Below are 144,179 nucleotides of genomic sequence, written 5' to 3' on the forward strand. Positions count from 1 at the left end.
GAACTCCACTTCTTCTTTTTATTTTCATTTCCTCATCTTTCTGTGGAGACAGATGTCTCACTATTATTCGTAAACGCACACACCGTTAATCCACAAATATGCAACAATTCACAAACATAATGTCAAAATGTGTGACTTATAAATTGGTATTTGCACAAAGGTTTAAGGATTTATTCAAATGGTTGGAAACCTGCAAATAAAATGATGCCAATTTGTAAAACTACACTGTAAAAAAATCTGTAATTTAACAGAATTTTCACTGTTTATTTGACAGATTTTTCCTATATTTTTAAGATACATGAAAATATCAATGAAATGACAGAAACAGACTGTGATTTTACATGTCAAATGAAAAATAACATGAAAAAACTGTAACTGAATAACTATAAAATTTTAATTTTTTAAAAGAATTTTTTTCTTTTTTCACAGAAAAATACAGTTAAAATACATTTACAAATGTATCATAATTTCACAAATATTTCTTTTCCATTTATGAGATTAACAGATGAAATTTTGTCCAGAAGATGAAGAAGATCAAGTTGAAGAATAAACGAGTGGAAGAACAATAGGTGCTCGAGTCGATGCCTGAGCCCCTAATAATGAAAAAAAAAAAAAGATAACTAACTGAAACTGTATTGTGTGTTTACAAAACTAACTAAAACGTATAAAAATTATGGATAAAATTCCCTTCATTTTTGTCTTTGTCAATGTCGGATTGATATGAAAGTGATTTATTTCGCTCTAACTATTTTAGCTAGCAGCACCATCCGACACTTTTTGGTCGGTCACTTGTGGTTTCCAGTCGTCTTCTGGTCCCCACTCTACCTGGAAACATGGAGACTAAAGTTGGGAGAAAGCAGCAGAGTCCTGTCTGGGATTTATTTGAATATGACGACAGAGAAGAAGAGAAAAGAGACCACTAAACTAAAATTAATACTAAAACTACACTTTTTAAAAAAAATTAAAACTAATAAAAACTATCAAACCTGCTCTAAAAACAAATTAAAATGAAATGAATTAGAGAAAAAAAGTCAAAACTAAATAAAACTAAACTAGAATGAAAAATCCCAAACTCTTAGAACCTTGGTTAGGACACAGGTGTTAAACTCCGGTCCTCCAGGGCTGGTATCCTACATGTTGTAGGCGTTTCCCTCTTCCATCAGACCTGGAAGCCTTTGCATCATTATCAGGCTTCTGCAGAGCAGCAGGATGATGAGCTGATCACAGACTGAACCAGGTCTGATGGAAGAGGGAAACATCTAAAACATGTAGGATACCGGCCCTGGAGGACCGGAGTTGGACACCTGTGGGTTAGAACATGTATGAGGTGGAACTAATGTTTGAGCGCTGGAGCACCCTGGACTCATTTTATGAACATCCAAAAAAAACAATCCGTTACCATGGTGATCTGACACTACACCAGACAGAGTTTAGGTTTGGACAATGGACAAGGACTGGACTGGAAAAGACACATGGACACACAGGTTTGTGTTTTGGACCAGTCTGGACTTTAATGTTCTGGGATGTCCAATGGAAACGGGCTCATGGACCCACTGATACTGGTCACATGTTCACCTGTGGAACCAACATGTGTTTGCTGTTAAATTAAAAACAGTAACTTTATTGTCATAGTTGTAGATCAGGGCTGTCCAACTCCTGTTAGTTCAGTTCCACTTTCAGCCCAGTTTGATCTGAAATGGGCCGGACCAGTAAAATAATACCAGTGAAAAAAGGAAAATTCTATTCTGATCAGGTTTACATCTGCAGAGTTTCCTTAAAAATCTGAATAACATGAACAACTTGAATTGTCTTAAGAAAAACAAGTGCAATTTGAACAATATTCTGCCTCAGTTTATCATTTACACGTGTGTTACAATCACACAAAACATTTAGTAACAGGCAGAATATTGGTCAAATTGCATTTTCTGTTCTTAACACATTTCTGTTTGTTCATATTTGTTTGGGTTATTCACATTTTTTGTAAAAGTATAGTTTGGTAATGTAAACATTTTCATGTAATTTAACTTTTTTACACCAAAAAAACAAAGACAAAATTTGGGGTTGTCATAATTTATAGGTTATTCTGATCATATTTTACTGGTTCTGACCCAGTTGAAATCTAATTGGACTGTATGTGTGTGTATGTGGAACCTGAATTAAAATGATTTCAACACCATTGATCGTTAATATCTTCAGTGTAATTTTTGCATTTCACAAATTCATCCCATGGGCCAGATTGGACCCTTTGGCGGGCCGGATTTGGCCCCCGGACCACATGTTTGACACCTGTGTTGTAGATAGTTGCACATTTCCTATTTTTAGTTGGAAAACTACTGTCTCAGGGAGCGGTCTGGGGGAGTTTATTTATATTAGTCAAGCAAAAATCGAAGTTATTTTTAATTTGAACAACAAATTATTTAAGGAAAAGCAAAAAGTATTGATGCAATATTGATGTTTCTTTGGTTAAAAGTTCTACCTACACCACTGTTACGGCTCTGTTGGGGTTGAGGGGGGCCAAAGGGGGGCCAACAGAAAAAGTCTGAGAACCACTGGTCTAAAGGAAAGTGTCCAATCTGCATCTGGAAGGACGTTATTTGAGCTAAAACCTCAACAATGACTGTCTTCACTCTTGACCCAACAGCTCAGTCTGACAAGACCCGTATCAGGTCCCAAATGGACCTGGGTTCAACTCATGCTTCTGCAAATGCTTTAACTCCCTCCACCCAAACCAGTGACTCCAAAGCTTCAGAATACTGTCCTCACTGGTTCAGTCTGGTAGAACACTGGACCGGTCCTGTATGGACCTGGGTTCAACTTCTTTATTATCTATAACTGCAGGGGGTCAAACTCATTTTCTTTCAGGGGCCACATTCAACCGAAATTGATTTCCAGTGGGCCGGACCAGTAAAACAGTAGCAGAATAACCTGTAAATAATGACAACTCCAAATGTTTCCTCTTTGTTTTAGTGCAATCAAAATTAATTTATAACAATATGTACATTTCCAAACTAAAAATGATATGAATAACCTGAAAAAAACTGAAATTTCTTAAGACAAATAAGTGGAATTTTAACAATATTACGCCTCAGCTTACCATTTATACATGCATGTTACAGATTAGATCCACAAAGGCACAAAATATTCAATAACAGGAAGAAAAATGTTAAAATTTCACTTTCAAAACTTCAGGTTTTTCACATTTTATTGTTAAAGGCTAGTTTGTTAATATTTTCATCATTTACTGTGAGTTTTTAGACTAAAACAAGGAGAAAAATTTGGAGTTGTCATTACTTATTTATAGATGTAATGTAATATTATGTTTTCCACATTAAACCAAGAACGTTTGGAGTCATTATTTTCTATTATTATTCTAGTTGAGCTCACATTGGTCTGCACGTGGAACCTGAACTATAACGACTTCGACATCCTTGACTGTTCAGATCTTCAGTGTAATTTTTGCGCTTTGTAAATTCATCCCATGGGCCGGACTGGACCCTTTGGTGGGCCGGACTGGACCCTTTGGCGGGCCGGACTGGACCCTTTGGCGGGCCGGACTGGACCCTTTGGCGGGCCGGACTGGACCCTTTGGCGGGCCGGGCCTCATGTTTGACACCTGTGCATCACTGTTTTGAAGTCCACCACCCAAAGTAGAGAGTGAAATCCATAAGAATGAACTTTCCTTTACAGATATCACAACAGCTCAGTCTGGTGTGGTGCTTATCAGGTACTGACTGGACCTGGGTTCAAATCTGTTCATTCTCTCAGTATTTTAAAGCCCTCCACACAAATCAATGACTTAAAACCTCCAGAATAATCCCAACCTTCCACCTTCCTCAGTGGCTCAGTTTAGTAGAATGCTCCTGTGGTACAATATGGACCTGGGTTCAAGTCTCATGTTATAGATGACTGTTTTGAAGACCACCACCCAAAGCACACACTAAAGCTCTAAAAATGAGTCAGCTTTTGCAGCTGTTACTGAAGCTCAGTCTGGTGAGATGCTTAGAATGTTCAAAACAGACCTGCGTTCAAGACTTATGTTTTTGAAGAACACCACCCAAAGAGTAGATTTAAAAGCTTATGATCAGCTGGGCTCATCACCATCTGCACTGGCTCAGTTTGATAAGATGTTAGTACAGAGCCAAATGGACCTGGGTTCACAGCTCATGGTCCTCTGAGTATTTTAAAGTGCACCACCCAAACAGTAGAGTTAAAACCTTTAAGATAACAGAAGTACCCACCTGACTCATTGGCTCAGTCTGGTGGGAACTCACGCTTTGAACACAGAGAAGGACAGTTCAATACTCTGACACAGCTGCTGTACTTTTCTGTGTTTTCAAGTTAAAAAAAAAAAAACACAATAAATACAAGTTCCCAAATAAAATCCTTATCTCACAGATAGCTCAGTGGTTTAACTCTGTGTCAGTGAGTCTAACCTGTGACTGCAGGTTCACAGCCACATTTAGTTTTTACCCCCCCCCCCCCCCCCCCCCAAGCAAAAAAAAATGAATAAAAAAATGAATAAAAAAAACATAGGGAGAGAAATCTGTTAATATCATCTAATAAAAGCTCAACGGTCTAAAAGTGACAAAAACAGACAGCACAAATATGTGCAGCGCTGTGAACATCAGTCTACATGGATACAACAGTCTAAGACCAGACTAAGAACCCAAATCTAATCCAGTTTCATTTATCTAGTGCCAAATCCAAACTACAGTCATGTCAGGACACCTTCTGTTCAGAGCTGGTGTGGACCAGACTCTGTCACATGTCAGCTGAGGCTGGTGGAGTGGTGAGCTCTGTGCAGAAGACCCTTCACATCACTGTGGGTCTGGTTCAGTTCCCCTTCCTCAGATCTGAGAACCAAAGGCCTACACCCTGGTTGGAGATGGAGCAGAGTCTGTACTCAGGGTTCAAATTTACAGGTCTTATACCCCTAAAAAATGTCTCATATCAACAAATCAGCTGTAGCACAGTGGTTAAGGAATGGGACACATGTCACTTACCCATACTATTTTTGAGAGCGTGAGTTCAAATCCCACAGCGGGACAGATTTTTTCAAAATTTCATTCCTTTCTTGCTTTTCCAGGTTTCAGGTTTATACATTTCTTGTACTGGTCAAATTCCCTCTGTAATCTCCACCTGAGCTTTAGCTCAGTGGTCTAAGCAAAGGGCAAAAGGCCCATCCTCACTACAGAATCCAAGGTCGTGAGTTCAAATCCCACTGAAGTCTGCATTTTCCACCCAAAAAAATACAAGAGTGGAAAGAAAGAATAAATACAACTTCCAACACAGTAACATCAGCTGACAGATAGCTCAGTGGTTAAACTAGTGCCAGACTCAATATCTGAACCCACAGGTTGATGGTTCAAGACCTAGACAGGATGTGTAAACTTTTCTGTGTTTTCAGGTCCAAAAAAACACAATAAATACAAGTTCCAGCACATCACTGGTAGCTCACAGATAGCTCAGTGGGAAGGTCGGTGGTGCCAAGAGAAATGACTACTGTGAGGCTGGCCGCTGGTTCAAGTCCAGTGCTTTGTGACTAATGTTGGAAGGAAACCAGGGTGTTATACTAATTTTTTTCATTTGAAAAAACAAGGTTAAAAAAAAATGCTGCTGCACCCCCACTTCCAGACCCAAGAAATGTTATTTCTTACCCCCAGGGGCAACAAATAACATAACTTGGGTCAAAGGCCAGCTGCCATCCAAACCTGGAACAAACACAAGACAAAAAGTTCAACAAGAGGTCCAATAAAAATACAAACATAAGCAAATTCTGTAAAATAGAAAACTACAAAACAGCAGTAAAAGAAGCAAAGCAACTGAGACAAACAGCAACAGCTGATGTTCAAAGGACGAGCAATAATGTCACAAAAAACAACATAATTACACCATACCTCAGAAATACAACTTGGGGGGTGGGGGGGGGGGCTCACCAAGGACAAAATAAAATCTGTAAAAGTAAAACATTCCAACTGTGAGAACCTACAAGTGGGACAAAGAAACTGCAGACATTAATAACCGACAGAAAACCTGTGTAACGATAAAGACGATCTATTTAATGCAACAATGTCACATACAAACAACACATTATAATGCCAACAAAACTCTTATGTACAAAAAAGGCAGCTGGGGGGGGGGGGGCTAAGTATAAACACAACAAAGTACCTGACTCCAACAGTACACCAAAAGACACTATGTCTAAATTCAAAACTAATGACAGTTGTAAAAGTTGCCTCTTTATAAATCTGGGAATAACAAACATTTCACAAACTACTCACATGTACTACTTAAATTCTCACAAATTCTACAAAAACTGCCTTCACTGGCATTAACAGACTCAATCAGGGCTGTCAAACTCATTTTAGTTCAGTTCCATATTCAGGTAAATTTGATCTGCAGTGGGCCGGACCAGAAAAATAAGAACACAATAACCTATAAATAATGACAACTCCAAATTTTTGTCTTTGTTTTAGTGTAAAAAAAACAACAACATTAAATTATGAATATACTTACTTGTATAAACTATCAAAAAACAAACAAAAAACAAACTGAAATTTAAATTAAAAAAACGTAAGAAAAATTAGTGCAATTTTAACAATATTCAACTTCTCATTAGTCCATGTGCATTCTGGATCAGATCTACAAAGACACTGAACACTGAGGAACAGGAAGAAAAGAGTTCAAACTGGACTGAAATTTCTTTAGACATTTCAGGTTGTTCATATTTGTTCAGGTTATTCACATTTTAGTGTTACAGGATAGTTTGTAAATGTAAATATTTTCATAATTTAATGTTATTTTTTGCACTAAAACAAAGAAAAAAAATTAAGTTGTTAATTCTAGATTTTTTTTACTTAATTGAATTTTTTTTTTGTTGTTGCCTTAATTCAAGATTTTTTGCTAAATTTGAGATTTTTTTGTGGCTTAATTGAAGATTTTTTTTTTACTTAATTGAAGATTTTTTTTTTACTTAATTGAAGATATTTTTTTTTTTGCCTTAGTTCAAGATTTTTTCCTTAATTCAAGCTAAATTTTTTTTTTTTGCTTAATTCAGTTCAAGACTGTGGAATTTTTGCACTTGGCAAAAACATCCCAGGGGCCGAACTGGACCCTTTTGTGGGCCGCATGTTTGACACCCCTGGACTAAATAGAGGAAATCACCAGTTCAGTAGATCCAAAACATCCTATAGTTGGAGTATTCACTGACCTCTAAAACGCTGTTCAGTCAAAATGATCAAATATGTCCCCCAGCAGCTCCAGAAGGTCTGTATGATGGTTCTGCTTTTCCAGGACTTCATCCACCGAGGCAGGAAATCTACAAGTGGAACAAAGACAGGACTGACATGACTGTAACGATGACCATGAAGACCATTTATTTATTACCTCCACCAAGGAGGTTATGTTTTTGCCAGGGTTTGTTTGTCTGTCTGTCTGTCTGTCCGTTAGTGTGCAACATAACTCAAAAAGTTATGGACAGATTTGGATGAAATTTTCAGGGTTTGTTGGAAATGGGATAAGGAAGAAATGATTAAATTTTGGTGGTGATCGGGGGGGGGGGGGGGGGGGGGGGGCACTGATCAGCCTTGGCGGAGGTCTGCGCTCTCCGAGTGCTTCTAGTTGCAATATTCTTTTGTCTAGTTGATAAAAAAAAGAAACTATTTGAGTCAAGAACAAACTAATGAACAACAAACTCAAATAAAATCAAACTTAATAAACACTGACCTAAACTCTTTGTGAACTTCTCTTTAAAGCTCTGCCGTATGATGTGGCATTTTTACACTTTTCTTTTGTCATCTTAAAAGGCTCCTAATAAGCATGTGTCAAACTAAATTGTAAAAAAAATCCACCAGGTTTTGAAACTCAAAAATGTTTCATTCTCATATATTTCTGATAAAAGTTTGACCAATTATTTTATTTTGATCCGAATAAAATAACTGACCGAGCCGGGCTGAGCCTTCTGTCAATCATCTGTTACCGGCGTAAAATACTACTTATTTCGGGGCAGTAATATGTCTGTAAAACTTATAGTATTGGACAGACCCCCCCCCAGTATGATTAGTTGAATCCTTTCCTATAGTAGACCAGTCTAATGTGACCCAGCAGACCCAGTACACACAACAGCTAAAATTTCCTTAGGGGGTCAAATAAGTGGACATTTTTGTCAAAAAAAAAAAGTTGTCATAAATGCATAGAAGTGTGTGTAAATAATACTAATCCATTTGTGCACAGACTACTGATATTCTCTGACAGTGGAAGCTCTATTTTCAGAAATATTGGATTTGGAATAGCACGTGTATGTGAAAACTTTTGCTGGTGGACGGACATGACATTACCCATGATGCTCTGGTCAGTCCCAGTATTTTATTAGGAATAAACTTCTAGACTTCCTATTGCTAATTGTGCTCTTCTTCATAAATGTTGGTATTGTGGATCTAAAACAATCCCAGCTGACACAAAAACACTAAATGTGTCAGTGGACGGATGTGACATGGTTGTTGTGGATCCCATCATACTGATGCTCTGCAGCCATGTCAGCGTTTACACTAATGATCCCTGTGCAAAAACTAGGAGCACTATTATTTATTGGATAGTTTAGCATCAGACTAAAGAGTTAGGGATGTAACGATTACCGGTATAACGATAAACCGCGGTAAAATTGCCAACAGTTAGTATTAGCGTTTAAATTCTAATTATCATGATAACCGTGTTTGATTACCGCACTTTTAGGGGAAAAACACCAATGTAAAGATCTGTTTTATGTCAAATATTGGAGTATAGTTTTAATTTATTACAATTTTAATTTTCTATAACTAATATTTGGAACCAATATTCACTTTTAAAGTCTTTGAAAAGGTTCGTTAAGCATCTGTGTGTTATTTATGCAATAAATTATGCACATTTTTCAAATCGGATTTTATATTTTTGTGTGTTTTTTGTCCTTTTATGTTTTTATAGTAGGTTAAAGTGAAAAAATAATAGACAGATGATATAGATGAAGTTGTGCTGAAAAAACAGATCCCAAACATGGGTATAGGAAACATTTGTTTCTATAGTATATAAAGGCAAAACCAAAAGGACTGAAAAACAGACAAAAGAGACTCAGACCACTAAGGGTTAATATTGGAATGTTTCTGACACAGAAGGGACATTGTGCCAATCATTTTATTTGGGGTTTTTTTTTTTTGTTGTTTTTCTCAAAATACAACTTGGTTAAATTATTTCAGTGTGTGTATTAGTACTTTTTGAACATTTTGAGCACAATTTCAACAATACTGTGATAATAATGATAACCGTCATAATTTTGGTCACAATAACCGTGACATTAAATTTTCAGATCGTTACATCCCTATACAGAGTACAATATAGAACTGTTCTTTCTGTATAAAAATGCTTCTTATTGTAAAAGTGTTGATGTAAACAGTGCTGTGTGCCATTCTTCATGTATGTATTGGTGGAACAGAAGCAGGATGGATCAGCACCATACTCCAGATTGAACCTGTACAAATAAAACATGTGATATGGAGGAGAGAATCTGGGAAGAAAAACTGGGGAATCCAAAAGAAGAGAAGATTTGTTTTTCAGGTAAATTCAGTTCAAATAGAACTTGTCCATTTGTGACATGAAAATATAGCATTAATTGTGCTGAAATGGTTCATTTTGGAGCTGAAAACATAGTTCATATGAGCATCAACATGTTGAACAGAACTGAAATCCTGTCCATTTGAACAACTGTCATTTACCAACACAGAGTTCCTCTGGGGATTCACTGAGACTGATTTTTTATGCACAAAGACACAAATAAAACCTCTAAGCACATTTGAGCTGATATATGGATTCATCTACAGCTCTTAGCTTTAGCCACATTAGCTTCTCTACAGACGGTGAGCTGCTCCTGAACACAGGTGTAAACTGTTTGGAGAACATGGGACAAACTGTGTCTGTTCTGTTTTAACTCTCATTATTCCCATAAAACAGGTTCAAACATGGACTACCTCTGGTTTGAAAATGCTCTTTCAAACTTTCCGCGGTTAGCTTTAGCTTCACTCCAGTTGGCTACTGCTGCTGCTGCTGCTGCTGCTGGCGAGTTATTGCGCCTGCGCACTGTGCGCTGAGTGAAGTCTTCCTCTCGCGTTAGTTTGACGAGACTTTCCGCTGGCTGGCGCAGTGCTGCCACCTACAGGCTGGTACTGGAAATGTCAAATGAACAGACAAACAAGCAGCTTTATTTTCTGATAACTGACGAACTGAAATCTAAATTAAAAAACGGAAGAAAATTTAGTGTAATTTGAACAATATTATTCCTCCACTTCTCATTAGTCCATGTGCATTCTGGATCAGATCTGCACAGACTCTAAACACTGAGGAACAGGAAGAAAAGAGTTCAAACTGGACTGAATTTAATACAGACATTTCAGGTTGTTCATATTTGTTCAGGTTATTCACATTTTAGTGTTTCAGGATAGTTTGTAAATGTAAATATTTTTTTATTTTTTATTTTATTTTTAAAATTAAAAAAAATGTTTTTTTTTTTCTATTTTATTCTTTTACTTATCCATGCTGCTATACCGATGAATGGTGGAACACTGAGCACTTTTTGTCCTGTCTGTAAGCGTGATCAAGTGCCTGTCTTGCATGTTTAATGTATGTGTTGTTGTAATGCCAAGGCCTAGACTGCAAAACAAATCTACCTACAGGTACAAATAAAGTAACCTTGAGTTGTTGATTCTAGATTTTTTTTGGCTTAATTGAAGATTTTTTTTTACTTAAGTGAACATTTTTTTTTTTTTTTGGCTTATTTCAAGATTTTTTTTAACTTACATTTTAACTTACGTACATATTTGTTTACTTGATGATTATTGAATGTTTGCTGATGAAATGCACAACCATGAACGAAAAAAATGAAATAAATTAAAAAATGTGAATCAGAAAAGTTAGATCGAAGCAGACTGTGTTTTAAAGGTGGAAAGGTTTCACAGTGAACTGTAAAAGACTTCTGCTCATAAACCTGGTCCCTCTGTTCACCTGAATAAGCTTTTACCACATATGAAGATAAATGTACTTCCTCCATTTGAACCACAGATGGCGCCATTTGACCATTTAGTCACTTCTGTTTCAGACCCACTGTCCCTTCAACTCACCTGAGTTTTTCCACTGAAGCTCCATTTCACGTACTTAAAAAAAAAAAAAAAAAAAAAACAGGACCAAAATTACTTTTTTTTTATTCAAATTTTTTATTCAGAACAGTCTCATAAGATATAATACAAGACATCAATGATACAAAGTACATTGTTCTCTGTCTTTTTTTTTTAAGAAGAAAAAAGGGTATTGATAATGTTCACTGAAAGGAAGAAAAAGAAAGAAAGGTAATATAAGTAAATTAAATAAGTATGTAAAAAAAAATGGATAACAATGATATGAACAAGTTTGTATTCATAGTCAACCACCCTTCTAGGAAATAAGACGAAGAAAATGATGCATAAATACATATAAATGTATACAGATAAAGTATTATTTATAATCATAATACAAAGAAAGAAGGAAAGAAAGAGAGAAAGAAAAAGAAGAGTCTAACAGTGCACATGTACGTTTAGAATTTGGATATTCAAGTATAAAAGGAAACTAATACGAGTAGCACAGAAAAACAAAAACAAAAAGTGAGTGAACAGAGTTCGTACTGTCTTCTATGTTCAGTCAAATTCAGATTTGCTGAAGTTATAAATGTAATCCAAGGCGCCTAACAATTTTTATTTCTCTTTTTCAAGTCACAAAGAAAATGTGAGTTTCTCCATCACAAAAATCTCATGGATCACATCTGTCCAGTTTTCCAGTGTCGGAGCTTCAGCAGACATCCACCTGCTGGTGAGTGCAGTGCATTTTTATGAAGTATAGGATAGTGTTACTGTGGAGCAGCGGGGGGAGCCAAAGACCACCTGGGAAATGCTGAAAACAACCTTAAATTCCTCACACATCAGTAATTAATGCCTTTGGGATTATTTAGAACTGATTTTAAGGAAATTAAACAATTTTGAACAAAATTAAATTGTTCAGAATACATAGACTTTTTGTCTTCTCTTCTTTTTTGAATGCAGTTTCTTCTTCTTCTTCTAATAGTACAGTCTTTTGTTGGATCACCAGGGGGCGCTGACGAACCCCTGATAAAAGGTTTGAAACACCCTTAACTTTAATTTACCTCAAACCTGTTCTAAATGATCCTAAAGGCTTCATTAAATGATGTTTGAGGTTTTTACAGTTTTAAAATGTTTTACAATTCGTCATTTCGTTAGTTTTCGTTAACAATAATAACCTTGGTACAGGGTACCAGAATCCAGGTCCATTTTCAGAATGGAAACACAAAAAGGCTGAGTCGAGTCGAGTCGAGTCGGTACCACGTAGTGGAAACGCAGCAGTAGAGTCCTCCTCCCAGTTCTGAGAGGAGGACACATGTCAACATTCAACTCAACCACATCTGAATCTGTTTACACACAACATTTCACACTCCTTCATCACCATAACCTGCTGGAAAACAGTCAAACACAAGAAACTGAACATAAGCAAGTCTATGTTTTCATCAGACTTCAGAAACACTCAGTGATGCACATGATAACACATCAAATGAAGACAAAGTCACATTTCACTGATAGAAACATGACAATAACAGAACCTGTACTGAAAACTGGAAAAAGTTACATTAAGAAGTAACTGAACAAATCATCTGTGAAAGGGTGATTATGGGAAATACTTTTGTCTGGTGTTTCAGCTTCACTTTAAAATTAGAATAAAACCTGATAAATATTATAGAACAGATCTGATCTCTAGTCCAAACTGTACTCTGTGTTCTAACTCTTCTGTGGGAACACTCCTTCATATGTTCTGGGAAGACTTTATGAACTCGTTTGCAATGTTATGAGTAAAATACTCCTGTTCACAATAATCCCAGACCCAGGTCTATGTCTTCTGAATGATGATACTACTCTGAATGTTAAACAAATTTCTCAGATAATTCTTTTTTTTGTGGATTTAGAGCTGTGAAAAAAAACAATCTTAGAGTTATGGTTTAATAAAGAGATTAACCCAATTAAACACTGGTTATTAAATGTACAACACATGGCTGATTTCGAGTACTCAACAGCCTGATGTAACTGAGCAAAGCTTCAAACTGTAGGTCACAGGTGTCAAACATGCGGCCCGGGGGCCAAATCTGGCCTGGGGGCCAAATCTGGCCCGCCAAAGACCAATGTGATCTATAGTAAAAAATAACAACACAATGACCCAGAAATAATGATGACAAATTTTCTTTGTGAAAAATTATGTAGAAAAAATTTAAGGGAAAAAAATAACATTACACTGAAAACATTAACATTTACAAAACTATTCTTTCACAATAAAATGCAAATAAATATATAAAAAAACAAAGATGAACCTGAAATGTGCAATTTGAACAATATTCTGCCTGTTCCTAAATGTTTGGTGCATTTACGGATCCATCCTCTCATCTGTCAAATGTGGTATGAGCCTTTTTGCCTTGGTTTTGACTTTAGTTCTTCATGAGATGACGGTCTGTGTTCTTTGTGTTTTTGTTGTTAGTGTTGTTAAAACTTTTCACTAAAAAGCAAATCACACACCAAAAAGAATTAGAATAAAACAAGGTGGTAAAGCAGAACATTGAACAACAGAACATGACTAAATGTTTGTTCCAGTTCCACTGATGTCCTGAACTTTCTGATCCATCCACTGGTTGTTCTTTCCCACAGTCATCAGCAGTTCAACACATTTTCAGTCAAATCAAACACATTCTGCAGGTCAGGGTTAGACCAGCGGAAAAATGTTGAAAAAAACAGTCTGATGTGAAGGTAAACACTGGAGTGGACCAGTACCAGATTGGACCACTAGAGGGAGCACTGACTCATTGTGAAATCATCTGACAGTCTGTCATGTCTCCTTTGGTGGTGGTGAACTTCCTCCTCGACTGGAATGTGATCTCCTTCATGTTGTCGGCCTCAGTTTGGGACTAAAGCGCTACCAGCTCATCAGTCATTCTGTTTCATCCATAGTATGTTCATGTTGTTTCTAACTGTTCCAAAACCAACTGAATTCAGGACTCTGACAGCTTCAACCAATGGTGTTCTTCAGGTTGTGCAACAGTTAACTCACACATGCAGAGTTGGTGTTAAAAAAACAACAACAAAAAAACAGAGCAGAACAGTTTGGGGGATGAACTGAACTCATTACAGAAGGAGCTGGTTTCATTTGTGAACACTGAACAGGTGTGAAGCCCAACCAGCAACAGAGTCACAACAAGTGACTGATGAAAGTCCACAGAGTCAACAGAAGTAGTATCGCCATGGAAACCAGGTCCTTGTTGATCTCCACTAGTTGAACTTTTCACCTGGTGGCAGGTTGAGCTTCAGTAACGTCACCGTTTTGTGAAGGTGGTGCATTAGAACACACTTCTGTACTCTGAGGACAAAACACAGCCTCAGTCTGAAGTTTGTCTTCACATCTGGATTCTGTGAAGTCTGATCTGGAGGTTTTTAACTCTGATGTTCTTGTCAGAAGAAGTCAGTGCTGCTGGTTCACACTGTGTTTCTTCTTGTCATCTGATACTGAGGTACTTTTTGGTCCAGACTAGGGCTGTACGATTAATAGTTTAAAAGATCGTAATCTCATTTCTAAACATGGACGATTCTTAAGCATTTTATTTCAGGGCTGCATTACAAACAAACGTCCACAAACACAGAACCGCCTCCTCCTCTTCCCTCAACCAATGGTAAAGCGTCTTTCCAACAGGTGACCCTGCTGCTGTCGGCTGTAGTTGAGTGAAGAAAGAGTGAATGACAGCGGACGAACGTCTGCGGTAAAGAGAGGGAAATGGATGAAAACCCCAGTGGGAGTGGGAGCGTCACCCACCTGAGCTTGTGCCCAATGAAGGTTCACATTCATCTGTGTTCATCTCATGTCTGTCCTCTTTTCTGTCGTCCAGATCCAAGTGTCTTTTCACTTTCACTTCTCTGACTTCTGCTGTTGTTCTTCTTTTCTTTTCTTTGATGGTGAGGACAACTGCCTTTAACCAAGAATCAAAAGTTTTGCCCTCTCCAAAAATTTCATATTAAAAATATTCCGTTGTGCTGCTGAGAAATTTCTTAACGCTGCAAACTTTCACAGATCAGCTGATATCGCTTAGCAACCAGGACCATAAGTGCAGCGTTTCTGCTGGTAAGGTGAATCCATGCCCCCACACCAAACATTTCATAGAAAACAAAAATCATCACCGTTGCCTTAGACTTATTATACACATGCATCATATGTAATATGTCAGGACAAATGTCCCGCCCCCTCAAAAGAAAGTTTGTGAAGCTTCAGGAGGTGGGGAAAAGATAAATGAGCATAAAGTTTCAGTTTCAGCTCTGAGCACAGACTGCACCACCCCGTACCCCCACAGTATTATCAGGAGGACTGAAACCGACACATGCAAGGTTAATGACCGAAACGCATGTGCGTGCCCCCCCCCCCAGCCAAACCATGCGCATGCACCCCACGCCACCCCAGATTACACACTGCTACTCCAACAGATCAAGTCCACAGGAAACACTGCATTAGTGACTGGACTACTTGCACACTGATATGAAAGATGCAAATCTGAGGTAAAAGAACCCATTTTCCTTGACACCGGTGCAATAAACATTTCAGGAACAAAATCATGCCAGAGAATCGTGATCTCAATTGTAAGAAAAGAAATCGTGATTCACGTTTTTGCCAGAATCGTGCAGCCCTAGTCCAGACGTTGATGATTCACATCTGTGCTGACGATAGGAGAAAGCAGAGTATGAAGGGAATCTTCTTTCACATTGGTAACACTCAAACTGTTTTGATGTGTTTCTCCTCTGTGGGTGCATAGATGTGTCATCAGCCCACTCATTTGGGTGAAAGTCTTCCCACACTGGTCACAGTCACATGATCTGCCTCCAGAGTGGATGTGGAGGTGTTTCCTAAGACTATCCATTCTGGTAAAAGTCTTCCCACACTGGTCACAGTAATATGGTTTATGTCCTCTGTGGATGCGTAGGTGGGTCTTGAGGGCAGACAATTGGGTGAAAGGTTTCCCACACTGGTCACACTCATATGGTCTCTCGCCACTGTGGACGCGTAGGTGTGTTTTAAGGTGATTCATTGTGGTGAAAGTCTTCCCACAATGGTCACAATAATATGGTTTTTCTCCTCTGTGGATGCGTAGGTGTGTCTTGAGGGCAGACAGCTGGGTGAAAGTCTTCCCACACTGGTCACACTCATATGGTCTTTCTCCGCTGTGGATACGTTGGTGCGTCTTAAGATTATTCATGAGGGTGAAACTCTTCCCACACTGGTGACAGCCGTATGGTCTTTCTCCGCTGTGGATGCGTAGGTGTGTCTTAAGATTATTCATGAGGGTGAAAGTCTTCCCACACTGGATACACTCAAATGGTTTTTCTCCGCTGTGGATGCGTAGGTGTGTCTTAAGGTTACCCATGAGGGTGAAAGTCTTCCCACACTGGACACACTCGTATGGTCTTTCTCCTCTGTGGATGCGTAGGTGTCTCTTAAGGTCATTCATGCGGGTGAAAGTCTTCCCACACTGGTCACAGGTGGGTCTTACATCCATCTTTGCTGGGATCAGGTGATCTTTGCCAGATACAACTTTTCGGTTTCTCTTCAAATCCAACTTTGTCTTCTCTCTACATTAAAACAAGGAAAAAGAAGAGGTGGTCACTGAAATGGAACAGAACAAACACACCTCATCGACCGGACATTTTCAAGACAACCAATACTGGATGGTTTCTCCGTAACAGATGTGTTTCCTGTATGAGACCAGAACAGAACAGATAACAGAGATACTGAAAGATGTTGAAAAATGTCAGGTTCTCTCCAGTGTGGGCAGATTCTTTACATACTTACAGAATCCCAAAACACTGCAAAAACTTATTTAGTTAGGTCATCGAAAGTAAAGTAAAACCAATTCAGTGTATTATTATTATTGTTATGGTCCAAACACTGAGAAGTGGCTGCCAAGGCCCCATTATATAAGAAGGATGCAACGGTACAGGTTATGCATGGTTCTGTACGCATTGCGATTCTTGAGTCACGGTTCACGGTATGGTTTGGACGCAGCGGCCGGATGGAGCCCAGCTGTGTGCCCAAATGTAACTGGGAGCTGATGGAAAGCCTTAAGGCTCATTTATGTTCACTTTATGTTCATAAATCGGCTAAAATTTCCTTAGGGGTCAAATGAGTGGCCATTTTTGTCAAAAAAAAAAAAAAAAGTTGTGAGAAATACATAGAAGTGTGTGTAAATAATGCTAATTCATTTGTGCACAGACTACTGATATTCTCTGACAGTGGAAGCTCTATTTTCATAAATATTGGATTTGGAATAGCACGTGGATGTGAAAACTTTTGCTGGTGGACGGACGTGACATTACCCATGATGCTCTGGTCAGTCCCAGTACTTTATTAGGAATAAACTTCTAGACTTCCTATTGCTAATTGTGCTCTTCTTCATAAATGTTGGTATTGTGGATCTAAAACAATCCCAGCTGACACAAAAACACTAAATGTGTCAGTGGACGGATGTGACATGGTTGTTGTGGATCCCATCATACTGATGCTCTGCAGCCATGTCAGCGTTTACACTAATGATCCCTGTGCAAAAACTAGGAGCACTATTATTTATTGGATAGTTTAGCATCAGACTAAAGAGGAAATAACAATCTAGAATTGTTCTTTCTGTATAAAAATGCTTCTTATTGTAAAAGTGTTGATGTAAACAGTGCTGTGTGCCATTCTTCATGTATGTATTGGTGGAACAGAAGCAGGATGGATCAGCACCATACTCCAGATTGAACCTGTACAAATAAAACATGTGATATGGAGGAGAGAATCTGGGAAGAAAAACTGGGGAATCCAAAAGAAGAGAAGATTTGTTTTTCAGAGAAATTCAGTTCAAATAGAACTTGGTCATTTGTGACATGAAAATATAGCATTAATTGTGCTGAAATTGGACATTTTTGAGCTGAAAACATAGTTCATATGAGCATCAACATGTTACTTCAACATGTACTTTATCCAACATAGATACTACCGCTGTGGACCAGCAGGGCACCACTGGATTCTGGGAAATTAGGAGACATAGACAACCTGTTTTTAAATTATGACATTATTCTTGTAATATTATGGCTTTATTGTTGGAATATGACAACTTTAATCTCATAAGCAAATGACATTCTTGTTAAATTTTGAGGGTTTTTTTTATAACTACGACTTTATTCTCATAACATTGTGATTCTTTTTGTATTCAACTTTATTCTCATAAAATTACAGGTATTATATCGATATTTTCGGACTTTATTCTGGTAGTGCCCAGTGTTTTTCTTTTCTTCTGTGGTCCTAATACTCCGTCGTAGCTTTATTCTCCAGTTCCCCGTATTTGTAAAACTAGGTTGGCCTCAGTTTCAGTTAGTTTACTAATCATGTAGGAGCACAAGGTTCACAATCACACAATGAAGACAAAAACCAGGAAAGATCTGATCATGAAACCAAGAGCTGCACTAAGAAGGACCGTTAGCCAAAACAATAGGTCATTTCGGGTCTGACTGGACCCAAAAATACAGCATCAGTGAATGTTAGCTGACACCAAACAGGATCCACAGATCTAGGTTTGGTTTCCTGGATTTGTGGATCCATCTCCTTCTCTTTTCTTTGTCTTTGGGTGTCTGTAAAACGATAGCTCCCACTGCTTTAAGAACCTGTTCATACAATCAATCTCACAACAGCTCTGCCCCATTTTTTATTAAATATTGTTCTTCAGTTCAGACAGGATTGAAGCCAACGCTGTCACTCATCTGCCTCTTTCTGACACTCAGTGGGTGGAACCGCAGTGACTTCTGCTAGCGGTGACGTCACATGCACACCCTCTATTCAGGTTTGATCCAATTTTTTTTTCCTCTAACCAATTATTAGGTTGTAAAATAGAAGGTTTTTTTATTTAAGAATATTTGAAACTAAATGTTACCCTTTGAATCTGTTTACGATGGCATTTAGACCTTTACAATTATGTGGAATATTTATCTTAAACTTGGTTCAAAAGTTATGAATCAAACAGTAGTGGGCTGTCCATCTGTGATGCCCTTTAGCTGTGACTCAAAACCCAAATGAAATGTGTGCCTTCAGTAAAAAAAAAAAAAAAAAAAAAATCAGACAAAGCGCATATTCAATCCAGTGAAGATCTATACGATTAAATATAAAAAAAAATATTGCTACTCTTTGTTCTTTTTGCAGCAACACAGAGGAAACAATATGTCATTTATTTTGGCATTGCACCTACACACACATATTTTGGATTGATTTAAATAATTTTATAAACACAAAAATTGACTCCTCATGCAAATTGAAATTTCAACACATTTTATTTGGCCTATCACACATTGATAAAATAACTCCAGAAAAAAGATATATTATCAACCTTTTGATTACCTTTGCCAAATTTCACATTCATTGCTCCAAATTTGCACATCAACGTCCAAACCTTACTGTTTTCAAAGCCCTTTTTCCAATTATGTGGACAACTTGAGAAACAGCATAAATTCTAAAGCAAATAAAACAAAACAAAAAAAAAAGTCAAGTGTATAATCTTATTGAATTTATATAATTTCTATTTATACCTCAAGCAATTTTTTATTTTAATTATATGTTTTTTATTTATTATTATTGTTTTTTCTTTCCTAATGTCTTTACTTAAATAAATTTATATTAGGGATGTAGCGATATGAAAATTTCATATCACGGTTATTGTGACCAAAATTATCACAGTTATCATTATTATCGCGGTATTGTTGAAATTGTGCTCAAAATGTTAAAAAGTACTGATACACACTGAAAGAATTTAACCAAGTTATATATAACTAGAAGCACTTGGAGAGCGCAGACCTCCGCCAGCGCTGATCAGTGGCCCCCCCTGTGGGCCCCCCCCACGCCAAGGAGGTTATGTTTTTGCCAGGGTTTGTTTGTTTGTCTGTCTGTCTGTTTGTCTGTCCGTTAGTGTGCAACATAACTCAAAAAGTTATGGACAGATTTTGATGAAATTTTCAGGGTTTGTTGGAAATGGGCCCCCCCGTGGGCCCCCCCACCCCCGATCACCACCAAAATTTAATCATTTCTTCCTTATCCCATTTCCAACAAACCCTGAAAATTTCATCCAAATCTGTCCATAACTTTTTGAGTTATGTTCCACACTAACGGACAGACAAACAAACAAACAAACCCTGGCAAAAACAGAACCTCCTTGGCGGAGGTAAAAAAATAAAATAAAATAATAGGCACAGTGTCCCTTCTGTGTCAGAAACATTCCAATATTAACCCTTAGTGGTCTGAGTCTATTTTGTCCATTTTCAATCCTTTTGGTTTTGCCTTTATATACTATAGAAACAAATGTTTCCTATACCTATGTTTGGGATCTGTTTTTTCAGCACAACTTCATCTATATCATCTGTCTATTATTTTTTTCACTTTAACCTACTATAAAAACATAAAAGGACAAAAAAGACACAAAACTATATAAAATCCGATTTGAAAAATGTGCATAATTTATTGCATAAATAACACACAGATGCTTAACGAACCTTTTCAAAGACTTTAAAAGTGAATATTGGTTCCAAATATTAGGTATAGAAAATTTAAATTGTAATAAATTAAAACTATACTCCAATATTTGACATAAAAGCAGATCTTTCCATAGGGTTTTTTCCCCTAAAAGTGCGATAATCAAACACGGTTATCATGAGAATTAGAATTTAAACGGTAATACTAACTGTTGGCAATTTCACTGCGGTTTATTGTTACACTAGTCATCGTTACATCCCTAATTTCTATATATTTGTAATGTCAAATGTTCTGTGAACTAACTTTCTACCCTTGTCTGTTGTATACTATCATGTATATATACTGTTCAGTGTTCATTGTTTAAAAAAAAACAAAAACGCATACTCAGCTCAACTTAATACAAACTACAAAACCGAAATGCATTCTGGGTACAGGAGCCCTTCGACACCACCCTAGAGGCACAAAATGGCGGCCACCTCGCGGTAGTTTCCCTACACTTTGACTCCAAACATTCGCATAAACTGGTCCAAATCCAACACGAAACTGAACAGAAAACAACACTTTGTTAAATCCCGTTTTTAGGACGTGGATTATTCCAACTGTTCACACTTTTACTGACCTGAATACAACTGCAGACACGGAGCAACGGGGACAACTGACTTGAATGCTCTTCTTCCCAGAATGCATCTGAGGACGGGGCGGTGCGTCGCTATAGTACCCCTGAGGAAACTGGACTAGAAGAAAAGTTCCTACGTCAATGTTCCTACTGTTGATATTCTAAGTAAATCTTCAGAACATAGAGTTATTAAGTGTCTTTTTGAGTATTTAAAAGCACCTAAGATTAGTAACAAAATATATGGCTTTTTTTTTTTTTTATCTTACAGTACAGTGTCATATATAGTGTTTTTTCTCCCCCAACATATTTATTTCTTTAGTGTTACACAAAGTACAATAAGGACATGACAAGTACAATGCAATATAAATACACTAACATGACATGAACAGAACAGAACAGAACAGGACAGAGCCAGGGGACAAAACATTCAAACAAAAACAACGTATCAAATGACACAAAGTTCAGAACCTTTACTTAAATCAGTGGTTTCAATAGCTTTTCTATTTTTAGAGTACTGAATATTTGAAACATACTGGGTAAGCGCAATTTTAAAAATTAAAAAAGAAGGTTTGAGATTTGAGAAATTGGATTTGTGAATGTGGTATTTTGCCAAAAATATAATTAACCCTTTCATGCACGAATTATGAGAACCTTAGTCAAGATTTTTTTCTTCAGTGTTTAGCCATGAAAAAAAAACAGTCCGATCAAGTTTTTTTTTTTTATGGAGTTACAAAAATATCCATGCATTTAATTTTTGAAGTAAAGAAACATGTGTTTAAAACTCAATATCAGAAAGTGATATGAAAATAATGAAATAAAAACATTTTTAATGCTGCTAATCTGATGTCTTCTCACATTTTAACATATTCTAATGCTAGTAATTACTCACTTCATGGAGATAACATGCAAAAAAAAACCTTCTTGTCTAACAAATAACAATTGATTTCCACTCAAACCTGTCAGTGCAGATCAGGTTTATCAAGAACAGCACAGTTCCAGTAATGGTCTGAATGTCAGTGTATGAGATGATGCATAAGCGTCCACAAAATCCATGAATATACAAGAGAACATCTTTGAAGAGCTGTCCACTTTAGTGACCACTATGCATGAAAGGGTTAAATCCATTCAACTGAAACTTTTTCATGCTTTCAACTATGTCTACAAATTAGTAGAATATACTTAACATTTTATAGTAATGTAATTAAAGTTCAATCATCAAAGTCCATTGTAATTAAAGTATTTTAGTGAATCCAAAGGCCAGGCTCACAGTGGACTGGTGTACTTGTTGCTTTCAGCTCAGATGACCCTGGTGTTGTTCCAGTCTTGGTGTGATTTTCTGTCTTGCAGTGGTCGGATGTGGCTGATTTGAGGGAAACTCCCTTAATGTGTTTGTTCTTTTGCTGCTCTTGTTTGTCTGTCTGCTGTTCTTTTTGTCAGATTCCAGATGGTCTCCCTGTTTCTCCCACATAGGTTTTATTACATAATAAACATTAAATTTCATATATGGCGTCACATTTCTGTTGTTGGTGTGTTTTATCTTTAGGTTTGACCGGTAGTTGTTGGAGTTTGGTTTGTGGTTTGGTTTCAGTGATTATAGTGGATGGTTCTGTAATTATTTCTGTCAGATGTCCACTCATCCACTGTGTGAACTGCTGACTCATTGTGAGGAGCTGCTCCTGGTTATCAGTGGTCAAAGGTGGACACAGCCTGGACTGTCACCACAGCTGACCAACACAAACGACCATTCATACCTCTGTCTGATTCACACACACTCATGAACCTTACGGTGTGTGTGTTTGGACGGTGGGCGGACCAGAGGACCTGCGCAGAACCACGTACTGATGCCACAAAGATTTAGTAACTTTTCAGAATACCCTAACAACAGATTCAGCTACTTTACAAACTTGTTTGGAAATGTTTAGCAACCAAAGTGCTACATAATTTTCATCTAATTACCATTTAAGAGCCTGGCTAATTATTCATAATTAAAAATATCAAATATATCATGAATATATAATAATTCTTTCTGCCGTTTTTATCTCAGTTTGGGATTAACCCATAAAGACCCCTTGATACTTTTGTGTCAGTTCCCAAATAGATTTTTCCTTATTTCTAACCTTTCTTAAGTGATTTATCACCATTTATTGTAATATTATCCTTCTTATTTGAAGTTTTTTCCCAGTGTAAATCATGTATTTTCCTATATTTAATTCACTGATCATGCAGATGTTCTTTAAAAGTCAGAGTAAATTCAAAGGTTATTCTATCAAATCAGAAAAAAAATTTGGGGAAAAGTTACATTTCCAGCAAAAATATCATTGATTAAACATAAACCCAGTGTGTTCATTCACTGTCATTGATTCAACACCATGGGTTTTACTGGTGAATCAATATTGTAGAAGATGGTGTTTCCATGGCAACTACGGAGCCTCTGAACGTCCAAATGGGTCATATCTGATGACCATGAAAAGATGAAGAACTGGATTTTACACCAATTATTGACATGGATTGATAGAATTAGTGGTCAATGGGGATTTAACATTTTAGATCAGTAGATGGTTTTGGTCGATGGTGTGTGTTTGGGTTTTTATGGGTTAATAAAGTATTTATTCAGTCTAATATAATGTCTAATTTGGATGATTTAAAATTTAATTAGGCCGATCATTCTGGTCTTATTCAGCGTAGATTATGGGGAGTCCTTTGAGGCCAGCACTTCCTAAACCACCTCCTCACCTGCACCTGAACTATCAGCAAAGGAAGGTCGTCCAGTTGTGGCTGATGATCCTGCACTGTGGCCAAACCTGACTGATGACAGCACCAGGCGTCCACTGGTAAAAGAAAAAAACAGACCGGTTCAAATCACACACTTTGATTTAATTCAAAATTCACAAATGCCCCCAAGGAGATTCACAGAAAACAAATACATGATGAGAACCATGAAAAATGGAGAAACAATCAGGAGGTCGTTCCTGAGTCTGTGCCTCCTGGAGAGCAGGAGTCTGATGAATTTAGCATGACTTAAATTTGAGCATGATCTGAATTTCTGCGTCTATGCTTTAATAAGACTTAAAGAACACTCAGTGATGCACATGATAACACATCAAATCAGGACAAAGTCATATTTCACTGATATAAACGTGACAATAACAGAACCTGTACTGAAAACAGACCTACTGATGATAGAAAGAGTTTATGAAGCTACATTTATAGGTGTCATCAGAGATAGTAAACTGTGTTGGAAACCTCATATTGAGTCTATTCAAAGTAAAGTGTCCAAATCTAGACATACTGTATAAAACAAGGGACTGACTGAACAAAAACAGCCTGTACATGATCTATTGTTCTGTGGTTCTGTTCTACTGAACATATTGTGCAGAAATATGGAGAAAAACTATTATAGATACATTAGTAACAGGACAAAACAGAACTATTAGAATAATTAATAAAGTAGGATATTTAGTAGCAACTAATAATTGATTGATTCAACTTAAAACCTTCAAATTGCAGGATATTGTATATATTTAAATACTGTATATGATTTATAAGGTAAAAAAAAAAATATATTGTTCCAAATAGCATTCAATATGTCTTTATAACTAAGATAGAGTAATTAGAATTGAAGAGGTTTTTATATTTGTGAATGGACTAAAGTGAGGACAAATGTGAAGTCTAGTTGGATTTGGGTTGTGGGTGTGAAATTATGGGATGGATTTGATGATGAATTGAAGCTGTTCCCTTCTCTGACAAAGTTTAAAAAATGCCGTAAGTATAAAATCCTTCAGGAATATGAAGTTGAGATGGTACATGTGTTTTTGTTGTTGGTGATTCTTTGGTCAAAATGAGAATGTTCGATGCTGAACACATTTAATTTAACGTCAGCAGTGGATCAGGGGAAAAGGAGAGGCACTAAAATAAGCTTTTGCTTCTAGCCCAGGGCTGTCCAACTCATTTTAGTTCAGCTCCATATTCAGCTAAATTTGATCTGCAGTGGGCCGGATCAGAAAAATAATAACATAAAAGTATAGAAATAATGCCAATTCCAAATTTTTGTCTTTGTTTTAGTGTAAAAAAAACCCCATTAAATTATGAAAACACTTTTATACACTATCCAAAAAAAAAAAAAAAAACAAACTGAAAAAAACGAAATTTAAATTAAAAAAGGTAAGAACATTCAGTGTAATTTGAACGATATTATTCCTAAACTTCTCATTAGTCCATGTGCATTCTGGATCAGATCTACAAAGACACTAAACACTGAGGAACAGGAAGAAAATAGTTCAAACTGTGCTGAATTTTCTTTAGACATTTCAGGTTGTTCATATTTGTTCAGGTTATTTACATTTTAGTGTTACAGGATAGTTTGGAAATGTAAATATTTTCATAATTTAGTGTTATTTTTTGCACTAAAACAAAGAAAAAAAATTAAGTTGTTAATTCTAGATTTTTTTTTTGGCTTAATTCAGGACTTTTTGCTGAATTTGAGATTTTTTTTTTGCTTAATTCAAGATTTTTTTTTTTTTGGCTTAATTCAAGATTTTTTCCTTAATTCAAGCTACTTTTTTTTTTTTTTTGCTTAATTCAATTCAAGACTGTGGAATTTTTTCACTTGGCAAATTCATCCCAGGGGCCAAACTGGACCCTTTGGCGGGCTGCATTTGGCCCCCGGGCCGCATGTTTGACACCCCTGTTCGAGACTATTCCTTTTTTGTTTTTAATGTTTATTATAATTATTGTACTATGTGCAATGATTAATGTACAAACCAAAATAAACAATTCATTCATTCAATTCAACAAGTGGAAAAAGTAAAACATTAAGAAGTAATTGAACAAATAATGAGTGGATGTCGTTAAAGGGTGATTATGGTAAATACTTTTGTCTCACGCTTCAGGTCCACTTCAGAATTAGAATAAAACAAGGTGATTAAGTAGAACACTGAACAGCAGAACATGACTAAATGTTTGTTCCAGTTCCGCTGATGTCCTGAACTTTCTGATTCATCCAGTGGTTCTTCTTCACCACAGTCATCAGCAGTTCAACACATTTTCAATCAAATCAAACACATCCTGCAGGTCAGGGTTAGACCAGCGGAAAAATGTTGAATCTAGTTTGACGTTAAGGTAAACAGTGGACCAGACCAGTACCAGACTGGACCACTAGATGGAGCGCTGACTGGTTGTGATGTCTCCTTTGGTGGTCGTGAACTTTCTGCTAAACAGACTTCCTCCTCCAATGGAATGTGATCTCCTTCATGTTGTCGGCCTCAGTTTGGGACTAAACCACTATCGGCTCATCAGTCATTCTGTCTCAATTATATTATCTTCATCATTAGGGCTGGGGAAAAACAAAAAAAAATAGATTTAATCAATTTTGGATCGATTCCTTTTTAATTCTGCGTAATCGATTAATGGTGGATGAGATCAATTTTTCAGAGCAGGACTGCGAGTAAATGACCCGGAAACCGCCAAGGCAGAAGCGCGGCCGGCTCCGTCTTGCGGCATCTTGGTCGTGCTCACGACGGTTCTGGAGTGGGAGGAACGCGGAGGAAGGGTGGGGAAAACCCCTCAGTGGGAGGTCCTCCAGGCCTCAAACTGGAACCCACAGTGTGGAGGAACTGGCCGGTGGAGGCGGGTCACGGAAGCCACTCGTTCTAGAAATATTAACTTGGATCACCTGTGGCTGAGGGCGGAGTTAGAGGAATAGTAATGGGGAAATCACGAAGCTCCGCCCACCTCCCCCTCCAGTGAGTTTCTCGTACCAAGGGCCCAACATGAGTCTGTTTCAGGGGGGGCAGACTGGTGTCAGTGCCCCAGGGTGACAGTAATGAGCCTTAAGGCTGGAAGCAGCAGGAATAAAACGGAATAAAGATGATGAAGTCTGATCTGATCCACTGGAGAAACATGGACATGTTTGTGTCTGTTCATTATTTCACAGCAGATTCATCTGTTTACTGATGAAATGTCAGATTTATTTCCTTTCTAAAATCAATATTGATTCTGTGTTGCATGGCTGCAGTAGTCAAATAATGAAATTACAACTCAAAATTGTACTTTGGTATCACTAAATTAATCTGAATCAATCAATTAATACTGAATCGAATCGAATCGCAATTAATCGATTCAGAACCTTAAGAATCAAAATCAAATCAATTAAGGAAATTGGCCCTGACACCCAGCCCTATTCATCATGTTGTTTCTAACTGATGTAAATTCAACTGTGTGAACCCCAACCAGCAACAGAATCACAACGATTTACTGATTAAAGTCCACAGAATCAATGAGAAGTAGTATCGCCATAGAAACCAGGTCCTTGTTGACCTCCACTAGTTGAACTTTTCACCTGGTGGCAGGATGAGCTTCAGTAACGACACTGTTTTGTGAAGGTGGTGCATTAGAACACACTTCTGTACTCTGAGGACAGAACACAGCCTCAGTCTGATGTTTGTCTTCACATCTGTAAGGGTTTTTCTTAACCAGGGAACAGGGGCACTGTGCCCTCATACTTTCGGCTAGCACCCCCTTACCGAAATTCCAATTTTTTTTTTTAACCCCAGAGCTCACAGTTATGTCATACACTTACAGTTACATGCAACACAGTACCTACACAACATGCAATCTTTCCAAAAACGATCTTTTCCCGCGAAACTACCACAGTAACAGCTCATGATAATGTGCCTGGTCATCAAAAACAATATAATTATTCCCAAACTATTGTAAACATAGTAGGTAGAAAGTCTGACGGTTCAAAATGACATGAATTGGCGTCTTTTCAGACCGCGGCGTCATCTTGTTTCCTTTCCTTTCTCGTGACGTAGCTTCCCTCGCAAGATTTGAAATTAGGCTGAATCTACATATGAGGTCAGCTGACAATATCCCTCTCAGATAGCCTCAGAATGTTCCATTTTTACCTCAATTTTTCAAAAGGGAAACTCCCCCCCCTTCCACACCATCCCCCCTGCTCGGTCGCTTTGCTCCCTCTTACTATTTTTTTCTAGAAAAGCCCCTGCATGTGGATTCTGTGAAGTCTGATCTGGAGGTTTTTAAGTCTGATGTTCTTGTCAGAAGTGGGTTCTGCTGGTTCACACACACTGTGTTTCTTCTTGTCATCTGATGCTGAGAGACATTTTGGTCCAGACGATGATTCACATCTGCGCTGATGATAGCAGAGGGCAGAGGATGACGAGAATCTTTCATCACACTGGAAACATTCAAACTGTTTAGGTGTGTTATGACACTGACTCTTTCCACTAGAGTCTAATGTCTTACTTTTCGTACGACTGTTCAGTTTTTGTCCTTTGTGGAAATGGTTGACACGTTCATGTTCAGTACATTTTGAACCTGTGGTAAAAGATCTGTCACAGAATCTGCACTGGTAGGGTCTCTCTCCAGTGTGGGTGCATTGGTGCCTTTTTAAGTGATCAGCTTTGGTGAAACACTTCCCACACTGATCACAGTTATATGGTCTTTCTCCAGTGTGGATGCGTTGGTGGATTGTTAGGTTACTTGCATTGGTGAAAGCATTTCCACACTGGTCACACTCATATGGTTTTTCTCCAGTGTGGGTCCGTTGGTGCATTTTTAGGTGATAAGCTTTGATGAAACACTTCCCACACTGATCACAGTTATATGGTCTTTCTCCAGTGTGACTGCGTTGGTGGATTTTTAGGTTACCTGCTCTGGCGAAAGCATTTCCACACTGGTCACACTCATATGGTTTTTCTCCAGTGTGGGTCCGTTGGTGCATTTTTAGGTGATAAGCTTTGGTGAAACACTTCCCACACTGGTCACAGTTATATGGTTTTTCTCCAGTGTGGATGCGTTGGTGGATTTTTCTTTCACTTGCTCTGGCAAAAACTTTTCCACACTGGTCACACTCATATGGTTTTTCTCCAGTGTGGACGTGTTGGTGGATTTTTAAGACTTTTGGTGAGATGAAACTCTTCGCACACTGATTACAGATATATGGTCTTTCTCCAGTGTGGATGCGTTGGTGAATTTTTAGGTAATTTGCTGTGGTGAAAGCATTTCCACACCGTTCACACTCATATGGTTTAACTCCAGTGTGGGTTATTTGGTGTTTTTTAAGTTTACTTGCTATCTTGAAAGTCTTCCCACACTGGTCACAGACATATGGTCTTTCTCCAGTGTGGATGCTTTGGTGGATTTTTAGGTAACTTGATGTGGTGAAAGCATTTCCACACTGGTCACACTTATATGGTTTTTCTCCAGTGTGGATGCGTTGGTGGACTTGTAGGTGACTTGATGTGGTGAAAGTATTGCCACACTTGTCACACTCATATGGTCTTTCTCCAGTATGGATGAGATGGTGCAATTTTAGGGCTTCTGCTCTGGAGAAAGCCTTTCCACACAGGTCACACTCATATGGTTTTTCTCTAGGGTGGATGCATTGGTGGCGTTTTAGGTTATATGCCCTGGTGAAAGTCTTTCCACACTGCTCACAGGTGGGTCTTCCATCCATGTTTGCTGGAATCAGGTGATCTTTGTCCAGATACAACTTTTAGGTTTCACTTAAATCCCCCTTTGGCTTCTCTCTACATCAAAACACAAAGAAACAGAGGAGGTGGTCACTGAAATGCAATGGAATGGAACACAACAAACACGTCCCTTTCAAAGCAGATTAAGCAGACAGACAAAATTAACTAGTTCGATAATTAATAGGACATTTTCAAACATTTAAAAACTCAATCCTCTTATTCTACATGTGAAAATTGGTGCAGATTCGACAAAACCTCAGAACTCGTTTCACCGCCATGATCATATGATGTCACGTAAGGTCACCAACTTGGCCATATTGAATCCAATTTGACCAAATTTGAGGTGGGTGTGTTGTTACAACTAGTTGGCGCTATGGGTCAGATTTACTATTGTTATGTCATTATATTCATGGTGTGACTCTTATCATACATGTGAACTTTGGCGCTGATTGGACAGTTTGGCTTTTCTTGGTGAGACATCAAAATTCTCCGCTGCGCCCTGAAAACATTAAGTTTCAACTGCTCACCATTACAATAACTTTTCATTTCCAACCTCTTAACACTCGACTGATTTTGACGCCAACATTTGTTGAAATGTGTCAAGAAAATGCCAAAAATTGAGGTAAAATTCTAAATTGCTGACTTCCCGTTCCTGTCGGTAATGGATGGAAGTGGGTCAGTGCTAATATCATATAATGGGCTTTTGTTATTTCCACAAACCTAATGAATGTTGAGCTGTCATATGATGTCGTTATTCAGACTCATTTACTCACATTAAAGACATTCGGTGTAAATACAACCGACAACATTTATGATCAAACCATGAGCATCTTCATCCCAGACTGTGAACATCTTCCATCCTATTATATGCCGCTTACTACAAGACACAGAGCATTGTGACTGGTCTGATATACACTACCGGCCAAAAGTTTTAGAACACCCCAATTTTTCCAGTTTTGTATTGAAATTCCAGCAGTTCCAGTCCAATGAACAGCTTGAAATGGTACAAAGGTAAGCGGTGAACTGCCAGAGGTAAAAAAAAAAAAAAAAAGGTAAGGTTAAACAAAACTGAAAAATAATGTACATTTCAGAATTCTACAAAAAGGCGAACAAGAGATGGGTTAACAGCTGAAAGCAGTTCTGCAGCAGTGGAGGTTGATCAAGCCTGGAAAGTTGGTGCTACCAGTTCCTCCAGGTGTCCCAACGTTTGTGAATTCCTTCCAACCCCCTGTGTCTGCAGAAAAGGAGTGCTGGAACTAGGGATGCTCTGATACCGATACCAGTATCGGGTATCGGCTCCGATACTCATTATGTGTACTCGTACTCATACTTGTAAAAATAATCCGATACAAATGCGCCGATACCACTTACGGCCGTGTGACATTCCCAGTTCAGTGCAGCAGGTACGAGGAGGAGGAATAATGTGTGTGAGTGTGAAGAGTGGAGATTTTTTGCAATAAGCAACGGTGACAAAAGTAACGCTGACTGACAGTAACGTTCCAGACACAGACAGATACAGACGCAGCCTTCTGTCCGTCCTCTGCGTACATTCCATCCATTTTCCAGGTGCTGGTGGAGACAGAGAATACCAGCGGGAGTACGGAGCGGTGCGGACCGCCGCCAGCGGAAGTGAAAACGAAACTTCTCACTCATTTGTCTTTTCTCTTCCTACTGAAGCTAAACTTTTAAACCTTACCAGTGAAAACGCTGCAACATTAGTATCACAGTAGTGTTAACTCTGTTGTCTCCATGTTTGTTATTACTGACTTTCTTCTTCTTCTTCTCATTAAACTTTCCTCTTCTTCGTGGTATTTGTCCAGTATGGTTAATTCAGAGTGGCGCCCCCTGGTGGATTAACTGACAAACGCTCATTCCAACACATTAAATGTCAGTAGCAGCACTTTGTTCCAGTCAGACTAATGACAACGACAATGAAGCACATTTACAAAAGGAACTAACAACTGGAATGGGATTATTAAGTACTTGTATTGGTACTCGGTATCGGCAAGTACTCAAATGTAAGTACTCGTACTCGGTCTGGAAAAAAGTGGTATCAGTGCATCCCTAGTTGGAACACACTTTGGTACCAACCATGCTCACAACGGTATGGAGGGACAAGCTCACCTGTGTGGCAGTGTTTCAGCCTAACTTCACCAACAACATCCACAGATGCTTGTAACATGTGCAAGGGCAACGTTCCCTGGGGTGGTGAGAAAGCCTGGAGTTATAATATGACAAACTTCATTGAACATCTCGAGCGATTTCATAGTAAAAGCATGCAGAGTTAATCACACTGAAAAAGCAAAAAAAGGAGACGGTACCAAACAGCTAAGTTTGGCAGAGACAAGAACACACAAGAACACAGAAGTTTCCACACAATAGCATGAAAACAACAGAAATCACTGGCTTTGATCGTCATGGATGGACAACCGCTGTGTTGTTGGGAACAAGGGCTTCAGGCTCCTAGTGAACCACCTGGAACCACCATACCACATGGTCAAACCCAAATATTTATCCGCTCTACCCGAACCATACCACCAAGTGTGCAAACACATTATAAATAGGGCTGGGTAAAAAAATCTATTTGATTGATCTTAGATCGATTTCATTTTAATTTTGCATAATCGATTAATAGTGGATGAGATCGATTTTTCAGAGCAAAACAGTATTCTGAAATGAGAAAGGTGACAATTCTACTTTCCCTGGAGTACACATGACCTTTTGACCTAAATCTGTTTATCAGCGATAATATCCCCATTTTGATAGGTGTTATTGTATAGAGTTGTTCAAGAGCTTTAAAATGACATATAACTAGTCTAGAGGTTCAGTATAGAAATGTATAACATAATCAATTTGATTTCCCCAACCCCTAGTTTACCAATCTATACTTAGGTGACATAACGATATTACAAAGGTCAAATACGGACAGTGTGAACCAGTTCATCTCATGTTAACATCATTTTTCTGATAGAGTAGGCCTATAGGTAGAATAATATACCAAAGAAGTCAAGCTGTGGGGGGGGGGGGGGGGGTGGGGTGTGCATGAGGACCCTTTCCAGCCCTTGGACTATAGGCTTTAAGATTAAATTCAATGATGAATAAAATGTATTTTTCTATTAAGTACATCATGAATCCTGTATATTTGGTAACAGTACTTCATACATTATAAACACAAACACTATAAACTACTTTGACTGGGTGTGACTCGTTTGGACGTTCAGACGCTCCGTAATGAACGTGGAAACACCGTCATCTTCTACAACATTGATTCACCAGTCAAACCCATGGAGTTGGATCAATGACAGTGGATGGATGGTTTTATGTTAAATTAATGAGATATTTTGTTGAGAAAGTAACTTTTTTCTTCAGTTTTCTCTGTTTCTGGTTTAATAAAACATAACTGTAATCTGAGCTGTTATGGACGTCTACACGATCAGGAAATTTAATCTAGGAAAATACATGATTTACACTGAAAAAACGCAATATACAGAGGATAATATTATAATAAATGGTGATAAATCAATTGCGAATGATTAAATACATAGAAAAATGTATTTGGGAACTGCCACAGAAGAAGCACTGGGTCTTTATGGGTTAACCAACACGGTAATGTAGTAGTAGTAATAATAATAATAATAATAATAATAATAATAATAATAATAATAATAATAATAATAATAATAATAATAATAATAACAATAATAATAACAATAATAATAATAATGATAATGTAAAGCTGAAGCGTCCCATATTCGGTCAATTGACCCAATGTTAAAATGAGAGCCTTTACATGGAACACTGCAGTTTCTTTGTCCGTTGCTAGACTGAACAAGTTCCACACATCCATTTTCGACATTATCCAGACGGTGGACGGTCAGGGCATCCAGCCTAACCAAAGACAGACATAAACACACTCTAATTCCATGAGATGAAGCCCAGTTTGTGAAGGGTTCTGTGATCCAGGTGAGGCAGAACCGTGCAGCTCTTCACTCTATTTGAACGGGAAATGCAGAAATTCCACAATTTTGAACTGAAAAATAATCCAAATCACTAAAATCGCACGGATAATGCGCCCCAGGCCAGTTTTTGAGCCCGTAAGTCATGAATTCAAACCACGACTCATGACTTTGTAATGTTCCAGGCATGTTCATTTACAATCATTTCTATCAGACATCAAGAAAATTCAAACTATGTACATCAAATATCCAGTTAGCCCAAAGGCAAAAGAAGTCCACTTCAACATTTTAAACAACATTTAACCATTTAATGAACTGCTGAGACTGAGCTTTGGCACTGATTACAACAACTGGAGTTTCTGTGAACAACATATTGAAGCTACCGCTCACCTTTTTTTTTTTTTTTGGAATGTATGTACACAACAGCTTTCTGGAAAGATTTTCAAGACTGGTTGTCAACCAAAAGTGTTCAGTCTGTTCCTCTTACCGAGGAAGTGTGATGGTTGGAAAACGACACAGACTTAGTGGGGAATGGATTTGCTTCAGGTGATCTGTTCATTTGTGCACAAACGAGAAAACTGACAGACGAAGCTTCGCCCTCTCTCAAGAGTCAGTTCTACCTCATACAGAAAATCAGTCTAACTTATAAAGGCCTGCACTGAGCTTATGTGGGATTGGTTAAAATAAAATATGACGTATGATGCTGTCTCTAAGCAGAAGAAAGAATCTCAGATGGACACTGGACAGAATGGAAGTCCTTGGACTCATTCTGGGAAGTTTGGGGAGTTAACTTAGTTGTTGAATTCCAGAACTGTGAGCTGATGCTCCGCTCTGGGCTAAAAGTTCAAACTGTACCTTGTGTGATCTGTAGAGATAAAGCAGCGCACCATATGCAGAGTCGAGAAGCTGACTGAGAGAAACATTCATGTTTTGAAGGACACAGGTGTCCTAGGTGAGATACACACAACTCCAAGAACAGAAGACTTCAGCGTTCAAATCAGCCTTAACAGAAGACATTATCTTTAGTCTCATTCTGAAGGACAACCTATGTGACCGGATTTTAAACAACCTATTACTGTTGGCTAAATATTTCATTCACAGCTCCAAATGGAGAAAGACAAAGCCCTTTTTTCTGTCTTCTAGAAGGACCTCACAGTCACCTCAGCTCTTAGAACGCATATATAACATGAACAGGAACCATGGGCCTAATCATTCTGTGTGCAACATATTTATTTAGTTTGCAAAGGCTGCAAAACACAAAATGCAGTTCTGAACCGTAACAGACTGGGCGACACGTTCACAGCTGATCACATACTGACTGAACTCACTCTGTATAACCATGCACTATCATCACAACCCACTATTAGTACTGACAAATACACAGAACTTATGAACAGACACTTATAAGAGGGGGAAGTACAGTTCCTACACAAAACAGAAATCAGTCTCAGTGAATCCAAAGGAACTTTGTGTTGGGAAATGACAGTTGTTCAAATGGACAGGATTTCAGTTCTGTTCAACATGTTGATGCTCATATGAACTATGTTTTCAGCTCCAAAATGTCCAGTTTCAGCACAGTTAATGTTATATTTTCATGTCACAAATGGACAAGTTCTATTTGAACTGAGCTGAGCTGCAGGGGTATAGGTGCTATGAACATTTATCACACTGAACTCTGAACATCCAAGACTGTTGGGCATGTTTTCTTCAGTCTCTGTCTCATATAACTCTTGTGCATTTGTGACACTTATTTTAGTCCGTTTTAGCTTCTATCTGACACACATAACATGCTAGTTTTCAGTATGTACCATTAACCTGCGTCTTCCACATTAGCTCACACACTAATAAAACTTTATTTTAGCATCCTCTAAAGGTACCTGATACTTCAGAGGAATGACTACTGTTATATGTGTGTTAAATTCAACCAGCTTACCTGCAAAACACAAACTGCAGTTGTTAACTGGAGCAGACTTGGTGACACTTTCACAGTTCATCATGTACTGACTGAACTCACACAGAAACATGTGCTGTCAGCAGGTACTGATGCACAAAGGCTCCAAGCGCCCTCTGCTGGAGACATTAAATACACCTTTAACAACACACGTCACACACTTACACACACACTTACACACACTTACATCTTAACAAATTAAACGGAGGCAACTATTTTAAAGCATGTTTTACTCACAAAGTGCCATACACAATGATCTTAATATCTTCAATGACCTTTAATCTTCTCTGTAATAATTACCTCTGAACTACCTCTACCCTTTGATATTCTCTGTGTTTTGTTGTATACCACATTCCATGCTCTGTTTAAATGGGCCACTTTTGTTCTGTACATTTCATGAATATATGTCGGCTAAAATTCACATAGGGGGGTCAGATGAGTGTCCATATTTGTCAAAAAAAACAGTTGTCCTAAAGTCATAGAAGTGTGTGTAAATAATGCTAATCCATTTGTGCACAGACTACTGATATTCTCTGACAGTGGAAGCTCTATTTTCAGAAATATTGGATTTGGAATAGCACGTGTATGGGAAAACTTTTGCTGGTGGACGGACATGACATTACCCATGATGCTCTGGTCAGTCCCAGTACTTTATTAGGAATAAACTTCTAGACTTCCTATTGCTAATTGTGCTCTTCTTCATAAATGTTGGTATTGTGGATCTAAAACAATCCCAGCTGACACAAAAACACTAAATGTGTCAGTGGACAGATTGAAGAGACCTTGGTGATAGGTCTATGCCTGGTACCCCGCCTAATGCTATACTGGCAGATTGTAACTAAAAGATGTTCCAGAAGAAACTTCTTCAGAGTCAAAGATGAGCTGAGTCGTTCAGTCTTCAGAGCCTTACATGTGTTTATTTGCAAATGCAGGTTAAAACACTCGGAGACACACCCAGGACATGGTCTGAAGAGCAGCTGAAAATTCCCCATCTTTTATACCTTGTTTTGGGCTCGGGGCGTGATTTCCCGTACACCCGGGCCCCTCCTTCCAAAATCCCCTTTCCCCAGCATCAGTTTCTATTAATTAATGATGTTCAGAAATAACCGTGACAGGTGTCTTTGATCTTTGTTTTTTATATATGTTGCTTAAGCCAGGCCCTCGTTACTACCCTGAGAACCTAACTCAGCCTCCGGTCTCAGCACCAACTGGCCTCCATCTGTTGCCTTTTAATGCATTTGGGATACTGGTTAGTGCCATCAACCTCCATTAAATGTCACATGGGACCTGAGATGTTGTTATTAAAACAGCATATGTGGCTCACCCTTGTGCTGGAAAGTACCTTCATTATCTCTCTATGTAACCCCTATGCTGGGAAAGTTATGCCTGCTTGTTTCTAAGACCCTTCTCTCAACTTGGCCCTGCTTGTGTCTGTTCTCATCAGGATGTGACATGGTTGTTGTGGATCCCATCATACTGATGCTCTGCAGCCATGTCAGCGTTTACACTAATGATCCCTGTGCAAAAACTAGGAGCACTATTATTTATTGGATAGTTTAGCATCAGACTAAAGAGGAAAGAACAATCTAGAACTGTTCTTTGTGTATAAAAATGCTTCTTATTGTAAAAGTGTTGATGTAAACAGTGCTGTGTGCCATTCTTCATGTATGTATTGGTGGAACAGAAGCAGGATGGATCAGCACCATACTCCAGATTGAACCTGTACAAATAAAACATGTGATATGGAGGAGAGAATCTGGGAAGAAAAACTGGGGAATCTAAAAGAACAGAAGATTTGTTTTTCAGGTAAATTCAGTTCAAATACAACTTGGAAATTTTGGAGCTGAAAACATAGTTCATATGAGCATCGACATGTTGAACAGAACTGAAATCCTGTCCATTTGCAGAACTGTCATTTACCAACACAAAGTTCCTTTGGATTCACTGAGATTGATTTCTTATGCACAAAGACAGAAACAAAACAATCATTTTAATCCCAGAGGTGTTTGCTCTTTGCTTATTTGAGGGAAACAGATGAGTAAAAACAGCGCAAAATGCCAGAGTTTTACCTTTTATGTTATTTGTATATTTGGATACGTATTTAGTATTAATTTATTCTTGCACACAATGGACTGAAAACAAGCTAACGCTAGAGCAGCTGCTGATTCTGCAGAACATTTGCAGATAAATAATGTCAGAGTAATACCTTGTTTTAATAAACAATTTGCATAAACACCTCATCCATGGGGGACTGCCACTGTGGTTTCACGGGCTACATGACATCAGAGCTCTGAACTGGGAGTGCATTGATCTAGTACAAGTTAAAAAAAAATAATAAAAAATCTAGTACGAGTTTATTGGAAATACATATGTATACAAAACATAGAGAAACTCTGAACAAACATCAAGATGTCAAAAAAAAAAAATTGTCCAAACAAATCAATTAACATAATGCAAAGGCTTACAGACAAAAGAAGACAAATAATAATAATAATAATAATAATAATAATAATAATAATAATAATAATAAACTTCAAATATAAAGATCCAAAGAAAAAATATTTACTTTTAAATATTTTTATTTATTTATTTATTTAGTTTTAATCCAGTTGAAAGAAAAAAAAAGATCCAGCAGGAGTTCACGGCTGGGTCACAGTTCTGCCAGTCCAGTGCATTTTCAAAGGCAGAAGTTGGAAAAACACGAGTTATGGTTTGTCTGGAAGGCAGCATAAGTTTATAGTACAGACCAGTACTACAAATAACATTTATTTTATTTCATCAGTATTTTTTTTCTTCCTTTTTATGATGCACCGTACGTCATTGTTCTACTACCCCCCCCCCCCCCCCCCCCCAAAAAAAAAAAAAACAAAAAAAAAAACAAAAAAACAAAAAAAAACAAAACAAAAGAACAAAAAAAACACCTGTAGTCACGAGTCAAATCCAACAAAGTCCTAAAAACCTTCTACTAACCTGGAAGACAAGGTTCAGGTCACAGGTTTTCCTTCTTCTGGGAAACATTCAGATGAGGTCGAGAAAGAGTGCGTTTGTATCCCAACACTTAGAGAAAAAAAACCAAAACCAGCCGAAGTCAGACTGGAAAACAGCCAAGTATATGAGACCTGGAAAGGAAACAGACCCTCTAAGGCGGCCCGGGTGGAACTGGTCCGGGTCCTGACGAACCTTGATTCCTGGTCACGTCCTTTTCCCTGTCTGACTTCCTGTTTTCTTTTCCCTGTCTGACTTCCTGTTTTCTTTTCCCTGTCTGACTTCCTGTTTTCTTTTCCCTGTCTGACTTCCTGTTTTCTTTTCTTCCTTTCACTCTACTTTAACCAGAACTCTATCTCAGTGATGATCAGGTTCAGACACTTCAGTCCTCACATGAGTTCAGCTGAAAGCACAGATGAACACCAGCAGACCCCCCAGTGGTCTGAAGGTCAGCTGCTTTCATCCAGCTCTCTGGAGCTCGGGGCGGGATTTCCCACAATCCTGAGCTCCTCCTATCTAATTATGACCGTGTCCGGTTCCCGGTCCATGCCTTATTTGTCTATGATCTCCCGGACCACAGGCCTAAACCTGCCCCCCAGCTTCCTAAACCATGACGTCATCTCACATTCTATCTCCTCTGGTTATTTCCACCTGTTCCAGATCCAGGTCATTGTTTGTCCCTAAGAGAGTCTCCTCCGACCACACACTCTTATCTCATTCCTCGGGGGGCGGGGGGGGCTAGGTTCATGTACCCACCATACTACTGCCTCCTCATCTCACTGTCAGATTTATTTCACTGTTTTTTCATCAGTCTGAAGGTTCCGCCTGAAGGACGAAGGGAAGGAGTCCTGCGCAGAAGCAGACCTAGTCCAGGAGGGTCCAGCTCATTTTAGTCCAGTTCCACATTCAGCCCAATTTGATCTCAAGTGGGCCAGACCAGTAAAATAATGACTTAATGACCTATAAATAATGACAAATCCAAGATTTTCTTTTTGTTTTAGTACAAAAAAGAAAAGAAAATATTTACATTTTGCAAAAGAGGTGTGAATAACCTGAAAAACCACAAATTTCCTTGGAAAAGGTAGTGTAGTTTGAACAATACAGGGTGGGGAAGCAAAATGTACAATATTTTGAGGCAGGGATTGAAAGACAGTGTATGACCAATTAGTTTATTGAAAGTCATGAGAATTTATTTGCCACAAGAAAATGTCCATAATAGAAAATGTTTTTATTCTATGTGTCCTCCTTCTTTCTCAATAACTGCCTTCACACGCTTCCTGAAACTTGCACAAGTGTTCCTCAAATATTGGGGTGACAACTTCTCCCATTCTTCTTTAATAGTATCTTCCAGACTTTCTGGTAATAGTTTTGCTCATAGTGACGAGACTTGGTTGTTGGTCTGCGCCTTTTTCCCGCCTAATCTGAACTGCAAAATTCTGTCTAAGTGATGATCAGGAAGAAACTTCTTCAGAAACAATGATGAGTCGAACCAGTCTGCCTTCACAGCTGTACATGTGTTTATTTGCAAAAGCAAGAGAAACACACGGACACACACACACCCGGGAATGGTCTGCAGGACAGCCGAAAACCCCCCATCATTTATACCTTGTTTCGGGGCTCGGGGCGTGATTTCCCGCAAACCCGGGCCCCTCCTTTCAAAATCCCCCTTTCCCAGCATTTGTTTCTATTAATTAGCAATATTTAAAAACCACCGTGTCTCGTGCCCTGAATCATGCTTTTTTATGTTTCCCAGGCCACGCCCCCACCAGCACCCTGGGAGTCTGACTCATCCTGTCCCAGTATCAGCTGACACTTTCCATCCATCACTTATCATCAGGACAGGTTTGGATCATTTGTCTCCCCTTACATCCAGTTAGGCCGCTATGCCTGACATAGGAATGCTTGTCTCATGTTCTTATCCAGACTTCATGGTGCATCGAACATCAGACTCTTATGCTGGGAAATAACTTCACATGTTTACTTCTCAGCTCTTCTCCCAGTTCAGCTTTATTTCTCATCATCTTTCATCAATAGTCATTCTCTTCTTTCCATTATAAACAGTCTTTATGGACACTCCAACTATTTCTGAAATCTCCTTTGGTGTGACGAGTGCATTCAGCAAATCACACACTCTTTGACGTTTGCTTTCCTGATTACTCATATGGGCAAAAGTTTGTGAAAAGGTATGGATAATAGTGTTAGGTATGATTATGACATCAGTATATGTTTGGTTTCAAAACAACTGACGTAGTGTCTGCTGAGAAAAAACAACTAAATGTTCAGTGTACATTTTGCTTCCTCACCCTGTATTATGCCTCAGCTTATTATTTCTACATGTACATTTACACACAATGTTCCATAAACATTTGGGAACAGGCAGGCCCAGACTGGCTAATCGGGAGGACCGGGAATATTCCCGGTGGGCCGGTATAATATTTAGGCCACGAGGGCTGGAGTTCACTTTAAATATGTATTTAATATTTTATTTATTTATTTTTTGGGGCCGGTGTTCAGTCATAGCACTGAGTTGACCACGTAATCTGCAGCTGCTGTTCCTGGGCCCCACCCCCTCTACTAGCAAACTGTGTGTTTTCTTCCTCTTTTTTTGCAGACAAACCGTGACCTGGCCTAACATGTCCTTCCATACGGTTAGTAGCTCTGTACTGTAGCTGTGGAGCATATATGATCTGTGCTCTGTAGGCTGTGGATGGTCAGCTGTGTTTGCTGTTTGAAACATGGAGAGTAGAAAGAGTGGCACAGAGAAGCAAGAATTAAAAAGAGGAAAGCTCTGGAAGCAAACGCAGCCAAATGTGCCAAAATCTGCAACTTTTTCACAAAAATGACCTCCCGGTTGGAAACAACTGATGAGGACGATGAACCGGGTAAACCACCTTTCAAGTTAGTTAATTATCGAGTCAATGAATCATGTGGCATTGTGGCGTGGAACATAACGTTATGTAATTTAAATAATAGTCTGATGCGACGCCACAGAACTGGGAAACTTTGTCTTGTAGCTCCTCAGAGTCAGAAAGAACATTCAGCAGCAGACAGCAGCCATGAGCCCACAAGTCCAGAGTGGGCAGGTAGGACTGCTCAGAGAGGGAAGAGGATTAGAAGAAATAGGCTACAATGAAGAGTATGGTGTAGGCCTGTTCAGTATGAAAGGTATCTGAGATGGTTCAGCACTACATGAATGAAACTGACACCAAGGCTTTGAAAATAGAAGATTTGTGCTGAGAATTCTGAGCATTTTTAAACTGTGCTTTAGTGTCAGAAGCAGAGCCAGGAACCAGTAGTGATGAGGGGATTGTTCCTGTCAGGATGGAAGGAAAAGGTGAGCTGTTGGAACAGACTGTGTGGACAAGCAGTAGTTCCACTAAAACCACTGTCTAGACCCAAACCATAGTCCTGACCTGTTTTATTTAATTTTTATTATTAAAAGTGAGACAGTAAATACACAAAGCCCACAACTGAAAGGCAATAGTATAAAGTCATATTAAATAAAGCTGCATATTTAGCCAATGTAAAGATCTGAATTGGTTCAGTAAGTCCAAATGTCTGTAGATATTATTTTTTATTGTGATCCAGGTGCAGGTGAGTCTAGAGAAACTGGAGGAAGAGTGAAAGGGAGAGCAGAGTCTACTGATGACAGAGGAGCAGCTCAGCAGCACAACCCTGAACCACTAGGCACAAATGACACAGATGAACAGGAGTCTGCTGTTAGCTTTGATTACTTTGGTCGCCCTCAGTCACAGGATATACAGACATTTTTTTCTTATCATCCTCATCAAACCCCTAATTTCACTATACCAAAAGTTTTCAATAGCAAAGATGGAACAAACTGCAAGTTGTGATGGAAATCTTTTGTTGCAGAGGATACAAAAATAAGTTATTAGAAAGTGCAGCAAGCTTTTTTTTTTTTTTAATTCAATATTTTTATGTATTCTTTCATTTCATTTCGAACATTTTAAAGGTTTGAAAAATGTTAACACTTATAAGAACAAAAATATAGATTCTGTTATTGTTGTGTTGTGAGGAATAGTAATGTTGGAGATGTCGATGTGCACTCACTGTTGAAATAAATCCACATTGTGAACAACCTTTACTTGCGCTGAATTGGAAATATTTTAGAAAATACACTGAATTAGAAGGCTTTGCAGAACAGTGTGTAGACCTAACATGTAAGGTTATAATTCCATGATTTTAATAATAATCGGTTGTGATCTAAAGTGGGCCGGTCTGAGGTATGAAACTCCAGGACTGAAAATGAGTCTCAGTCCGGCCCTGGTAACAGGCAGAATATTGTTAAATGTTGGAGTTTGGAACTAAAATTTGAACAGTTTCTCCAATATTCCATCTGTTATTATTATGAACACAACTCCAGATCCCAGTGGATCCATAAATGCACCAAACATTTAGGAACAGACAGAATATTGTTCAAATTGCACATTTCAGGTTGTTCATCTTTGTTTTTATTTGTGTATTTATTTGTGTTTTATTGTGAAAGAATAGTTTTGTACGTGTAAATATTTTCACAGTGTAATGTGATTTTTTTTCCCTTAAATTTTTCCTACATAATTTTTCACAAAGAAAATTTGTAGTTTTCATTATTTCTGGGTTAGTAGCTCTGACACTAATATTCCTTTGGAGTTCAACCCATTCTCTTGTTAATTCTGCACTTTTACATTTTGACCCGAGACTGTATCTTGGTAATTTGTCTTTATTAGTGTCTCAAATGAGGTAAAGTTGGGCTACTTTGATTCTAGAAGCATTTGACTTGTAGACCAGTGTAACCTGATGAATTCATTGTACCTGTAGTTCCTGCTCATGTCCAGTAGGTGGAGCAGAAGAATCAACAATGACCAGTCCCATGAACACTGTAAAAAGTGTTTGTTCAGCTCTAATGAGGTTTGAATTTGTCCTAAATGGGCAGTAGAATTTATCTGTGATGGAACAGAATTAGGGTCACTTTATGAAATTGCAGCTGTATGTGAAAAGTCACATTTTATTTTATTTGGACTGAAAATACTTCATATTTCACTGGTTATTTTAATGTTTTATTCAATTGTTTGTTGTCACTTGTGTCCAATAGACTAATTTCTGCCCAAACATACGAAAGATTTTACCTTCTGTATTAGAGCACGCCGTTGTTTGTTTAGAAGTGTAAAACATTTTCATTTAGTTCTCTAAATCAGGTAGAGTAAAATAACACAAAAAAATGACATGAAAATCAGAATAAAACAGAATAAAAAAAATACAAATAAAATAAAAACAAAATTTTAAAGACAAGAAAGAAATAAAACAACAAAAAATAAAAGTAAACTAAAAATTAAAAAAACTAAATACTAAAATAAAAATAGAATAAAACAGAAAAAACAAAATGAAAACTAAAAAAAACCTGAATAAAATATAACAAAATAAAAGAACACAAAAATAAAACATAATAAACTAAAACGAACTCTTCCTGTTGTTTCAGTGCATGTTCTGTCTCATATTTCCCACCTGAGAATCTTCGAACATCTACGTGTCGACATTGGGGGGATGTTTTCAGGACTTGAACGTCGCTGTCTGAGGTTAACCTCCTCTGGTTTCACTGAGGCACCGCCGGGCTTTGAGTTTTCAACAAAAGGAGGCAAACAGAGGGAAAAAAAGAGCAGTGAAGAAGTAAAAGGGTCAAGTTTCAGAGTTATTCAAGTCTGCAACGGCCCGTGCAAAGTTTAGGTTTTTATTGTGAAAAACTGTACAAGAACAAACATCAAAAAGACGGAGAAAGAGACTTGAAAGTTCTCATAAATACATGGAGGAAGAATATTTACAGATGTTGGAGAAATGAGTCAGACATTCAGAAGAAAATGAAGGACGGAGGCGCATGTGGTCCATGTTTTTCTCCAGTCCTCGGTCCTCGTGTCCTCAGAGGGTCCAGGTTTCATACGGTGGTCTCACCCTGGTTGTTGTTGCTCAGTCTTTGGTAGAACCGACGCCACGACTGCAGCGTCTTCCCCGACCAGATCCAGAACCCGGATGTGATTCCTACAATCATGGTCATGAGGTATTTGATCATGAAGACGGTGAAGTCCGGCGTCATCGGTGCAAAGTTTCCGGCAGGACACGGCACGGCGAAGCGCTTGCAGGTCTGCATGTGCCATGTGGTCTCCCAGCGGCGGCGGAAGGCCTGCTCGTAGAAGTAGCAGGCGATGACGATGGTGGCGGGCACCGTGTACAGGACGCTGAACACGCCGATCCGCACCATCAGCTTCTCCAGCTTCTCCGTCTTGGTGCCGTCGTGCTTCATGATGGTGCGGATGCGGAACAGCGACACGAATCCGGCCAGGAGGAAGGAGGTGCCGATGAAGAGGTAGACGAAGAGCGGCGCCAGCACGAAACCCCGCAGGGCGTCCACGCTGTAGACGCCGACGTAGCAGACGCCGGTGAGCAGGTCGCCGTCCACCTGACCCACGGCCAGGATGGTGATGGTCTTCACCGCCGGCACCGCCCACGCCGCCAGGTGGAAATACTGCGAGTTGGCCTCGATGGCCTCGTGACCCCATTTCATCCCCGCCGACAGGAACCAGGTGAGGGACAGGATGACCCACCAGATGGAGCTGGCCATGCCGAAGAAATACAGAATCATAAAGAGGATGGTGCAGCCTTCCTTCTTGGTGCCCTGGGCCACCAGCCTGTAGCCGTCCACCTTCAGATGGTCTACACACACCACTTTGTCCTCCAGCAGGAAGCCCACACTGTAGGCCACCGCCACCATGAAGTAGCAGCCGGACAGGAAGATGATGGGCCTCTCCGGGTAGCGGAAGCGCCTCATGTCCACCAGGTAGGTGAGCACGGTGAACAGGGTGCTCACACAGCACAGGATGGACCAGACGCCCACCCACAGACGGCCAAATTTCAACTCCTCCTCTCGAAAGTACATGAGTCCGTTGGGTTTGGAGGGCTCACAGGGGGCGCCGCAGTCCTTCACCCCAAGGAAGTGGTAGTTGAGGTAGGAGGGCACCTGGAGCTGCAGGGGGCAGGAGAAGGGCTGGTTGGGCCGGATGTAGGGGGGCAAGGTGACCAGTTCAGGGAGGTCGGGGGTCGGGTCGGATGTGGGTCTGTCTGTGTCTGACGTGTTCTGACCCACGCAGATCTCTCCAGCGCCGTGGACCGGAAAGTTCTCGCAGCGCAGCCTTTCGGGCCACTGGAAGCCGAACTTGTTCATGAGGGCTTCGCAGCCCTGACGGGCCCGGTCGCACAGGGACCTGCAGGGCGGGATGGCCTGCTCCAGCACCGTGCACACCGGAGCGTACATGGAGCACAGGAAGAACTTCAGGTCCGGGGAGCACTGGACTTTGACCAGCGGGTAGAACTGGTGGACCTCCAGCCCCGCGTCCTCCTGGTTGGTGTGGCCCAGCAGGTTGGGCATGATGGTCTGGTTGTAGGCGATGTCCGTGCACAGGGGGATGGAGATGGGCTGGCAGAAGCCGTGCTCCGGAATGGAGATCCCCTTCTCGTACTGAGCCCGGCCCGGCTGCAGGAGGAGCCCCAGGACCGGAGCCAGGAGCATCCACAGCCAGGGTCCCCCCACGGCCATGACGAGAACACAAGCCCACAGAGGGAGGGGGGGCAGGGGGGCGACAAACTACTGACACTGGAGGCTTCAGCCCAACAGCACTGAGCACGAGCACGGACGAACCCCGCTTTTATTCATCCTCCACTGAGTCTGCGCAGACACTTGGATCCACTTCAGCAACAGTTGGAAACTCCAAAGTCCTGCCTGCGCGCAAAGCATCCGAGCGCGCGCACCGTCCCTTACCGGAGCGCGTGGTCCACATTCACCAGTCTCGTCTCGTCCCGTCGGTCGTAAAAACCCACGCGCGAGGAGCGGCTCGCGGCTCCGTGGTCTCCGTGTCGTGGACCGACTGGACTCCGCACTCAGCCCCGGGACGGTTTCCAGGCCGCCCATCCTCCGGAGGGGGCGCCTGGAAACTCCGCTCTCCTCCAATCAGCGCGTTTGTTTTGTCACGTCTGGACGCCCATTGGGTGGAAGGGGAGGGGCCGGGGTGGGGTGGGGGTGGGGGTGGGGGATCTTCAGTATGACTGCAGGGACCGAGACGGGTTCATTCTGGACCGGAATCCTGCATCCAGACAGAACACCACCCAAAAAAATAAATAAAAAGAAAATACATGAAATATCCGAACCGGCCGTAAACGCATCAGTATCAACACAATGATGAAACACATTCTGCGGTTAAAAAGTTCCATTTCCTGCATTTCTACATGAAAATCCTACAAACCACTGGGTTTAGATGTTCCAACCATCTACTTAATAACAATAATCATGAGTATCATTTCATTTTCCTGGATTTAAATCCTTTGACACCAGTTGAACACATTTACAGTATTGGAATCGTAACATGTTCCTTCTTCTTGTGGTATTGACATCATTTTTGGCCTGGAACTTATTCCAGTCCATCCACATGTTTTAGAGACGTTTGTTTTTCATCTACGTTCAGAAGTCGAAATGAAGTGAAAATGTGTCGATGTACTAAGAAACCTCATGATGTAAGGTGATAATGATCTGCTTTTGTTTTTCATTCATCTAGAACAGGGGTGGCAAACATATGGTCCGGGGGCTAAAACCAGCCCGCCACAGGTTCCAATCCGGCCCATGGGATGAATTTGCAAAATGGAAAAATGACACTGAAAATATTAACAGTCAAGGGTGTTAGATTGCATTATGAAAATATTTACAGTCACAGACTATTCTCACAATAAAATGTGAATAACCTGAAATGTTTTAAGAAAAAAAAAAGTTCAATTTTAACAAAAAATCTATTCACTGCAATCTGTAAGTTTTGTTAATAATAAGATGAGACATTCTTGAGTTTGCATTTATTTTTCTTAACAAATGTCAGGTTGTACATGGTTGTTAAGGTTATTCATATTTTCATAATGCAATGTGACATTTTTCACACTAAAACAATGTGAAAAATTTGGATTATTAGGTATGTAAAATTTATTATGCCTGTTATTTTACTAATCCGGCCCATTAGTAAAGTGGATCTGACCAATAAATTAACATAATAACCTATAAATTATGACAAGTCCAATCCTTTCTAAGAGTGAAAAGATGAATTACATGATTAAAATTTTTACATCTACAAAATAGACTTTAAGTTTTTTTTTTTTAATAACCTCAACCATTAAAAACCTGAGATTTCTTATGAAAAATAAGAGCAATTTTAACTATATTCTACCTCAGTTTATAATTTACACAAGTACATTACATCTTACAGATCACAGTAGATCTACAAATTCATAAAACATTTAGTAACAGGAATAATATCGGTAAAATTATACTTATTTTAAGACATTTCAGGCAAGGTTATAATAGTTTTGGATGTATCATTATAGTTTATTTTATTTAGTTTTCACATTTTTTTCCCCTCTAATTCAGTTAGTTTTAATTCGTTTTTAGAGCAGGTTTACTCGGTTTTATTAGTTTTTGTTATTTTAAAATTGCTTAGTTTTAGTTTAGTTTTAATTTTGTCGTATTTTTTTCTCTTCTTCTCTGTCGTTGTATTCAAATAAATCCCAGACAGGACTCTGCTGCTTTCTCCCAACTTTAGTCTCCATGTTTCCAGGTAGAGTGGGGACCAGAAGACGACTGGAAACCACAAGTGAACACAAGTGATGGATCGTTAAATATCATATGGTGCTGCTAGCTAAAATTGCTTGAGGGAAATAAATCGATTTTATATCAATTCGACATTGACAAAGACGAAAACGAAGGAAATTTTATCCAGAATTTTTATACGTTTTAGTTAGTTTTGAGTCTTTGCCCAAGGGGAGGAGTTCAAGTATCTCGGGTCTTGTTCACAGTGAGGGAAGGATGGAGCGTGAGATTGACAGACGGATCGGTGCAGCGTCTGCAGTGATGCAGTCGTTGTATCGGTCGGTTGTGGTGAAGAAGGAGCTGAGCAGAGAGGCGAAGCTCACGATTTACCGGTCAATCTACATTCCTACCCTCACCTATGGTCATGAGCTTTGGGTCATGACCAAAAGGACAAGATCCCGGATACAAGCGGTCGAAATGAGTTTCCTCCGCAGGGTGGCTGGGCGCACCCTTAGGGATAGGGGGAGGAGCTCAGTCACCAGGAGGAGCTCGGAGTAGAGCCGCTGCTCCTCCGCGTCGAGAGGGGCCAGCTGAGGTGGCTCGGGCATCTGCTTCGGATGCCTCCTGGACGCCTCCCTGGGGAGGTGTTCCGGGCATGTCCCACCGGGAGGAGACCTCGGGGAAGACCCAGGACACGTTGGAGAGACTATGTCTCTCGGCTGGCCTGGGAACGCCTCGGGATCCCCCCGGAAGAGCTGGAGGAGGAGTCTGGGGAGAGGGAAGTCTGGGCATCCCTGCTTAGACTGTTACCCCCGCGACCCGGCCCCGGATAAGCGGTGGATAATGAATGAATGAATGAATGGTTAGTTTTGTAAACACGCAACACAGTTTCAGTTAGTTATCGTTTTTTTCTTTTAATTATGGTTTTTATTTATTTCAGTTAACGAAAATGTTTTTACAATTGTAGCATTCGTCATTTCGTTAATTTTCGTTACTGATAATAACCTTGATTTCAGGTTGCTCATACACTGAATAATTTCTTTTTCACACCCATTCCAGTTTTAAGTACAGGTATTTAATTGTACTCTTTACCAAAGATCAGACCCATTTCCTGCTGAAACACTTGATTCATTTATACTCATGACCCACAAAGTCACCATCGTCCCCGTGACCTTTGACCTGCGACTGTGTTTGCTCTATAATAAACCCCTTTTCCTCTGCAGGAAAAACCTCAGCGTGTTTCCTCTAAACCTGTAAAATAGTTTAGAATCTAGATATTACCCATCAGCCCCTACGTTTTACCAGTAATGAGTCAATAAAATATCACATCTGCACTAAACATGCAACAATAAATCAAATCATTGTCAACTACTGAATTAATCGTCTATTAGTTATTTATTTATCACAGAAAAAGTAAACGTCCTGATTCCATCCTTGTAAATGTGAATCCTTTCTGTTTCCTTTCCACCTCTGTGACAGTAAAGTAGATATTTCTGGGTCATTCTGAGGTTTGAGAAGAATTTCAACACCAGTTTCTGACATTTTTTAGACCAAACAATCAGTTAAAGTGGAATCGGTTAATGTAAAATAAGAAAAAAAAAAAAAAATCTACCCGAGACGTTTTGTGTAAGAGTTGAGGGAGACTCGCTCGGTCTGGTATTTATTTCCATCGTTCCTAAAAGCTGAGAGAAGAGACGGCAAGTGAACGCAACGTAAACAGAGCGCCAGCTAACCCAAACACGCTGCCGCCATCACCCCTTTTTAGGCCACGGCCTTTCAAAATAAAAGGCTGGGATGTCTGAAAGGCCCCATTTGTCTTCTTCAGCTGGTTTTGTTTAAGTGAAAGGCTTTTTTGTTCTGTAGGGGACGCTTATATGAATATAAACTGTACAGTGAGCGGGGGGGGGGGGTTACAGTATGTGAGGAAATGGAGGAGGAAGACGTAAAAGGCTCTTAATTTGTATCTGACATGTTTGATCAAATGGAATGACACCAATGACATTCGATAGCTGAGTCGCTTTTCGGACAAATTAGCTAAACAGCTCAAGTCCTGAAATATGAGCGACACGTTGGTTTGGGACTCTGATCTCATGAAACGGCGTTGGATGTCACACCAGTTCTTATGGTATTTGGTGTGCTATATGTATGCATTTTCCACCTTTCACGTGTTATTCAACGCCATTTGAACACGTGTCAATGTACGCCAAGATCTCCAGTTCACATAATCATTGTCATTTCATTGATATTTTCCTGTACCTAAAAATACAGGAAAAATCTGTAAAATGAACTGTGAAAATTCTGTTAAATTACAGATTTTTTTGTTTTGCAGCGTATGTGAGTCATGATATCACGTTGGGTTTGTGAACTGATGTTTTGAAGAATCCAGTCTGGTTTGGTATTTGTTTATTTATTTATTTTGGTTGTTTCAGAAGGGCTAATGCTAACAGCTAACACTGTCAAGTTAGTCTAATGTTTGATAGTTAACTACTTGGCGAAAATACGTTTAATTATTGTATAATGTTGGTTAAATAAAACTGGCAAACAGAGAGAAACTACAGCTGAAATACTTACAAAATAAACTATTATCTACTGTGATTTCTGCGTTGGTAAAATACTATCATCAGCTGTACAAATACAGTGTTTTGTTGAGTTGATAGTTGAAAATGGAGCTTTAGTTTTGTTCTGTATTTATTTACCAGTTGTATTACACTGTAAAAAATGTAATTTAACAGAATTTTCACTGTTTATTTGACAGATTTTTCCTGTATTTTTAAGATATAGGAAAATATCAATGAAATGACAAAAATAGACTGTGATTTTACATGTTAAATGTAAAATAACATGAAAAAACTGTAACTGTGAATAACCAAAAAATTTCAGTTTTTTAAAAGAATTTTTTTTTCTTTTTTCACAGAAAAATACAGTTAAAATACATTTGCAAATGTATCGTAATTTCACAAATATTTCTTTTCTGTTTATGAGATTAAACTGTTAATTTAAAGTTTAATACTGTAAAAAAAAAAAAAAGAATAAAACGATAAAATTACTGACAATTAACTGAAAAATAAGTATTTGTTCTGTCAGTTTAACCAGACTTGTTTGTTAATTGACAAATATCTTGTGTAATTACAGGAGGTTTCACAACAAAAATGTTGAATAAATGTATTTTTGTGAATGTATAACATGTATAAGTACTGATAAACTGTCCAAATACAGTTTTTATCAGTGGATTGGACAACTGAGTCTCATTGAAAATTATTTATGTATATATTTATTGGTAATTAGATTGTTTTAATACATGTAAATATTCTTTATTAAACATTAAAAAGTCAAAAAACTATGCCAAATCATATGTAAAGTTAGGGCAAAAAACTGTATTTTAATTATGGAAAACTACCGTATTTTTATGAGATGGTTATTTTCTGTTATTTAACAGTATTTTTTGGCACCCCCGCTGCCAGAATAATACTGTTTTTTTATGTTTGTTTGTTTTTTTTTTACAGTGTAACTTAACAATACAATATACACACAGACCATGTAATCCAAAACCAATTAATGCTAAGCATCGCCTGGGCTGTAAACATGGTTTTTGCTGTAGTGTTGGACATTTTAGCGTTTAACTTTACGGGAATTCATTCTCTTAAGGAGCCTCTAGTGGTCATTTTAGGAAGTGGAGGTTTTGATATCAGTATTGGTTTAATTTTTCAACCCAACCCCTGAAAAAATTACAGTAAAAGCTGCACTGGTTGACAGCTCCGACGGCCATTCCTGCTGTAATCATGTTCACGAACTACAACTCCCAGAATGCATATCACCAACGTACATCCAATCAGAGAGCCGCAAACTGCATTAGCTGCTCGACTAAAGACGACGATTAAACCGCGGTACAGTCAAATCAATGGGAGGATTTCAGTAACCATGGAAACGCCTACAAAGTTGCACTCTGATTGGCTCCCTCTGCACGGTAACAGCGTCTGATTGGTGAGAAATAAAGTGTGAATAAATCGAATCGGAGCGCAGAATTAAAATTTGAGGGTTGTGGGTTTGAGGCCCTGGAGGGTCTCCGAGGTTCTGGTCTGGAACCGGACCATGTTCCGGTGCTGTGGTGTCAGAGTTGGGGGGTTGGCAGACTTTTGGCGTTTCTCGCTTGGCCTCGTCTGCGGCGTTGGGATCTGACGCAACGGGCTGAAAGCTCGTCAACCTTCAGACACCGGTTGAGCTCCATCGCCACGGAGACGCCGCCGCTGACACCGCTCCCTGATTGGCCCGTGTCACCTCTTCTTCTTCTTGTGGCTTTTTTTCTCCATTCACAGTGGGAACAGGAGCCCCTCCAGCTACAAAACAACCCCCCACCACCCACCCACGCTCCGGACACCACCCCCTCCTCATGAAAAGCCACCATGTGAAGGGGGGCCGGTGGGGATTCCTGCACAGTGGAGGCTATGTTAAAGAGCAGATGATATTAACATCCTATTACCATCCCATTCATACACATTAACATGACAAGCTGCCTGAAGGGGGGCCCAGATGCACTCTGGGACAGCGTGGACAATGGTGCTCCGCCCACAGGTCAGAGCTGGATTGGACTAGGGGGGTGGGGTGGGGGGGCGTAAAAAAAAAGAAGAAGAAGAAGAAGTACTGAGGCTAAAAAGAGGACAAAGAGGGTCTGTGAGGGGGCGGGACCAGCTCGGCTCCGGTTGGGAAAAAGAAACCTGAGATGGTTTTCACAGACCAGGAGGTCAGGACCCCCCCCCCCCCCCCCCCCCCCCCCCCCCCCCAACATACACGGACAAAAAAAAGAAAAGATAAACATGAAGCTGAGAGACACACCTGGGAGTTCCTCTAGACAGAAAACTGTTCGATTCATTCGCATTTACAGGACCGATCTCTATGTTTTCATTATTATTATTATCAGCCTTAAATTCAAACAATGACAAAAAACTCATCTTGGAACTTTAAAATCAACCCAAAGGTTGCTTCCTCAAATATACCAGTGAACTGTTGTTGAATGTTTGTTTTACTTTTATTTTCATGAACTTGATTAAGTATTTTTGATGCTAAATGGACATTTCCCCTGATACATAATGACGAATTCCTGACTAAAAACAAAAACCCCACAAAGCATCAGCTTTCATGAGTCTGTCTTGAAAATTAGATGTATACTTCCTGAACAGGTCATTTCTGTCGTCTCTGTTTTTGAATTTCTACAACAACAATCCTAAAGATCAGTTTATCACTAGAACCTGAAAACAGAAACAGTAAAAGGAGCCAAATATTCTTAAATAAAACCAGGACTTTGCCGATTGTACAGATTTCTCTGGTGGGAAAATACTTTAGCACTTTACTAGTCAAACGTGGATGAATATGCGCTGGAATAACTGATGTTCTGCTCATTTTATTGACAAAATGAAAATAAAAGCACATCTTTCGGGTTCCTTGTCGACCAGTCTGTAGAGGTGATAAAATTTGGATTTTAAGGACATGCAATGCATTGAAAAAAAGCAGAGTTCCATCTATGACACATACCATATTTGACAGTAAAATCAAACTCCTAAAAGACACAATAATCCACATTGAGTTGTGATGTTTACGCCAGAATCACAACTCAATAATGCAGTGTAACCACTTTGTTTCACTGAATTCGAGTTAGCGCCATTTACATGTCGACGACAGAGGAAAATATTATGTTTTAGGAAAGTTTGCATCTTACGTCAGGTTTCCTATGACCTTTAACTCTACAGCTGCTGCTATGGTTTGGCTAATAGTGAAGATGACATTTTGGATTTTCCTGGAAAATTCCTGTGAAAAAGGAAGAGTTTTTGTTCATTTATGTTATGACTAAGCTTCAGAGTCTACGAAGTAATTAGATTCTAGATATTAGAATCATACGACCCAATATGTGTAGTGTATGATTATTAAAATTACATAGGCAAGTCAGTAAATATATAGAAATAATGTGATTGTATTAATACATTGCAATTCTTATAATAATATATAATTTACTGGTGGTGGTAGTATTAAGAATAATGTTATTATAGGTAAAATTGTACTTTAGAGTATAATATATATTGATGTCACACAAACATTTTGATATAACAGTATATTGGTGTATATTTGTATGTATGTGCATGTAGATCAGCATAACAGCATAATAACCTATAAATAAGAACTCCATATTTTTGTCTTTTTTAGTACAAAAAACTAAAAGTGCAATTTTAACAATATTCTGCCTCAGTTTATCATTTATACATGTGCATTACAATTTACAGCTCACAGTGGATCTACAAATACACAAAACATTTAAAAATATATTGTTAAAATTCCATTTATCTCAGGTATTTTCACATTTGTTCAGGGTTTTTTTTTTTTTTTTGGTTAAAGGATAGTTTCACCAAAAAAAAAACAAGTTTGACATCCTTGATTGTTAATATCTTCACTGTAAATTTTGCATTTCACAAATTCATCCCCTGGGTGGGATTGGACTCTGTGGCAGGCCAGTTTTGACACCCTGGTCTAAATTATGTTTGTCTTGTTTTTTTTTGTTGTTGCGCATCTGAAATAAACAGAAATGATAATGACAACTTTCATCTGGTTTAGGTTCATATCATGATCTTATTGTTATTCTTTTCCCTCCAAATTTGCCAAAACCAAACATCACAACTACACCCCCCCCCCCACCTCCACCTACACCCCGCCCCTCTGGTGACCTCTGCTGACCTCAGGAGGTCAGAGATCGTAGAGATCCAAAGTATGGAGAGTAGAAGTAGTGGAGATGAATGTGGTAACAATTTATTTATTTATTTTGTTTACTTTTTTTTTCAGTTTCAGCTTCAGTTTGTCATGTCTTTTTTTTTACTTTATTTTTATTGTTTATTTTATGTACATTACAAAACAAGACAAACATAGGGGACATATGGGATACATTGACTACAATAAACCTTGTGACTAACCATTGTTTTTAGAAGTGTAAAATGAAAACTGTCCATTTCTTCCATTTATCATGACTATGTTCTTCTTCAGTTTCAGTCTATGGGTCAGAATCTCCATCTCAAATATTCCAATCACACTTTGTATCCAGTTGTTAGTTGTAGGTGGTTCTAATCTGCACCATTTTTTGGTACTAGCCTTTTTTTACAGGCTGCTAATAGTATTTTAAACAAATATCTATTATTTTTTCTTACATTATTACCAATAATACACCCAAAATACATCATCAAACATGTTTTAGGAATTGCATAACCTAATATCTTAACAATTGTTGAATATATATTATCCCAGAATGATGCACGTTTAGGACAAAACCAAAAGACGTGCATGATTTACGTTGATATCTCCACATTCTCTCCAATAAGGTTGAACTCTGGACACATATTTAGCTGTAATTTTAGGAGTTATGAAAAATTTAATTATATTTTTCCAGCAATGTTCCCTCCATGTTCTTGAAGAAGTGGTTGACTGTTGAGTTCTCCACAAATTGATCCGTTCCTCCTCTGAGACACATATTCCTAGTTCTTTATCCCATTTCTGTTTCACATCCAAAGTATTCCAACCTCTCTTGCCATTAAATGTTTGTAAAGAGATTATATAATTTTGTATTTTTTAGAATGGTATATTTCAGTTATCATTTTTACCAGCTCATTGTTATTAGAATCAATATTATGCTTTATTTTTTTTGTTATAAAAGTCCCTTAATTGTAGGTACCGGAAGTGATCTTGATTTGTTAAGTCAAACTCCAGTTTTAATTCTTGAAAACTTTTAAAGCGGCTGTCGTTAATTAGTACACACCAAGTCGTTATACCTTTATTAACCCTTTCATGCATGAATTATGAGAACCTTAGTCAATATCTTTTTTTTTCTTGAGTGATTTTATTCCTCTTTAGGCATGAAAAAAACAACGCAATTAAAAAATTTCTATGAACCTATTTTTCATGGAGTTAAAAAATGTCCATCAAACACCATCATCTTCTACAACATCGATTCACCAGTCAAACCCATGGAGCTGGATCAGTGATAGTGGATGGAGATACTTGATTAATGATAAATTTGCTGAAAAAGTCACTTCTTTTCTCTTTTCACTGTTTCTGATTCAATAACCTTTGAATTTACTCTGAGTTTTAATAAACATCAACATGATCAACAGGTTAAATATAATAAAATACCTACTTTGCACTGAAAAAAACACTAAATACAGAGGATAATATAATAATAAATGGTGATAAATACTTAAGAAAGGTTAAATAGAGAGAAAAAATCATTTGGGAACTGCCATAAAAAAAAACGCTGGGTCTTTATGGGCTAAATATTAATAACATTTTATTTCCTAGCCTTTATATTCACTCATGCAGATATTATTCAGGTACTGTTACAGAAGTTCAGGTTAAATTACATTGTGGAATAGCTGTCCACTGTAGTGACTACTATGGATGAAAGGGTTAATCCATTGCCTATATCTCAGGTCCTGAGTACCTGGGGTAAAGTTTTTATTATAAGCAGGAATGTGGTAACAATTTAAAAGTAGAAAAAGAAGTGAAAGTGAAACTAAGTGTAATTGTAATTCTAAAGTTTAGGAATAAATGGACAGACAGACGGATGCACAGACAGACGGATGCTGCCTCTCCTCTGACAGTAAACAGCAGCTCCTCACATGTTCATCCTTCATCATGTGAATCTCATCACCCTCAACTCAATCAGTGTCAATCGAGTTTTGTCTCATTCACAACAACTACCAACGCCACCGCCGCAGCCGCCGGACACTGTGTCGTCATGGCGACGGGGCAGCCGAGGTGTTTGCGACAGAGCGGGTTAGTGTTCCTGGGAGTTTAAATGCAGATCACATGCTGCTTCACACAGCGGAAACAGGCTGCATTAAAACACTTTTACAGGCTGTTATGATTCTGTTCCTCATTGTACACACGTTTGTTTTGTCTTTAGGGTTGATTTTGTTCAGATTCTGCTCAAACACTGACAAACATCTCAGTGCTTTAACCCTTTCATGCATTGATCAAGATTTTTTTATTCCTCTTTAGGTATGAAAAAACACACTGCAATTGAATTTTTTTATGAACCTATTTTTCATGGAACTGCAAAAACATCCACTCAGCTGGACACCATATTTAATTTTAGAAGCAAATAAACATGCATTTACTGATATACTGTGTGAAAACTATGAATAAAATGCTTTTAGACGCTGCTAATCTGTTGTTTTGTCATATTTTAACATATTCCAATATAAGTTATTACTCACTTTATGGAGATAATATGTAAAAAAAAAACTTTTGTGGTAAAAAAAAAAAACCTTGTTAATTACAGTCTCATAACAATAACAAGGAATTGATTTACACTCAAACATGTTACTGCGGATCAAGTTTATCAAGAACAGCAAAGTTACAGCAATAATATAAATTGTAGTGTATGGGATGATGCATAAGCGTCCACTGTGTCGGCTGATATAGAACTAAAACAATAAAATCCATGAATATACAAGAGAACACATTTGAATAGGTGTCCACTGTAGTGACCAATATGCATGAAAGAGTTAAATCCAATCTAACATTGAATCCTTATGAAGAAAATTAGCCGTACGAGCAGTTTTTTTTGTCTTTTAATAATAATCTTTGGCTTCCACTCAAGACCAAACTTTCATGTTATTCTTTTAGTCATGACCATTACATAAAACAGTCATTTTCATTTGTCTGAGACACACAGAAAACAACTGACAATGTGTCGGGATGATGTTCTCTGTGGTCAAAGCGTGACTGTTTAACAAAACATTTTAACAATACAACTTCTTCTGAAGTTGAACTGATCGATAGTTACCATGTGAGATAATTTAGAATAAGTATAATTTTATAATAATGACAGAGGATGAAACAAATGTGAGCTTTGGGTGTAAAAGGATATTTCTAGCAACAAGAAAATAACTCTCTGGAGTTGACAGACACCCCAGAGTGTCATCATAATGGTTTTACTATACTTTCATTAATATCTCCCGCTGTAGAAAAGTGGTTCAAACACGTCAGTGAACGGAGAACTGAATTTTTCAAGAATGGTTGTTCTGCTCATACAATTCCAAACAATATAATCACTCTGGAATCACTAACACCTGCCCTGTACCAGTTTAATCTGGAGAGGTTTGGTGCAGCTGGAGGTGGACTGTCAGGTGAGCCAGATTTACCTGCTGGTCTCAGATCAGATGGTCAGCACTGCCCCCGCAGGCAGACGGCAGCTACTGCACTGACACTGCTACAGATCCTTCATTACCAGTCAAGGACGGCAGCGGCTGATTTCCACTGTAACAGTAACAGGCATGTTGTAATGACATCAGATCACATTATTTAGCATCTCTGTAAACGGTTAAAGAAAAAATCTGACTGGATAGAGGTGAAGAACTGTTACTGTTAACCGCATTAAACACTCGCTCAACATGAGACACTTATGATCTACTAAGCTAGTTACCATTAATGACAGCTATGTTAAGAATTCACTTCGATATTTGCACTAATGTCTATTTTATTAACCGTTTCATTTATTTATTTGTGAAATAACTGAATTAATGTAATGACAAATAAGGATGTGACTTTAGCTATGATAGCTAGCTTTAGCCATGTGTTTTTTTTTAGTTATTATTTGAGTGTTTTATGTTTTAAATTATTTTTCTTGGCCAGATTTGTTGAGTTTTCACTTTGCAGAGCAAACAGTCCAGTTCGCTGTTTATTCATGTCCCGTTAAGTGTTTTTTTGATTCATACAAGAGGAGCGAACAAAAACAACAACAGCTTTAGAATAAAATTAACGTCACAGACTCGTCAAACGTTTGTTCATCTGCAGAGGCCAACGATCAAAGCAGCTGCATTTTGATTTATTTATGATGTTCCTCTCATCAAACGGTCCATTATGCACAAACATCGTTCTCTTCGTCTTTTATGTCTCCGATCAATCAAACATCGCATTCGTTCATCTGCCAATCAAAAGTATCAGACTTTTTGATTTACAGTTGAAGGACAAACAGGACGCAAACAACAAACAAGGAAGAGACAGGAGTTCATGAGACTTGAGAGTTCGTCAAACGCTGAAAACAGAAAGTTTATCTCGAAGTTATAACTGTACTCTTCTGAAGGACGCTGAAATGTTAAAACCCCTGAAATTTCATCAAAAGAAGTTGCATTACAGAAGTTGGAAAAAAGATGAACAATACATTTTTCGGTGAAGAAATTGATTCAGTTTGTTTGTCTGCTCCAGTAGATGCTAACACTAGCATGTTGCTAACTAGCTAATACGCTTACTATACAGATCAACAAACCTTAATACTCGTCTGTTAAGGACAAAACTAATATTAATAAATTAATACAATGCAACAGTTTCAGTTTAGTTAGTTTTGGTGAATTTTTTAAAATAAATTAGAACAAACCTTTTTTTAAAAATGCAGAAGTGGTTTATTCAGTAAAATTTAAGGTTTGCTGTGATTCCATTCATATGGGGGAGTTGTTTTAGCCACTAAAGCATCATAGCCTGGGGCGTCTACAAGGGTCCATGGGGAGTTGACACGTTACAACAATTAATGTAAATTCATTCATCGTCTTCCACTAAACCATGGCTTGGACCCACAGAAGCAGGAGGAGACGATGGATGAATGATCGGATGGTTGCATTCCCATCCCATAGAAAAAAAATTCCTTATAAACTTCACCTGTTAAAAAAGCTAAATATGAATAAAGGGCCACATCTAGTTCTGCTGCTTGGGTTAGACTTTACAAGATTCATATATTCATAATCACATTAATTTTTTATGTGGAGCGTCTCTAAACTCTACAGACACTTCTGGGAATATGATTAGGAGACTGTAGTGTTCACTGAAACAATAAAAAGACACTAAATAAATAAATCTGCTTGAAACTATAGTAAAACAAAAATGATAAAAAACCGGTCAAAAGATAACAAAACCAAACTAAAAGAGGGCACTAAAGCAAAAAAAAAAAAAGAATCTAAAATATATATAGAGTAAAACAAAGTGAATGATTACAAATGAACACAATTGATTAAAATAACCAAGGAAATGAACAAAAATAACCATGAAATTATCAGAAATGAAATACCCCATAAATGACAAACACAATAACAGAAAATGAACAAAACAGCCAAGAATATGAATAAAAATGAGCAAAATAACCAAGTAAATGGCCAAACTGAACAAATGGGTGACCAAGTATGAACGATTCCTTGCTGTTTTGGACTTTTCTTAATTTGGGGAAAAAACATTTTAAGACAGTTGGAAATTGTCAAAAATAACCATACATCCCATTCTCTTCTGCTCAGTCCCTTGTTTCTTTGTAGAAACATCAGACGTTTAAACATTTTTACAGTTTCCATTTCCTCTGAGCTCCAGATCGTCACGTCTTCAATTTTTCTTTGCGTTTCTCGACTTGTTTATAGATGGAAAAGAATCAGATGAATTGAAGTTTTGTCTGATGAACATGGTTTTATTTTAGTGTCAGCCCACAGAGAAAAAACACTCATTTATTATGGATGAAGTTTAACAGTTTCAGGGGATTGAGTCCCGATCTGCTGCTGCTAACACATGCTAACTAATGCTAACTAATGCTAACAGGCTCCTGAAGGGACATTTCCATTTACATTCACTTCCCTACCGATTAAATACCATTATTCTAAAAAGTTCTATGCAGAAAAATTTAACTTTCAGAGAGAAATTCTGAAGGTTTCTTGTTACTGCACAAGCTAACTTTGTTAAATCACACCAACTTATACTGATTAGCCACAATGCTAATGCTAGTTAGCTGGATACAGTGAATGAGTCTGTGTCACAAACAGACTGAGCTAAAGTGAAGCTAATGTTAAACATTATCAAACAGACATAAAATCATAATTAGTACAATATATTTTTATCGCAAATTACTTTCACAAGATACATTCTTCATCTTTTATTTAATTCACATTTTCAGTTAAAACAATCTAAACTTACAGTTTATTCTGACGTTGAACAAACATTTAGTAGTTTGGATTGTTTTATTTCTGGGTTCATGAAAAGTTCCAACCAAAGCGAAGAGTTTTTATACAACAAACGTTCTTGTTACTTTGTTTTCTTCCATCTTTTACCTTGTTTTTGCCCTGTGTGTCTTCTTTGTCTTTTTTTTTTTTTTTACATCATTTTGTTTAGTTGCCATTTTTTTACACTATTTTCATCTTGTGTGTTTACCTTGTTATCCTCTTGTTGCATCTTTTGTGTTGTTTTTGTTGTTTTTTTTTTTTTTTTTACATCTTGTATTTTTATGTTGTTTAGTCTTGTTTGTCTTTTATATTCTTTTCATCTTGTTGCGTCTTTCGCACCATTTAGTCTTGTTGCATCTTTTCTGATGTTTTCATCTTGTTATGTCTTCTCTCTAAAATAGGAATTGTTAGCTCGTTAGCAGCTGACGTTTGAACTTTAACAGAAAACATATAAAACAATGCTTCTAATAATTCATGTTAGCTAGCTAGCTAAGCTGTTGTTTTCCCGTCACAATCCAGTTTACTTCGACTTCCTGTTTGAGTATTTAAGTCATTATCAACGTTCAGTCAATACGCTAGTTGTGAATTAGCATACACAGGCTAACTGTAGCTAAGAAAATACTGGATGAGCTAAACTGTACTCACAGGTTCAGAATTAGCCACAGTCAACAGGTTATCATTTTTCACCTTCAGGAAAGCTTTGCTGACAGTTTCCCCCTGTTTTCTTTCTTTGTGCTACGCTAAGTTGTGTTAAGCCCCTCCCAGTACCAATTCAACAACAGAAAATGGTTTTACTATCGACATTCTCTATAACTGAAGAGATCTGCTCTTTCTTGACCTGTGACCTTCACCCCCAATAGAAACCTTGACTCTGGCTGACGTGCCTCCTCAATTGGACGGTTCATTTCACCAGCATTTGGTGGCAGGACCGCAGATGGTCTGACCCTCCGACTGGGTAAAGATTGTCCCTGACCTCAGTCTCCAGGCGAACGCCGGGCACTTTGAAGATGGACACCGCTAAAAAAAAAAGAGAAAAAAAAAAAAGAAAAAGCATTTGGCCTCTTTCTGCAGTGAACCAAGACCAAAATAGGCCACAGTTACATAAAGCTGAGACTGTCCAGAACATTTTTGATATAAATCACTTGGGTTTTGTGTTATTTTAAGTACCTTAGTGTGTAAAAATTGAGAAAATACTTAAGACTCTAGAGAGTTAAACTTGTCAGATCTAGATCAACGGAGACAATTCCAAAAATAGGAGTAAAACTACATCAGAAGGTCAGATTTAATTTCTTCACGTCGCAGGATTTTTTTTTTTGTGATTTGACGCTTCTGCTGCTTTCACGTTGTTCAACCTTTTAGTTGATTTTAAGTAGGTTTTCCAAGCCAAACCATTTCTACAGTAAAAAACAGTTTTTACATCTACACGACCAATCTCAGAGTAAAACCCTGCAGAGATTAGACTTTATCTCCAGAAGTGAGTTAGCATTTTTACTTCTTTTTAAACTAATTCCAGCGATTACCATCATTCTGGTTCCATTAAAAAAAAAAAAAAAAAAAAAAAAAAAAAAAAAAAAGCCAGAGACTTTTTCAATGTTTCTATTGTTTCTAACTAACAATAGCTTCATTTCAGCCTTGTAACAAAAACGTTGTTAATAAATCCTGCTGATTTTGCAATCTCTTAGCTGCAGAAACTGACCTTTAGCTTTGTAACATAAAAAAACACAGACTTTTTCATTGTTTGTAGTGTTAACAACTGAACTTATATCAGTATTGAAACAAAAAACGGAAGTTTGAGACAAGGAAATCGGAAGCAATAAATGCTAACTAAAAGCTCATTTCAGTTTCACAGCATTTTACACTAAGATCTTGAAGTCAGTGGGATTTTTTTAACATAAAAAAACCCCAAAACACTGAACATATGTAAATGTACGTATATAGTATTATTTTTACTATCGATAAGACTCCAGAGAGTTAACTGAAATCATCTCGTCTAATTATCGACAGGTTTCTTTCAGTCTTTGTGCACTTTCATGCTGAATCACTGGCAACTTGAGCAGATGAAGTCAAGATCCTTGTAAATGAGGAGTTTTCTTACTGTCTCTCAGGTGCATGATGGGAGTAGGCAGTGTGCTGAAGTACAGGTGCTGAAGGGCATCCTGAGCCGAGATCCGGTCTCTGGGTTTCAGTTTCAGCATCTTCTGGACCAGGTCCTCGGTCTTATGGGGCAGCTGGGCCAATCTGGAGGACGGGAGGAGAACTGAGCCCAGAACCAGCTGAGGTCGGATCTGGTTCAAGTTTTCAAATATTTTACGATTATTCCACGGGTGTAGCACTAACGTATGACTCTGACACTCAGTTCTTTTAATGACACAACAAACTCGACTTGAGATAAAAATTTGACATAAAAAACGTCAGAAAAGATGCAACAAGACAAAAACATGGTGAATGAAATGAAAATGTAAAAGACACAAGATGAAACTCAACATGAAGGACAAAAAAGATTGTAAAAAGATGCAACATAAAACATCACTGAAGACACAAAAAATTAAATTTGACAGAAAAAGACGCAACAAGACAAAAAAATTTGTAAAAAGATTCAACAAGATACAAATGTTGTCAAAGACTCAACAAAATGAAATTTACAAAACAAGATCCAAACAAGACAAAAACTTTGTAAAGAGATGCAGTAAGATGAAATTTAACATAAGATGCATAAGATCGTAAAACATACAAGACAAAAATGTAAACGGTGTGATGTGATGAAAACATTACACAACTTTATTAACTTATTTTAGTTATTTATCCTATTTCTTTGCTCTATTTATTATTATTGTGACTTCAGTTTTTTAAATTTTATATTCTTATCCTGTTTTTTATCTGGGTTTATATTGTGTTTTATCGCATCTTGTTTTTATTTATTTGATCTTATTTATTTATTTAATTCTTTTACTTATCCATGCTGCTATACTGATGAATGGTGGAACACTGAGCACTTTTTGTCCTGTCTGGAACCTCGATCAAGTACCTGCCTAACAGGTTCAATGTATGTCTTGCTTTCATGCCAAAAGCAATTGCCTTGTCTGTAAAACAAATCTACCCACGGGTACAAATAATGTAACCTTGAACCTTGATCATTAAAAGACTCAACAAGACACAAACATTGCCAAATGACACAATGAGAGGAAAATGTGGTAAAATATAGGCTACGAGACAAAATTTATGTACAACAAACAAGGTGAAATTTAACAACAACAAAAAAAAAGACATAAGGCAAGTTTTACACAAATCACAGACAAAAATCATGTAAAAGACAGAAAGTTGAAAACAAAGGTAAAAATGATCTGAAGGAAACTGGATCCAAACCTAAAACAGACATGAAAAACAGAAAAAAGACAAACATTTATGTACGATGTCATTAAATACAGACTAATCTTAGATGGAGGAGGATGTGGATGACATTTTCTGATTCAACCCAAGTTGTTTCTGTGTTTAAAATTTAACATAAATACTGACTTTTTGTGGTATTTTGTGTCAAAATGTCATGCCTGTTCAGTTAATTGGTTAATTTTTTACAGTGTACGAGGGGGCTTCAAAAAGTTAGTGGGAAAAGGACAGGTGGAAAAAATGGTTTAAGTTATGATGTTAATTTTTCAACATATGCTCCATTGAGGTTAATACACTTCTGCAAGCATTGACACCAGCCTAAAAGTCCATCTCTGTAAATCTGAGGACCATGACATTTAAACCATATCAAAGCTATGTTCTTTTTCCACAAACTTTTTGAAGCCCTTTCGTATGTACGCTAATCTTTTGGGTTTTTTTTACCGTCGGACAGAATTCCTCAATGACGTTGTGATTTTCTGTCCACTTAGTGTCAGGACTCTTTGGTCTCAATGGGGGGTCTGTTTAATTAAAACTAAGACGACGATGAAGAGGAGGAGGAGGAGCCCTCCCTCATTCATTCATTGAATAGTCCATTAAAACTCAGATCTCACTCACTTCTCTCTTGTCGTTTGGAGGAAAAGGACTTTGACGCCTCCTGTTTGTTTCCTCTGGAATGTGATTCATTCACTTTAAATAATCACATACGACAAAATCTCAGGAACCGCTTCTTTTTTCTTCTTCTAAACTACATTTATCTGACGCTTTAAGAGTCTTTTAAGTAGCATTAACCATTTCGTGGATTCCTTTATGAGTACAAACATGCTGTGACTATAAAATGATGTTGGGCTTTTCTCAGCTCTGGCTAGTCATTTGTGATAATTTTTTAGATTTTTAATGGTTTTATCAGGCATACATGACTAAAACTTGAATATGTTTGGAAGGAACATGACGAAACATTGTAAAAAGATGCAAAAATGTGAAAGCATTGCAAAAAGACGCAATAATACACTAAACACTGTAAAAAGACGCAATACAAAAACACTGTAAAATAACACAATACAAAAATATCAGAAAAACATACACAACAAGATTGAAATGTAAGAGAAAATTAAATGAAAACATTATAAAAAGACAAAATAATACTAAAACACTGTAAAAAAAAGACACAATAATATGAAAGCATTGAAAAACAATTGAAAAACATTGTAAAAGGACAATAATGCAAAAACATCAGAAAAAATATGCAACAAGATAGAAATGGAAGAGAAAATAAAATGGAAACATCGTAAAAAGACGCAATAAGAAAAACATTGCAAAAGATGTAACAAGATGGAAACATTTAAAAAGACATAGTAAGACGAAAAAGTCGTAATACTCAAGACAAAAACATCATAAAAAGACGCAACAAAATGAAAATTTATTATCTTCATATTACATTGACTGAAAATGCAAAACTGATGGAAAATGAAAATAATTGTGTAATCTATACTTTTAACAGGAAACAAACTAAATGTGATGAACTGAGAATATGGAATAAATATATGAACCAAATGAGTCGTGTTTTGCTGATGATACTGTGTTTTACGTTGCATTACTATTAATGGTGGAAGTTTCTGTTACAGTTTTTTCACATTTAAAGTTCCTCAGATGTAAAAGTTGGCCAATTTCCCTTTTAATTTTTGCAATAATTTATTTTTGAATCTTGAGGTTTGGACAAAATAAATATGGGGAAGGGTAACTGTCCCAAAAAGTAAATGATCATGAGATTCATTCATAAAGAAACTCATCTGAGAGAGGCCAGTAGTTGGTAAAGTACAACACACGAATACAGAATGAATTTAATTTTCCAATAGTAAGATATTAAAAAAATGAGGGATCAACCAACATTAAATGTAACACAATAGTAAAACAGGAACCGTTTTATTGGACAATGACCCCATTTTACTAATAAATACTTACCCATTGGTACCAGTTTCTACTGTGAGATGAAGTAAATGTTCAAATGACTTCAACATGTTTCTTTTCTTACCTTTTCCAGACGTTTCGAAATGGCCTGGGTTCACGCCAAACGAACAACTCTGAGAAAACACAGAAAACAAACAGACGTCAGATCTGCAGCATCGGAACTGACTGTCATCCAGGTTTTGTTTTTTAGCAGGATTCTGGGAAACGCCACCCATATAAATAATTTTTTTTAGAGGACGAGGTTAAAACTAAATCTAATTGACAAGTCAACATCAGACACAGTTCATGTTAAATCTTTCAAACCTACAACCTTTCATAAGTGATTTATTCCCGTTTATTATAATATTATCCTCTACATTTTTCAGCGTAAATCATGTATTTTCCTATATTTCATTCACTTATATTTATTAAATGTCAAAGTAAATTCTAACATTACTACATCAAAACAGTGAAAACTGAAGAAAACTTTTTCAGCAAAATATATCATAGATAAAAATAAACATCTATATCCACATTTTGAATTTATTTGATTTGATTTTGTTTCTTTTGTTGCCCATTTTATTAATTGTTCTTATGTATTAATGTCACTTATTTATTTATTCTTCATGTTTATTTTATTGATCAATGTTTTGTTCATTTTGTTGTATTATTTCTTACTTCATTTAATTAACGCAATAATTTGTAAATTCATTTCACATTATCTATTATTTTGTAAATTCTATTCACTTTTTGCTCATTTTTCCTACATTTTGCTGCCTATATTATTAATCTTCAATTTTGTTCAGTTTGTGGCTTTTTGATTTATTACTCATTTTTTATTATATTATTGATTACTTGGACTATTTTTCATAATTTTGTTGTTTATTTTCCCCACTTTATTATTTCCAAATTTCCTAATTGATTTTTCTCATTTTTATTCATTTTATTTTTATTCATATTATTTATATATTCAGCTTAAACAAACTGTGAAATGAACAAATGCTGAAACGTCCGTTGAAAATCAGATGTATCACTGCAGCTTTAAAACAGTCTGGTTATTTGTAGAAATAACTGTTGGTCTAAGTTTTAATTCCTGTAAAGGGATGAAAGTGACGGTTCTGACAAACTTCCCGGAATAAATCTACCTCCCGGCGTTCCACAGGGCATCGTCTGTGAATCACGTGATCATTAGTCAGCATGGGTGGATGATCCACATCTGCCAGAACCTGGTTGAGTCATCATTTTGGGAGTTTAACCGGGATGATTAACTCCGCTGATTTCACTCTGTGGTCTGAAACCAATCCTGGTTTAATGAGAACCTCTGCTCTTCAGGTCCTCAGTTTCCAGGAAAGTGTGAATTCATGATAGTTATGAGTCATGACCACGAACAGAGGCTTGGACTTTATGGTCAGATGTTTCTGTTTCTGTGATAAAATGCCAGAAATGATCAAATAACACACTTAGGCTACGTTCAGGCTGCAGCCAAATGTGGCCCAAATCACATTTTTTTGCCCATGTGTGACCTGCAGTTTGAACAGCACAAATCTGATCTTTTCAAATCAAACCCAGGTCACTTTCATATGTGGTCCTAAATCTGATACATATCTAATATTTTGCAAAGTGACCTTAGTCTGAATGGCCAGGTCGTATTTATCCGACCTTTACGTCACTGAAATGCAACAAACATCCCAATTCTGTCTCCCAGGAGTGTTACTTCCATAAACACAGTGTGTACCTGTGTGGTCACGTTTTACGTCAGGACCTCTTTTGCGCATGTGGGTCACTTCAGGGTCGCATTCAGTTCATATTCAAAACTGATAGAAGTCGCATTTTATGTGTAACTAGCGGCATTGCACCCGTGGTGCCACTGTGTGTGAAAAGTGCCTATACATTATTGTAAATGCAGCCTTCACAATATAGCATTGTCTGCTAGCAGTAGAAATTTCATGAACGGCAGCATAACCACTTCTGAAAATGCAGTATGGTGGCAGGGATGAAGAATTCAAAGTAGGGAGATCTCACATTTGAATACGGACATAAAATTGTGCCTAGTAGATAGTCAGGTAATGTTTCTATTCATTTGGCAAGTATGGCAGCAATCGAGCCTGTGAAGGCTGAGGAAAATCTATACAAACGCTCTCCTGCGCTGCAACATCGATGGGACAGAGAACGTGTATTATATAGTAGGATATGAACGAGCACAAAAAAAAAAAAAAAGAAAATCGGATTTCAACAAAAATCAGAATTGTGCATTAAGACCTGTTGTCTGAACGTAACCTAAGATAAAGACAGACAATGTATTTATATAAAATATGAAAACCTTAGGCTCTGAAAAACTGGACAGAGATATGTTATAAACAAGCAAAATGTTGCATTTTATCTTAAATATAAAAACACAAATGTGTTTCATCTGAAATGTACAAACACATACATGTCACATTTTATCTTTAACATAAAAACATGCAAATCTATTGTATCATGAAGTTAAAACACAAATGTTGCATTTGGTCTTAAGATTGAAAAAAATGCAAACGCTTATTATTCTGCAAATGTACTTTGTCGTGAAGTTAAAAGAAAAAAAATTGTGTTATTTTATTTTAAATCTAAAAACATACAAACTTCGTATTTTATCTTAAAACTAAAAAAGCCAAATGTTTTGTTTGGCCTGAATGAAAAAAAAAAACATCCAAATATCTGTTTTTTAAAAGATAAAAACATATGAATGTCGCATCAGGTTCACGAAAACAACATAAAACAACCATGACGTCAGTGTTGGAAATGATCGGTGACTCATGTTGACCCATGATTCCAGATGAATGTGATAAAATAGAAAAACTGAACGAGAGGGAGCTTTGTGATTGGGTGTTTTTTGATGAGCTGCATTGTGGGAGTTGTAGTCTAACAGACAGTTTTAATCCTGTTTGTTGGTATTTTGTGTTGTTGTAAAGCTGCCTCTACTCATTTCTATCCATGTTTTCAGCAACAGGGGATCAGTGACACCCAGTAGGAAGACCAGGGTCTGGATCAGCACCACCCAGGAGGAAGACCAGGGTCTGGATCAGCACCACCCAGGAGGAAGACCAGGGTCCGGATCAGCACCACCCAGGAGGAAGACCAGGGTCCAGATCAGCACCACCCAGGAGGAGGACCAGAGTCCAGATCAGCGCCACCCAGAGGCAGAACAGGGTCTGGATCAGTGCCACCCAGGAGGAAGACCAGGGTCCGGATCAGTGCCACCCAGGAGGAAGACCAGGGTCCAGATCAGCGCCACCCAGGAGGAAGACCAGGGTCCAGATCAGCGCCACCCAGGAGGAAGACCAGGGTCTGGATCAGCCACAGTTAACTCTGTCTAATCCATGATCTCATGATGTTTTCTGCAGCTTCCAGGGGAATAATCTGCTTGTGTTTAGACATTCCTGCCTCACATTCCTCTGTTATCGGATCATCAGCGTGACGGGATGGAACGAAGCGGGAGGAGCTGCTGTCCTGGACCACATACCGAGAATCCAGACCCTGAACCTACACTCTCATCAAGTTCAGACCCTGAACCCAAACCCTCATCAAGTCCAGACTAGACCAAGGGTTAGAACAAGAAGAAGAAGAAGTCAAAAGTGACACTGCACATTTGAAAGAATTGAAATCAACACTCACCTGGTGTTTCTACGGGAACCACTACTGAGGTGTTAAAATCAACACTATGGTCGCTCATATTTAACCCTTTACTGCTCATCCTGATCAACAAGGGTTTTCTTTCCAAAATAACACTAAAAGGTGGAGCTGCTCATAGAGTGAATTTAACTCTTTATTGAGAGAGAGTTAAGTTTATGAACTTCTACATCATGTCTGTCAAACATATGGCACATGGACCAAAACTGGCCCACCATAGGATCCAATCTGGCCCCTAGGATGAATTTGTGAAATGCAAAAATTACACTGAAGATATTAACCATCAGGGATGTCCAAATCATTTCAGTTCAGGTTCCACATTCAGACCAATTTGATGTAAAGTGGATCAGACCAGTACAATACTAACATAATAGCCTATAAATAATGACAATCCAACATTTTTCTCTTTGTTTTAGTATGAAAAAGTAATATTACAGGTAACTATTTACTTTTAGAAACTAACCTTTCACAAAAAAATGTAAATAATCTGAACAAATATGAACAACCTGAAATGTCTTTAGAGAAGTCAGTGTAATTTTACGAATATTCTGCCTGCTATTAAATGTTTTGTGCATTTGTAGATCACTGTGATCTGTAAGGTGTAATATGCATGTGTAAATGATAAACAGAGGCATAATATTGTTAAAAGTGCACTTACATTTCTTTAGACACTTTGAGTTATTCATGTTTTTCAGATTCTTAATGAAACTTTGTGGATGCAAACAATATTATAATGTAATTTTACTTTTTTTCCGTTGTTATCATTTTATTGGTCCAGCCCACTTCAGGTCATATTGGGCTGAATGTGCTCTACATGTCGGTAGAGTTGAGCATCAGCCATATATAAAGGTGAGGGTTGTCAGTAACTCTGCAGAGTACTTTACCCAGGGTGTTAAAACAACACTGATCTGACACACTGATATAATCTGACATCCTCCATGACACGCCACCTTGAGACTGTCTTCATAACTTACAACAACGAGGCTGAGGAATAGAGGGTCTGCACATACGTCACTTCCCCCCTGGGCCACGCCCCTCTAAGTCAGACTGAGTGGCAAAAACCAACCTGCTCAACATGACGGAGTATAGCAGTAAACACAGCCAGAGCGGGGGAAAATATGAAATATGAAATTAAATGAAGGACAATTGGACTGGACATGGATCTGTACGAGCTACCAAAGAACAAGTGGTCCATGAACAGTGACATGTGGACACAAATGGAGGATCCAGACCTGATCCAGGGTGGAGGGGATCAGCGCTACTTGGACCTGAAACAAATATACATGGTTTCATCATCACTGACAACCAGGGTCCAAAACTAGGGCCCAGAACCAGCTTATCCCAAGTCCATTTCCAGTAGACCGTGGACTGACCCCAGTGGATATATGCATGATCTACTGGGACTGAGGAGATTTACTGAGTCTAGTTCAGATCCAGTCCTTTATCCAACACAGATACTACTGCTGTAGACCAGCAGGGCACCACTGGATTCTGGGAAATTAGGATATTTTTCCCACCTCTTTTTAAATTACCACATTATTCTTGCAATATTATGGCTTCATTGTTGGAATATGATGACTTTAATCTCATAAACGAATGACATTTTTGTTAAATTATGATTTTTTTTCATAACTACGACTTTATTCTCATGACATTGTGATTCTTTTTGTCATAAAATTACAGGTATTATATTGATATTTTATGACTTTATACTCGTAGTGACTAGGGCTTTTATTTTCTCATGTGGCCCTAATACGCCATCGTAGCTTTATTCTCCAGTTCCCCCGTATTTGAAAAACTGGGTTAACCTCAGTTTCAGTTACTTTACTAATCATGTAGGAGCACACGGTTCAGAATCACACAATGAAGACAAAAACCAGGAAAGATCTGATCATGAAACCAAGAGCTGCACTAAGAAGTAACGTTAGCCAAAACAATACGTCATTTCAGGTCTGACTGGACCCAAAAATACAGTTAGCTGACACCAAACAGGATCCACAGATCTAGGTTTGGTTTCCTGGATTTGTGGATCCATCTACTTCTCTTTTCTTTGTCTTTCGGTGTCTGTAAAACGATAGCTCCCACTGCTTTTCAAACCTGTTCATAAAATCAATCTCACAAGAGCTCTTCCCCATTTTTTATTAAATATTGTTCTTCAGTTTAGACAGTATTGAAACCAACGCTGTCACTCATCTCCCTCTTTCTGCCACTCAGTGGGTGGAACTGACTTCTGCTAGCGGTGACGTCATGTGCATACCCTCTATTAGGTAAACCCACAAACCTATTTAACACAGCAGGAGTGTAAAAACAACACCCAAACCAACACTCATCAACTCAGAAACATAATAATAATGCTTGATTTGAGTGCATCCAGACCATAGTAGTCAGAGCCACAAAGACCAGACTGCAAAGTACCCGAGTCCACATTGAGAGTTAGAGCCACCTTGAGTTAAAACCCCCAAAGGCCAGACCTCGACTCCAAAACCCTCAGAAATCCATGATCATTCATTCATTTGTTCACTCAAGTGGCAAATCTGCTGATGAGCTGAGCTGCAGATGTTGCAGTCCAATGCTGCCTCTGGGTGGATAATGCATGTATTGCAACTATTGTGTAAAATGTAGGCGGTCTGAAAACCATCAACGACTTTAATATGATTTGCATCTTTACTTTTATTACTTATCTAATTGATCTTACTCTACAACTTTAATTTTGAAGAAACTTACTCATTGTTAATGCATTTGTCTCACTGTTCCAAAAGCCACAAAAGTAATACTTCTAGTCTTATGCTACTATAATTTTTTTGCACAAGAAATAATATCATTAAAATACATAACTAATCAAACTGAAAAGCACAAATGATACAAAACAGTCATATGTTACCAATATTTTTTTTGCAGAATTCTATGAAATATTGAAATGTTACATAAAGAAAGATATATGACATAACATAGAAAAGTAGAAAAATACCAACAATTATTTTAACACTCAGTGGTCTGAGGGAATTTCCTGGATTTTGACATCTTTTCTTAAATATCACAAAACCCAAGTGTCTGAGTAATCATTTTAGAGATGATTTTGTCTGTTTTATTCATGTTTGTGCATTTTCTTGATTATTTTGTAAATTCTTTGTTCATTTTCAAGGCAATTTTTTTCTTTTTCTAGAATAATTTGTTCATTGTTTTGAATGTCTTGTTTCTTGTTTACTTGATTATTTTGCTTATTTCCCAAATGTTTTTGTTAATTTTTTTTAGATAATTTGGTTCATTTTCTTGATTATTTTGTTCAAGTGTTCAAGTTTGTTAATTTTCAAGATAATTTTTTTCACTTCTTGTTCATTTTCATGATAATTTTGTTAATTTTAGGGTCAGTTTTTAGTTCAGGGTTTAGTTAAGCATCACCAAACCCTTTGCTTCACGAAAGTAGTGGAATATATGAATAAGTGCATTTTTTTAAAAAAGTTGAACATGTGACCTATGTGACACACTCACAGGACGTCCATATCAGGAGTTCATTCTTCCCAGGATCTGTGATGCATGAGCCCTAAGCTTTAACTGTCATAAATTGTTTAGAAGAATTTGACATAATAGAGAATAAAGTGGAAATAATAGGCAACATCAACAATATTAAATACATAAAATAGTCATAAAAAATTAAATAATCTGATCTGTTGTAATGTGGTCGGTGAACACTGATTTCAAATGTTAAATGTGTTCATTCTGGACTGACCTGGTTCGTAGTTCGGCAGCTGACTGACTCCAGACCAGCTCTCTTCGGTTGGTACTCCCAGAACCTGCAGGATCATCCACATTCACTATTCACCCATTCACAGCGTCCATGCATTACTCAGTCTTCAGCATTTTTCTTACCGCCCAGATCTTCTGCAGCTGTTCGAACACATCGGAGACTCCGGGGAAAGCCGGCGCCCCCTGCAGCATCTCGATGAAGATGCATCCGGCCCCCCTTGACCCGGAAACCACATTTAATTCTGGTTTCTCACACATGACCCAGAAACTTAGTTTAAAACTACTGAGTCTGAGCACCGCTTCCTTTGGTTTACTTGTAACAATGGCTGAGGCGGCATCGAAGTGTCACTGCTGTGTGCCCCAATCTACATCGAATAAACAAAGGCAACCATATTTAAGTTTTCATGGTTTTTCTTCAGATTTAGGTGAGATGAAAAAATGGGTAGCTTTCTCGACAAGATGCCCCCCAATTATTCTAAGCAAATCGCAATGGTGTTTCCCCTACGTTTAACCTTTTGATCCCTTCACAATACTGCTAACGTTTCCCTGGTAATCCTCTCCCCAGAAATGCTGGTTACACAGGAACGTACCTCCCAATCAGATTCTGAAGTTCAGCCCCTCATCTTGACAAATTGCAATGACCATTTCTTCCTCTCAACTAAATCTGAAGGAAAACCATGAAAACTTATAGGTGCGGGAGACTTTCATGACCAATTTTTCATCAGATCTGTAAAACCTCAGTCATCGCCTAAGTATCGCGAATCTGTAAGTCTTTCTGTGATTACTCACCTGAATCTCTTGCATTACGGTGAACAATTTCGCAGTGCCATCCACCATAAACAAAATGTCTGTTTACAAACAGAGCCGGGAGGTAACTCGGGCATCTTCGGACTTTTGTCGCGACGTGCATTGTGGGAAAGGGAGGTTTGCGCAGCCACCTGCAGCGGCAGCGCGACCATATGATATTATATTGATGAAACAAATACATGGAAACGTCTGAAACGTGGAAACGGCTGGAGGAATATGCATAGAGGGAAGGGAGCTCCTGCCATTTCCGCATTGTGTCTTTAGCAGCTGCCGCTGTCAGGTGGCTGCGCGAGCCTCCGTTTCCCACAATGCACGTCGCGACAAAATTCCGAAGATGCCTGAGTTACCTCCCAGCTCTGAATGTAAACACATGGTTTGTTTCTGGTGGATGGCACTTCAAAATTGTTCACCGCAACGCAAGAGATTCAGGTGAGTAATCACAGAAAGACTTACAGATTCATGATACTTAGGCTGTTACTGAAGTTTTACAGATCTGATGAAAAATTGGTTACGGAAGTCTCCCGCACCTTTACATGTGGTTGCTTTTGTTTTTTCAACGTCCCTTGGGGCACACAGCAGTGACACTTTGATGTCACCTCAGCTATTGTTGACAAGTAAACCAGAAGCAGCGGTGCTCAAACTCAGTAGTTTCAAAACGTTTCCGGGTCATGCATGAAAAACTCGATTTGCGCCTTGGAGAGGTTCTCGTCTGTGTTTTGCTCTGATGTGGTACTGACCACATGTCCAGGGCGGTGGAGTAGTCAGTGGAGCCCAGCAGGACGTCTGGGGGGCGATACCACAGCGTCACCACCTCAGAGGAAAACGTCTGACTGGGGATGGACTTGGACCGGGCCAGACCGAAGTCGGCCAGTTTGAGCTCCCCCAGGTAGCTGATGAGCAGGTTCTGTGGCTTCAGGTCCCGGTGGAGGATCCTCCTGCTGTGGATGTAACGGAGACCTCGAAGCAGCTGGAACATGAAGAGCTGCAGAGACGAAACCGCATCAGACCACTTCATCTACACAGCAGATCAAACAGTGTTAAAGCAACACAACAGACTTTTTCAGCCTTCAAACTATAGTTTCCAGGTCGTTTCCGTGGTACAACAACTCACAGTAGGTTCAATTATACTCTCGTCATCACTCCAGAGCATCTGTATCTCCTGCACTGGCACTATGCAACCTCTGGTTTGGGGTTGTAACCCCTACACAAAAAAAAAAAACTAACAAATTTACGGCATACATCATACTTCCCCCCTCCACCTTCATTAGACGAAGTAGGTAAATGAAGTTACGAGCAAAGGAAAGCTACAAACAGGCTAACGGTCATGGCTGAAGCAGCAAGAAAAGCAAAGAGGGTAAGGGTGTTGTCCTAAGAAACAAAGAAAACAAAGTGTGACAGTGATGAAATAAGAGGCAGGACCAGGGTGACTATTGGCCCAGCTTTCAGTGGCTGGAAGAGCTGAAAGAGGAGGAGGGATGCCCCACCCATGGAGACCTGGACCTGGTACTGTTGGACTAGTAAGCTACTATGTTTCAGGCTAATGTAAATTGAATTTACAACATTACAAATTGATTTTTTTGTATTACAATATAAATGTGACAACCATGCAAACAGCATCCTATTACAGTAAAACTATGGTTTCCACTATGAGCAATCGGTTCTAGGCTGTTCAATAGTACGACGGCGTATTAGGGCCACATAAGAAAACTAGAAAAGCACTAGGAGAGTGCAGACCTCCGCCTAGGCAGATCAGTCCCCCCCACACCCCATCACCACCAAAATTTAATCATTTGTTCCTTGTGCCAATATCGCATTTCCTGAAAATCCTAAAATCTGTGTTCCAAAAGTCAGAACTAAACATGGAGAATCAGCGTTCAGTTTCCATGCTCTGTATATCTGGAACAAACTACCAGAAAATATCAGGTCTGCTGAGAGTTTGAGTTCTTTTAAGTCAAGGTTAAAGACTCACCTGTTCACTGCTGCCTTTGACTAAAAGGCTGTTTACTTTTTAAATTTTATATTCTTTTTCAAAACTTTGCACTGCAACTCTTACTTTAATATGTGTGTTTTTATATTTTTGGGGTTTATATGTTGTTTTCTTACTTGCTGTCTTTTTTTAAATGTTTTAAATTTATTTCTTTCTTCCCTTGTCATTGCATTTGAATGTCCTGTGTGAAGCACCTTGAATTGCCTTGTTGCTGAAATGTGCTATACAAATAAACTTGCCTTGCCTAAAATATCGAGATAAACCCTGTAATTTTATGAGAATAAGTCGAATCCAAAGAGTTATAATTTTACGAGAATGAAGTCATAATATTATGAGAATAATGTTGTCATATTTCAAGAATAAAGCCATGATTTACAAGATAAAATACTCACCCACTTGTCGTATAATGGAGAACTTGGAACATTTTGTGAGGTTATACTTTCATTTGGGATTTACACACAGCTAAATACTGAGCCTATTAGCCCCGCCCACCATCAATACATTAGCATTAGTTGAAGGACTATGAAGCGAGTTTGCACACATTTGGGTTTCTTTTGTCGTAAGAATGGAACGGATTTGGAGTAAATTGCCTTTTTGTGGAGGAGGAACTGACTAGAAGTTTTCAAATCATGACATTATTCTTGTAATATTATGGTTCTATTCTCAAAATATTATGGCTTTATTCTCATAGTGACAAGTGTTTTTATTTTTCCTATGTGGCCCTAATATGTCGTTGTAATATAGATCTGTTCATTTGTCGTTTTTTGTTTCTGATATTTAAAAAAAAAAAAAAAAAAATGAACTGATAATATTTGTATAAAATGCTGTAAGGCTACTTTACCTGGCCTGAAGACATGGTTGAACTCACATTAATTGTCTTGCCTCAGGAAGTTTGCCAGCATCAATGATTTGTCAAAAAGTGTGTATTACCAAAATACAGATTTTACAACAGTTGTTACAGACAATACCTTTTCTTGACTTTTGGGGGACCCATACAAGCAAAAGTTCTGCTGTGTTGCTTTAATTTTCACCAGATGAATTGTTGAGTGTTGTTACTACACTCTTGCAGTGTTAAAGAGGTCTGTGGTTCCTCAAAGATGTGAAATGAAGGTGCTTCGTACCCGGACATTGTGGGAGTGAAGACCTCCTGGATGCTGAGTCATGTACTGAGACAAGTCCGTCTGCTGCAAGGACAACACAGACCGGCTTAAATCTCATGAATCCACCATCATATACAAGACAGTCCTGCAGCAGAGGACAAAAGCCCCTCCTGGTGGTGAAAAGGAAAATCTTTTCAGACTGTTCCATTGAGTCTGTACTGATGCCAATTGCTATTGCTATAGTATATTGTTAATGCTGATTGTCATTTCTTCGAACATTTTGCACTTATTGTGATCCTCTGTAGAGTCTCAACCATGCACTTCACACAGAACAGGACATCCTGTACCTACCGCACAACGGTTTAACACAGTGGTTCCCAACCTTTTTTGACTCATGACCACATTTTAACAACACAAAATTCTGGCGACCCCAGACATTCAAAACTGAGACATTTTTTGGCTAAAATTCCTGTTTTTGATCATGTAATAGTTTGCTATACTATGTTGCAAATGAATGTTAATTTTAGAGGACAGTTAGTCTATATAATGTATATTATGCACCTTTTTGGTGTCTGCTTCTCAGTTTCTCTTGCAGATGTCTTAGTGGGGCCAGGCAGGCAAAGAAATCTTTCCATTCTCGGTTCGGTCCGGTTTTCTGACTGCAACTGTGTCTGGGCAGGTTGAAGCGTAGTAATGCACATGGTCACATGATCGGGTCAATCAAGACATGCCCTGTCAGATATTATATCCTGCATTTTATTTGAACTTGATTTTTAGTAGGAAAACTGTGTGGTGTTTTAATTATAATGAAATATATATTGAATCATTAAAAAATATTTTTATTTGTAATTTTTTTTTTTTTTTATCAATTGCTAAAAATTTCAGGTGACCCCACATGGGGTCACCTGAAATTTTCTCTTTCTCTTTTTCTGACCACAGGTTTCCTTTGACACGACAGACATGAACTGTCAAACATTCTGTTATGGCATCAGCCACACGCCCAGCACAAGCTCACTGCATCAACCAGGAACCAACGAACACATGGCACAGCATGCACTGACAGCATGCACTCCTACTTCCTTACATGGTTTCTCTATAAAACATACATGCACCAACAACCAGTTCAGAGACTCTGCAGAGAGATGGCCAAGATTAAGACCAGATCTGAGTCCAGGTTTTAAAGAGTTACAGACCAGATCTGAGTCCACATCTGAGTCCAGGTTTTAAAGAGTCATGGTGACACATTTCACCAAAACTACTTCTCTTGAAATTACTTTGTGCAACCTGGAGAAAAGTGGAGACTCATGTACCATGGTGGAATGGATCTAAGGAAGTGTGGAGGACCTGAGTCTAGATATGGGAGACTACACCCGGAACCAAAACCGTGTGTAATCATGTGAAAACAAGCAAGTGGAAAAGTGGTAAACCTCCCATCTTGGACACCAGGCTGCTATAGTGAGTGGTAGTCAGGTGTTCTTCTCACCACGTATTCAAAGACGAACGTGAGCGAGTCCCGGGTGTGGATGATGTCATGAAGGAGGACAACGTTGGCGTGTTTCAGACCTTTGAGCAGAGAAGCTGCACAGACACAAATATTAATGTGAGATCCTGACAGCATGACGACCTGAACAAACTCTAAACTCCAGACCTTCTCTGATGGCAGTGAAGGGGACGCCTTCCTCTGTCTTCGTACGGATCACCTTCAGAGCCACCAGCTGACCGTTGATCCTTTGAAGAGAGATGAGAACATTAGAAATACCTGAGAAGTCCATCCTTCAAAGCAGTTCTCCAAAAGAAAACCTCAAAGACCACATTTTCCGGTTCTGTTGTGTTGGTTCTGACCTGCTGATGCCTTTGTAGACGGAGGCATACGCTCCCTCCCCAAGCTTCTCCAGACTCAGGTAGGAGTTGGCTGTCCCAAACTGGAACCCTGCTCTCTGATCAGAGTCAGAACCTGGGTTAAATACCATCACTGTAGGTAACCTGTCATCTGCTGGAGTGGTAGAGTAACTGCAAACTAAAACTAGGGCATAAGAATAAGAATAAAACTACAACGACCAAGGCAACAACATGGAATAGAGATGAAGATGAGATGAGCCTGGACTGGTTTTCATCATAAAACCAGAAAAACGAGTCATCTCACCTAAATCAGTGGTTCCCCACCCTAGCATAATTGTACCAATCGTTCAAGCAGAACTATTATTGAATGAAACATCAGTATTAAAAACATTCTTTTTGCTTTTCTTTGAATAATTTGCTGTGCAAATTACAAAGAACTTACATTTTTCTTGAACAATACAAATACACTGAACAATACTTTTCCAAATGAAAATATGAAATGTGCCAAAACTCACAACAATAAGGTCCCAACTGTACAAACTGTGTAAAAATAGAAACGTCACATATTTTTATTTGTAAGGTAAAATATTTGTCCATCCTCCAAACCTACACTCTTTGATTTGCTTGTCGTACATCCATAAAATGAGTTCTGGCTCTGACAACAAAACACTAGTTCTAGCTGTTACATGTTCTAACTGGGAAACAAAAAATACTCAGGAGTGATCTCCCATCTCCGACCCCATAGTTTGAGAAACACTGACCTCAACGAAATAAAACCTGTAAAACGGACTCAAACTAAACTGAAATCGAACCAAAACATTCAATGAAACAATAGCTACTGAATGACGAGGCTGAGCAGAACTTTCAGTGGTAAAGTGGTGTTTGATTGCTGTTTATTTCTGACCCAGCTGAAGTCCTCCGGGCTGTTGGTCCCTCCCAGTGGGTCGCTGTTACTCCGTCCTCTCTGAACCCTGAACCTCTTCACCTGCAGAGTGTGGAACCAATGAGGCTGAGATCCAGTCTGGTCTGGATCTGGGTCCGGCTGCAATGTACACACAAAACAAGAACAGCAACAGTTTAATTCATGCATTCATTAAACAGGTGAAATATCAGGTAAGGAAATAGAGAAGGCTTTGATGGATTTAGACCAACACTGATAAACTCCTCCAGAGAACCCTCAGATTTACTCATTTTACTTCAGAACATTTATTCACATATAACTACATATTGAAATTCAACCATTGCATTGCACTTCTCCTAGTGGTAAAGAACATGTGCATTCACTTTGAAAAGAATCAGGTGAATAGTGTCCAAGAAATTTGTTGGACAAAAATCTCAGACGAACACATGGAAGGTCAGACGGAATTCCTGGTATATTTATATACTCTCACCCTCTGGGGCTAGAAAGGTCACAATTAACAGCTGGCTGAAGCAAACATGGTATCTATAGAAGGTCAGTGTGTGAAATCTACATTGCAGAAAGAATTACTTGAGGCTTCAGACAAATCTTAGATATTAGGAGAAGTGAAAACTTACTTACATGATTTTGTCAGTTATATTTAGTTCTTTCTAATTCCAAACTCTGAAAAATTAGATGTGATCCAATAAAAAGAAAATTAAGAAAAATATTAAAAAAAAAAAAAAAAAAAAGTTTCTGTGTCCCATTACATAAAATAGTTGCGTAATGGGACAAACTTCATATAAACTCTGAACTCAAATCACAAACATTTAGTTGTGTTTATGATAGGTATGTGCAGTATTATCTACAGCGCCACCTTCTGACAGCAGGATGTCGCCTCATCTCTTCACTCCAAACCAATTCAGGGGACAGCATTAACCCATAAAGACCCAAACAGCCACTGGTGACCAAAAGCATCTACTCAACTCTAATGTATAATGCCTGTTGATCCACTAATCCTATCAATACATGTAAATAATTAGTGTAAAATACAGTTCTTCGTCTTTTCATGGTCATCAGATATGACCCATTTGGACGTTCAGAGACTCCGTAGTTGCCATGGAAACATTGTCACCTTCTACAACAGTGATTCACCGGTAAAACCCATGGAGCTGCATCAGTGACAGTGGATGAACACACTGGGTTTATATTCAGTTAATGAGAGACTGTGTAAACATAACATGCATGCACTTGAAAACCCTTGGCCTGACTTATCTATCAGTCGCACGACTGCCACTCAGGGACCTGACTTATCAGTACACACCAAAGTTTTTGCACAGACAGACGGACGGACAATGAACTGATGACCATATCCTTCAACCATTGTGGCCGAGGGTAAAAACCTTTGAATTTACTCTGAGCTTTTATGAAAACTGTATGATCAGTGATTTAAATGTTGAAAAATACCTGATTTTCACTGAAGAAACTCAAAATAAAGATAATATTACAATAAACCGTGAAAAATCACTTAAGAGAGGTTAAATATAGAGGAAAAATGTATTTGTGAAGCGCCACAAAAGTAGCACTGAGTCTTTATGGGTTCATGAACACTTTCTGTTTTGTCACTTTTGTTTCATTCACTAAAAAATGGACTTGAAGCGGGTTTTTCATTTTGGTTTCATTTTGAGCACCAATATCTTCCAAAAACTACCGTTAAAATCACCGCCAGGAGTGGGGGGGTTTTACCTCGGTTGGAGGGAGAGATGTCGAACTCCTGCTTTTTCTTAAGTTCAGCTCCTCCATCTTCACCTCCTCCTCCTCCTCTTCATACTCCCTCCTCCCTTTCTCCTCCTCATCGTCCTCATCTTCACCACAGCAGCACCTCCTCACCCAGCACCCGGCTTCCCTCAACCACCGAGACAAGTCCTCCATCTTCTCTTCCTCTGTTTATCCTCCTCCTCCTCCTCTTCTTCTCCTCTCATATGACTCAATGAGCAAACAGAGTCCCATGACTGTCCGTTGGAAACAGGAGCGTCCATTCAACTGTGTGAACGCTTCCTGCACTTTAAAAAAAAAAAAAAACTTTATTCATCAGAATCAAACTACAGTAACATTTCACAGGAAACAAGCGACCAAGAAAGGAATTCTAACATGCACCAGTTATCAGTATCATTTCAATTTATTTATTTACTGATTATTTATATTATCGATTTCCCCCTTAAACCACATTTTTCACTGTAATTTAAGAATTTCTCAACAAAATAAGATGATCAGGTCATAGCCAATGATGAAAAACGAAGCAGCAGTGTTAGGAAAATGAAGTTACACAGCCCTTCATGAGACAATGTCATAACTGACGTGTCTGACAACGTCACTACTGTGGTGAATAAATATTTTTTGGGGGGGAGGGGGGGGGGCTCACAAGTTGTGCAGACCTTATTTAATTCTTTCATCCACTGTTTTTTGGGATCCTGCATACATTTTAGCAAATGAATATGCGTGTCATCACCTCTTCACATTTTACTGGTCTGATCTGTTCCAGGTCGACCCGCTCTTCCTCCTGAGCCATGGCTGCCAAAATAACAAATAACACTTGGGCTAAAATTTACTAAGGGGGCCAAATGAGTGTCAAAAAAAAAAAAGTTGTAAGAAATGCATAGAACTGTGCTGAAATAATGCTAATCCATTTGTGCACAGACTACTGATATTATTTGACAGTGGAAGCTCTATTTTGAGAAATATTGGATTTTGAATAGCATGTGTATGTGAAAACTTTTGCTGGTGGATGGACGTGACAGTGTACGGACGTGACATTACCCATGATGCTATGGTCAGTACGAGTACTTTATTAGGAATAAACATATATACTTACTATTGCTAATTATCCTCTTTTTCATAAATGTTAGCACTGTGCATCTAAAATAATAACAGCTGACACAAAAACACAAAATGTGTCAGTGGACGGATGTGACATGGTTGTTGTGGATCCCATCATACTGATGCTCTGCAGCCATGTCAGCGTTTACACTAATGATCCCTGTGCAAAAACCAGGATCACAATTATTTATTGTATAGTTTATCATCATACTAAAGAGTAAATAACAATATAGAACTGATATTTCTTTATAAAAATGCTTATTATTAGAAAACTGTTGATTTAAAAAGTGACATGTGACATTCTTAATGTATGTATTGGCGTGACATAAGCAGGATGGATCAGCACCATACTCCAGATTGCAACCTGTAAAAATAAAACATGTGATATGTAGGAGAGAATCTTGTAAGAAAAATTGGGGAATCTAAAAGAATAGAATATTTGTTTTTCCAGGTAAATCCAGTTAAAATATAACTTGGCCATTTGTGACATGAAAATATAGCATTAATTGTGATGAAATTGGACATTTTTGAGCTGAAAACATAGTTCATATGACCATCAACATGTTGCAACACAACTAAAATCCTGCAAATTTGCAGAACTTGCATTTACCAACAAAAAAAGTCTTTTAACATCCTGTTAATAAGGTTCTATTCAGAGCACACCAGTGCTAGGGGAAGTTAATAAACAGCATGGATAAGACTATTTACTGAAAACAGTCACAAACTCACACAGAGGAGGACTGTAACTGCACTTAGTATGGATTAAAAACTACCACAACAGACACACAACTGACTAAACTCCTACCACAGACACACAACAGTAGTTGTGGTGTATTTTCATGTTTGTTTTTTTTTTTTTTTTTTTTTTTTTTTTGTTTTACAGGCTAATATATTTGACGGTTATTGATGCTAATGGCTAACTGAAGCTGCTAATGGCTAACTGAAGCTGCTAATGGCTAACTGAAGCGCTACCTTCTTACCGGACTTCCGAACTGAACCAAGGTCAAAACGTTTTCCTCCGCCAATGGCCCTAATTCGCTGTTTTCTTTTCTTTCTCTTCTGTTAATATTTTCTTCTTAACACACAGTTAAATCCAACGTCTGTAGTTTCTTGTACATGTTTTAAAACGACATTTTGCCCGGCACATTAACATCAACAAAGGTTTTATTCGCAGCCGCAGTGCAATCAGACTCATCCGCTAAAACAAATAGTCCCCGTACGACACAGTTTTATTCCGTGATAAACCACACATTAAATCCTGGGTTTAAATCCTTCTAAAGTCTACATAGTTTAACCTAATGATTATTGAAGTAATTATAAAATGAATGTACATAATTGTTGACATTATTCTGGCCTAATGTGAAACTTAATTATTTTATAAAACAAATAAAAGCATGAGTTTTATTGAGGTTCACATCAGCTGTACCTGCATAAATACATACACATTAATAAGGCTTATTATTATATTATGTAAAATAATAATAAAATCATTATCAGCGTCATTTATTAATTTCCACTACCCGTGACGGTTTGACAGTTACTGTTCAATCTGATATTCATGACAATAAAACACATACTGACCAGGATTTCCATGTTGGATTTTTCAGTAGGATTGTCATCCAATTTTCATGCGATGTTCAAGGACACTTGGACAAGTGGACGTCCTCCAAGGATGGAGGTCTGTGATGGACCTGTTGTTCCTCCTCCAAAGACACCGCAACATGAACGAACACAGTAAACACCACCATCTTTAGTTACTTTACTACAATGATTTTAGTCAGAAATCAGCATTTTACAATCAGTGTTTGTTAACGGTGTGTCGAAATGAACAGAAACAAATGAACAGATACAGAAAAGATACCAATGAAAACCAGCAAATGTGACTTAATTCTATGTTCCAGCTCTTCTGCAGCACAATAATGTGTCAGAAATGATTTAATGAACATATATGGAACAAACAAATGCAACAGCAATTTATGTCCAACTTCATCTCAGTGTATTTATAATGTTGTAAAGGAACCTACAAAACCAGGACCACGGCCACAATAAATCCAATATCATTATTGCTATAGCCAGTTTAGATTTGTGCTGCATGTGTGTGGTTGTACTGTATGTGTGAATGGGAGCGTATATTTGTGGTGCGGCACTTGGTTGCTAGGGTTACCTGCACACCTGTGGGCATAGGTAGCAATCAGCCAGACAGAGGTTATGTAAGGGAGACACAAGTTGTGGTATTTTGATAAAGTCTTGTTTATTTATTTATTTATTTATTTATTTATTTATTTATTTAGAACATGCAAAGAAACAAAATAAAACATTCAAATGGACAGAATCTATCTTCAAGCACATACAAGTCTGAATATTGCATGGTCGAAAAGGAGTAGGAAGAAGTCTAAATTTATTTAATCCTACCCCTCAGTGCTTTTACACCTTTATCACTAACTTGATACAAGAATCAAACAATACAATTTTCATAATTTTAGCATTGAACCACAAAAAATTCATAATGCAGTAACTGAATTACACACAACAATATGTTCATGGCACTGCAGTCATACAAGCAGACTCAACAATTCAACCATTTCCTTCAATAATTCCAGCAGATTTATCAGTACAACATCATCCATAAACAAACAGACCTCATTGTCAATGTTAAATACTGGATCTCTCAACATCATTTCTTTATATCTTTTTTTTAAACTGAATTATTTTGATATTGTTTTATCTCCACACACAATTTGTTCCATAAGTTTACGCCCAGATGGTCATACAGAAAACTTTTTAACCGTTGGAGTTCTTTATGAATCTTTAAATTGTAACTTTCCCCTTAAATCATACCCTCCCTCTCTATTTCATAAAACATTTCTTGAATATTGCCCTGCAGTCAGTTATTCTTTGCTTTATACATTATTTGAAGAGTTTTGAATTCCACCAAGGTCAATGAGTTTGAAAGTTTAGATTGGAAAAATAGTAGATTTGTGTGTTCACGAAAACCACAGTGTGAAACGATCTTCTTGCTCTTTTGTGCAGCAGAAAAAGTCTTGTAATGACTTGTATATGTATTTCCCCATACCTCCAAACAGTAACTTAAATAAGGTCAGATCAATGACTTATACAGAATGCTCAGTGATTGTTGATCTAATCTCCCCTTTGCTCTGGCCAGGACTCAGATGCGTCTGGATCATTGTTTTGTACATGTTTTATGTGAGGTTTCCAGCAAATTTTATCACATGATCACTCCAAGACACGTGGTATGATTCACCCTTTCTAGATCTACATCCTCTATTTGAACCTTTACCTCATTACTTGTTGTACAATTACCAAAAAATCTGAATTTGTTTTACACAGATTATTGACAACTTATTTTGTCAAACCATTACTTAGTTTTATTTAGCTCTGAAGTGATTATGTCCAAAAGTTGCTGTAATTCCTCACCGGTTCCCAGAATATTTGTGTCATCGGCAAATAGCACAAATTTAAGTTGTTCAGACACTTTATATATATCATTAATGTACATCAGAAACAGTTTTAGGTCCCAACACTGACCCTTGGGGGCGCCACACACAATACTCAGAACGACAGTCTCCCATCGTCACAAACTGTTTCTGTTCTCCAAATAGCTTCTAACCCAATTCAGCGACCACTCCCCTGATTCCAAACTGTTCAGTTCATTGATTAAAATGTCATGGTGTACAGTGTCAAATGTTTTTTTTTTAATCAGTGAAAACTCCAACTGTGAATTTTTACTGTCATGGAATTTGTGTTTCTTCAATGATTTCAGTTAAGCTTAGTGATGTTTGATCAGTTGGTTCTTGAATCCATACTGACTGTCTGAAAGTAAGTTGGTATTTTTCTATGAATGTTGTCTATCTATCATTGAAGAGTTTTTCTAGGATTTTTGGAGAATTGTGGGAGAAGAGCTGTAGTTTGTGAAGTGGTGTCCGTTGCTGTTCTTGTACAATGGTATGACTTTAGCCATTTTTATTCCACTTGGAAATGTCCCGGTTTGGAATGATAAATTAAAGATGTAAGTTAACGGCTTGGAAATGCCAAGAATGACCCTTTTTACAACTATCATATCAATTTCTTCACAGTCAGTTGATGTTTTATTTTTTCACATTTATTAACAATTTTTATCATTTCTTTTTCATCAGTAGCTTTGAGAAAATTGAATTTGGATTTTGATCTATTGACACTGCTTTACTCTGATCTGTTGCTGGAGCAGGAATTTTATCAGCCAAGTTTGGTCCAACATTAACAAAGAACTCATTAAACATGTTCACCACCAGGTCCCTATTACTGATATTGAAATCATTTTCAGTGAAATAATTTGGATAGTTCTCTTTACTGGGAGCATTTCTAATAATACTGTTTAATACATTCCATATGCCTTTAATATTATCATTATTATTATTATTATTATTATTATTATTATTATTATTATCATTATTATTTTTTTTTTTTTTTATAATTTTCTAGTATTTTATTATAATATTTCTTCTTACATATTCTCATTATATTAGTTAACTTATTTTTATATTTCTTGTATTTATTTTCAACCTCCTTAGTTCTATATTTTACAAACTCTCTATATAGTGTATTTTTCTTTTTACATGCATTTTTTAACCCCTTTGTGATCCACTGATTATCCTTATGTTTTCCTCTTCTACTATATTGTTTGACTGGACAATGTTTATCACATAAAACCTTAAATATTTAAAAAAAAAAAAAAAAAAAAAAAAAAAAAAAAAAAAAAAGAAACTATCATAAGCCTTATCTACATGTTTCGCTTTATAAATTGGTTCCCAGTCAAATGCTTGTGGATAGCTTTTTTTTTTTTTTTTATTTGTCCAAAGATTCCTCTGTCCTGACGCGTCTGCAGTAATATCCATTGTCTATCTTAGTGTTTCTGTAAATGTTCTTGTAGATAGAAAAGACTGGCAAGTGGTCACTGATGTCATTTATTAATAGTCCACTCACTGTGATATTGTCTATAACATTAGTCCATATATAATCGATTAATGTTGCGCAATGAGATCCAAACAGTCATTTCCGGTCCAGATGACGCTGTGGGTCTTCAGAGGGTTCGTGTGTTTCCATCCTTGTTGTAAGGAGAGGGAGTGGGATTAAATAAATTGCACTTCTTCCAACCCCTTTTTGGGCATGTAATTGAATCATTGTGCTTTGTCTTCTGACTAAGATTGTTATGATTCTTGATATTGTATTATATATGGATGTTTGCTAGTGCATAGATGTAAAGTGCATTGCATGTTCGGAATAAATCACTTAATCACATCATGGAACACTGTAGGCGGAACCTTCGGACCCGGGCCAGTTTCACCCGGGCCGCATTAGAGTGTCGGTTTCCTCCTCAGACCCAACGCGGACCAGTGTTACTAAATTGGAGAAAAACTAAATCTGGAGACTTTTCAAATCGTCTTGGTGACTTTTTTTCTTTTTCGTAAGCGACTAGTGACAAATCTGTGTCCTTTTTCTGCTGCATGACTTGGATGGGGTTTTGGAGACTGGGATCGTCCTGCACAGTAAGTGATCTGCATTATCAACACAGACATATCATACAAACATAAATCTTTATTTTTGGAAAACTGGTTTACTCATGGCATTTTATTAGTTAAACAACTTTTCAATTCAGAGGGTGTTTTACGGTCTTATTCTGAATTTCTAGATAAATTCGACATTCCGATACCTCCAAGACAATATGCACAAGTTTTGGATGCTATCCCTCCGGTGCGATAATGCTTCTCAAAAATTCTGCAGCTCAGGAACAACCTCTGTTAAAATGTAACCTTGCTGACTCTGAAGTTGGACAAATTTGTTTTTCTGGCCAAAACAGAGTAAACAACCGCAATATACGGGTTTTATTTAAAAAAAAAAGAAAAAAAAAAGAAAAATAAAAGTTGTCTTTGTTCCAAATGTGATGTCTTATTGGAATAACTTATTTCTAAAATGGAAGAAAATCTGGTGTTTACCCTCTAAATATTTAATAATAAACAAGATAAAATAATTTTCTTTCAAATTAATTCATCGTTTCTATCTGTCCAAACTATTCCTATAAAGATATAAAAAGATATCAGTGTAAATTGCTCATTTTGTAAGCAGTCAGAAGACAATGTATATCATCTGTTTTGGTCATGCCCCTTTTCAAATGTTTTCTGGCAAGATGTCTGTTTTTTTTATTTGTCAAAATATAATTTCTGATTTTTCTTTTACTTATTCAAAAATATTGTTTGGTATACACTCATATCCTCCTAACAATCTAGATCAACATTACTAATCAATTTAAATTATATTGTTGGCAAAATACCACATTCACAAATGTAAATTCGCAAATCTCAAACCTTCTTTCTTAATTTTAAACTTGAGCTTACCCAGTATATTTCAAATATTCAATACTCTAAAAATAGAAAAGCTATCAAAACCACTGATTTATGCAACAGATTTGAACTTTCTGTAATTGATATATTTCCTTTGTTTGTTTTGTTTGTTTGTTTGCATGATTTTCCCCTGGCTATGTTCTGTTCTGTTTCATGTCTTATTAGTATGTTAATACTGAATTGTACTTGTTATATCATTATTGTACTTATACAACATCAATAAATAAATATATTGGAGAAAAAAAAACGTTTTCATCACGGAACACTGTAGGCGGAACCTTCGGACCCGGACCAGTTCCCCCCGGCCGCAATTAGAGTGTCGGTTTCCTCCTCAGACCGAACACGGACCAGTGTTGCTAAATTGGAGAAAAACTAAATCGGAGACTTTCAGATCGTCTTGGTGACTGTTGTTCTTGTGTGGTCAGAGCCTGGTGTCAGATGTGTGTCCTTTTTCTGCTTCTGCTGCACACTTGGATGGGATTTGCAGACTGGGACGTGGAAAGCCCGGATCGTCCTGCCACAGTAAGTGAATCTGCAATCTGGTCCACATTCAGGGGCGGTAAAGGCCGCGGTCCAAAGGACTGGGAGGTGGGAAGTTTCCGACCTCCATGTGGGTCAAATGCATTGGAACGCCTGTGGAAGCCGGAGGTCCTGGTTGTAAAGTGGGTCCAGTTCCAAGTACCCCGACCTCCCCGCAACTACAAGGTGACGTCATCACAACAATAGCGCGTACAGTGTGAAAGTTCCAATGAAAAGAAACTGTGTGTCTAATCAGCTCCTCCGTCATTTGGCCTCTTCCATCCTGCTTTGCGTATATGAGAACACTGACTGGTCCCACAGTCCAAATGCCTCCTCACTATCAAACCAAATAGTAGCTCAGATCTGCCATCTCCATGTTTGTATTTTCTGTTCAACGTGGATCAGCTGGAATACTTTGAGGTGGGATGGAGTTCAGTCCAAGTCAGATAGATTCTACCTCCCAGCACTCTGGAATGCAGCACATGCACAGCCCCACTACTGCTGAACTGAAGGAGGCCTCTTTAAAGCAACTGGTCAAATTCCTCCTTTTGTCCAAAGCATCTGGTTTATGACTGAACCTCCAGAAATGTGAGCTGTGATCTGTTCATACCAGGGATGTTCACAGCAGAGCTAATGTCCCAGTGAAAGACCAAGTGAAGTATCTGGGAATTAGAATCACAAAAGTGTGACTAAAAGAACTGATTTAAAAATTATTCTAAGGTCAAAAGATGGACAGAAATGATTCAGTCCCTGGTTCATAACAGACCTCTGTCTACTGGGCCGGACTCTTCTATCTAAAGCCCAAGGCTTCTCCACACTTCTGTATCCATGACAACCATTATACACATCTGCAAAAGAAATCCAAGTCATCTAACTCTAGAATATTTAAGTTGATTGGAAAATAGACTCACTACCTCCATAAAACTCAACTTGTCAGATTATGATAAAGGGGGATTAAAAGCCATGGAATGTGAATCAGTTATCACATCTGTGAGAATGCAGTGGTTGAAAAACTGTCTTTCCCAGCCCATTCCAATAATTATTCAGTTAAAGTTGGAGGGATTGACTTCTTTTCGAAAAGTAATGTTGAAGTGGCATAAAATTCCTATTAAGTTATCTAACTTCCACCAACAAGCATTGAACTTTAGCAAATGATATTTGCCCATAACTTCTGCCCACACAACACTATTTTATGGAACAACAGATTGATTATTCAACTAAAATTTGCTTAGAAGTCTTATTTCTGTCTTTGTGCATAAGAAATCATATAAATGAATCCCCAAAGGAACTTTGTGTTGGTAAAATGCAAGTTCTGCAAATGTAAAGGATTTCAGTTCTGTTCAACATGTTGGTGCTCATATGAACTATGTTTTCAGCTCCAAAATGTCCAATTTCATCACAATTAATGCTATATTTTCATGTCACAAATGGCCAAGTTCTGTTTGAACTGAATTTACCTGAAAAACAAATATTCTATTCTTTAAGATTCCCCAGTTTTTCTTCCCAGATTCTCTCCTACATATCACATGTTTTATTTGTACAGGTTCAATCTGGAGTATGGTGCTGATCCATCCTGCTTCTGTTCCACCAATACATACATGAAGAATGGCACACAGCACTGTTTACATCAACAGTTTTCTAATAATAAGCATTTTTCAATTCTATAAAACAATTCAAACAATTCTATATTGTTCTTTCCTCTTTAGTCTGATGCTAAACTATCCAATAAATAATAGTGCTCCTAGTTTTTGCACAGGGATCATTAGTGTAAACGCTGACATGGCTGCAGAGCATCAGTATGATGGGATCCACAACAACCATGTCACATCCGTCCACTGACACATTTAGTGTTTTGTGTCAGCTGGGATTGTTTTAGATCCACAATACCAACATTTATGAAGAAGAGCACAATATCAATAGTAAGTCTATAAGTTTATTCCTAATAAAGTACTGGGACTGACCAGAGCATCATGGGTAATGTCACGTCCGTCCACCAGCAAAAGTTTCACATACACGTGCTATTCCAAATCCAATATTTATGAAAATAGAGCTTCCACTGTCAGAGAATATCAGTAGTCCTGTGCACAATGGATTAGCATTATTTCAGCACAGTTCTATGCATTTATGACAACTTTTTTTTTTTTTTTGACAAAATGGCCACTCATTTGACCCCCTAAGTAAATATAGCCGGATTATAAATAGAAAGTCAGTTTTAAAGGTGAATGGTTTCATAATGGTTTTATTATTTGTTTTGGATTTATTGAACATAGATACACTCCTGTTATCAGATGAAGAATTTTCTAGGAAATACAATATAAATAGCACAAGAAAAGAATAGGATCAAATCTGTAAAGTGATTCAACATCATTAGTTCAAATAATCCAAGGTGCTATGCCCCGCCCCTTATCTGTTCCCTTCTGACCTGGTTTGAAAGTCCATGACATTGATCTGTTCGATAGAAGGTGCAACAATAAAATGATCTGTCTAGCCTTAAAAAGAAAAACTTTGGGGACTTTAACACAGTTGCTTTACCTAACATCGAAACCACCCTGAGGGAAAATGTTTTTCTTTTTATCTTTGGTGTCCTGTTGCTCCCACAGTAAAGGAAACTCATTTCAAAATTGCATGTTCAGTTTACCCTGCTAATGATTTTTTGCACAAAAGATTTCATTTTGATGTGGATTCCTGTGTTTTCTGTTCCTCTGAAGCCAAAACCATTGAACATTTGTTTTTTAACAGTTCACACAGCATTTCCTTTTGGGCTGATATTCACAGTTGGTTGTCCTTAAAAACTGAAAATATTCCGTCTTTTTCTTTATGTGATATTATTTATTATATGGATTCTTTAGATGTAAACATCAAAGATATTGTTAACCTTATTATTATTCGGGGTAAAGTTCATATTCATTGTTGATAAGTGGAAAAAACACGAACCCTCCTGCGCCCATTGCCTGAATCCAGGATCAGATTTACCATGTTTAAATAGTGCATTGCCTCAAATGGGGGTAAAATGTGATATCCCAGCTGTTCTCCAAACATGTCCTTGTGTTTCATACCAAACTCTAATTGTGTTTTTTAGAAATGGGTTAACTGATGTAATGGAATTTTAATTTCTTCATCTGATTCCCTTCAGTTGTTCCCGTATCCTTTCCTGACTACTCTTCCCACTACATGCTAACTTTCCCGAATACCCCCCACTGCAGGCTAATTTCCCATATTCTTACCCAAATCCCCTACTGTGTGTGTAAATGTTCTGCAAGGTGACAAGAAGGTGACTGATTGTTAAAGCCTTGAGTTCATCATTCAATCAAAAGGCCCTTTGAGGAGACTGGAGGTTGTCACTTGCAAATGCAGTTCACCCTATAAAAGGTGGACCTTGTGAGAAGCTCTTTGTCTTTTCTTCACAATCGCTGCTCGTGTGCAGAACTGACCTTTCTTGACAAAGAAATAAAATATTGTCGGCCGCAGAAGCCTCTATTTCATTATTCACCAGCAGCAGAGAAAATTTCCATAACACTGTGTCCTTCTTAAGTTCTTCAAAGAATCTGAATAGAGATACCTATCTAGAGTAAGTCCCTCTGGCCTTTTGGTCTCTCTATCTGAACTAGGGCTGCAGCTATTGAATATTTTAGTATTCTACTGAAAATTCCTTCAATTAATCGAGTAATCGGATAAAACTTATTATTGTTTGGTTAAAGAGCAATTATAAATACCAAGAGAAATAAGGTATTTTACTTAATAATGAAGGACCAATTGGTTTCCTTTTTTTTGATAATGACAGATGTATTTACATTCATATTGTGCATACGCAACAAAATTTTTTTCTTGACGAGAAACAAGGCAATTGCAAATACAAATAAAAATAAATAAATAAAAACAAAAAAACTGAATTACTTTCAAACTTAGTATTTCTTGTAAGTATCAACATATAAGGCATTAATTAATTTAATTCGCTGCCGCCTTATCCATTTTTTTTTTTTAATCTTGATTTATATGGCTCCTTCCTGCACGTCTGAACTATGCTGCTGCCCATAACAACCGATGGCTTGTAAATTCAAAATGGCACAGCCTCCAAGATATGTGATTGATATGACGTATGTCCTCATTCCTATTGTTGGCTTTTCTGGCCTTTGTCTCCCTGAACCCCCTCCTCAGCAGGTCCATAGTGAGGGAGAGGGGGGTGGGAGGTGAGTGGAGGGGCTCCTCTGGACAGATTCAAACCTGTTGAAATGCAAATTCAGCTCGTTTGCCCAGTCCTGATCTCCATTAAATGGTGGGTGGGTTGTTACTTGATGTGTTCAGGGTGCAGCAGTGAATTTGGATGTATCACCAAGAAGAAGAAAACTGGTATAACTCAACAGTTTTTCATCCAATCAGCACCTAGGATCACAATATGATGCATCATGATACTGTTAAAAAAGCAATTTTTTGTTGTTTCTTTCTTTTTTTTAAAAAGAGTTTTTTCCTGGAAGAATTGATTACACCAGAAATATGTACAAATACTAAACACATTTTAGTTGATCAGAACAGGATCTAATGCCAGATCACTAAATTTTTCTAAGTCTCCTAGTTTCCAAAGGAACTAAAATCTGCCTCTCAGACAGTAAAAAGTGCTTTTAGGATGCTTCAAATACCATTACTTAATAAAACAGTGTTAAATAATAATAATAAATATAAACAAAAAAGAAAAACAAAATGAACCTCCACCATATCTGCATTGAATAAATACCTAAAAAATATTGATACATTACTTTTTTAATACCGATACAGTATCGTGAAATGAATATCACAATATATTGCAGAACTGTTATTTCTTACACCCCTATACGAGTTTTGAGGTTTTTTTTTTTATAAAACAAGAAGTTGCTATGACTCATTTGTACATTGTCAAATCTGCATCAGTTTTCATTTGTAGAATTAGAGGATTGCGTTTTCACACATATTCAGGGCCCTCAAAACTGATACAAACCTTAAAATATTATTAAAAACCATTTCAGATACAAGAGGGCTTTGCAGCCGATTCTCTGCACTCGGGGCCCTAATAATTCATTTAATTGGTCTAATTTAGTTCCAGTGAGGAAGTAAACAATTATTGTCAGTCCTCAGTGATTCTGTAACTATTTAAAGGATCTGCTGACACTGGAGATAACTGAACATTCATCAACATCTTTAAATAGTTCTGTTATTTGTTATTTTCTGCTCTCATACAGGAAACACATATTTTAAGGAAAAACCATGAAATACTGGTTGTCTTAAAAATGTTCTGTCAATTACCTAACTAATTAATTTTGTCTGTCTGCTTAATCTGGTTCCAAACAAATGTGTTTGTTCTGTTCCATTCCATTGCATTTCAGTGACCTCATCTTCTTTTTTTTGTGTTTGGATGTAGAAAGAAGCCAAAGGTGGATTTAAGTGAAACCTAAAAGTTGTCTCTGGACAAAGATCACCTGATTCCAGCAAACATGGATGGAAGACCCACCTGTGACCAGTGTGGAAAGACTTTCACCACAGCAACTCACCTTAAAACCCACCAACACATCCACACTGGAGAAAGACCATATAAGTGTGACCAGTGTGGAAGGACTTTCACCACAGCAAGTCACCTAAAAACCCACCAACACAGCCACACTGGAGAAAGACCATATAAGTGTGGCCAGTGTGGAAAGACTTTCAGCAGAGCAGGTAACCTAAAAAAACACCAACACAGCCACACTGGAGAAAAACCATTTTGCTGTCACCAGTGTGGGAAGACTTTCACCAGAATTGGTGGGCTTAAGAGACACCAGCAAGTCCACACTGGGGAAAGACCATATAAGTGTGACCAGTGTGGGAAGTGTTTGAGCACAATGAGTGGGCTTAAGAGACACAAGCAAATCCACACTGGAGAAAGACCATATGACTGTGACCAGTGTGGGAAGGCTTTCGTCACAGCAGATTACTTAAAAATCCACCAACGCGTCCACACTGGAGAAAGGCCATTTTACTGTGATCAGTGTGGGAAGGCTTTCTCCAGAATGAGTGGGTTTAAGAAACACAACCGAATCCACACTGGAGAACGACCATTTGACTGTGACCAGTGTGGGAAGACTTTCACCACAGCAGAGTTCTTAAAAATCCACCAACGCGTCCACACTGGAGAAAGACATATACCTGTGATCAGGTGGGAAGACATTCACCCAAAACGGCTGTGCTTAAGGTACACCGTCGTATCCACACTGGAGAAAGACCTTATTACTGGATCAGTGTGGGAAGACTTTCACCCAAATGGCTGCGTTTAAGGTACACCGTCGTGTCCACACTGGAGAAAGACCTTATTACTGTGATCTGTGTGGGAAGACTTACACCCAAATAGTTGCGCTTAAGAGACACCATTGTACCCCCCCTGGAGAAAGACCATAAACTGTGACCAGCATGTGAAGATTATCACCCCACGTAAGTATGCTTAAGGACCACCTACATGGACTTCTGACAAAATGTTGAAGAGAGTAGCCACATAATTTAGAGCTCCTACATGTCAGTTATAACAGCCCCTCTAAAACTGATTGACTTGATGTACAAATGTTTTATATCTTGTAATGACTGGAAATAATCAATGCAAAGCCACAGAATCAAGAAATCAACCTAAGAACAGGCTGCATGGTCAACACTACCTGAACACAAAGATTCTGAACCTGAACACACGGCGAGAAAAAAATGACCAAGACCACATTGAGATCCTCCAAGCGGAGCTAGCAAGCATCAGCAGAGACATAAAAGACCTCCACCATACATCTGAGAGGAGCTGCAAGAATTTAAGAACGGCATAAAGACTGAAATGAAACAGGACTGGCTTTGCTTAGAGAAGATATTTACCACAAACTCCGAGAAAAAATAACAAAGAGCTACAAGAACAAAAGGATAAGTTAGCCGAAGCTGAGGGCCGAATAACTGAGCTGGAGGAGTGAAATACTGACGCAAATGAAGCACTGCTGAAACTACTAAACCAGACCCAACATTTGCAAGACAAATAACAGAGAAGGAAACAGGTCACGGAGAAATATATCCACATCTTTGGTCGACCAAAAGAAACAGAAGGAAACTCTATGAGCAACTACTGAGAACAGAACTGGAGCTTCCTGAGGAGAAACACCTGAAAATATAGTGCACCCACAGAAGCAGAGTGCAGGTGTGCCTCTGAGATCAGTAGTAGTCAACTTTCTGCAGTTTGAAATCAAAGAAATGATCCTGAAAAAGGTGTGGCAGAAGAAGCTAAAAGTGGGAGAAAAGATAATACAGTTTGACCACGACTATCCACCTGAAATAGTTTTAAAAACACTGATCATGCTTGGGCATATAGACGCACTGAGGGAGAAGAACATCTGTTCCAGACCCCGTTTACCAAAATACGAATCCACTGGAGTGATGGAGTAAAAATGTTATGATAACGCCAGAGAGGTCACATAGGATATAAGAGCAAGAGGATTCTCACTGGATTTGCTGAATGACCCCAATGACCGAGGGGAAGGGAGACTCCGCGAAGGGCCGGGATGGTAGTGGGTGGGAGACAGAGGAGTGAACCGAGACATGGCACAGTGAGTGAGGGAAAAACTACAGGAATACCAAGGAAGCAATCATCATTCACTGAGAGAAACGGACAAAACGCTCTTATTGAAAAATCTGGGCTAGGGTAAGGTTTCAATAAATAACAGAAATGTGAAGTGGTAAAAATATAATGACTGGGATACAGTACAGAGCAATATTTGGTATTAAAACAGGCTCCATTTACACAGAAACAAAAAGTATACATCACTGTGGGAGATTACTAGCATTCTGTGGCTTAAACTAGAGTTATTAATTCATTACTAACAGACAGAGAAGGGAACAAGTTTAAAAATGTGGGACACTTCTAGACAGAGGGACAGATCCACAAGCTGGATATATAACATGGTCTAGGGATGGGCCCTCATGTGAGATGAGGATTCCCTGTCCACCCTCCAACAGGGGACTTTGGGGGAAGTAGGGTGAGTACCCCCAATATGGAAGTTCAATGTTGTTCATATTGTTCATAAAATGTTTCACATTTGCTTTGCTTCGAGTTGCTTGGGTGAACATGTACATGTAATAACTCAATATAATGGTACATAACAGTCTGAAAATATTGTCGCTAAATATAAATGGGTTGAATTCACCTGTAACAGAGTAAAAGTCATGACACAACTGAAAAAAGAGAAGGTTCAAATCATATTTCTACAACAGACCCACCGATCTAAGGCAGAACATGACAAAACTACAAAAATGTGGCTATAGGAATTCTACGACAGTTTGTATAAACAAGGAAATACAAGAGGAGTCATAATATTAATATCCAATTCACGAATTTCTCTGTCATGAAGAAATTGAAAATAAAGAGGGAAGATATGTTATTGTGAAGGGAAAGCTGGAAAATGAACCTGTTATTCTGGTAAATGTGTACACCCCCCCCCCCCCCCCCCCCCCCCCGGAAGTGATAAGCATTTTTAAGATCTTTTTAAATATAACAGCAATAGAAACTGAAGGCATATTAATTTGGTGGAGGAGATTTCAACATAGTGATAAATCATAAATTTTATACATGTCTTTTGGAAATGTGATGAAATAAGTGTGTTTTGGGAGATGGTGTGTGGAGTGTTACAACAAATACTGGAGGATGAGATTCCAGTGTGCTATGATGGACTGTATTTGTGGAACTTGTCTGATCAAAGTGTAGTAGGAAACCACATATACTTGTGTAACGCATGTTAAAAAACCAAGATGTAAATAACAGATTAAAATGCTTATAAACTTTATTAAAATATGCAAAAACAGGTTAAAATCTATAAATGGGGTTAAAATTCATAAAAGCATTGATTAAAAATATGTTAAATATATTTTGATACCCTTTAATTAGACTGATTAAATTATGCTGACGTAAAATGACACTTCCCCTTTAAGAGCCAGCATGCACCTGGCCTGCCGCGGCAAAGTTAGAGGAAGAGACGGAGAGAAAAGCGGAGGGATGAGTGCAGTGTGTAAATCGCAGATAGTTTTTTTTTTCCTATGAAAACTACTTTTTACCTTGTTGTAGATTCACAACAACTTGTTTTACTAACCACAACGGTTTGGTGAGTTTCGTGTTGTTGTTATGTACTTTGAGTAAGGATTTCGGCTGTGTGTGCGGGAACGAGGCCCGTACGAGTGACAAGATGTGAGCCCGACCCATGGACCACGTTGCTAGAAACTTGTCCTCTTCATGCCAGCGAAAGGACCCGCTGCACAACCGGTGGATTATAAGTAAATTTGCTGCCAGAGTGGTAGGAGTGCTGAATTATTTTGTGTTTTTTTCCTGAACTAAGCTTAGCTAGCATCTCTGTTGGATTCTGAACTGAACTGAACTTAACCAGGATTTCCTTTTGGATTTTGAACTGATCTCAAATCTGTCTCAGGAACTGGAACAGATCTTGATAAGGTTTGAACTGAACTTGAACTGATTGAATTATTACATTGTGAACTGTGTTATTTTCATATTTTCTGAATTTATGGTTTGGTAATAGACAGTATGCAGTGTTTATTTCATAACTGTGTTGAGAAGGTAATGTTTATTTCTTACCTGTGGAAACAAAAAGAGTTAACTCAAAAGAAAACAAGATCAAAATAGGTATAAACATTTCTTAGATTACATAGTTATTCAAAGACCGGTCAAATTAATATGAGGGTAACTATTAAACTTAAAGGAACCATTCCAACTAGACATTTCATTGAACTAAACGGCTCATAATATAGTTTAAAGAGCCTATAAAGGGGAAACTGAGGATGTATCCGTCTTTGGGAATTTCATTTTTATTTTTGACACCTGCAGGAGTGTTTATATGTTTTTAAATGACTGTTTTTGTGTTTTATTATATTTGTGCGGTAAAATTTCAGTTCTGCATGCAAAGTATCTGGTCTCCGCCAACATTTTCTGCTTTTAGCTCCATAGAACTGGTCCAGTAGCCCTGTTAGTGTATAGGTCAGTATACGTGCTACACTTGGTTCATATACTTTTAGTGGCTTGTTAAAAAGTTATTACAAGGAACTGGGGAAAAACAAAACCACCAACAAAGGACCAATGGATCGTAATTATTGAAGGAATGTATACAATGGAAAAAATAACTGACAAACTGCAACTACAAGAAGTACAAATGGACAAAAAATGGATTAAGTGGACTGATGACAGAACCCAGAATGGAAGGATTAATAATGCGAATGCACTGTTCTACCCAAGCAAGGCTAGTTTTAGTTTCCTTGTTGTTTTTGGTGACTGTGTTTCTAAAATTTCAATAAAAACTTAAGTGGAAAAAACAAACAAACAGACTCATCTTTACTTCCTCCACAAACTGAGAGCACAAGCCCCGCCCCCATCATATGTGTCATACAGAGGCTGCTCCGCCTCCTGCCCAAAGACACAACACAGTGAACACAGACACGTTTGTCCCTCCTCCCTCCCTCAGACATATTTCAAACCTGCCCCACCCACAGACTCCTCCCACTCCCTCTTCAGCGGTCCTGCCTTCAGGGAAAAGGCAACCAGAATCTCCGGGCCTGATCCGCCAGACTGCAGAACACCTTCATCCATCAGGACGCTGAACCCTGTCCAATGTTCCTCTAAACCAGGGGTCACCATCCTTTTCCCTTCTGTGAATTTTACACAATGAAGTTGCCGGTGGGCTACTCTAATTAAGCAACATTTATTTACATACCTAATTTTCATACATACACGTATTTTGTATAATACGTATGTCAAATATTATGAAATGGAACAATCCTGCATATTTTATAAAATTATTAAAAACAAATAATACACCCTGTATGTGCATTTTTAATACTTTGAAATTGTGAAAAGGAACATTGGTCTGCAACATTGATTCGACCTTTTCTAAATTCACATATGCTGTCAAAACATATCCATTCGAAACAACTTTGTGCACATAAATGCACCATCCCCCTGTCACTTCTCCAGTCATCCCACTGGAGTCAAACGCAGAGGCAGCTGTTCAGGTCTGATTGCAGCTGTCTGAGCGCATGCGCACATATGTTTGTGCTGGTCCAGGATGTGACCCACTTTACTGATGCCTCTGTTGAAGCTGGTCTTGGTCAGTTTAGTGAACATGGACCGTTGTTTTTGGACTTTAGTTTTCAGCTCTTTTTCCTTCTCTGTACGGAGGCTGATTCCCCCCGGAGAATCTCCAGAAAAGTTGCTGTGAACTTTGGTCAAATTCCACTGCACGTTGCATCTTTTAGTGACTGCCAGGCTCCGCCCACAGATCAGACACACACACACACACACACACACACACACACACACACACACACACACACACACACACACACACACACACACACTTATCAAACATTAATCCGTGTCTCATTGTTGGTGAAAATAGCTCCCTGACTAAACTCCGCCCACATCGTTGCAGGGCTAAACCCACTTCCTGCCTGACATCTGGCTCCTCCTGGGCCCCACCCCTCTCCAAAGACAGACACAAAACCAGCGCTGAAGTTTGATTGACAGCTAGTTTACCGTTTCATCTTGGGAGGGGGGGGGGCAGGACACTTGTAATTTTGATTGGGTGTAAATTCAGACCTATTCAACTAAATCACCTTTGTGTTCTTCTATTATTGACCCTTGGTGGACCACCGGCAGATCACCAGCAACATGTTGCAGACACCTGGACTAGTTCTATTTTTAGAACAGGCCTGAGGGCGACTCACGTGGTTCTTGTGGGCGACCTGGTGCCTGTGGGCACCATGTTGGTGAGCCCTGCTTTAGACTGTTTATTTCCTCTGTTTATTACCTCTGCCAAGAAGGTTATGTTTTTGCCAGGGTTTGTTTGTCTGTTTGTCTGTTTGTTTGTTTGTTTGTCTGTTTGTTAGTGTGCAACATAACTCAAAAAGTTCTGGACAGATTTGGATGAAATTTTCAGGGTTTGTTGGAAATGGGATAAGGAAGAAATAATTAAATTTTGGTGGTGATCGGGGGTGGGGGGGCCCATTTCCAACAAACCCTGAAAATTTCATCAAAATCTGTCCATAACTTTTTGAGTTATGTTGCACACTAACGGACAGACAAACAGACAGACAAACAAACAAACAAACCCTGGCAAAAACATAACCTCCTTGGCGTGGGGGGGCCCACGGGGGGGGGGGGGGGGGGGGGGGGCACTGATCAGCCTTGGCAGAGGTCTGCACTCTCCGAGTGCTTCTAGTTTCCTGTGTTTTTAAACCTCTTTTTAAATCCATGACATTAAACAGGTGAGACAGAAACAGTCGGTCAACTCTGTGTCTGTTCTGCATCTACGTCTGCTGCCATTCCAGAACGCCTACTCACACTGAGATTAACATCAGGACAAAGCTGACAGACATTCCAACTAAGCTCCTCCCACTGGCACTGGTGGAACCTGTGGGACCAGGTGAGCTTCTGTTCCATTCCAGGACACAGTTCACCTGAGACACACCAACACTTCAACTCTTCCATCAGCCTTCCACAGGTCAGTTTTCTCTTCTGTCTCTGGGTTCAGTCTCATCTTTGTGCTGTTTGATTCATTCTCCATAAACTTTCATCAGTTTAGTGTCGTTTATTACTGGTTACCCCGCCCCCCCAAGGGATTAATCTGTACAGGGTTGGGTCAAATTCCCCAGATATATAATTACTGAAACCACCGCAGTGTTGGATCATTGTGTCACTTGTTCTGCTCAGTTTCTCCAGCATCTTCTCATATGCAGCTGTTTCTGTCATTTGAATATGATTTATATATTTAACAAACACTGAATATGGATGAAAGAGTGGATCGATGCCAAAATAAGATACAATAGGTGTGAGGGGCGGGGTTTGTTGTGCCTGGCACCACTTCTTACCCCGCCCCCTGAAGGAGAGGGAAGGGGTATTATTTTGGGTTCGGGTTGCTTGTGTCTTTCTTTGTTTCTTAACAGTTTAGCACAGAAACTACTGGTTGAATTCAGACCAAATTGGGTTTATAGATTGCCAGTGACCCAGAATAGATCTGATTACATTTTGTGAAAAGTAGGTCAAAGTTCAAATTTGTAATGAATTTTTTAAAATCTTTTTTCTTACCATTTACTTATAATGAGCAAAATTTCACACATCTATAAAAACACTAATTTTGTTTCAGTTTCCTTCATATTTGGCACATATATAGAGGCAGTTGATCTACTGACATCAGCACATGCATAGACATGATGACATCAGCTGGATCGATGCCAGAATAAGCTACAATATGTGTGAGGGGGTGGGGTTTGTTGTGCCTGGAGCCACTGGTTCAAACTGGTTTTGTTGGAGTTCAACCATTGGATGATGTTCCATGGGCTCCATTTGTCTTTGCAGATTCAGGAAATCCCCTCCGATGTCTGACTGGGACACTCATGTGAGCTGAAGTGGTCCAGAACAGGAGTGAGTTTCACTGGACCATTGGGGACATTTCCATCCCAGCGTCATGAACACAGTAAGTCTGTCCCAAACTCAAATGTTTGTTGTGGAAATGACGCTGACAGAGCGGAACCTTGTGCAGTAGAACCTGAACAGAACACATCAAACACATGTTCAACACACAACATGGATTTGTCTCCCACATGTTGTGAAGTGGACTCACAAAGCACAGTGGACTGATACTAACAACACACTGTTGGTGGAGGGGACTCGGGTCAAAGGTCGTCCTGAACCCAGTCCCACAGTCACGGCCTTCACAGAGGGTTCAGGTCTGGGTTTAGGTCACTGTTTTGTTATTTACATCCCACAAAACCAACACAGCGTTTCCCCTCAGTGTACATTTGAAAAGGCATCTAATGTTGTCTGTGAATAGAAATGCTGTCATTTGAAGAGTCTGTGCGGATCCATAGGATGGAGACAGAAGACAGATTTACACCACATACTTGGACTTTGACAAACGGGGACTTCCTCCTTCTAGACACACATTCCTATGTTAAACATCACTGGTGGAGACACTTGTCACTCAAACATGTCTGACCAATGAGGAAAGTGGGCGGATGGCCCACTACAGGATGTTTGTGTCATAATGTTTCAATAAATTAAAAAAAAACACAACTTTAAAACTTTTTTCACTTCAGTCAAAGAAAAAACAAGTTCAAATGCAGTTTTTTGGGTCTCAATTTTTTTTTTTTTTGCCTTCAAATACTTTTTTTATTGAACATGTTTTGTTCATTGATATGAGTTTTTTTATTGAAAATATTTTTTTGATTGAAGAAATATTTTTGGGGATTGAATAATAAAGACACAAATATCCGACCCCTAATATGGCCCAAATACAAAAAAAAAGATGACTTCATTCAAAAAATTATTTTTAATCCAAAATATTCACTTCAAATCAAAAAAACCTTTTCAGTCAAGGAAAAAAAAAAAATTAAATGCCATTTTCTGAATTTCAAATATTTTTTGCATTCAAAACGCTTTTTTGTTGGTTGAAAAGATTTTTTTTAATTGAAAATATTTTCTTTGAAACTATTTTTGTTAATCATTAAAGAATCAAATGTTCCTTCTGTTCCTCTCAGACAGGTTGAACCCTTTATGGACCCTTTTCACAGGTCCATTCCTCCTGCAGACTGAGGGAACTCTGGGATTTTACAGACTGTGTCCGGGTGCTGGGTTCCTGTTCCTCTAAAACTGGTATTTCCAATGTTTTGTAAGTTCCTTCCAAACTGTATTCCATTACAGATTACAGTTACTATTACTTCAAAGTCATTCCTTCCCTTAAACTATTACTGTCTCAGAACTGTAATGCATTACATGACTCCTGTATGACTTTGGAGTTCCGTACAGACTCTCATCATAAACGGTGCATGTGCAGTAGAACCCAACCCCCCCACAGTCAAATAAGTCCATGTGGACGGATAGCCCAGAAGGTAACACTATGGCTACGATCCCTGCAGAACACTTGCATTTTTTTTCCCAATGCTTTCCATGTTCAAACAGGGGGCGGGGCCAAGGACCCTGGTAGATAAATCCATAATTGATATAGAATTCTAACTGGTGGTACAAACGTTAGCTTACCTTGTCACCGCTGATCACAAGGTTCTAGGCAGGTTTCCACTGGAGAACATGAGCAGTGAACACAGATCAGAATCACAGCCTGATGTTTATCATTTATAGGTGAATCAACCGCCTCCGCTGGTCATGTGACCTTTGGTCATGTGACCTCTAGTCTGGACTGGTTTAGTCCTTCAGGTTTTAATGGAAATCTGAGAAACCATCATCACATGCTCATCGGTCATCATCACCGCCATATTTTCTTCCTAGACTTTGAGAATCAGCTGTGCTTGTCCTTCCCTTCAGGTCCCATCATCAGCTCCAGGAGGACCTCTAGTGGTCTGACAGCAGAACTACAGCAGAACCAACACATGCATCAGCCATGACACTTCAACTCACACTCACACCACAAACACCTTTGTGAAGTCCCATCTACATTAAACACACACCATAAGAGATGTGGGACGCAGGTCTTGGTCCAAAACCTTGAGTCTGGTTTATCTGTGACCCGCTGGTCCACATCTGACTCTTCTCCATCATAGAACCATGTCTCAAACTCTGCTGTTTTCAGTGTTTATTGTGTGGCTGATGTGGATTCAGCAGAATGGATCAGTGTGAGGACAGAGAGGAGGGAGCCCTTCCCCCAGAGACCACCGACAGGACCCTCCCAGGACCTGGACCCGACAGACTCCCCAAAGCTCAGAGGTAAGGACCAGCATCTGGATCTGTCCACCATGTTTCTCCATGTCAGAGCTCAGCACTGACATCACTATTCACAGACCTGGACCTGGACCTGGACCCGGACCCGGCTGTGTGTCCGTGGACAGTGATGACTCCATGGGTGTTCCACAGACTCAGTAAGTGAACCTCAGATCTGGTCCAGATCCACCAACAGGGTTTTCAGCTCAGTCAGTCCTAACTTGATGTTCTAGGTCCGACCTAAAGTTAGTCCTGTTGAACCGTCAGAGTCACATGGTCTTTTTCTTCAGTCTCTGGTTCAGACACTGGCAGGAGAATCACACTAAACCTGATCAATGAAAACCTGTTGTTGTAGTGGGACCTGGTCCTGGATGATCCTGGATCAGAGTCCTGGTCCATTGAACTCCTTTGTATCATATGTTGTGAGTGCAGATGGGGAGGAGACACATTGTTAGGACAGAGCTGTTGGTTCCATCCAAATATGGATCAGATCAACTAAACCCAGTGAGTGTGAAGCTCCAAAATGACTGAGATGTTGACTGTCAGTGGGACCAGCAGGACCAGGACACCTGTCCCACTACAGGGGGTCATGTGACTCATGTTGGTGTCAGTGTGGACAGACATAATGTGAGCTCATTGTTGATGACTGGTCCACAGAGTGGAGCAGCAGAGCTCAGAGGTTCCCAGTGATCCACAACATCCGACTCAGCTGGACTCCACATGTGAGGTGTGTACTGGTCCAACATCTACTGGTCCATCTGTTCTGTCCAATCAATAATGTCCGATGCTGATGCAGTCCAGCTTATTCATGTGGAACTGTTCAGGATGTTTTTGTCTTTGATATAAAATGAATGATGTTGATGTAATGTGTCAAACATTTGGACAGAAGGTTCATTAAACCTGAGGATTACGTTGATGAACAGGTTCATGATCACATCAGATACAGACCTGGTTGTTTAAGGTGAAAATGTTCTTTTGGATCTTTACAGGAAACACAGATGACGGCACTTAAAGAAGGTCTGTTGAATATTCTGGAGGATTTGGTCGATAATGAGTTTAAAAAGTTCAAGTGCCTCTTGAGAAATGAAAAACCACGAATCCCAGTGTATAACTGGAGGATGCAGACCGGATAGACATGATGCATCTGATGGTCCAGACCTACTACCCAAATACTCAGAAAGTCACTGTAAGGGTTCTGGAGAAGATGAAGAAGAATGATCTGGTGAAGAAACTTCCAGAAGGCATCCTACTATGTAAAGGTCAGTCACTCATAAGTAATTAGTAAAGTAAGAGGTTCCATATTTCATGACCCTGTGACACATTAAACACAAGGACGGTGGTAATGTTGTTTACATCTGTTCAGATGCAGCAGAATTCTATGAATATTCATATTCTGTCCTGGTAACATTCAAACCCCAAAGAGCATCAGTTTACAGATTATTTAAATCTGTGAAGGCAGTTGTCATCTTGGTTTTTATACGTCATTAATCTAAGATTAACTCAACACAGAATTTAGTCAAACTAAAAAAAAAAACAGTAAATTCAAACTGAGGATGAAGCAGAACTGTATTATACAAACATTAAGCTATTTATTTATATATTTATTATTATTATTATTATTATTATTATTATTATTATTATTATTATTAATAATAATAATAATAATAATAATAATAATAATAATATTAATGGAGCAAATGGACAACTAATATAAACTACAACATAAGCAGCTGTTCTATCAGTTCACTCATGTAGTTTTCTCAGTTAGTCACACTCATGGCCACAAATGTGATTTGTGAGGTCTCAATGACCTTTGACCTTTGTCCACCTCAATGCAGTTACTTCATTCTGAAGTCCAAGTGAACATTTGGTCCAGATTTGACTGAAGTCTGTCAAACCCTTCCTTAGATTTGGTCTTTTAAAGGTAACTGTTTCCGACAGACTGACCTTTTTCTATGGATCTAAAATCAAAGGTGAAGCAGCTGTCAGTCTGTTTGAAAGGTTCAACTACAGTCAAAGAAAGAAGAGACTCTGAAACCAGACAGAGGTGAACACACCAAGTGGAAGGCTGGCTCTTTCATCCCAGTCTTCTAGTCCAAGCAGGTCCTCATTCAGTCCCTGGAAACATCCAGTGGATTAGCTGTTATTCTTTCACTGTGGGATTTGACAGTTTTTCCAGTTGTCCTTTTCAGCTCCAGAACAGTTTCCTCATACGAAACCATGACCTTAACACGTTTGGTCTCAGTCATATGACTGTGGTGTCAAAATACGTACATGTGAGAATAACTGAGTCATTCATATTAAATACAGATTACTTTATCATTGAACTCTCTAGTGGTATTTCACTAAATTGTCATGAATGAACCTGATGGATGACGTCCATGTGCAGAGTTCGAATCAGAGGAAAGACAGTGACTAAAGTCATATGGATGAAACTGATGAAACTACTGCTGACATGACTCTGAATATTTTTGGATTAGTGTTTGTTGTAGATAAAAGGGTTTAAAGGACATTCCAAAGGGAACAAAGATGATATTCAGGATTAAAGATCACTGATGATAGAAAACTACAGAAAAGACAAAGTGTTGTTAATAACATGGATTTAGTTTGTTTGAATAATCGTTTATTGAAGACACTGAAGGGTTCTTCATGTACAAATACACATGATGAGCACATTTGAACAGTTCAGCTCTACTGTCCTCCAGCTGAATGTCATAGATAGAAGAAAAGACACATGAACAATAAACTCATAGAATGAGAGGAAATGAATGACTGGACCTGAATACACACAGAATCTGTAACATAATTATATGATACTAGAATATATGGGAAACATTCTCCTTCCATTTGTGTTCAGAACATCCTCTTAATTGTCTTCTTTGTCTTCTCTCAGAGAGCATTGACCAGTGTCGGCGAAAACTGAAGGTTAACCTGCAGAAGAAGTTTGAGTGTGTGTTTGAGGGCATCATTAAAGAAGGACTCTCCAAAACCCTCCTGAACCAGATCTACACAGAGCTCTACATCACAGAGGGAGGGGCTACAGAGGTCAGCCAGGAACATGAGGTCAGACAGATTGAAACAGCATCCAGGAACCCACACAGACCCCCACCAACCATCACATGTGAAGACATCTTTAAAAGACCACCTGACAGACATGAACCAATCAGAACAGTGCTGACAAAGGGCGTGGCCGGCATCGGGAAAACAGTCTTAACACAGAAGTTCAGTCTGGACTGGGCTGAAGACAAAGCCAACCAGGACATCCACTTCATATTTCCATTCACCTTCAGAGAGCTGAATGTGCTGAAAGAGGAGAAGTTCAGTTTGGTGGAACTGGTTCATCACTTCTTCAGTGAAACCAAAGAAGCAGGAATCTGGATCTTTGAAGACCACCAGGTGGTGTTCATCTTAGACGGTCTGGATGAGTGTCGACCTCCTCTGGACTTCAACAACACTCAGATCCTGACTGATGTTACAAAGTCCACCTCAGTGGATGTGCTGCTGATGAACCTCATCAGGGGGAACCTGCTTCCCTCTGCTCACCTCTGGATAACCACACGACCTGCAGCAGCCAATCAGATCCCTACTGAATGTCGTGGCATGGTGACAGAGATCAGAGGGTTCACTGACCCCCAGAAGGAGGAGTACTTCAGGAAGAGGTTCAGAGATAAAAGAAAGACCAACACAATCATCTCCCACATCAAGACGTCACGAAGCGTCCACATCATGTGTCACATCCCAGTCTTCTGCTGGATCACTGCTACAGTTCTGGAGGACATGTTGAAGACCACAGAGGGAGGAGAACTGCCCAAGACCCTGACTGAGATGTACATCCACTTCCTGGTGGTTCAGGCCAAAGTCAAGAACATCAAGTATGATGGAAGATCTGGGACAGATCCACACTGGAGTCCAGAGACCAGGAAGATGATTGAGTCTCTGGGAAAACTGGCCTTTGAGCAGCTGAAGAAAGGAAACCTGATCTTCTATGAATCCGACCTGACAGAGTGTGGCATCGATATCAGCTCAGCCTCAGTGTACTCAGGAGTGTTCACACAGGTCTTCAAAGAGGAGAGAGGACTGTACCAGGACCAGAGGTTCTGCTTCATCCATCTGAGTGTCCAGGAGTTTCTGGCTGCTCTTCATGTCCATCAGACCTTCACCAACACTGGAGTTGATCTGCTGTCAGGAAAAACATCTCTTTGGTCTAAACTATTCATGGACAAATCTGTCCAGTTGTACCAGACCGCTGTGGACCAGGCCTTACAGAGTCCAAATGGACACCTGGACCTGTTCCTCCGCTTCCTCCTGGGTCTATCACTGCAGACCAATCAGAGTCTCCTACAAAGTCTGGTGAAACCCACAGGAAGCAGCTCAGAGACCAACCAGAAAACTGTTGAGTACATCAAGAAGAAGATCAGTGAGAATGTGTCTGCAGAGAGAAGCATCAACCTGTTCCACTGTCTGAATGAACTGGAGGATGGATCTCTGGTGGATCAGATCCAACAGTACCTGAGATCAGGACGTCTGTCCACAGAACAACTGTCTCCTGCTCAGTGGTCAGCTCTGGCCTTCATCTTACTGTCATCAGAAAAAGACCTGGATGTATTTGACCTGAAGGAACACTCTGGTTCAGAGGAGGTTCTTCTGAGGCTGCTGCCAGTGGTCAAAGCCTCCAACAAAGCTCTGTGAGAACAAACAGTTGGATCAAACATCGCAAAGATGGATCTATCATTTCAACCAGATTAATAACTTTATACTCATGCCTTTTGTTTTGTCCAGACTCAGTGGCTGTAACCTGTCAGACAGAAGCTGTGAAGCTCTGTCCTCAGTTCTCAGATCCCAGTCCTGTAGTCTGACACATCTGGATCTAAGCAACAATGACCTGAAGGATTCAGGAGTGAAGATCCTGTCAGATGGACTGAAGAGTCCAGGATGCAGACTGGACACTCTCAGGTCAGGGTTCAACACAGAGCACAACACATCATTTCAATGTTTGTCTCCAGTTGTTGGATGGATTGAACTTGTCAGTGGTTGTTTGTGTTGAACTCCAGACCAGTTCTACTGATCTTCAAGTGTGTTCAGAGTCTGGAACTCATGGACTTTACACATTGAAGTCCTGTTGGTGAAGTCCCATGCATTCACAGACTCTGTTCAATGACTCCATCTCCACTCATCTCCATCCTCAGATGATGTGTGATGTTTTGTGTTGCAGATTGTCAGGATGTCTGATCACAGAGGAAGGATGTTCTTCTCTGGTCTCAGCCCTACAGTCCAATCCATCCCATCTCAGACTGCTAGACCTGAGCTACAACCATCCAGGAGCCTCAGGGCAAGAGCTGTGTGCTCTAGTGGAGGATCCACACTGGAGACTGGACACTGTCAGGTATGGACTGAGCTGATGCATCCACAGATAATGGCAGATAGAACAGGTAGAGCTGACAGGAACCATCTGTCAGAGCTGGGATCCATCCTGTATGAAGGTCCAGCCCATGTCCAAAAACACAGTCAGTGATTCAGAAGGAACCATTTAGTGGATGTGAACAGAAAAGCTTCAGTGGATCAGAGGGATGGAATGTCCATGTTTCCAGCTGACCTCTCTGACCCTCCTCTTCCTTTCAGGTTGGATCCTGCTGGAGTCCGATGGTTGAAACCAGGTCTGAGGAAGTGTAAGTGTGATTTGATTAGATTGATTCAAACCAACCTGAGTCCAAACTGGGACCTGGTTCCACATTCTAAACATCTAAAGTGTTTATGAAGACAGTCAGTTTAGTGGAAGGATGAGCTGATAGCTGATTGGTCAGGACTGGTACCACATGGACCCACATAACCTGAGCAGTGAGTCCTCAGGTCCAGTCCCAGACTATTTAGTGCAGATCAGAGCTCTAGTGTCTTTATGCACATTTACAGTCTGTACTGTCACTGTGGGACAAACAATACAAATACAACCAAGAAGATCCAAAACACAATGGAGTTCATCAGGATAAGAAGTTTGTCTGAGGAACAAACTCAGATGAAACCACCAAAACACTTCTAGAAACTATTATTATCCATCAGATAAAGAATCTGATTCAATGACTAAAAGTACTGAGTTTAGATCCAATTAGTAAACAGTCAAAGTCACTGTGGAGAAGACTGAAATCTACAAATCTATTATTAGATTCATTAGCACCAACGAAACATCAACCTGAACAAACAGCAAAAACACTAAGAGTCTAGAAGAACTGAGAAATGACTGATGGGACTGGATTGTGTTTTTAGGTTTGAATCAGTTTGGGTCCAAAATGAAACAGACTTTGAATGTTTGAATGTTAAGGATCAACATATGATCCTAAAGGTGAACTGGTTCTACAGATTAGATCTGAGTCATGGAGTCAGAGTTGATCTGTTTCACACTTTTATTCTCTGTTGGTGAAAATGTGCTCAAAAACAACAGATCCGTCTGTAAAACACTGGATTGAACAGTATTGATCAGAGTCAGACTCACACATGATCCATCCATCAGTAACAGTTGAATTGAACCCAGTGATGTGATCAGACTGTCAGCCAATCAGCTGATCACTGATCAATAACTGCAGCTGTTTTGTGTTTTCTTCTGTCCATCAGATTTCTGTGAACTCACCCTGGATCCAAACACAGCGAACACATACCTCAAACTGTCTGAAAACAACAAGAAGGTGGAACGAGTGGAGGAGGTTCAGTCATATCCAGATCATCAGGACAGATTTGAGTGTAAGCCTCAGCTGATGTGTTCAACTGGTCTGACTGGTCGCTGTTACTGGGAGGTCCAGTGGAGTGGAGACGTTTGTATATCAGTGACTTACAGAGGAATCAGAAGGAAAGGAGACAGTTTAGACTGTGTGTTTGGAAGAAATGATCAGTCCTGGAGTCTGTTCTGTTATGGAGGTGGATACAGGGTCTGGCATAAAGGCAAATGCACAAACCTCCCTAAGTCCTCCTCCTCCTACTACTTCTCCTCCTCCTCCTCTGGTACAGTCTCAGTGTATGTGGACTGTCCTGCTGGATCTGTGTCCTTCTACAGAGTCTCCTCTGACAAACTGATCCACATCCACACCTGCAAAACCACATTCACTGAACCACTGTTTAGAGGATTTGGACTTGGTCCTGGATCCTCAGTGTGTTTGTGTGGTGTGTAGTCACGTTGTGTGTTTGTGTAGTTGTGTTGTGTGGACAGTAAAATATGATACAAATAAAATCAAATCTGTCTCTCTCCACTGTTGTGAATCCGTCTTTTTGTCTCTGTCGGTGATTCAGACAGGTACAAATCCCACAATGCATCTGTGCATGTTTTGGAATTTCCCAGGCTCCTAAATAGACAGTAGATTAGCATTAGCGGCCAAGCTAACAGTGCTAACGTCCATTTTGTCAGTTTCCCGAGCTCTGCTGTACAGTAGTGACCTCATGTATCCCACAATGCATCAGTGTGAGTTGTGGTTGGTGCCAGAGTGCTGCTGTGGGCTCAGTAACTGTGGTTTGAATGTAAATCCAGTGGTTTGGAGCTAAATGTGTGTTGGATTAGTGGAGCTGGAGCCTGGTTGGAAATGTTGTGGTCTTTGTTGGACCAGTGTTGGAGGCAGTAACACTCACCCATATGGTACATATGGTACTTTAAAATACTCTCATCTACCACATACGGTTCTTTAAAATACTCACATCTACAACGTATGATACTTTAAAATACTCACATCTACCACATATGGTACTTTAAAATACTCACATCTACTACATATGGTACTTTAAAATATACTGAAATCCCATTTGATTGACAGCTAGTTTGAGATAAACTCCTTCATTGACAGTTCAGTTTAATACTGTTGTGCATTCTGCTGTGAAATGGAGAAACCACTACGAAATAACTCGTTCATTTCTTGCACTGTAAATAAACACACTCATTGGACTTCCTTGTTTCAATTTAACATTATTTCAACGTTTGTTTTTTTTTGTTTCAGTTCCATAATTTAATCATTTCTTGTTCAGTTTAATATCATTTTGTAGATAGTTAAATCAATCAGACTGTCGGCTAGGTCGGAGTGAAAGGAGCATCTGTAGTTTAAAAAGGCTGAAGTCTGACACCCACAACGCACTGGGCCAAGGCCGTCTAAGCAGCCCAGCTCTGCTGGACATTCAGAGGACACTGATCCAGTCCCTGGAAAAGACGCCTACTTGGTACGATAAGGTCACTGAGCATTTACTTAAAAAGGAACGGAGGGCCGAATTTATGCTTAAATAACTTGACAATTTTGTTGATATAAGCCGACAATGAGCTTCCCCTGTCTGAAAGACAAGCAGCCGCCACTGGTATTGATTCCCCCTAATCCTAATCCTAACCCGAATGTGAAACTTCATCAATAGTTTGAGTCAGTTTACCCTGCTGATGATTTTTTGCACAAAAGATTTAACTTTGATGTGGATTCCTGTGTTTTCTGTTCTTCTGAAGCTGAAACTGTTGAACATTTGTTTTTTAATTGTTCACACAGCATTTCCTTTTGGGCTGATATTCACAGTTGGTTGTCCTTAAAAATTGAAAATATTCCGTCTTTTTCTTTATGTGATATTATTTATTATATGGATTCATTAGATGTAAACATCAAAGATATTGTTAACCTTATTATTAGTTTTGGGTAAATATCATATTCATTGTTGCAACTGGAAAAATACAAACCCCTTTTTAAATTTTTTTAATATGTGATTTTATCAAGTATTACAGATCTCTACAGTATATTGTAAATATGTCCAAAAAAGCCAGATAACTTTATTCTAGTTTATCTAAGTCATTGTTGTTATAATTGTATCTTGCCTTAGTCCTTTGTGCTCTCTTGTCCAGTCAGATTTATTTATTTATTTTTCTGTTTATCTATTTTCAGTACCCTTCAAATGTCTACATCTTTTTGTTTATTTTGTTTCAGATATTTGCATTAGTTCTGTTTCACCATTCCACCATGTCTCCTAATGCATTTCTGTATTACTCTTCTGAAATATTTTCCCATTCTTGATATGTACATTTGCTTTGTGCCAAATAAAAAAGAAAAAAAAAGGAGAAAAAATATATACTAGTGGCTCCTCCATTAGTGAACAGTGAGTCCAAACAGTCATTTCCGGTCCAGATGTGTCTGTGGGTCTTTAAAGGGTTCGTGTGTTTTCATCACGGAACACTGTAGGCGGAACCTTCGGACCCGGACCAGTTCCACCCGGGCCGCATTAGAGTGTCGGTTTCCTCCTCAGACCGAACACGGACCAGTGTTGCTAAATTGGAGAAAAACTAAATCTGGAGACTTTTCAGATCGTCTTGGTGACTGTTGTTCTTTGTGGTCAGAGCCTGGTGTCAGATGTGTGTCCTTTTTCTGCTTCTGCTGCACACTTGGATGGGATTTGCAGACTGGGACGTGAAAGCCCGGATCGTCCTGCACAGTAAGTGATCTGCATCTGGTCCAACATTCAGGGGCGGTAAGGCCGCGGTCCAAAGGACTGGGAGGTGGGAAGTTTCCGACCTCCATGTGGGTCAAATGCATTGGAACGCCTGTCGAAGCCGGAGGTCCTGGTTGTAAAGTGGGTCCAGTTCCAAGTACCCCGACCTCACCGCAAACTACAATGTGACGTCATCACAACAATAGCGGCGTACAGTGTGAAAGTTCCCAATGAAAAGAAACTGTGTGTCTAATCAGCTCCTCCGTCATTTGGCCTCTTCCATCTGCTTTGCGTATATGAGAACACTGGACTGTCCACAGTCCAAATGCCTCCTCACTATCAAACCAAATAGGAGCTCAGATCTGCCATCTCCATGTTTGTAGTTTCTGTTCAACGTGGATCAGCTGGAATACTTTGAGGTGGGATGGAGTTCAGTCCAAGTCAGATAGATTCTACCTCCCAGCACTCTGGAATGCAGCACATGCACAGCCCCACTACTGCTGAACTGAAGGAGGCTCCTTTAAAGCAACTGGTCAAATTCTCCTTTTGTCCAAAGCATCTGGTTTATGACTGAACCTCCAGAAATGTGAGCTGTGATCTGTTCATACCAGTGATGTTCACAGCAGAGCTAATGTCCCAGTGAAAGACCAAGTGAAGTATCTGGGAATTAGAATCACAAAAAGTGTGACTAAAAGAACTGATTTAAAAATTATTCTAAGGTCAAAAGATGGACAGAAATGATTCAGTCCCTGGTTCATAACAGACCTCTGTCTACTGGGCCGGACTCTTCTATCTAAAGCCCAAGGCTTCTCCACACTTCTGTATCCATGACAACCATTATACACATCTGCAAAAGAAATCAAGTCATCTAACTCTAGAATATTTAAGTTTATTTGGAAAATAAGACTCACTACCTCCATAAAACTCAACTTGTCAGATTATGATAAAGGGGGATTAAAAGCCATGGAATGTGAATCAGTTATCACATCTGTGAGAATGCAGTGGTTGAAAAACTGTCTTTCCCAGCCCCATTCCAAATAATTTATTCAGTAAAGTTGGAGGGATTGACTTCTTTTCAAAATGTGATTTTGAAGTGCATCAAATTCCTATTAAGTTATCTAACTTCCACCAACAAGCATTGAACTTTAGCAAAATGATATTTACCCATAACTTCTGCCCACACAACACTATTTTATGGAACAACAGATTGATTATTAGAAACAGAAAGTCAGTTTTTAAAGCTGAATGGTTTCATAATGGTTTATTATTTGTTTTGGATTTATTGAACACAGAAAGACTCCTGTTATCATGTGAAGAATTTTCTAGGAAATACAATATAAATAGCACAAGAAAAGAATATGATCAAACCTGTAAAGTGATTCCAACATCATTAGTTCAAATAATCCAAGGTGCTATGCCCCGCCCCTTATCTGTTCCCTTCTGACCTGGTTTGAAAGTCCATGACATTGATCTGTTCGATAGAAGGTGCAACAATAAAATGATCTGTCTAGCTTTAAACAGAAAAACTCTGGGGACTTGAACACAGTTGCTTTACCTAACATGGAAACCACCCTGAGGGAAAATGTTTTTCTTTTTTTCTTTGGTGTCCTGTTGCTCCCACAGTAAAGGAAACTCATTTCTAAATTCCATGTTCAGTTTACCCTGCTAATGATTTTTTGCACAAAAGATTTAACTTTGCTGTGGATTCCTGTGTTTTCTGTTCCTCTGAAGCCGAAACCATTGAACATTTGTTTTTTAACAGTTCACACAGCATTTCCTTTTGGGCTGATATTCACAGTTGGTTGTCCTTAAAAACTGAAAATATTCCGTCTTTTTCTTTATGTGATATTATTTATTATATGGATTCTTTAGATGTAAACATCAAAGATATTGTTAACCTTATTATTATTTTGGATAAATTTTATATTCATTGTTGTAAGTGGAAAAACACGAACCCCTCCTTTAATTTGTTTATATGTGATTTTATTAATTATTACAGATCTCTTAAATTTATTGAAAAAATGTCCAACAAAGCCAGAAAACTTTATTCTAGATGATCTCAGTCCTTGCTGTTTGAAATTATCTTGCCTTAGTCCTTTGTGCTCTCTTGTCCAGTCAGATATATATTTTTCTGTTTCTTTCTTTTCAGTACACTTTAAATGTCTTAATCTTTTTGTTTATTTTGTTTCAGATATTTTCATTAGTTCTATGTTTCATCATCCCACCATGTCTCCTTATGTATTTCTGTTTTTCTCTTCTGGAACATTTTCCCATTCATGTTCTGTAAATTGCTTTGTGCCAATAAAAAAAAGGCAGCTCCTTTATTTCCTGTCTTTCATTATTGGACACACTGGTTCATCCAGGTGTGTCTGCTACTTGTTCAGACTACTGTGGTCAGACATACCTGGAATAATCAGTGTGTCCAATAATGAAAGACAGGAAATAAAGGAGCTGCCTTAAATTCAGGAAGTAGTGGAGCTGTGCATAGAGCCCAGAGGGACACAGCTTTAAAATCTATTCTAGACATTATGGTAGAGCAAAAATGAACACTTGATAACAGAGACTGGACGTTTGTTTGGTCTGGTTCAGTTATCCTTCCTCAGATCTGAGAACCAAAGGCCTACACCCTGGTTGGAGATGGAGCAGAGTCTGTACTCAGGGTTCAGGTTTACAGGTCTTATACCAGTGAAAAATGTCTCATATTAGCAAATCAGCTGTAGCACAGTGGGTAAGGAGTAGGACACATGTCACATAATTATACAAGTTTTGAGATTGTGAGTTCAAATCCCACAGCTATTCAGATTTTTTCAAAATTTCATTCCGTTCCTCCTGTTCCAGGTTTCAGGTTTATACATTTCTTATACCGGTCAAATTCATTCTGAAGTTCTCACTTGTGTTTTAGCTCAGTGATCTGAGCAAAGGGCATAAGGCCCATCCTCACTATAGAATCCAAGGTCATGAGATCAAATCCCACTGAAGTCTGCATTTTTCACCCAAAAAATTGAAGAGTGGAAAGAAAGAATAAATACAACTTCCAGCACAGGAACATCAGCTGATAGTTCAGTGGTTAAACTGATGCTAGTCCCATCATTTTTTTTTAACACATATCTTTATTAAGGTTTTGACAAATTATATATATTTTCTGACATGAATTGCCAATGTTGTGTGGGTCTCCCCTGAAGACAACCCCCCCCCTCCCCAAGACCTCCTCTGAATTTTTAAGCAGCTGTAAAAGTAAATAACATGACAAAATAATAATTGACAGACAATATAAGTAGTAGTGACTTGAATACTTCTCAACATCCATTTTTGTATATATGATACATAATCAAACATCATTTAACAAAAAAAAAAAGGGTATGGTCTCACTTTGTAAGTTATGATGATGAGATATCAGGCCTTGATTCAGAAAATTTTAGAAATGAATTCTGTATCTTATGGAAGATATGAGTTTTTTGTTTAATTGTGTATGTGAGCCTTTCAGTAGCTCTGCAGGATGAGAGTTCAGCGATCCATGAATTCAACGAAGGACAATCAACACTTTTCCAGTGTCGAGCTATAAGACACTTTGCATGTATTAGACAGAGGTTCACCAGCCTGTTTCCATGAGTTCTCGTACACTGGGATTTCTTTGTCTATAATATTGTAAATTGTGTTAATTAATCTTCCTTTTTTTTTCTTTATGTTATGTTTCTGCCAAATGCATAAACATAACATAAATTGTGTTAATTAATCTTCTCCAAACTCTTGCATATGTTCACATTTCCAAATACAGTGATATAAGGTACCTCTCTCGGTTCTACATTTTTTACAGGTGTCTGGGATACTGGGGTTGAATTTGTGAAGTTTTTCAGGAGTTATGTAGGTTCTCAAAAGCCAGTAAATTAAGTAGAATTCAAATCATTTTTCCCCGTTGAATTTTGTTTCCCCTGGGAGCCGCTAAAGCAGTTGGAGCCACTCTTGTCAAATCTGTTCCTTTGCAGTTGAAACATCCTTCCAAGGTCAAGACACAGGACTGAAAGAACTGATGAGGACAGAAGTCTGTCTCTTATTTTTCATACACTAACAGACTTTCAAGGACTCACTACATACAAGAATTTACCCCCCCCCCCCCATCTCCATCTGCCTCACAACATTCTTCCTCTCTTCCTGTTCCCCTCCCACAACCAAATTCATTGAAAAAGTTCCATCACGTGACCACGTGTACTGTGTTTATAATGTCTTATGTATGTGCTTGCATTATCTTCACTGTAATTCTTTCGAAGGATTTGTGTCAGGCGCACGCAGCAACTAGCAGTGAGTGAGAGCTTGGCGTTTGTGTTTCTTTTTTCAATGTATGTTTTGTTGTAATGCCGAAGCAATCACTATGTCTGCAAAACAAATCTACCCACGGGTATAAATAAGGTAACCTTGAACCATTTGGACTGAATTCATTTAAATCTCCTATTAATGGATATTGTTTGCGCCTGGGAACAAGCTTTCTCCCATTCCTGCTCTGTAATACCTGTTTGGAGGTCTTCTGTCTGTCCTAGTTTTCTATAATTTGAGGACTCTTTAGTCATTTTTCTTAAATTTTTTATGTATCATTGAGCTCTTCCCCTCACTATAGGGGTCTGATGTTGCTAGTTCTTCTAAAATACTTAAAGGAGGACATTGATATGACTGCATCTTGGAGCAAATAAAACTACGAATCTGAAAATATTTGAACAAATGGGTTTGAGGGATTCCAAATTTTGTTTTAAAGGACATTAGAATGTTATCTTTATAAAGGTTTGAAATCCTTTGCACTCCTAACTGCGCCCATTGGCTGAATCCAGGATCAGATTTACCTGGTTTAAAGAATGAATTGCCCCAAATGGGGCTAAACTGTGATATCCCAGGCTGTTCTCCAAACATGTCTTGTGTTTCATACCAAACTCTAATTGTGTTTTTTAGAAATGGGTTAACTGTGTTCTTCTTAAATTTCTTCTAAGAATCTGAATACAGATACCTATCTAGAGTAAGTCCTCTGGCATTTTCTCTCTCTATCTGAACCCAAGGTCAATTGGAATGTTCAGAGAACCAGAAGAAAGCCGATCTGAGCCGGGCTGCCCTAAAGTACCATAAGAGGTTAGGTTAGCCAAAATTTTAGAAAAGAATGTCCCATCCTGATTAAGCAGAGATAGGACTAAAAGAACCCACGTCTTCTGGGTCTGTACCCTTTTTGTGTATCAGTGTAATGAGCGCTTCTGTTAGGGTGGGAGGAAGGACCCCATCAGAGTGGGCTAGAGGCAACACTTTAAGGAGATATGGGCAGAGAATTTGGTTAATTTTTTTTATACAGCTCACCTGGAAGGCCATCAGGACCTGGGGCTTTATTGCTTTTAAGTGAAGTGATGGCTTTTTTTTTTTTTTTTTACTTTTTCAATAGAGATTTCTGAGTTCAGCTGAGCGGATTCATTTTCATCTAACTGGGAGAGATTGCATTTATCCAAGAAATCCTTCATAGCCGTATAGTCTGTATTGTTTTTGGAAGTGTACAAATTTTTGTCAAATTGGAGAAATCGATCATTAATGTCCATGGGTTTCATCAGAATCTCACCTTTGTCAGATTTAATTGTATGTATTGTGCGATCACTTTCCTGTTTTCTGACTTGTGGGGCTAAAAGTCTGTGGCTTGTCATTAAATTAAAAAAATTTCTCTTTGGTAAATAAGAACGCCTTACTAACCCTTGCTGAGAGTATTTTGTTGTATTCATATTTTAAGACTGATATTTTTTTACGTTGTTCATTGGAAGGAGTTTGGGCATTCTCTTTGTCCAGTAGGTTGGTTTGGTTGTCTAGTTCAAGTAATCTGGGGCTTTGAATGCCTCCCAGAGAACAGAAGGGGTGGTTTCTGAATTATCATTAGTATCAAAATAGAGGGAGATTTGAGCTTCTAAATAATCACAGAACTCTTTTTCAGTTAGTAACAGAGGATTCAGCCTCCAGTTCGTCTGTGGCTTCACCATGTTTTGAATATTCACAGTGCATGTTAAAGGGCTGTGATCTGAGATCAGAATATGATGGTATGTCCTATCTACTGCATATGGCATTCATTTGGCCTCTATGAGAAAGTAATCTATCCTGCTGTTTGAGTTCTGCATTGCTGAGTAAAAGGAGCGTTCTCTGCCAGTCGGATTAGCGATTCTCCAAATGTCAAATTAGTATTATTGATGAATGTATTCAGAAAGACACTCAAATGACTTCTGTCTATTCTGCAGGTGGAAGATCTGTCTAAGTACAGGTCTATGTTTTGGCATTTTGATGTGCAGGTTGAACGTATCCACCTCAGATTTGGTCAAATTGGATTCAATACATCCAAGCTGGTGACCTTACATGACATCATATGATCATGGGGGTGCAACAAGTTCTGAGGTTTTGTCTTGAAAGAAGTAATTGTTGTAACTCATTTGTACATTGTTGGATCTGCATCAATTTTAATGAGACTGAGTTTTTAAATGTTTGAAAATATCCTATTAATTATCTAACTAGTTAATTTTGTCTGTCTGCTTAATCTGCTTTGAAAGGGACGTGTTTGTTGTGTTCCATTCCATTGCATTTCAGTGACCTCATCTTCTGTTTCTTTGTGTTTTGATGTAGAGAGAAGACAAAGGGGGATTTAAGTGAAACCTAAAAGTTGTATCTGGACAAAGACCACCTGATTCCAGCAAACATGGATGGAAGACCCACCTGTGACCAGTGTGGAAAGACTTTCACCACAGCAAGTAACCTAAAACAACACCAACGCATCCACACTGGAGAAAAAACGTATCAGTGTGACCAGTGTGGAAATGCTTTTGCCAGAGCAAGTGACCTAAAAATCCACCAACGCATCCACACTGGAGAAAAACCATATGCGTGTGACCAGTGTGGAAAGACTTTCACCACAGCAGGTTCCCTAAAAGTCCACCAACACGTCCACACTGGAGAGAGACCTTATGAGTGTGACCAGTGTGGAAATGCTTTTACCAGAGCAAGTGAACTAAAAATCCACCAACACATCCACACTGGAGAAAGACCATATGGGTGTGACCAATGTGGGAAGAGTTTCATAGTAGCAAAAGAATTTAAAATCCACCAACGCCTCCACACTGGAGAAAGACCATATGAGTGTGACTGGTGTGGAAATGCATTCACCAGAGCACATCATCTAAAAATCCACCAACGCATCCACACTGGAGAAAGACCATATGAGTGTGACCAGTGTGGAAATCATTTCACCAGAGCAAGTGGCTTAAAAATCCACCAACGCATCCACACTGGAGAAAGACCATATAAGTGTGGCCAGTGTGGAAATGCTTTCACCACAGCAGTTGACCTAAAAATCCATCAACGCATCCACACTGGAGAAAGACCATATGAGTGTGACCAGTGTGGAGATGCTTTCACCACTGCAGGTCACCTGAAAGTCCACCAACGCATCCATACTGGAGAAAGACCATATAAATGTGACCAGTGTGGAAATGCTTTCATCACAGCAAGTTACCTAAAAATCCATCAACGCATCCACACTGGAGAAAGACCATATGAGTGTGACCAGTGTGGAAAGACTTTCACCACAGCAAGTTACCTAAAAATCCACCAACGCATCCACACTGGAGAAAGACCATATGAGTGTGACCAGTGCGGAAAGAGTTTCATCCAAATGAATGGGCTTAACTATCACCAACGCATCCACACTGGAGAAAGGCCATATGAGTGTGACCAATGTGGAAAGAGTTTCACCCAAATGCATGGGCTTAAATGTCACCAACGCACCCACACTGGAGAAAGACCATATTACTGTGACCAGTGTGGGAAGTTTTTCACCACAGCTAATCACCTAAAAATTCACCAACGGACCCACACTGGAGAGAGACCCTACCAGTGCAGATTCTATGACAGATCTTTCATCAGAGGTTCAAAATGAACTAATTGTGAACGTGTTAAACATTTCTACAAAAGACAAAAACTGAACAGTCGTACAAAAAGTAAGACATTGGACTCTAGTGGAGAGAGTCAGTGTCATAACACACCTTAACAGTTTGAATGTTTCCAGTGTGATGAAAGATTCTTGTCATCCTCTGCCCTCTGCTATCATCAGCACAGATGTGAATCATCAATAATGCACCACCTTCACAAAACAGTGACGTTACTGAACCTCAACCTGCCACTAGGTGAAAAGTTCAACTAGTGGAGGTCAACAAGGACCTGGTTTCTATGGTGATACTACTTGTCATTGACTCTGTGGACTTTAATCAGTAACTTGTTGTTGTGACTCTGTTGTCGGTCGGGGTTCACACAGTTGGATTTACATCAGTTAGAAACAACATGATGAACATAATGTAATTGAGACAGAACGACTGATCAGCCAGTAGTGGTTTAGTCTCAAACTGAGGCCGACAACATGAAGGAGATCACATTCCACTGGAGGAGGAAGTCTGTTTAGCAGAAAGTTCACAACCACCAAAGGAGACGTCACAACCAGTCAGTGCTCCATCTAGTGGTTCAATCAGTGTTTACCTTAACATCAAACTAGATTCAACATTTTTCCGCTGGCCTAACCCTGACCTGCAGGATGTGTTTGATTTGATTGAAAATGTGTTGAACTGCTGATGACTGTGGTGAAGAAGAACCACTGGATGAATCAGAAAGTTCAGGACATCAATGGAACTGGAACAAACATTTAGTCATGTTCTGCTGTTCAGTGTTCTACTTAATTACCTTGTTTTATTCTAATTCTGAAGTGGACCTGAAGCATGAGACAAAAGTATTTACCATAATCACCCTTTAACGACATCCACTCATTATTTGTTCGATTACTTCTTAACATTTTACTTTTTCCACTTGTTGAATTGACTAAATGAATTGTTTGTTTTGGTTTGTACATTAATCATTGCATATAGTACAATAATTATAACAAACATGAAAAGCCAAAAAAGGAATAGGTTAGAAGCAAAAGCTCATTTTAGTGCCTCTGCTTTTCCCCTGATCCACTGCTGACATCAAGGTCAAGGTTACTTTATTTATACCCGTAGGTAGATTTGTTTTGCAGTCTAGGTGATTGCCTTGGCATTACAACAACACATACATTGAGCATGCCAGACAGGCACTTGAGTGGTCAGTGTTCCACAATTCATCAGTATAGCAGCATGGATAAGTAAAAGAATAAAATAAATAAGATCAAATAAATAAAAACAAGATGCAATAAAACACAATAAAAACCAGAAAAGTTAAAAACAATCCGTGATAAAAACCAGGATAAGAACATACAATTAAAAAATTAAAAAATTTGAAGTCACAATAATAATAAATAGAGCAAAGAAACTGAATAAATAACTAAATAAGTTAGTAAAGTGCAATGTCACTATTTCTTCTTGAGCTCAGTGACGGCGACAGGAACAAAACTGTTTTATAAACGCTGTGTCCTGCACCTGGGACTAAGAACCTCCATCCAGAGGAAAGGAGTTGAAATTCACCTCGTAAAGGATGGGAGTCATTGTTAAGAACTGATGAAGCCTTCCTGTGTACCTGTTTAGTGGACAGGGAGGCGGGACAAGACTGGGATTCACCAATCAGGCGACTGGACCATCTGACTATTTGATTCAGTGAGTTTCTCTGCAACTGAGGTCTGAGCGAACCAAGCCACCAGACAAAAAGATAAAACGGACTCAATAAAAGAACGATAAAACAAAGTTAAAATGGTTGGGTCCATGTGGAAGTGTCCCAGTTTCCTAAGGCAGTGGAGGCGCTGATGGTCCTGTTTACACACAGATCTGCAGTTTTCATTAAAACTCAGTTTTTCATCAATTATCGTCCCAAGATATTTGTATGATTGCACTTGCTCTATAGTCTGACCTTTAATTAAAATGACATTAAATTAAATGTGTTTAGCATCAAACATTCTCATTATAACCAAAGAATCAACAGCAAAAACACATTTACCATCTTAACTTCATATTCCTGAATGATTTTATACTTAAGGCGTTTTTTAAACTGTCAGAGAAGAGATCAACTTAAATTCATCATCAAGTCCATCCCATAATTTCACAACCCAAATCCATCTAGACTTCACATTTGTCCTCACTTTAGTCCATTCAAAAATATAAAAAAACATTTCATATTCATAAAACCAAATGGATGCAAAACAAGCCAAATAAACGTCACTTTGAAAACCAATTAAAGCAATATTTGAACACAAACATGTCTAACCAAAATCTACTAAAATATAGAACTCAGTTTGTAAATATTTAAACTCTGATTGAAAACCACCTCAAAGTTTCCCAATGTTTCTATTTTGTTTTCCTTTAGTTTCGTTTATTTGTTTTAAATAGGTTTTTGTCTAATATTTAATGTTTATGATTGTGATATTTGTTATTACCATTCCAGTCATGTTAACCTGGCTTCTTTATTGCTTATGTTGTGTGGACAGTGTCTGTACCCATCTATGTGCTTGACTCTTATGTTCAATAAAAAAAAAAGAGCTTTACGATGATGCAGATCACTTACTGTGCAGGACGATATGTGCTTTCACATCACAGTCTCCAAGTACAATAACAGTCTCCAGTAGCACCAGAAAAAGTCCATAGATTTGTCACTAGTCACTTTTTAAAAAAAAAAAAAAAGTTGCCACGTTGCCAACACTGACTCCAATACTCGGTGCAACTTTTGCAGTTACTTTATGTATGTGAGGTTTCCAGAGTGTGTTTGACAAACCAGGGTTCACGTTAAACTCTACTATGAAAATTCTAAGTCCACCTTTTTAAACCACTCCACCTACATAGTAGGTCTAAATCCTTAAAAACAAGCAGGTTAGCCATCATCCTCACTGGCTCAGTCTGGTTGAACACTTGACCAGTCTGACATGGACCTGAGTTCAAGTCTTGTATTATCTGTTACTGTTTTGAAGTTCACCCCCCAATGCACAGACAAAACCTCTAGAAGGAGCCTGACTGTGCAGTTGTCACAATAGCTCAGTCTGATAAGATGCTTGTAAGGTCCCAAATGGACCTGGGTTCAAGGCTCCTGGTTCTCTGAGTATTTTTGAAGACCACCACCAAATTGTAGACATAAAACCTTAAAAACAACACCTCTGTCTACCAGAGTCGTTGGTTCAGTCTGGTGTAAACCCATGCTTTGAAACCAGAGATGGAAAGTTCAATACCCTGATACATCAACTGTACTTTTCTGTGTTTTCAAGTAAAAAACAAAACAATAAATACAAGTTCCAGCACATTATCCCTCACTCTCAAAGAGCTCAGTGCTTTAGTTCCAGGTCCTTAGTTTCAACCTCACCAATCAGAGATTGCAGGATCAAGACCCAGTCTGTTGAGGCACCCTGTGATTTTTGCCCCCCACCCCACAAAAAAATAAATAAATAAAAGATTCAGGGAGAAATCAACTAATTGTAATAAAAGCTCAATGGTCTAAAACTGGTCCAGGACTTTACAGAAGCAGTGACAAAAACAGACAGCACAAATATGTGCAGCGCTGTGAACATCAGTCTACATGGATACAACAGTCTAAGACCAGACTAAGAACCCAAATCTAATCCAGTTTCATTTATCTAGTGCCAAATCCAAACTACAGTCATGTCAGGACACCTTCTGTTCAGAGCTGGTGTGGACCAGACTCTGTCACATGTCAGCTGAGGCTGGTGGAGTGGTGAGCTCTGTGCAGAAGACCCTTCACATCACTGTGGGTCTGGTTCAGTTCCCCTTCCTCAGATCTGAGAACCAAAGGCCTACACCCTGGTTGGAGATGGAGCAGAGTCTGTACTCAGGGTTCAAATTTACAGGTCTTATACCCCTAAAAAATGTCTCATATCAACAAATCAGCTGTAGCACAGTGGTTAAGGAATGGGACACATGTCACTTACCCATACTATTTTTGAGAGCGTGAGTTCAAATCCCACAGCGGGACAGATTTTTTCAAAATTTCATTCCTTTCTTGCTTTTCCAGGTTTCAGGTTTATACATTTCTTATACTGGTCAAATTCCCTCTGTAATCTCCACCTGAGCTTTAGCTCAGTGGTCTAAGCAAAGGGCAAAAGGCCCATCCTCACTACAGAATCCAAGGTCGTGAGTTCAAATCCCACTGAAGTCTGCATTTTCCACCCAAAAAAATACAAGAGTGGAAAGAAAGAATAAATACAACTTCCAACACAATAACATCAGCTGACAGATAGCTCAGTGGTTAAACTAGTGCCAGACTCAACATCTGAACCCACAGGTTGATGGTTCAAGACCTAGACAGGATGTGTAAACTTTTCTGTGTTTTCAGGTCCAAAAAAACACAATAAATACAAGTTCCAGCACATCACTGGTAGCTCACAGATAGCTCAGTGGGAAGGTCAGTGGTGCAAAGAGAAATGACTACTGTGAGGCTGGCCGCTGGTTCAAATCCAGTGCTTAGTGACTAATATTGGAAAAAAAGTAGGGTGTCATACTAATTTTTTTAATTCAAAAAAATTTTGAAAAAACAAGGACAAAAAAAATGCTGCTGCACCCCCCCCTTCCAGACCCAAGAAATGTTATTTCTTACCCCCAGGGGCAACAAATAACATAACTTGGGTCAAAGGCCAGCCGCCATCCAAACCTGGAACAAACACAAGACAAAAAGTTAAACAAGGTCAACAAGAGGTCCAATAAAAATACAAACATAAGCAAATTCTGTAAAATAGAAAACTACAAAACAGCAGTAAAAGAAGCAAAGCAACTGAGACAAACGGCAACAGCTGATGTTCAAAGGACGAGCAATAATGTCACAAAAAACAACATAATTACACCATACCTCTGAAATACAACTTGGGGGGTGGGGGGGCTCACCAAGGACAAAATGAAATCTGTAAAAGTAAAACATTCCAACTCCATGTCCAATCCAAACCCCTCCCACTTTGGAGGACAAATCCCCCGTCATTACTGTAAAACTCCAGCCGCTCATGGGCTCCTGCTCCATAACCCCTCCCTGACAGATGTGCAGAAGCTCGGGGGGGTCTAGGCCCCCCCCGTCCCTCCCTCACCGTCCACTCGGTGCTCGTCACTCACGAGTCTCGAACCTTCAACCTGCCGACGACAGGCGGCCGTACAAGAGCCAAGGACCAAACCCCTGAGCTACCGAGCACCGATGCCCTGCCAGAGGCTGAGTGACAGCTGTTCACAGCATGAACACAACATGTGGATCCACAACAGCACAAAGAAAGCAGCCCACAAAAACAGGACAACATTTGGACCTACTCTGGTTAACAAACTAACAAACTGTATAAAACCTCAAACCTCTGCAAAACAGAAAACACAACTGAATAGAACTGAACCCATACTGGATCAGGAATGCATATTTGTGTAAACCAACAGTCAACCCCGACTGTGTCTGAATGAAAAACCACATTAAATGAATGGGACTGACCACCACTTACAAACTACACACCTGTACTGCCTCAATTCTCACAAATTCTACAAAAACTAGCTTCACTGGCATTAACCAACTCTATAGAGGAAATCACCAATTCAATAGATCAAACCCATCCCACAGCTGGAGTATTCACTGACCTCTAAAAAGTAATACAGACCAAATATGTCCCCCAGCAGCTTCAGAAGGTCTGTATGATGGTTTTCCTTTTCCAGGACTTCATCCACTGAGGCAGGAAATCTAACAAATTGAGTCTTGACACACAAACTGACACTAAGACTACCAAGACAGCAGCTACCTCTGAGACATTAACACACACAACTTTTCTGAAACAAAGAACAACTATACGGTTTATAAAACATCTGGAATACATATGTCTGTAAACCAACAGTCAACCTGGACTATGTCTAAATTAAAACCAAATGAAAGTTGTAAAAGTGATTCATCTTCATAAATCTGGGATTAACCAAACTCCAGACCTGTTTCAGTATGACCTCAACTCTCACAAATTCTCCTAAAACTATCCAGTAAACGTTTGGACAGATTCACAGATAAACATAAAGCAGAGGAACTTCACTGGCATGAACAAACTCAATAGAGGAAATCACCAGTTCAACAGATCCAAACCATCCCACAGTTGGAGTATTCACTGACCTCAGAACAGCTTTTCAGTCACAAAGATCAAATCTGTGACCGACCCAGCAGCTCCAGAAGGTCTGTATGATGGTTCTGCTTTTCCAGGACTTCATCCACCGAGGCAGGAAATCTACAAGTGGAACAAAGACAGAACTGACATGACTGTAACGATGACCATAAAGACCATTTATTTATTATCTCCGCCAAGGAGGTTATGTTTTTGCCAGGGTTTGTTTGTCTGTTTGTTTGTTTGTCTGTCCGTTAGTGTGCAACATAACTCAAAAAGTTATGGTCTGAATGATGGTTCTGCATTTCCAGGATTTCATCCACTGAAGCAGGAAATCTACAAGTGGAACAAAGACAGAACTGACATGACTTTACCATCCTCCAGAGAACACGTGGAATGATAAACACCATCTATTTAATTATCTAGTCCATAAAAAGCACAAGAGAAACTATTTCAGCAAAGAACAAAGTAATAAACAATAAACTCAAATAAAGTCAAACCTAATAAACACTGAACTAAACTCTTTGTGAACTTCTCTTAAATATTTTTTTTCCCAAAACAAAGCAGAATGGAATGCAGACTAAATCTGTCATCCAGCAGCGTCAGCGCAGAGAAGGAGTTCTCAGTTCTGTCTGATGTTCCTCCATTTCCATCATCTCATCCACTGATGCAGAAAAATTACAAGTGGATAAATAATACATTTTTTTTATTTGTATAGCGCTTTTCATGGAACTCAAAGACACTTTACATAAAGCAGATAAAAACAGAAACCAAACACATTAAAAACAGATAAAAGCAGGCAGGTATATGAATATAAAACAATTAAACATTAAAAGCAGCCTTAAATAAGTGAGTTTTTAAAAGGGATTTGAAGGTGTTGAGGTGGTGGCAGTGTGGGATGGTTAGTGGGAGGGAGTTCCAGAGGGTTGGAGCAGCACTAGAAAAAGTTCTGTCCCCCCAGGTTCATAAAAAACAGCACTGTTGATTTAATCATCCTACATAAATGGATGTGATGACAGATGATATGTTACATACCAGGTGGATTTAATGAACAGATACCATCTAAGTGTCATTCCTTTAATAGTCAGTGGGTCACTGCGGCTCATCTCCATCACTGTCCGGATGGTGATGCATTCACTGACCACACCTGGATATAAACACACACACATTTTCAAATTAGACAGGGGGATTATTTTGATTAGAGATGATTTAAATAATTCCACAGTTTAATTCAGTGTGATTCTAACAGAGGTTAGAGTATGTTCAGTGTATCTGTGGACATACATTGTACATGTATTAAACACCCTGCTTCACTTCCATATCTACATGATTTCATACCATATAACTGATGTGACTGGAAACAGACACTGGGACATTAAGAGATGGGACTGTGTAAATATTCGGGAGACATAAAATACTACTCATAGTAGCCTACCTATAGCAGACCAGTCTACTGTGACCCAGCAGACCCAGTACACACATATGAACTTAGCTTCAGCTCTTAGCTTTAGCCACGTTAGCTTCTCTACAGGCGGTGAGCTGCTCCTGAACACACATGTAAACTGTTTGGAGAACATGGGACTGACTGTGTCTGTTCTATTTTAACTCTCATTATTCCCATAAAACTACTCGTATCTACAGGTTCAAATATGGACAACCTCTGGTTTGGAAATGCTCTTTCAAACTTTTCGCGGTTAGCTTTAGCTTCACTCCAGTTGGCTACTGCTGTTGTTGATGGCGAGTCATTGCGCCTGCGCAGAGTGAAGTCTTCCTCTCGCGTTAGCTTGACGAGACGTGACGTTGGCGCGGTGCTGCCACCTACAGGCTGTTATTCATAATGTCAAATGAACAGACGGACACTGAAACACCAACAGCTTCATTCTCTGCCAGAAATAAACTACATCCGTTTGTCTTCTTGTTTTATTAGTGAATGTGAATCTGAACAGTTAGACAGAAGTCTCCTATGTTTATTTGACACCACACACCTGACCTGCTGTGAACCACTGGGGATCCTCCAAACATCTGACCAGACTGAGCTACTGAGACAAACACATACTGTGTGGTGTGAAGATGGAAAGGTTTCACAGTGAACTAATAGACTTCTGCTCATATGGGCCTTGAAAGCTGGTCCCTGTATCACCTTGATAAGCTTCTACCACCCTGAGCAGCAGGACCACACATGATGGTTGTAAATGAACATAAATGTAGTTCCTCCATTTGAACCAAAGATGGCGCCATTTCATTCATTTATTCACTTCTGTTTCAGACCAACTGTCCCATCAACTCACCTGAATCACAGTTTTTCCGCTGAAGCTCCATTTCATGTATCTGACATGTTAATGGACTTCAGACCCTCAGGTCACATGAACCTTATTGGAACCTCCACCTGGAGGTCAAAGGTCGCCCCGTCTGCACTTCATTCAGTTTTTAAAGGTTTTACAAAAACATGCTGTCGTGTCCAGACTCACTGTGAGTCCGAGCTGTTAAAGATTCACTGAATTTGACCAGGAAGCCTGAGTTTATGATTGTGGTGGTGGTGATGATGATGGTTTTAATTCAACAAATGATAATGTTAAAGATTCTGCACAGAACCATTTGTGTCTGAAACAAGAACCAGCTGGGTTTTTATCAAACACAATGAAAAGGTCACTCAGTTCAATTCAGGTCACATTTTCATTCATAAGTGACACGGCTTTAAAATACTTAGAGAAGCATCAGACTTGAACCCAGGTCCACCTGGGACTTAATCAGACTGAATTACTGACATTTTCTGAACTTCAGAAGTCTCTGCTTATGCTCATGGACAGAATCAGTTCACTCAAGACTTGAACCCTGGTCCGTGAATCAGTAGACCAGCATGTTACCACTGTAAGCTACAGAGGTAACAGAAACCCCAGTTGGATTGTTAAGGTTTTAATGGTGGACTCTAGAAGTTTCTTAACATTTCAGCCCTGATTCACCAATCACATAACATATCAAATATTAAATTTTCCCCTCAGTAGTATAGCCTCATAATTGTCCCCCAGGCGGTGCTGACGATCTATTTCAACACTAAAACACTTTGTCCACATGAGTGAAGGTGTGTTTTCACAACAGATTTGAACATTTTCACTGATCTGACTTCAAACTTTCAGCATTTGGGGCTGAATCATCTGTGTTGACAGTGAACTAGGACAAAAATGGGCCTCAGTTCCATGAAACTGAGATGGTTGTGGTGGCCTCTGCCCTCCCCCTTCTGGGTCTCTCTGATCACATGACCAACAGAAAGGGGAGGAAGTGAGGGGCCAGAAGGCTTTGAATGCTCTGGAGACTTCTTTAAAACTACAGACTGGGATGGTTCCAAACAAGTTACTGCTCACAGTGACTATACAGACAGTGAAGAATCCACCAAGGCTGTTACTGCATATGTCACAAACCAGTAACCAGACGAGCTGACAAGAGAGATTACCGGGCTCCTGAGGGCCCAGGATTACAGCCTTTAGGATTGGAGACACTGCAGACCAGGCATGGAATTGATACTCCCATGGACTATAAACCCTCACCACAGACTTGTGACAGTGACATCACGTTGATAAAACAGCTTCAATGATTTCTTTGGCTTTTTTTGAAACAAAAAAATCACAGAGGACCAGGTGTGAAGAACCCCCAACCCCACGCAGGGGAGCCAGAAAGGTGTCATATACAATTTTTACCCCTGTAATGTTTTTACCCCCTGAGAATTAAGTGCATGCTCCAAACCTTTGGGCATGCACAAACACATTCTTTTCAACGTAAACATCCAGGAGTGAAACCTGTCGTACTGAATTGTGGACACTTAAGGCCCAATGATGACGGGACCTGAGGTGATCCATCTGTGCTCTGACCTGTGACCCCAGACCATCTCCCTTATGCTCACCTGTCTGGGTGGACCTCCTCACCCTCATCTGACTAAATGTACCCTCGGCTGTCTGCACGTGCCCCCACCCTACTGCATCCAAACAGACTGGAACGACATCAGCAAATGGATATCTGTCAGTCCTGGTCTCGTCTACAGCCTGCCCGACAAGGACAGGGGATGCCCAGGACATTGATCCATTTGCTTCTCCAACAGTGTACTAACTGATTACTTGACTTTGCTTATTTTCAGTGTTTCTTTTTTTTTTATTTATTTATTTCTTATCATTTCAACATTTTCTGTAAAGCCCTGTGAGGTGACTTTGTTGTGATATTAAACTACATCATTTTCAATGAAATTGTGGAAAAATTGGGAATTGGGGTGTTCTAAAACTTTTGACCGGTAGTATAGGTTCTGGGGTGCTGTTGGATTTAAGATGCATAATTTCTAGAGCTGATCCAATTCCATTTCAGTACCAAGCAGTGTTTCCATGAAATCAAGATTTAAACCCTTGGCAAATTTGGCTGAATACATTCCTGATCCAAATAATCAGTTTTCACAGACTCTATCGGTAGGAATTTTATATACAAGCATGAATCTGATAATTCCAAACAGATTTCAAGGAATTCATTAATGGGATGTAATACATACAATGCACAATACAAGCAAGAGTGACAATTTCCTTACATTTGTTAAGAATCACACTTGTCAAATACAAGTCTTTACTGTTGTGTGTAACAACAAGCCTGGTAACTCAACTCACTCTTTCCACACATGTTCTGTTCCACTGCTTTACTCGCACATTTATGTTTGGAACGCTGAGTTGATGTAGCGAATGACCTCTCACAGAGTTCACACTGGTATGGTTTCTCTCCTGTGTGGACACGTCGATGACTTCGCAAAGTTGAGAACGACCAAAATACCTTTCCACACACCTCACATGGAATCACCATCTCCTTGGTGTGCCTGAGTAAGTGATCACGGTGATCTGATAGTGACCTGGAAGCCTTTCCACACTGCTCACAACTGTACGGCTTCTCTCCAGTGTGGATACGTTGGTGTCGTTTCAGGTTGCTCACTTGGGTGAAAGCCTTCCCACACTGATCGCAGCTATAAGGTTTCACTCCAGTGTGGATGCGTCCATGTATTCTGAGATCACTCACTCTGATGAAAGTCTTCCCACACTGCTCACAGAGGTGTGGTTTCTCTCCCGTGTGGAAGTATTGGTGTATTCTGAGTTCACGCACTGTGGTAAAAGCCTTCCCACACTGGGGACAGCTGTGAGGACTATCTCCAGTGTGGAGGCGTTTATGTACTCGGAGGTCAGTAACTCTGGTGAATGCCTTGTTACAATAATCACAGCTGTACGGTTTCTCTCCGGTGTGTATGCGTTTATGTATTTTGAAGTTGCTCACATTAGCAAAAGTCCTCCCACAGTGGGTACAGATGTATGGTTTCTCTCCAGTGTGGGTACGCTGATGCACTTTGAGGTGACTCATACTGGTGAATGACTTTCCACATTGATTACACCTGTACGGTTTCTCCCCACTGTGGATGCGTTGATGCACTCTGAGGTGGCCCACTTGAGTGAACGTCTTCCCACATTGGTAACAGTGGTAGCATTTCTCTTCAGTATGGATGTGTTGGTGTCTTCTAAGGTTCGACAGGTCAGTGAAAGTCTTGCCACACTGGTCACAGGCATGTTTTTTCTTCATGTCTGCTGGAGCAGGGAGAATTTTCCTTTGTTTCTACAACGACAGGCAAAGAAAAAAAACAGGTAGTGAATGAAATGCAGGAATAGATACACAACATGGATTTGTCTTGGCATATCTACAGTCTTTTCTACACTACGTTTCAATTCACTGGATATTTCTGAGAGTTTATGTTGTTGCCTGAAATCACCTGCTGTCAAGAATATTTTGCGACTATTGTTTCTGAGATAACCACATGATGTATATGTTGCCTGGTTAAACCAGACTAAAGTATTGTAAAACCAGCATTTTACTGTTCTTTCATGTTCTATAAGATGAGCTTTAGTTTGGAAACTTGCCCACAGATCAAATTTATTATTAATATTGTTTAAAAAGACAGTAAAGCTAAACTAAAAGATGATTAAAATAGACTGAAAGTTAGTAAAATGAGTCTTAAACACAGTAAAAACAAACTAGAAGTTGATTAAAACTGTCTTACAGATGGTTAAAATCAGGGTGAGAAAAAGGGGCAGATGGAGTGATTACCCATCATGCTTTATGCCTAAAGTACAAGCCTGTGGGGGCAGTGTTATGATCTGAGGTTGATCCAGTTGTTCAGGTCTAGGTTCAACATTCTAGATTAATTTGGTCATTGTTTTAAATATTTTATTTATTCTGTTTTTCTTTGATTATTTTGTTTATTTTTGTAGTAATTTTTGCTCATTTTGTTGATTATTTAGTTAATTTTTTCCTGCTTTGTGTTAATTTTGAATTACTTTTTTCAGTTTATGTTAATATTTTTTTACTTTCTTGATTACTTTAACAATCTTTGTTCTATGCTTTACCCATTTTACTATTTTATTCAATTTTTGGCCAAATTTTTGTTAATTACTTTGTTTGTCAGTGATGTCAAAGTGAATATTTATCATTTAAATTTAAATATGAGTCCCATGGAGCTGTTCTTTTGACATTTGTAGCCATTCAATGACAGACTGTGAATCAAACCACAACAGATAAAAGCAGTGTTGTTTGGAGGTTTTCCTCACCTCTTCTGAGGAGTCCATCACACCACTGAGTCGCTGAAATCCAACTCACAACAGACGATCTCTATCCTCTAATGACTGGTCAGAAACGTCGACAAAACAGGAAACAAGTACAATAAAGAACTAACCGAACAGCACCAATCTAAACAGTGACTGATGTAAATGATGTGAAAACTACCAGGACATCCCTGTTTGTAACAATGGTCCCTCATAGAAGTGCTTCATAATCCACACACTGTATTTGTGATCATATGTGTAAATATATTAGTTTCAGCATTTCATGTCTCAGCAAAGTGACAATAAAACAGCATCTACAAAAACCAGGTAGATTTCTGAAATTCCTGGTCTAATTGTTGCTCAGTTTGTTGACTATTTTGTTCAACTAGTTAATTATTAATTACTGTTTTCAGTTTATGTTATTTTGTTAATTTTTTTCCTCATTTTATTTTTCATTCATTTTTTGCTCTTTTTCTGAACTAATTTGTTCAATTCTACTCCAAATTTCTGTTCATTTTTCTCATTCTTCAGTTTGTTTTGTTTTTCAACTTTTTCCCTTTATTTATCAATCTTTCCCCTATTTTTTTTTTTGTTGCACAATTATATATTATTTCATTCAAATTTGTCCTAATTGTTGCTCATTTTATTGGTTATTTTTGTTAAATTTTTGTCCTAACTTTGGTTCAATTTTGACGACTTTGTTCAGTTTGTGTTCATCTTTTTCACTTTGAATATTTTATAATTTCGGTCCTGTTTTGTTTTTGGTTTTTTTTAATTATTATTTTGTTGTTTGTTTTATCTATCGTTATCTTACTTTTTAATAATTTTGATTATTTCATTCAATCTTTGTCCAATTTTTTGCTCACTTTATTTCCCATCAGAGTGAACAGATTCAACTCAGACCATCAGGACGGCCTCTGCTAACGGGCAAACTAAACTAAAACCAACCTACAGACCGGGTCTAAAGCGTTCTATTGGTTTCTATTTCTGCTTTAGAGTGTGTTTAACATTACTGAGTTGTGTCGAAAACACAAACACGTGACAAACGGACATATAGCTGCTAACAGGCTAATGTAAACAGGAGCTAGTTAGCTTAGCGGCTCGGTACCGACCTGCGAAACAAAGCTCCGGTTCGGTGTCACAAGGCAGGGGCAACTCCGTCTGTCAGCACCGGTACACTGATCCACCTAAGACACCGTTAAACTGGCGGAAAACTCCGTTACATTCCGTTTCTATGCGCCATGTTTAGCCGCTAAGCTAACCGCTAACGAGTCGGACGAGACAAGGCAGGCGATGCTGCGTTCACGGTCCGATGGTTGAGTGGGAAAGATGTTCCCATTTTACCATCACGAGAAAGACTTTTATGTTTGTACAGTGTTAGAAATATTCACTCGCGTGTTGTTCTGGTTTAATAAATAAAAACAGTCCGATTCAGTAACAAACGCTCACATTTCTGACACTACAATTATTCCCAAATGTAACACTTCCTGTTTCAAAATAAAAGCCTGCGAGTATTTCAATGGATGACAAACATTCATCATTTGTTGTCTCCTCCCTCCTTTAGACATAATAAAACTCATTCATTTCTGGATATTTTTCCTTTGCTTTGTTCAACTTTTCCTAATTTTCATTTTTGGATTATTTTAAATTTTGTTTTGTTTTTTTTGTTTTTCACAGTCATGTTGTAAATCCAACTCCCATAACTCAGTGTTGACTCTTTTACTTTTATTCAGTCTCTGTTTGTTTTATTTCAGATTAATTTGACCAGTTTTTGTGAATAATTGGGTTTATTTACTGTTTGATCATGAACAGATTGTTAAATACATTTCAGTATTTGTTGGATGAACATTAACATTTGAAAAAGTCAAAAAATAAACATTCACGTAGAACTCAAGACATAAAGATCAGCAAATCAACAAAGAAAAATGACAAAAATGTACAAAAATAACCGGAGGAGTCACTAAAGTTAAAATTAAAAGTCTTTGGAGGTTTTTAAGGTGTATTTTTACCTGTCGATCTTCATTTACAGGTGGACGATCCTTACTCACATTCATCGAAATAAAAGTTTTACCCATAAAAGACAGAAAGCCAAAAACCAACTGAGATTTCAGCTCAATGCTTTATTTTAGCAGTAAATAGCTCTTTCTCAATTTCTCATAAATACCCACAATCCATTGGTGTACAGAATCACATGATCAGCCACTGCCTTAAAAACAGCATGCACTTCAATATATGCACAATTTACACAATTATACAAACTAAATTCACGCCTGATATCATCCTCATGAAGTTCAGGCTGAATAACTGTCAACGTAGTATTTCGAAGGGATGACTGAAAGCAACAGAAGCAGAGACTAAAAACCATAAAAACAGCAAAAAATAAAGGTTTAAACACATAAAAAAACTGTATGTGGTCAGTTCAAATCTTCGAAAGCAGTGATTTTCCTTTTTTTTTTTTTTTTTTTTAAAAAGGGCAAAATATCATGTGGTGCTGTTCAGAAAATGTCTACAGTTTATTTACTTTTTTTCTTCTTATTTATAGACAGTTGTATTTTTTTAATACATTAAAAACAAGACATTAAAGAAAAGACATTAGATCATATTTACAAAAACAAAAGAATCTTTTACGACAGTAACGTCAAGTGCATAAAAGATAGAGACGAACCAGTCAAAGCTATGTTACATGTTTAAGGCCATTTATCTGGAAGAAAAAAACTTCAATATTAAATTTTATTATTAATTTACACATATAAAACACTAGTAAAATAACAGCATATTAACCTGTAAATAATGACAACTTCACATGTTTCTCTGAATGCAGAAAAGTACAACAAACTGAAATTTCTGAATAAAAATAAGTGCAATTTTAACTATATTTTGCCTCAGTTTATCATTTCCACATATACATTAGAATGTACAGATCACAGTGGATCTACAAATGCGCCAAACATTTAATAACAGACACAATATTGTTAAAATTATACTTATTTTTCTTAAGACATTTGAGGTTGTTCATCCACTGTTGGAATAATTTCACTTTCAGTCACGTTCCTCTTTTTCTTCCTATGTGATCACATTTGACCTTGCTCATGATCACATACTGAGTCCAGTTACAACTTCATCAAGAATAAATCACAGTCACTATCATTTCATTTTTATGGATAAAAGTGCATTTACTAGGCCTGTAATGGTACACATACCGAACTGAACCGTTTCGGTACACACCTGTTCGGTTCGGTACACAGCTGTACCAAAACAGCACAGTATGATGAGAAAGAGAAAAAGGAACAAAAGACATAGTTCGTTGCGGAACTTTAAATCTGCGCAAGTTCCACACGGACATATTGAAGGAGTGAACATTGACCCGAAATACGAAATAGCAGCTGATATAAGGTTAAAAATAACAACAAATATGATGTGAACCTGGAAGGAAGAGACAGAAGACCCTCCACCATCAGTCCAGTCCAGTTTGGGATCACTACGGGTTCAGGTGGAAGACAACAACGGGGAAAGAGACAGTGATAAGACGAACGTTGTTTGCCGCCTATGAACTACGGTAGTTCTCAAACACTTACACTAGCTCTGTCTGACTCGCTCTCTCTCTCTCTCACTCACACACACACACACACACACACACACACACACACACACACACACACACACACACACACACGCTGTATAATACAGGAACAGAACTTGGGAGTTGGACGTTGAAATTATATAAAGTTTCACTTTCGTTTCACGCCAGTGTTAGTTACGTTAGTTATGGACCACACCCCCACGTGCCCCCCCCTCGCCCCACCCCCGCTCCGAGACACACACATACAAATACACAAAGTCACCTAAACAGTTTGTTAGTTGTCCTAAAATAAATAATTTGGTTAATTTTGTTGTCAATGTTGCTCTTCAGTTTGTTAAAAGAGAATACCAGTTTGCTCTCTTGTTAATGTTGCACTTCATGTAGAATTTTTTGTTATTTTTATGCAGAACGTGAACTGACAGAACTGTGTTTTGGTTTTTGTCCAAAACTACCTTTAAGGGAAAAGTGCAATACTAATGTTTAAAATAAATTTAGTAATATTGTATTTATTTTATTTTCTATTTAATTTATAGCAGCAGAATTATATTACTCCTGTTTTTCTATATTCTATTGTCTCCAAAAATTGGGGGAAAAATGTTCAAAAATTCTTAAATGCATTAAGGACATTTTGAGGGGTTTTCTTTCTTCCCGTACCGAACCGGAAAAAAACAATCATGGCTTTCAAAACCGAAAACATACCAAACCAAAAATTTTGTGTACCGTCACAGGCCTAACTCATAATGTGAATAACTCATGTTATTCACATTTTTAAAGGATAGTTTTTACAGTTAAACAGTTTCACTGTGTAATTTTGCTATTTTTTTGTTTTTTTACACTAAAACAAAAAGAAACATTTGTCGTCATTATTTACATGTCACTATTTTACTGCTCTGACCTACTATAGATCATATTGGTCTGACTGTGGAACCTGAATGAAAATAACTTTAACATCCTTGATTGTTAATATCTTCAATGTAACTTTCATCTCATGGGAGGAATTGGACTCTTTAGGGGCCGGTTTTGGCCCACGGGCTGTATGTTTGACACCCCTACTCCAAGGCCAGACTTACTAATGCAACACAAATTAGTGAAGCTACAATCCAGAAAAAATGCTAAACAGTGGCACAAAGTCCAGATCAGAGTTTACATCAATAATGAGCTTTTCTGAGTCAGACTGGATGCAGATACGCCCCCTACTGGTCAAACCGTCTCAGTCACTCCAGGAGTAAACAGATTTAAAGACATGTTTCTTTTGGCTGTAAATGTTCGTAAATTGCATTAACCCGTGACTTCTAATTAGTTTTAATGTTCTCCTTTTTACCACAAAGATAAACCTAATCACAGATACCTCATTTAAAGGTAAGAATAATAATAATAGTTCAAATGTATTTTCATAACATTTCCTTTTGTTTTTTTATGGTTAAAATACAACCTGAGCTACGTTAGGTTAAAATGTAGCTGAAACAGTTTTGTATCCTTTTTTTTCTGTTTTTTAAGTAATGTGACCTCATGACACCAAACAGGCAGGAAGGCCCATTCACTTCCATCACTATCTGGGTGAATGTTTCGCTAATTATGTTTTGGGGTCAGGAATACTGTCAAGTAAACTTAGAGACTATATCTAAGCTTTTCACAGGGTATAACGTGTCTATATTAACAAAAGACTTATTGTAAAAACTAGTGAAAAAATGTCAACTTATGAACTGTTTTGAGAAAATAGATGAAAAAATACCATAAAGTAAAGCAGATTAAGGCAAAATTTATACTAAACAAACTACAACAGCTCTATTTATAGGAACAACCAGGGAATTTAAAAAAAACAAACAAAACAAATTAAAAAAACCTAGGCCAGGATTGGTCTAAGTTTGACAGATGCAATATTATTCATTTATTCACTGTCCCACACCTCAAGGTGATGAGTCATAAACCTATTAGATCACGCCTTTGGACGGTTTGAGGGGACAATGCTAACCAGTACACCACCATGTCGCCCAAAATGTAAGATTAATGTAAAAAAGTGAACAGTGATAATTACGAAGCTAACTGACAGGTGTGCTGTTGTTTACCACTCCAGAGTCAACGGGCAGATGTACGAGTCGGCAAAGACCAATCTTTTGTTGGAAATGGCACCTGCAAAAACAAAAACAAAACATGAAAAAGGTTTCAACCATGGTTTTAGAAGGTTTAGTTTCAGTGGATGTGATTATGCTTCATTTGAAGTGACTGATGCAAAGATTAAATCTTATTTAACTTTATACAACTGGGGTGTTTATCTAATTTAAGATGTTGGTGGAATTCCAACCCAGTCAAACAGATCAATAATCGTTTTTTGCTGTTAAATCATTGTCATTCCACTTCTATATTCCACATGTCCCAGTCACTGTTTCCTCCCACTGATGGGTTTAAAACCAACACGACCAAACCAGTCAAAGTCCAGGAGGACTGGTTCTATTGTCATAAAGGAGTTTATTACATATTAACAGAACAGAATAAAAACCTGTTTTAGACCCACAAAAGCTGAAAATGAGACAGAACACGACTGAGTACTGAAAGTAAAAAAAGAACGAAGCTCTGATTTTCCTGCTGACTTCTATTATATTTTTACATTCACGCTACCATCAGCGCAGAACTTAGCACTTTTACAATCACAGTAATTACTGACATAAATTCAAACACTGCTATAGCAGAACAAGAAATATTTCAGCAAAATAATGTGGTTTAGACAGTTCTATACAATGCAACATCTGCTTTTAACTAATGATACTTTCTCTCTTAATAGGCAATTATTAGTTGTGATTACTTCATATTACCATTTTACTCACTGAATATACAGATAAAGTGAGACATTCTGGCACATAATTATCAGAGTATGGATTGTTGACGTGTAGGTTACCAGTCTCTGGGTCACATGAGGCTGAGTTGGGCCATGGTTTGCCCTGACGATCACGTCCAGGATTGCAAACTTCAGCTACAGCTGCAACATAGTCTTGTGGTCCAAGTTCTTCAGCTGTGGACAGATGAGTTATAGGGTTAGAACGCAGAGATATTAGACTAATCTAGTAGATCAGTCTGACACTTTATCAAAATGGAATAAGCAGATGATAAACAGAATGGGTGACAAACAGATCACGGTCCTGGTAATCTACTGTATCCAGAGATACCAAGGTAGATGGATACTATAAGTTCTAGTGTTGATCTAGTTCAATATCAAAGCCACAAACATCGGGCTGACGTTACAAACCCATGTGCTGACTCAGATACATTTACTGATGCTGAAAAAAGGAGCTATAATACGAGTATCAGAACATGTCAGAGAATACCAGAATTAAATCTGAACTGAATACGTGCACCAGTGTATTTAACAACTTCAGTCAATGGAGCTTCAAGGCTCATATAATTTGGACTCATCTCACAGCTTTTTCATGTGTCTGTGGTTAACAATGAGTTGATTAATTTATCAAACCAGTAATGGTTTAATTAATGTTAAGTGAGAGCAGAACACATCTACATCCAATATAATTTACTAACACTTGTACATAACTTTTACATGTATATGATTAATCATTATGACAACCTCTTTCACCCATTCTATTATGATAACGACAAAAATGTGTCAACATGCCCAAGAACGGAAACTATTCTCACTTTTCATGTTGTTCTGATGTACTCCTTTGTAAGTACATTTATGTTCAGCCCGTTGAGATGCTGTGGTGAAGGACCTCTCACAGAGTCCACACTGGTAGGGTTTCTCACCTGTGTGGGTTCGCTGGTGAATGCGCAAAGTGGAGGCGGAGTAGAAGATCTTTCCACAAACCTCACATGGGATCACCATCTCCTTAGTGTGCCTAAGTTGATGTTTACTGTATTCTGATGACGATCTGAAAGCTTTTCCACACTGGCCACAAATATAGGGTTTCTCTCCAGTGTGAATTCGTTGGTGAGTTTTAAGGTAGCTCGCTTTGATGAACCCCTTGCCACAAAATGGACAGCTATAAGGTTTCTCTCCAGTATGAATGCGCTGATGTGTTCTTAGGTCCCCCGCTTTGGTAAACGCCTTCCCACACTGATCACAACTGTGAGGTTTTTCCCCAGTGTGGATCCGTTTGTGTTTCCTGAGATTGCCTGCAGCAGTAAAAGCCTTCCCACACTGGTCACAAATGTATGGTTTCTCTCCAGTGTGTATGCGTTGGTGCGTTCTGAGATGACTTGCTTTAATGAAGCCTTTCCCACAAAAATCACAGCTGTAAGGCTTCTCTCCAGTGTGAGTACGTTGGTGTATTCTAAGGTTCCCCCTGTTGGTGAAAACTTTGCCACACTGCAAACAGGTATATGGTTTCTCTCCAGTGTGGCTACGAAGGTGTATCTTAAGTGTTGGTGATTGGGTGAAAGCCT

General features: G+C 38.6%; 7 protein-coding genes and 1 long non-coding RNA gene across 8 annotated transcripts in view; 3 read left to right on the plus strand and 5 right to left on the minus strand.

The window, feature by feature from the left end:
• Positions 1 to 5,589: 5,589 nt before the first annotated feature.
• LOC115433041 (uncharacterized) lies at positions 5,590 to 7,318 on the minus strand. The gene is made up of 2 exons (XR_003937300.1): positions 7,211 to 7,318; positions 5,590 to 5,711 (listed from the first exon to the last, which is right to left on the minus strand). It is a non-coding gene; the product is annotated as an uncharacterized LOC115433041 (long non-coding RNA).
• Positions 7,319 to 15,526: 8,208 nt separating this feature from the next.
• Positions 15,527 to 39,051, minus strand: LOC115432954 (zinc finger protein 260-like). The gene is made up of 3 exons (XM_030154083.1): positions 38,617 to 39,051; positions 28,615 to 29,796; positions 15,527 to 16,628 (listed from the first exon to the last, which is right to left on the minus strand). Exons 2-3 carry the CDS (start codon positions 29,721 to 29,723, stop codon positions 15,773 to 15,775), a joined length of 1,965 nt encoding a protein of 654 aa, XP_030009943.1. The 5' UTR covers positions 29,724 to 29,796; positions 38,617 to 39,051; the 3' UTR covers positions 15,527 to 15,772.
• Positions 39,052 to 44,342: 5,291 nt separating this feature from the next.
• LOC115432278 (frizzled-7-A-like) lies at positions 44,343 to 46,554 on the minus strand. The gene has a single exon (XM_030153178.1). It carries the CDS (start codon positions 46,211 to 46,213, stop codon positions 44,558 to 44,560), a length of 1,656 nt encoding a protein of 551 aa, XP_030009038.1. The 5' UTR covers positions 46,214 to 46,554; the 3' UTR covers positions 44,343 to 44,557.
• A 15,004-nt stretch (positions 46,555 to 61,558) lies between these two features.
• cdk15 (cyclin-dependent kinase 15) lies at positions 61,559 to 82,571 on the minus strand. The gene is given in 13 exon segments (XM_030153309.1): positions 61,559 to 62,202; positions 62,204 to 62,256; positions 63,335 to 63,477; positions 66,653 to 66,701; positions 73,961 to 74,024; positions 74,101 to 74,194; positions 75,522 to 75,766; positions 77,893 to 77,955; positions 79,355 to 79,449; positions 79,520 to 79,599; positions 79,714 to 79,808; positions 80,615 to 80,752; positions 82,355 to 82,571. Coding segments are annotated over 13 exon segments (1,362 nt in total). The 5' UTR covers positions 82,541 to 82,571; the 3' UTR covers positions 61,559 to 62,145.
• A 13,269-nt stretch (positions 82,572 to 95,840) lies between these two features.
• Positions 95,841 to 97,703, plus strand: LOC115432700 (zinc finger protein 239-like). The gene is made up of 2 exons (XM_030153625.1): positions 95,841 to 95,896; positions 95,981 to 97,703. Exons 1-2 carry the CDS (start codon positions 95,862 to 95,864, stop codon positions 96,675 to 96,677), a joined length of 732 nt encoding a protein of 243 aa, XP_030009485.1. The 5' UTR covers positions 95,841 to 95,861; the 3' UTR covers positions 96,678 to 97,703.
• Positions 97,704 to 110,209: 12,506 nt separating this feature from the next.
• Positions 110,210 to 110,999, plus strand: LOC115432817 (NLR family CARD domain-containing protein 3-like). Its single transcript, XM_030153827.1, has one exon. It carries the CDS (start codon positions 110,345 to 110,347, stop codon positions 110,816 to 110,818), a length of 474 nt encoding a protein of 157 aa, XP_030009687.1. The 5' UTR covers positions 110,210 to 110,344; the 3' UTR covers positions 110,819 to 110,999.
• An 11,247-nt stretch (positions 111,000 to 122,246) lies between these two features.
• Positions 122,247 to 144,179, plus strand: part of LOC115432728 (zinc finger protein 420-like) — a 597,943-nt gene continuing 576,010 nt past the window's right edge. The window contains exon 1 of the mRNA XM_030153674.1: positions 122,247 to 124,055. Coding sequence (XP_030009534.1) covers positions 122,247 to 123,482 — 1,236 coding nt within the window. The 3' untranslated portion in view covers positions 123,483 to 124,055. The remainder of the gene's footprint in view (positions 124,056 to 144,179) is intronic.
• Positions 133,883 to 144,179, minus strand: part of LOC115436188 (uncharacterized) — a 43,608-nt gene continuing 33,311 nt past the window's right edge. Inside the window, exons 12-17 of the mRNA XM_030158959.1 lie at positions 143,433 to 144,179; positions 142,681 to 142,794; positions 141,854 to 141,917; positions 139,290 to 139,323; positions 137,320 to 137,394; positions 133,883 to 135,224 (exon numbers count right to left, since the gene is read on the minus strand). The exon at positions 143,433 to 144,179 is cut by the window's right edge and continues 826 nt beyond it. Coding sequence (XP_030014819.1) covers positions 134,199 to 135,224; positions 137,320 to 137,394; positions 139,290 to 139,323; positions 141,854 to 141,917; positions 142,681 to 142,794; positions 143,433 to 144,179 — 2,060 coding nt within the window. The 3' untranslated portion in view covers positions 133,883 to 134,198. The remainder of the gene's footprint in view (positions 135,225 to 137,319; positions 137,395 to 139,289; positions 139,324 to 141,853; positions 141,918 to 142,680; positions 142,795 to 143,432) is intronic.

This window comes from Sphaeramia orbicularis, chromosome 2 (genome assembly GCF_902148855.1).
Source record: "Sphaeramia orbicularis chromosome 2, fSphaOr1.1, whole genome shotgun sequence".
Lineage (NCBI taxonomy): Eukaryota > Metazoa > Chordata > Actinopteri > Kurtiformes > Apogonidae > Sphaeramia > Sphaeramia orbicularis.

Excerpts from the sequence above, each read along its gene's own strand:
- LOC115432700 (XM_030153625.1), top strand. The coding sequence starts at position 95,862 with ATGGATGGAAGACCCACCTGTGACCAGTGTGGAAA. Across the intron at positions 95,897-95,980 it reads ACCTGTGACCAGTGTGGAAA|GACTTTCACCACAGCAAGTC; the intron begins GACTTTCACCAC and ends CCAGTGTGGAAG.
- LOC115432278 (XM_030153178.1), bottom strand. The coding sequence starts at position 46,213 with ATGGCCGTGGGGGGACCCTGGCTGTGGATGCTCCTGGCTCCGGTCCTG.
- LOC115432954 (XM_030154083.1), bottom strand. The coding sequence starts at position 29,723 with ATGGATGGAAGACCCACCTGTGAGCAGTGTGGAAAGACTTTCACCAGG. Across the intron at positions 16,629-28,614 it reads ACTGGAGAGAGACCCTACCA|ACCCACCTGTGACCAGTGTG; the intron begins GTGCAGATTCTG and ends GATGGATGTAAG.
- LOC115432817 (XM_030153827.1), top strand. The coding sequence starts at position 110,345 with ATGGACAAATCTGTCCAGTTGTACCAGACCGCTGTGGACCAGGCCTTA.